The sequence below is a fragment of the Haplochromis burtoni genome, unplaced genomic scaffold, assembly GCF_018398535.1.
Source record: "Haplochromis burtoni strain Fernald_Lab_line unplaced genomic scaffold, NCSU_Asbu1 Contig_101, whole genome shotgun sequence".
In the NCBI taxonomy this organism is placed as follows: Eukaryota; Metazoa; Chordata; class Actinopteri; order Cichliformes; family Cichlidae; genus Haplochromis; species Haplochromis burtoni.
In genome coordinates this window covers 1,607,984-1,752,162 of record NW_024582462.1, presented here as the reverse complement: position 1 = coordinate 1,752,162, position 144,179 = coordinate 1,607,984, and the positions used below count along the sequence as shown (strand labels likewise).

Sequence of the window (144,179 nt, the reverse complement as noted above, 5' to 3'; positions counted from 1 at the left end):
GTTGGTGGTTTTGGTGGCTGCTCCACTATGCATGCCACAATATTGTTGGGCAAGATACTAAACCCTGAGTTGCTACTGTGTTCATCGGAGTGTAAAAGTTAGCAAGACAGCATGCAGATACCGAAAAAAGTCCTTCTGTGAATGGCATAAATGAGACGTGTGGCATAAAGCGCATTGAGGAGAAAAGCTGTGTGTAAGAACCGATCCATTCTTCATACTCATCAAACCTCATCAATGAAGGCATGATCGTCCTGGAAGGGACCACTTCCATCAAGATAATCTGATCACTCTGAACAAATTGAGTTCAGTTTTAATTTGTTTAATTTGTCATCACTTCGTTCATCTTTTTGTATCAATGCTAATCTGCTGAATTCAGTGAACATGCAGAAACCTGTGCAAACATTAGGATGTGGACTGGAGGACAGACCCCCCCCCCGAAAAAAATTGTCCATAAAGCTCATATGCAAACTTTATGTAAATCTGTGGCCTTCTTTCTGTCTGCCTCACTAATGTTATGTTGCCTTGCATCTCTGCCCCCCTCTCTCCCACCTTCTTGCCGCTCCCTCTGACTCCCTGGAGTGAGGCTGGGTTAGGGCTGTGCCCAGGGCAGCAGGCTGTTTTAATAAGACATACTGCCATGGAAAGGTATAGATCAGAGGAGAAAACAGCGCTCTGGGCTAATGCACAGCAAGTCAAGGCAGAGAGGAAAGTAAGAGGGAGAACGTCAGGGAAAGAGAGAGAGCTAGAAAGAGGTAGATTGAAGGGAAGACATAATGCCTAGGGTCCTGTGAAAGAATAGATGGCTTTGTGTCTTTGAAAGAGCACAAAACAAAGAGCAGGAGAGGTGAAGGAGTGATGATAAGGTCTAAAATGATGAACTCAGCAGGAGGGCTTATATAAGGGTGGTGATGGGAAGGATTTGAGAGATCTGTGGTATCTGTGAAGTGTCTCGAGGCATGTGGTTAACGGAGATCAGTAGTTTGGTGAGAAATAAAGATGAAAAAGGTGCCTTAAAGAGATGCGGGTCTCTGAATTTAAGCCGAAGCCCAACTGTGAAAACAAAGTGTGTCACAAAGCAAAATAAAGTCCTGTCAATCTCCTTGGCATCTGATTTAATAACCATTTTGCCTTTTTTACTCATTCAAGCCACGATCTTCGGCAATTAGCATTTCATATACAAAAGTAGACCTTTAAAAAGATGTCAAACAAAGTCAAACTAAAATAATGACTCATGATGGGGGGGAAAAATCAGCATCTTTTTATTTATCACCATGATTTCCATGAAGGAGTCCATTTCTACCCTTGTTAGTATGCCAATGGTTTTTAACAAGGAGACAAAAGCTGTTGAGGGGGCGTTCGGCTATGCCTATCTAAAAATGTCTGAAACCGCTCTCCCAAGCACGTTCTGAATTAAAGCCATTGTGATGGTAATTTTGTCACCTCTAATGGACAATTAGATATGCTAGCAGATAGAGAGCACTCTGCATAACAATCTCTGGGTTCTAATTACCTCACCAAATGGCGTGGTTGCTCATGTGCCTATGGATCACTAAAGCAATAAGACAGGGGAGCGGAGATAGACTGAAGGTGAAAGGGGGCAGTAGCTGTATTAAACGTATCCTTCCCTGGCTGCCTAAAATTAAGAATAAAAAAAAAAATCAAGGTGAAGTATTAATTAGCAGCTGAAATTGTTAACACCATGAATTAAGTTGAATTGTTAAGCATGCATAATGGAGAAAAAGTTTAATACTGGTGAATATCTGTTAAATTGATTAGTAGCTAGCAGGACATGAATGGAAGAAATAGTAAGTCAATAGTTATAAATAAACAAAGATAGTTTGCTAAAATTGGAAAAAATGGTAGCCATGAAATAGTTCGGAGTAAGTTTAGCTTAGTTTATACAATTTAAGATCAACTTCAAATGGAATGTAAAGATGAAAAAAAAATTCTAAAAATTCTAGATGAAAAAGGTCTAAAAATATTTAAAAAAGACAAAAGTTCTGATTCATACTATAATACATACAGTGGGTGTGTCTACACTGGGGAAAGCACTAATCAGCACAGAGCAATATTTGAATTAAAATCTTATGCTGTGTTAATTAAATCTGACCAAAGTTTAGCGGTAAATAAGGTGAGGTAAAGAAATAAAAGCTGCTCTTTAGTACTTGTCACTAAGAATGTTTTATCACACTGTAATGACTGAAACTGTACCGAATAGACATTTTAAGTCTTGTTTCAAATGAACTAATGTTAAAATGCAAGTAGTTGGTGGTTTGTGGAAGCTAAAAATAAGGCAGCTTGCATTCTTCAATAAAATGCATACATTCACACTGGATTTTAATCCTGTAACAATCACATTGCGAAACAAAGGCCTGATGCCAGACAGTTTATTATTGAGGACGGAGCTCTTCATTTGGCCACATATAGCAGAAAAACATAACAAGGCACAGTCTGACAAATTGTTGGCATCAGAATTGCGATCACAGTCATGACACAGACAATTGGGCAGCCCTGCTCTCTCTGCCTTTGCTGCACATCTTTGCTCTGCTTCGCTTTGCTTTTATTTTTGATTGCACCACTAAGCATTCGTGCCATTAAGTGACCTGTTAATAATTGTTATACTGGTTGATTACAAAAAACAAATTTCTTTTTTGCTGCTGATGGAACTCAAACAAGTCTAATTCAATATCCCTTTGATATTAAAAATCTAATAAGTGGAAGCATCCTCTGAAGTTTAATTATGTTGTCAGTGTCCCTGACAGGTAACAACTCCATTAACACAAAAAAATGAAGGCTGCTGACTATCATGTTTGCTTTTACTTAATTTTTCGAAGGGAAATATTTTTTTGAACCCACACTTTTAATTTGCAGAACTGGTGACAGAATATAGTTTCTGGCTTTATCAATATGTCTGCAATTTTCTTAATTTCTTACCAATGTCTAACTTTTTTCTTCCTGTCTTCTGTCTCATCATCCAGGTAATGAGCTGCTGTACCGCAATCAGGACGGCGACGTCGTCAAGTTCAACGTCGACACCAACGAGCAAACCATCTTAGTGCATAACAAGAAATTTGTAAGTCTTTTCGTCTTATAATCAAAGCACTGAAGGGCTGAGCATGATTGCCTATGAGTTCGATTCAAACATTTCCAATAGTGTCAACAAATCAAAGAACCTAAAGCTTTTTTGTGTGTTTTTTCCCCACAAATTATCCATTTTCAGAGTGAAATGTGAGCTGCATATTTAATACTTGGTGAAATGTCAAAATGGAGATGTAGCATCAGTGTCACAGCAGCTTGGGTGACAACACGCAACATTATGTCTGCCATCAAATCACCAAGCCCTAGTGCAAAGACTAATGCAGCTCCCATTTGCTTTAGGAACCAAGCAATCTGTCAAACGCAGTCAGTTAAGGACCAGTTTAATGAAAAACTGCCATGCGTGATCGGAGGTCTCTTCTTTTTATTGTATGCATTTTTTTTCTTCTTCTAACATCCTTCTTTTGATTCCTAGGAAATGTACAAAGCCAGCAAGTATGAGGTCTCTCCTGACCTGAAGCATGTGCTGCTGGCCTACAATGTTGCACCGGTGAGCATCTCATTTGTTTGCTTGTTTTTTGAATTAGCAACCTGACAGCCAAATATGTCAGCCACCGCTGCTGAGGGGTGGGGTGTAGGCCTGCAATGAAGCATAGGCAGTGAGGGGGGGGGTGGAGAAAGTAATCATGGCGGGGTGTGAAGGCCTGTCGCACGTCGCTGCCTGTCAGCGAGGGTGGCGGGGGCTAGCTAAGCCAAGCAGAACTGTACTGAGGGAGGCACAAACACAAACAAACCCCTCGGTGCTACACGGCCTCCCGGACAGGGAGATGAGATCAACAGCAGCACCATCATATGCATCAAAGCATTTTAGCTCCTGATACAGGTGGATCAAATATATTGATCCATTTAGTTAGATGATAGTTGCCTGTTTACTACTGCGTCACCACTTAGTCACTGTAGAGAGAACTGGTTCCTGTTGTTAGTTTATGGAGGATGCTGGCAGAAACACTGTATAACCTTGTGTTATTGCCTGAGATGAATTGAAGATATTACAGCACACTCGAGTGTGGTGGAATGTACGTGTTTGCATTTATTATTCAACTAGACCGCCATCACCTTGATAGATGACAGTCATTCCTGCTATATGCTCATCGTAGCACAGTCGGCACACATTCATGCACTATGAGATGCGGTATGGTTCATGTTTTTATTAAATACCCCACTTGTATTATAAAACATGGACAAACGCTCTTCCTGAAGATGTGTCTCTACTGGGTGATGTTCCTGGATACATAATGTCTGACTGTTGAGTGCCGACTGTAACAAAAAGTGTCATTTAAAAAGTAAAAGGTTAGGATTTCAAAGACACGCCATAGCCGTCGTTAATCTGGTCGACATAAGTGTGGTTTGATCTGCCGATTAAATCCAAAATCAGCTGGTTTAAATTAGGTCGATCTGTCCTTCAGGGTTATGTCGTTGTGGTTCTTTTCACCATTTCTAGTGCAGCTGCTATTTTTTGATTACTCCCTGGAAGTCACAGGTCAGGTCGTTTGGACCAAATGTCCACCCTCCAGTGCCTCGGGGCTTTACAGTAGCACTTTACACTGACAGTCAGACCTTGGGGGAAAAATTCAAGTAACAACCTTGCTCCTGGTTGCACTCCTGATCTCATGCACTGCCTTCAGGCTTTGGACAGTGAGGACTTTTTGACTTGAAACTCCTGCTTGGTGTCTTGGTACACAGCTCTCATTACCAGCAATGATCTTCGACATGAAAGTCAGGCAATTCGACACAGAAGTTAATGTTCTCGCTCTGGGCAAATTTGAGCTCCATGGTGAAATCCCAAACTCTGAGTGGTCAGAATGGGACTTCCAGCCAGCAATCTAAAAATAGCAACAGTGCTGGAAGTGGCCCAGAGGTGCACAATGTCACACATGTACTGTTTTCTGACAGCACGCACGTAGAGAAATAAGTATATTGCAACAACAGAATGGTAAATTGGGCTCCATATTGACTATTCTGACTTCACAGCAGTCTGAAGAATCCTTTGTCTGTTTTTTTTCCCCCTCCTCAAACTGCACCGAGTATCAGAGATGCCGCTGGATGCAGCCAGAAATGTGTGACTGAATTGCAGCCTTACTGAGGTGTCACAGTGTATTGACCCAGTGTTGAGTACACAACATCACTGCAGCAAGATAAGACATTAAACCCTTGAATTTCCAGGGGATGGTGGGTTACTGTCAGCCTTTGGTACTGATATGAATAAAATACTGTTATATTGATATGGAGCATTGTGGCTTTGGGATGAGGCCATTCTTCTTTTTCTTCTTCTTCTTTTTTAATTTAGAAGGAAACTTGAGATTTTATGGCAGCACTTCACAGTATTTCCTCAAAATTACCTGCTTAACAAGGATTCTTTTCATTTTGAAGTTCAAAGGATTAATTATCATCGGTCCTAATACAGTTTTTGTTTTCTTTACTTTCAAAGAAGATACTGTTGTACCTAATATAAGTAAACAGGGCAATTATGATGTCTTAATTGATTCTGCTATGAGAACAAAGAATTGGCAAGAATTAAAATGTCAAGGTTAAATATCCTACATCTCATTCCAGGTGTACCAGTATTCCTACACGGCCTTCTACATCATCTGCAGTCTGGAAACACCGTAAGTACACATCAGGCCTGAGTCACTCCATTAAAATTGTTTTTCTCATATTATCTCACCTGACCTTTCTGCCTGTGAAAATGTGAAAGAAACTCATTTACACCTGTTTTGCCAACTACCTCCCACAAAGCACCTCTGACATCAACCACATTGTTTACTTCCAAACCTGCACTTGTGCAGTCTGCGAAGCGAAACGGTGCTATCAGATAATCCGCAGCCTCAAATCGCAGCTGTAGTCAGCCGCAGCCACAACATAGGCAGATGTTTATCCTCATTCGCCCTGTCCTGAGTTAGCCCTTTGACGACAGACCTCGAATTAAGAAGCGCTCAAAAACAGAAGGTAAATTACCAGAGCAAGGATTAGATTCAGCACACACCTGTCAAAATGAACTACAGTTCACAGAAGAAAGTTACACTAATAGCACTGCCTTGTTTTGAAAATGAGCCTTTTTCTGCAATGTCAAGAGATCTTGAAGATCTCTCGTCCTTCAACGTTAAGCTGTTAAAAACAGCTAAAGAAAGGAGCACGTAACAATGAAAAACCTGCCGTGTTCATGTTTCTGTGTGTTCTCTGCTTTTTATTATAACTAGAAACGTGACAGAGGAAAACCAATTAAACCTTATTTCTTAACATTTACTTAGGTAGGATCACAATCGTACTGTTTGCTGTTCTAAAACATATTTCATCATGTTACTTAGTCGCTGCCAAAAGAAAGTATCTTCTTGTACCACTCTTTACATTTCTTTTGCATTATTCTGCAACATGGCCTCTGATGCATTGTCACGTAATTACCAGTTAACAGTATAAACCTCAGGCTACAGTTTCACAGACTGACACAAATCTCTATCCTAATGAGACCACGCACAAGATCTTTCTGCTGCTGTTTAAGTATTAATTCAAAGCCGACAGCAAAGTTGGTGAAAACCATCCCAAAGTGCACTTCACAGCAATTTTCACAGGTGATTCTGCTGGAGAAACAGGTGCACGCAGAATTCAGGGTTACAGAGCTACAAACCTGCTCATCACTGCTTTTTTTACCCATTAAAAATGAAACGTCGGCAGTTTGGATGCGGTTGGCATGCCCTAAGTTTTTGGGTTCCTGTTTCTTGCTACCAGTGTTGTATCTTTGCAGGTCCAGTGGATAGTTGTTTCTTGGCTGGGCACAGTTAGCACTATACCCTCTGTGTGTCCAGATCGCCATGTACGCTCAACAGGAACTGACGCTCATTGTGGCACAAATGTGTACAAAAATTTGAGGTACATTCGCTCCCTGGTATTCGCGAGGGTTAGGGACCACTTCACTGAAAACGCTATAACTGCATATTTTAATTTTAATGAAAAAAGCAAATATTTTAGATGTGCTCTATGAAAAAAATCAGCATATAGGCAAATTTTCCGCAAATAATTTGAAGTTACGTTCCACAGTAAAATCCGTGAATACTGAACCGCGAATAGGCGGGTGTTCACTGTATTTGATTATTTTGTCATATCCACCTGTAATGCAAATAATTGAAGACCATTAGAAGAATGCGATGTGAAAACAAGACACACAGGAAATCCAGTTTAGAAGCATCAGTTTACCAGCTGATGAATGTAACTGTGAGCAAACCCACGCAGGTACACTGAGCAGGTTCAAACCTAGAACCTTGTTGCCATTCAGTGACAGAAAAGAGCAAAACTACTGCCAGTCTAGCTAAAAAGCCTCCCCTGCCAAGTCATATTAGAGGCGTTTTTGTGCTGTGACTATCCACCTTACTTATTTACCTTTTGAATTACTTCCACACCAGGTCACAGTATGACGGCACTGTCAGCAGCTCTCCTGCTTAAATCTATTTAAATGCTGCCACCCAGTGGTGCCGCGTCAAAAAACACCTGCGCTGGTGTCCTCATTCATTCTGCGCTCCAGACAAAGACACAGAGGCAGTGGCACCTCTAATTCTGCAGCCTGCACTGCGCAGCACTTTTCCCAATAAGGAGAGGTGACACTGTTATAGAGTGGGGGTATTTATGGATACACTTAAAGCTTTGTTCTCAGATGTTGTACACTTGTTCCTCTGCCACCGGATCACTGGGAGCAGACAGTCATTGTGTTTATGTGCCTTCACGTTTGTCTGATAGTGGGGTTTTTTTCACCTGTCTGTGCGCCCCAGGGAAACGTGGAACCTGAACCCTCCAGAGGTGCGAAACGCTCAGCTTCAGTATGCAGGCTGGGGACCCCAGGATCAGCAACTGGTACGAGCTGCATGAATCCCCTCTTTCATATCTGCTTTCAAACTAATTAATTTTTCATTCAGTTTCAGTAAAAAAAAAAAAAAAGGAAAAAAACTAAACATAAATTAAAAAAATCTGGAAAGGTCCATCTGAGAGGTTTAGAAACTTGCCCTTGGTGTAAAAAAAGTGCAAAAAACCCAACTTTTCAGCACACAGATGGAAATATAAGTCAAGTTTTCACAACCTGTGTCCTTCGCTGCCTGTTTTTAATTTTAATAGGTGATAGAATTAATTATATTTGAAGGTGCTTCAGCCAGAGGGACCTATATATTTCACAACCCAATGGGAGGAGTTACAGTGAGTGAGTGGAATTCTGGCTTCTTTTTGTGCCCTTGGTTTAAACCTGCTTTAATCAATTGTTGTGGCCACCTGAGCGCAGCGAGCTGCAAACCCAACACTGGCAGATCATTATTTTTTAAATAACAAGCATATGGCAAATATTAGCTTAAATAAATTAGCGAATGCAGAGTGTCACGCTGTGTAATAAATGCTCACAAAGAAAACGGTGGCCGTTACAACCTATGTCTAAAAATGTGTCGTTTCATGCATCGGTTAAAACACTCGATTCCAGGTACACGACGCCCAGCTGGAAACACTTCACCTACCCAAGATTCACAGACTTTACAGAAAATGTTACATTTTTGTGATTTATATCGTTATCGGGACGATAGATGTTTTATATCGGGATATGAGTTTTTGGTCATATTGCACAGCCCTACCCCAAACAATGTTTGAATGTTAAAAATGCTGGATTTGCATTGTAGTGTGCGTGGTCAAAATTAAACTCTGTGGAAACAGCGTTAAATAAGCGCAGCATTTCTGTGCCCAGAAGACAAATCAACAAACCAAACACAATAGCAGGGAGCTGCCACGGAAATGAAAATAGTATTAGCCTCTAGCGCAGGGAGTTCTCAAAGTTTGATGACTGAGTGCCAGTTTAGGTGCCAGCACAGGCTTGAGGGCTGCACTGGAGAAATGAAAACTTTTAGGTGCTGTTTTATGTTGGTAATTCTCATTTTTGAGCTTGTTTTTTTTACCATTAGTCAGGAGGCCGTTATATTTCTTTACACCAGCTGTATTTGTCAAAGTTAGGAAGGTTGAGTCTGCTACAAAGGATACAACAGAGGACCTGCAGATGAAGAGAAATGCTCTCTATCTGTGCTGCACTATCACACCATGAGATGAACTATGGATGAATAGTAGTGCATTAGTAGTGCAGTAATTGATGAAACCTTATTACACCATAATTAAGGTGTCATGACCTTTATTACCCTTAAATTTGGTCCAAGTAAGGCCTGTATTCTGAATCGGTTTGGTCTCATTGGTGAGGTATGACAATTACTGCTCCACGAGCATGGTCCCAGAATTGGGGCACAGCTAATCTTTATCTTTCAAATGCCCCATTTTCCTCCAGTTGTTGATATGGTGTAAGTTATAATCCTTTAAAACAAACAGTTTTGTCCCTCAGGGTTTGAATCATCCCGATGAGTCGCTGATATTTCCCAGTAAACACATTTGAAATTAAACACTGCTGTTTGAATCACAAGAAGCAATGGTCCTTTGCAACTGTTCTGAGATGAAACATCCCCCCACACACATACACCTTCCTTCATCACACAATCAGACTTGTCAGGGTATTAATGAAATTCAGTGTGTTGGTTTGCAGGGCAGTCAGACTGTGTGATTACATCCTGCAGCACAATGCTATTAATTACCTGTTATCTCGTCACTGGATTAATTAACGCTCTTGCTAGATTGATATAGCCTCAAGTTTCCCACCATTAGTCATGAAGCTGTATTACTTTCAGCTGCTGAGTTTTGTTAGCATGAAACTGAGCAGCTGGTATTCCTGAAGGTTCAGGTGCCCTCTTGTCAAGGAGGTTGCGGTTGCGAGAGACGTCCATCAACTGAAACAAGCTGGCACAGACTTCGAGCCAAGGCATGTGTTGTGATATCTGCACTCCTAATATACGTAAATCAACACACCTGTTATCCTTTTCCCAAATCCCTTATGCACATGATTAAATCTCCTTTACGTTCCCATAGAAACTGCTCACATACATGCCCGTGCAAAAACACAGCTGTCCAGACACATGTTTAGCAATTTGTTAGGCTAAAAAGTCAGTGTAAGTGGATAAATAAGGGTCGTTGTGTTTTCTCTGCAACAAAAGCAGGTTGAGGAGTTTGCTTTTATACTCTTTAACATGTGGTCCACAAATATTCACGCAGATTTGGGTGTGTTACATTAGCTCGTTTCTATCTGTCTGAGCTCCTTCACATTCACACCTGTAAACAGCTGCTCTTACACAAGCCAAAAACATAATTAAAAAAGAGACGCGATCAAGCTTTGCAGCAACAGCACCGGATCTATGGAATAATCTACATATCTGCACACACATTTAAACTCATTCTCCTTGCTATTTGGCCCCGGTGTGACATTCTTGTTTTATTTTATTTTATTTTGTTTTGTATTTATTTTATATTGTCATATTTTGATGTACGCTGTCCACAGCATTTCTGCATTTTAGTGTTGATTTTCTGTGAGCTGTATATTTTTATTATACAGCACTATGCTCAACTCTGTGTTTTTAAATGTGCTTTATAAACACATTTGACTTTGACCTTGACAATACGCTACAGTCGCATTACGGAAAACTGATTGACAACGGTGGCATGAACATAATTGTGATCATAGTGCAGTGAAGTTCCAATGTTGTTGCGTTTGAAATGGCTGCATCAAAGATGAGGGATCAGGTCTGCAATCATAGCTGCTGTCTCCAAAGCAACATTGGTGCATTAAGATGGTAATAAAATGGTAATAAGACAGAATCAATTTGATATTGAATGGTGTCAAGTCGGCAATTGCATGTAAACTGTTTGTGATAATCAGGTGATTAACCGTGATAAATTGGCAACAACTGGAAATCTGTTGCCATCTACACAAATTAAATGGAACTTCATGTTAAATACTTCTGCCCTGAGTCCAGCCAGAACTTCATTTAGCCAGCTGAGTCAAGTTCCCTACTCCATAAACCTTCTCTTATCAGAGAATGACTGAAGTCAGGTTGCTTACTACCAGGAGACCTGAGTGCGTGACCAGGTTGAGGTGTGTTGCACGATCAATCTGTCTGCGACTAGCTTGTTGCCGCAACTGTATGCAATCAGTTGCTAAAGTAAATGCAACAAAACCATAAAACACCAATAAAAATGCTGAGCAACCACAAGAAGGTTGGCAGGTTTTACTGCAGTGTAACTGAGCCATTAGAAAGACTTTGTGTTTGCTTAAGACAGTGAGACCGAGAAAGGGAAACTGTAATACAGTTTTCATTCAAATCACACTACATACAGAAGTACAATGTGTGTGACAAATAATTCAAGGCTTATTAAGTATTAAGAGTCCTCCTGCCTCCTTGGAGAATTACGAGGGAAATCCTTACTAAGAGTGAAAAGTTAAAAACCCTGGAACCTACGCTACATTTTTCTCATCCAGTTCTATGCAATTACACACTTGGCCTCAGAATGATTAAAAGCTCACAATACCACGTTCTTGCTCGTGTTAAACAAGCATAACATGTAGTAACGTGCCCCATTTTAGTTTAGAAAATTTAGTATGATAACATTAATTACCACTTAGATTAACTTGACTAAATATGTTTAAGACCTAACCTGCCCTACTCTGCTGGTGTGACTGGTCCAACCAGACCAAAGTATCTAGAGACTGCTCCAAATACTCTCACTGACTGCCATCAATGGTTACCTTCCTTCAGAGAACGGGGCCAGGTCTTCTCTCTGTGCTGCGGCCTAGATTAGCTTCTAAACAGGGACTCCATCTGTACCAGTGTGACACCAAAGCACACGGGCCCACGGCTTACGTCTCCTCAGGAGAAAGTAATTGTGACACACATTGTATTACTTTTAAAGAGGGTCTGTTTGCTTGAGAAACTTTTAGCTAGCATTTTTTTTCTTTACTGTCATGTTGTTTAAACACAGCTGACTTAGATTTCCACAGGAGATTTTTCTGTGTAGTATTTGACCCTTTTTGCACTGTTGTAAGAAGTATTTAATCAGCAAGCAGCAATTTCCAGCTCCCTGACTGGTTTCATCATTCATACAGCTCAGAGGGAATATTTGTTGGAGAATCATTCACAAACTGATACCATGATACCTGCTTGAGGCCAAGAGATTCCAAATCCTTGAGATACCGAGCGAGCCCTTTTCTGTAATACCCTGAGATTGATTTCAGCATGGCATTAAGGCTGTAACATTTTAAAATTCCAGCCCCAAGAGCAGCCCCGCCTTACCACGTTCGCTGTGGGTGCTGATGATCTATTATTCTCTGTAATGAAAGAGTTGACCTTCAGTTATCTTGAAAGCCCCGCAGGCCTGTGGAGGAGAGCGTCAAAGTCAAAATCTGGTCCCAAGGTTTGCTGTCTTATCAGAAATTGAAAAGACTTATTTTCTTGTCTTTTTAGTTTTGGGAATGCCGGTTTCTCTCTAATCAAAAGGGGCTTTTGCAAATGTGTCCAGTGGTGTCTTGTGTGTGAAATGAGTGTGTTTCTGACCCTACGGTTGATATACGGTTGATCTTATTCTTCAGTTTAAATACAACACAGTCCTCAGATTTTCTGTTTTGTGCTGTTATGGTAAGACCTCATTCACTTTTACAACATTTAAATTTATAGGAAAGCTGGTAGTCAGTTTCATTGAAACATCAGTATCTGAGCTCAAGGATCTTGAGGACATGTACTTCTCTAGATGTTTTGTCAATTTTTCCATTCAAATTTTTGACTGCGTTTCTTTTATTTCTGACTCTTCTAGATCTTCATTTTTGAAAACAACATCTACTATCGGTCTAAGGTGGAGAGCCGTTCTATTCGTCTGGTATCTACCGGTAAAGAAGGTGTCATCTTCAATGGGCTCAGTGATTGGTTATATGAGGGTAAGGCAAACGATTTTCTTGCTGCTCAAATACAATACAATGGTTCCATAGTAGTTGAGGAGACGTAGACTTGTATTGCTTCTATAGGAATTATGAGCATATATGCACTTGATCATCAGCAAGTGTGAGCATTCAGGAGTGTGTTAACTCAATCTTTCCAAGCATAGCAAATTACAAAATGCTATGCAATGCTCGGAGAAACTGCAAGAAACCCAAGTGCTAAGTGTTTGGAAGGTTTGACAGAAGAAAGTCTCTCTCTGAAGAAAAAAGAATATGACAACACAGCTTAGATTTGTCAGGTGTCTTCTGAACAAACCACAAGACATTTAGAACAATGTCCTTTGGACAGATGAGCAAAACTGCGATGTATGTAAATGGCCTGTATTTGTATAGCGCTTTACTAGTCCCTAAGGATCCCAAAGCGCTTTTCACATCCACCCATTCACACACAGGTGATGGCAGCTACATTGTAGCCACAGCCACCCTGGGGCGCACTGACAGAGGCGAGGCTGCCGGACACTGGCGCCACCGGGCCCTCTGACCACCACCAGTAGGCAACGGGTGAAGTGTCTTGCCAAAGGACACAACGACCGAGACTGTCCAAGCTGGGGCTCGAACCAGCACGGCGAACTCCCAACACTTGAGCCACAATCGCCCCATGTCGTTTAACAAAAAAACAAATATTGGCACAAACATTTTATGCCAATTTTCAGGATGATGATTTGAGTTTGTTTTGGACCTGGGCATCTTGCAGTCATTGAATTGACCACAAATTCCTCTCCTCTGTATATCAGTGTGATTAGAGTCAAATGTGAGGGAATCTATCCAAGAGCTAAAGCTTGACCAAATTTGGGTCTTGCAACCAGACAATGATCCCAAGCACAACAGCTAATATACAGCAGAATAGCTTAAAAAGGAAATAGCACAATGAAAGTCCAGACTTTGGCCAGATTAAAATGTGGTGGTCTGACCACAAGACAGCTGTGCATAAACAAATCCTCACAAACTTCAAAGAACTGAAGCAATATTATGAAGAACACTGATAAAGTTTTGATGCGACCGTATGTAACAAGGCATGTTTAATGGTTCTCTCTGCTCTCTACTTTTGTAAGCTACTCTACCCATTACGGGCTGTAGTCTTTACAATTTACATTCACCATACAGACATAAGATTGACATTCATTTTCTAATCTAACTCTTTCCATGAAAGAAAATAATGTGTTAGTTCTGATAACAATTAGGGAAAACATGTAGTAAACCTCTTTTGTCCCGTGTATTCTCCTTGTATTACATTTTTCTAATTTGAACACTCTGCAGCAGCTCAGGTATTTAGAAGTAATGACATGAGACAGCATGACTCCCAAGTGTCTGTAGCCACATTAGTATTTTTTGCATGTAGCGCTTGATTTCCTGCAGGTAAATTTAAAAAATGGATATCCTGTCAATTTGCCTCTGCTTTACACAGCCCTGAAAACGAATGAATGTTCTACATCAGTTGATGTGCATTAACTCGGCGGCTGTGTGTGTGTTGTGCATTAAGATATAGATGTCAAAGTGCTCTCCGAGCGTCAACACCACCGATCAAAGCTCACCTGTATGCCTCACAGTATAAACCGTGACAGGGACTGTGTTAGCATTCAACTAATGAATTTATATCTGCTGCGCTGGGTGAACACTCTGCTCCAGTGGAACGGTGTTTTAATAACGGAGCAGGAGGGAGATGGGGAGCAGCAGACTCACAGATACAGAGATAGCAGAAATGGAGACAGCCAATGATACACAACAAGCTGTTAATCTTGGAGTAACGCTAAACATCACATATCTGTTTGAAAGTGTGAGGCTGCCACCAAGGAGATGTCAGGGTTTAGACACTGTGGCAGAGAGGTTATCTGAGGTCACCGGTGCATCAGGATTAGAGCATCGGCTGCCTTTCCTGCAAAATTCATCTGTTTTTATTTAATGTTGTCCACCCACAGCCCTCTTATCTCCGCCTAACCAAGCTGATATTTGAAAGCAAGTCCATTCTTCAAGAGCAATATCCATTCTGAGCCATTTAAACATTAGTCGGAGTGATATTGCAGTGTCTGACCCCATATTTATGGATTGCTGAAGGCCTGGTAATTTACACTCATCATTTATTGACCAGATAAATCTTTCACTCAGAGATAAAAGATAGAATCAGCTCCATAATGTTGAGATAAAAGTGAATCATAGGACTATACAATTGGTTTTGTGTGCTTTAAGTGCACAATGTGATGTGGTAAAGTGTTTTATTTTGAGAAAAACATGGGCTATTTTATTATCTCAACACAACACATTTGAAAGCCTGTCATCAGAATTATGTTTATTCAATAATGGAGGGATTTTTCGAAGACAACGAAACAGGCTTGTTGTCGTTGGAAAACATTGGCTAGAGAGCATTATTATGACCAAGAACGATTTTGTTGCCTTCTTCAAAGACAAGGATCAGGTGCGTGACCACTCAATGTCAGTTTCTGTCTTCAAAGTGACTTTTGTGCATCAAAACAGCAATAAAAAGACAAGACAGAGTCAGTCTACCATCTCTCTGCAGTTGAATGGGGTCAGGTTGGCTGCTGTTTGTCATAAATTGGCAATCATGAAACTCTTGTAGTCTACATACATAAATATTCATGTTAAACAGAAATTTACGTTACATTCATAATCTCGCCAGAGCCTCATTGATTTGAAACAGAAATTCCTGCACAATTAGTGATTTAGGTGCTGAAGGACAGTGATTTAACTGTAAACTGACCCAGGCACTCGTCAGTTTACAGTTATATACACCAGAATATGGCCAGATGTTCTCTATTGCAAAGAGATGTATCGCAGATGAGTAGCGCACATGGGAGCTCACTGGCGCAGATTGATTGCAACATGTTGGCTGTCTTTCTGCCTTTATAAATTAGAAAGGAGTCATTTGAAAACTTGATTGTTTGCCATCAGACAGCCTGTGCAGTCAACTTGACTGTGCTTGCCCACAGGTTGAAGGGGTTGCACGCGTAATTGTTGCAATGTACTTTTAATCTGTAATGCAGTCCCTCAGCAACTCCTGATTTTCTCTTTTTTTTTCATAGTGGCAAGAATTTCCCTCTTATTTTTAGGCTAGTGCAACTAAGCTAGTAGTCAATTTTCTTCCAGTTGACTCTTTTCCCCATAGACAGTGGATGGGGTTGTGCTGGTAATGACTATGACTATGATTACATAGAGATACCCCTGACATCAAACAGGGTTGCAAATTTTGAGGCTGAGGCTTTGAGGAATGTTCATATTGCGTATAAATCTATGCCAAAATGTCTTGGAACCAGCTGATTTTGATGGCCTCATTATGCCAGGTTTTATTTATTTATTTATCTTCCTTTGAGAATGCACTAAAAGTCCTTTTCATTCCCATTAATAATAAATCTCTTTTGAAAAACTTGTATTTGTAAGCCTGTAAATAGATTTGGCATTAGCCCAGATATGATGTAAGCATTTGCAGGCAAGCTTAGAAGCCTCGCCAGCTTGTCTAATGTTTACATTCATCAGCAAGACTGCAAGGCATCAGACTTTCCATGCTAATGACTCAGGCCATCCTCCAGCCAAGGTCAAACTGAGGGTCACACTGCTGCTGAGGAGGAATGAGGTCTTAAGCTGTGCCTGTCGCTGTGCAGCAGATTTGATGCTAACGGGTGAAAAGGTTGGCAAATAATCTCCCAGGGCTTGAATATCCTCTTGCTTGCAATGTTGTCTTAATCCATAAGTGTGTGTGTGTGTGTGTCCTAGTAATGTGCAGACAGCAGAAATGGAGAGAGAAGGGAGAAAAGAAGAAAAGCAAAATTAAAAAAGAGGAAATGCAGCCAAGAGTGCTATTGGGCTGTGTGTAATAGTCGTGTGTTCTGTCATCTGTTGGCTGTCTGATTATTGAGGCTGTACTGATACTGACACATCCTGCAGTGTGATGCAGCCCAAGGAAATGGCTGTTTATTAGGCTCTGGTGTGCCCAGATAAAAACCCGCTGTTGCTTTGATTTTACTTGTGTTTGCCCCTTAGATATTTGGCTAGATGAATGTTTGCATCGAGAGGCTTGTTTGTAGGGGTGGTTTCTGTTTATCAGTCTGTTTGTGTCAGACTCTGCAGGAGATAGAGTAACCACATAATCAACACTTGTGCACTGGAAAGAGAAAGATTAGTAAAGGGTGTGAAAATATGGGTTTGTCTGAAACAGACGGGAGAAATAGTTTGTCGGTGGATGTGAGTCATGCTGTTTGGAGATTATCAGACAAAATAAGATCCGTCACTTAAGAAACATCTGAAATGTTTAGGACTAGACTGACAACTTGTATTTGGACCTTCTACTTCTCAATGTTACCAATTGTGGTAGTAGAGAACTGTTTTAATCAAGATCATTTTTAGCACATTTCTATGTGAATTTCAATTGTGTTGAGTTACCTAAAATCAAACATCCATCCATCCTACCATTTTCTTCCACTTATCCCAAGTTGGGTCATGGTGGCAGCAGGCTAAGAAGGATATCACAGATGTCCTTCTTCCCATCCACACTTTTCTGTTCCTTCTGGGGATTTCCAAGGTATTCCCAGTCCAGATAAGATATACATTTGGGTCTACCTCACCTCCTCCCAGTTGGGCATGCCCAGAAGACCTCCAAAAGGAGCCACTCAGTAGGCCTCCTAACCAGATGTCCAAACCACTTCAACTGGCTCGTTTCGACATACAGGAACAGCACGTCTACTCCAAGATCCCTCCAAAAGTCTGACATCCTCGTCCTATTTCTAAGGCTGAGCCACCCTTTGGTTGCTTGTATTCGTGACCTTACTCTCATCGCTCATACTTCATGACCATGCAGAGGGTGATGGTTGGGAGACAATAGACGGACTGGTAAATTTAAAGCTTAAATTTTCAGCTTAGCTCTCTCTTCATTACAACAGTCTGGTACAACACCTGCAGTACTTCTAGTGCCGCATCAGCATCAACAGTACTGCCTCAGCTCGCCCAACGCTCACTTGAATTAGACACTTGAATTACCTTGCTTGAAGTCTCTCTCCCCCAATCCAGAGGAATCATTCCCTCTGTTTTCTGGCAGAAAACCATACCCTCAGGTTAGAAGGTGCTGACTTTTATCCCAGCCATTTCACACTTGGCTTGAAACCAGTTCAGTGCATAGTGAAGGTCATGCTCTGATGAAGCCAACAGAACCACATCATCCGCAAAAAGTAAGGATGCTATTCTGAGGTTCTCATAGCAGACACCCTCCTCACTCTGTCTACACCTTGAGATGTGACAAAGGGTAACCACCCAACACTGACTGAAAATGTGCTATCACTTTGGTTAGACATGGACCTGAAGTCCAGAACAATGGTGTCTAATTGTTGTTTCTATTGTAATATTGACATTTTACAGTCATAAAAATAACAAATACTGACAGTGAAGCTAATAAAAAGTAATAATTATTTTTGGTCACTTTGTTTTCATTCATGAGTGCATCTTCTTGTTGGTGCTCAAGAGGTACTAGTGTAAGAAGTTTAGTGTTTTCTGTTGTATGTGTAATGAGGCCAAAATTAAATGTAATTACGTACCTGCAATTATTTAGATTCAGTGAAACATTTTTACGTTTAGGTCCAACTTCAAGCTGCCCTGTGTATAACACTGAACTGACTGTATTTACTTCTAGTGCTCTGACAAAGGCTCTGTTCCAAAGCACGTATTTCTTTTTTGATGTGAGACAGATTGTGAGTATTTTGTTCTTGCTGACTAGGACATTTGAAGTGTGGTATTTTGTCTTTTTCTTTACCTTATCCTATATTTTGTGGGGAGTGTAGCATTAAAGTGGTACTCATAAGAGACCAAAGAAGTTACAAAATTGAAGAAGTTTAAGCTCAAAATTGCTGGACCTTATGTTTTGCAGACTGCAGTTCAGTAAGTGTCTGCTATAGGCAGCAGAAGCCATAACGTTATGTCTGGACTGGACGCTGTTCAACTTTGTGAAAAATGTCACTATCCTCATGAGGTTTGAGGTCTATATTTCAAAGTAAATTGGCTTGCACCTTATAACTAGAAAAACTAAATGCCGACTTTACAAAGCGTGTTTGAGGAAAGAATAAAAACATGCGTCAGTTTAACCTTGTAAACCCACAAATGCTGTTTTCTGCAGTCATCCCTCTATTTTTAAAAACTGTAACATGTTCACATCGCATCTTTTTGTTAATGTGCAAAATGCTGGGCTTATGTTGAAGCTACTTATCAAGTTCTTGGTTAGAGGAAACTCTTTACCTTATCATGTAAAGTGTCCTGCTCTGACTTGTGTTGCCAGTTGATGCTAGATAAATATAACTGAACTGAAATTACAGGAAGTGAACTGTTGCAAAATGTGTAGCTGTAAAGTGGCTAAATCCTCTTGTACCTTTTTAAAATCTCCTTTCTGAATATAAACCTGCAAAACCAATGCCCTGTAATACAGTGTTGATCTTTCGGTTTCCTAAGCCAGAACTACAAACAGATTATTTGCAGGCTTTGTAGATGCTTTGCAAAATCTCACTTCTTCTGTCATGTGCTTCTCTGCTAATGCTTAATTATCACTTGCAACACATCCTCAATCTACACACTGATAGTTGTGCTGTATTTAGTATCAGCTACTTTATTGTCATATTTTTGTGGCCGGAAGACTAGATTTTCATGCCATCTAACCAGTTTGGTTGTTGGCAAGCCAGAATAAAGGGCTAGCAGGGCTTGACCATGCCAGGTATATGTAGTTGTATTCAATTCCATGCTCTGTGGTTAAAATTCACTTAATTGGACATGTCAAATATTGATTTGTGTGGTTTTTTTGTTTGTTTGTTTGTTTTGGCAGAGGTGACTGGGGGGTTAATGCAAATGTTATAGCTCGTATAGATACAAATGTCAAAAACACAACTCATCTCAAAGAGAAAAATAGCTGGACTCCAAAACAGAGGAGCAGTGACCTAGAAGTATGCACCAGACACTAAAGACAAAGGTAGGCTTTCCCTCTGTGCTGCATTGCTTCTTCACCTTGTGTTTGGCATGTTTCTCTGCTGCCCTCTGTTGGATGCATGTGGTCATTTTTTTCTAAACACTCAGAAGGATTCGTGGTGTTATTGTGCCACAGTTTACGGAATATTTGCAGCATTTTTATATTTTTTGTATCCTGTTAATGTTTTTTTAAAAATCAACTATTTGCAACCTTGGATGTCTGATTTTCTTTTTTTCTTGTTAGCTCAGCTTTCCTGAGTCTGTCACCTTGCACTCATTATTTCCCAATGGCTGCTTGACTTATGGCATCTCATGCATTAATAATGTCCTCTACTCAGTGTATAATGTAGTCTGCACACCAGGATGGAGAACATGGACAAAGGAGATGAGCCTCCGACAGCTCACCTTCGTATTCGTCACAATGAGGTGGGCTGTAAAAAGACAGGAGATGTGATCTCATTACTTAAGAGAGAAAATGAGAGCTGGCTCATTAAAAGTGGTTCGCTCACAGCCTCTTCTCTTGGTTTCTCTTTTGTCCCTGCACATTCTTTTGTAATCACACACCTATCAGGACACTTCCAGAGACGTAACTGCTTTCTCCTTGACTGGCCAAGGTGACTGGGCGTCCCCAGCCGAGTGGATCTGACAGCTCGGCCGTTCCACTCCGCGCGGAAAGCCTTTTAAGCTGCCGCCGGTGAAGTTGGCACGCAGCGGTAGAATTGGCCATGCGGGAAATCATTTTTATATTTTATTTTATTTTTCACCATTTGAAAATGCAATCAGTGCTTTGTTGTCCTATGCTGCTCTGTTCAGCATCAGACAGTGAGATCCAATCATTCCCCACTGAGCACTGTCAGCAGGGTGCAAGTGGGCACACAAGGGAGACTAAAAGAGCAAAGACTAATGGGACTAAAGGCTTCCATTAGCCTTTTTCCTTATAATGTTACTTCCGCAGGGATGTGTATTGTTTCAGGTTCGAACCTATTCAGCTCATTTTCAACTCATATTTTTGTTTACAACAACAACAACAACTCTCAACAAGTGTAGCTTTGCATGATTCACAATTCACAATAATTCTTATATAACTTATACCGACCCTTGGTGCAGCTACAGTATATTCCCTTCCTTCTCTCTATACGCCTGATTGGTTGCGTTTGGCAAACAATAGTTTTGAACAGCAGGTGGGTGGGCCTTGTGTTTTGACAGTAACTGAGATTTCCATGTTAGGGATATCCCCACCCTTTAACTTCATACAGATCCAAGCATAGAAATATCTGCCTGAAATAGAGTGTTTAAAGCACTTCAAATGCTCATTTTAGCTAATTTAAGACAAATTTACTTCTCCATATGCTTGCAATAGATATATGTATGTATGTATATATGTTGTTTAATTGTGATATATATAATATATGACTTATATATTAATAGTATAAATATTATATTAGTATATTATATGTATGTATAATAATATATATAGGTATATAATATATATACATATATATATATATAATAGGATATATATATATAGTAAAAATACGTATATATTATAGATATATATAGATACTACCCTAAGAATATATGATAGATAGATAATGATATAGAGTAGATCACGAAATAGATAGAATAGATATATCAGATATATATAGATATATAGATATAGATATAGATATAAGATAAGATATAGATATATAATAAGATGATATAGATATATAGATAGATATAAGATATATATAGTAGATATAGATATGATAGTGATAGATAGATGGATAGATAGATACTATATTACAAAATAAGGCAAACAATAGTCTGAAACACATGAAACAGTGTCCATCAGTAGAAAGTTACAAGCACAACTACTTTTGCAGAACTGTGTAAGAGAACAATGTACATAAGCGTTTGTACCGGAGGTGTTTGACAAATGATGCTGCATATCAAGTAATTCCACCAAGCGATGCGTGGTTAATGAAAATGCAAATTGGTAGTTGATGTTGTTAATTCCCCAAAGCCAGCACCCAGTCCCACAGATAAACAGCATTAATGAAGTTTTAATTGCAAAAGTTGATATAAATGTAGCTAGTGGCAGGCTGTAACAATGAGTCGGAGTGTTTTTGATACCGTCTGCATTGTCGCCACAGACTTAGTAATGAAGTAGGATTGTCAAGGCTATGCTTTATGCTGCCAAAAAGTTCCCTCAGTGAGATTTTATTTGCATAATTTCCTAATGAGACACTCTGTGTTGACAGACGCAATTGTGTGTGTCTGTCTGTCTGTCTTTGTGTTGCAAAGGAGATGAAGGACCTAGACTGCTCTCGTTTCCCCATTATTCTCTCTGTATATCGTTAGCTTCATAGCATAAGTGCCTAAGTCATTTTTTTGTGTTTTGTGTTTCAGACGGACAGGATGATGCAGCAGTGGTAGGGGAGTAAAGTTAGGCAAAAATCTCAATTTGACCAAAAAATGACTTAGGCACTTATGCTATGAAGCTAACGATATGTAAAACAGGAGTGTCTGTGATCGCTGTGTTATTTTATGTGGACATGCTTGCACACAGAGGGGCTCGGGGGAAATGTCTAGGTCACCGACCTGAAATGAGCTGAGCCTCTTGCTGAAAATGGTACACACAGAAATGTAGTAACGACCCAGAAACTTATCTGCACTGTGGTACCTGGTGAGAAAGTGCTGTTAGGTTTATTTCAGGGAAATGTAGCTGAGTTCTATTTTGGTCAGCATGCTGTGTACTGAGATTAAATGCTGTTGTGATTTATGACTTCAAACTTTTGGGTAGCAAGTGGTTTCACATGTAGGTTTGACAGATAGTGAGTGGGAGATTCCAAATTTAGCAGCTCAGGCACAAAGTATAGTTGTATGCATAGTATGTTGCTGAGAGGACAAAAAGGGTAACTTTGAATCTTTTATCAGTTTGACCAAATTAGGGAAATAGTCAGCAGTAGTATTTTAAAAATAATCCTCAATGCTTCTCCTTCCCCTATTCATACAAACACTCACCCACCAATTGTGGCTCAGTGTCCTGGTCAAGGGCACTTTGGCATGTGGAGGATTTAAGAAAAACTTGCTCTTTCACCTGAATAGTTGAGGGATTTTCTACTTTCAGGAGGGAGTTATCATACTGTTTAGCCCTGACTTGTCAAAAGGAAAAGAAAGTCAAGCATAAGTCACATATGCTGACCAGTGGGAGAAAGAAAAGGGAGGCAAACCAATACAAATAGTGCTAGTAATCATAAAGAGCATTTATAAATTCCAAAATGCAGTTTTTCCCCAGAACACCTGCTCCATTATAATCCCAACAAGTAACAACCGTGTGATGCTGTTGGCCTGCAGCTATGTAATTAACTTTTGTCTTTGCTGTTGGATTGTGTTATTCACTATGATTATGATTGATGGTCATTTTCTATTTGCTCTTCCAGAGGAGATTTTCCAGTCCCACATTGCCCATTGGTGGTCTCCAGATGGTGCCAGGTTAGCATACGCCACCATCAATGACACCTTGGTGCCCAGGATGGAGCTGCCAATGTTTACAGGCTCACCCTACCCAATAGGGAAAGAGTACCATTACCCTAAGGTATACTTTTTCCTTCTTTAAACATCTGTACTGATGCAGATAGTTTAAATTGTAGAAATAGAATGGTTTAAGCAAAGTGTTTTTATGTTTTGCTTTGTTTTTTTATGGGACATTATGCTCAGTTACTCACTTTGTTTTCATTCTGATCAGGCTGGAGAGGAAAATCCAGTCATCACTCTTTATGTCGTGAACCTTAACGGCCCTCTGCACACCATTGAAATGAGGAGGCCTGATGATCCCAGGATAGGGTGAGTCATCCAAAACTATCAAACATTCTACCTCTGTGCTCAGTCAACCGATGCACATTTTACACATCGTAGATTTGGCTCAGATTTGCAGTCACATAAAACCGGTGGAAAATCATTGGCTTTTTTTTTTTTGGCATATCTGTACAAACAGTCAAGATGTGATTGCAGGACAGACTTTAAGCTTCAGTTAAAGAGGGTTTATAACTTTTGTAGGATTTAGAGTGTTTAGAGTCCCCAGTTCAGATAAATATTTTTTAATGAATCATTAATTATGTAAATGGCCTGCATTTGTATAGCGCTTTTCTAGTCCATAGGACCCCAAAGCGCTTTACACTACATTCAGTCATCCACCCATTCACACACACATTCACACACTGGCGATAGCAAGCTACATTGTAGCCACAGCTGCCCTGGGGCGCACTGACAGAGGCGAGGCTGCCGGACACTGGCGCCACCGTGCCCGCTGACCACCGCCAGTAGGCAAACACGGGGTTAGTATCTTGCCCAAGGATATTTGGCATGCAGCCAGGGTGCAGCCTGGGATCGAACCACCGACCTTCTGATTAGTGGCTGACCTGCTCTGCCACCTGAGCTACAGCCACCCTGTATATTATGTAAATCAGTAACAACAATAACTTAAAATGTAAAGTAAAACAAGTAAAGGTTAAAAATACATCTAATCAGGGACTTGTAAGTGATGTAAGTGGCTTCCCTGCCGACCCATCCAGTGTCCAAATATGGAGATTTATACCTTTCCTGTACATGGATGAAAAATGAGGATGAAAAAAAAATTTATGTTCAGAATCACAAATCTGTAGATCAACAGAAAAGTCCTAAATATGAGTTGTATATACATGTGTTATCATAGGTGATGCAAAGCAATATGGATTTTTGGATAATAAAATATTTTTGAATACAGTATATTACAGAGTCATAGTGGGTATTTTTATTATATGATATGCTGCACAGACTGGGGGATTTTCTGTCCCCAGTGATGCATTTTTCCTTAATAGGGTGTTGTGTTTAAGTTTAATGCCTCTATTTAGTCTCTTCATATTTACAGCCTATTTTTCCACCTCTTTATACACTGCTTGATTTCTCTGTGTTCAGATGCAACCACTTTTTCCATCATCTTATTTTTACTCGCATTGCAGCTGATACCAACGATAATAAATGCTAAATATGCTTTCTGTTTGCCAGTGAGTACTATGTGACCATGGTGAAATGGGCCACCACCACCAAACTAGCCATTAATTGGCTGAACAGAGCACAGAACATCTCAATCCTCACACTGTGTCAGGCTACAACGGGAGTCTGCACTAAGGTGAGCACAGTGTGCACGGCACATGTGCCGCAAGTATGAAAGGCTGTTTCTTTATCCCAACTGAAGTCTGTTTATCTGTTTCCACAGAAACACGAAGATGAAAGTGAAGGGTGGCTCCACAGGCAGGTGAGAATCATAATACACACGTGTGTGTAAGGTGGATTTAGAGTATTAAGGCACTGAGGTACTTATCCTTTCCTTTGTAGCAGTCATTAAATTATATCCACTGTTTACTTGCTTTGTTGCCTGGCATTTCTTGCCTGACGACATGCACAGTCATTAAATTCAAGCTTTAAATTTAACATGGCTTTGTTCCAAGCAGTGTATGCTGTCTTTTTAAATTATAATGCGGGAATGCCAGTATAATTACTGCATTAAGCAGCCTGCATATTTAGTTGTCTGTAGCAGTCTTTATTTTATGTCTTGTTAAGTGAAAACACTTAGATCAACCCTCTCTGTGTATTCAGAATGAGAAGCCGCTCTTTTCCAAAGATGGTCTGAAGCTGTTCTTCACACGGGCCATTCCTCAAGGAGGCAGGGGCAAATTCTTTCACATCTCCATGTCCATCTCCCAGGTGAGAGAATATTTGTATGCCAAGTATTTGCATCACTAACATGAAGTTAACTTGGAACTGATGAACCTTTCATATCAAACTTTCAAAAAGTGTGGCCCATATTAATGAAAAATTGTTTAAAAGACATTTTGCATACATAATTCCTTCTAGATGATTATTTGCAGCAGTTTCTGTCACCTGTAAATTGCCAAGGTGGTACATCTGATGTTTTGTACAGTGATTGTAGTGAAATATTTGTCCTGTTCCTGTCACATACAGAAACTGTTGGTGGCATTGGAGGATAACTATCATATTTTTGCTGTTTTTGCTTCTCTACACCCACAGCCCAACATTAGTACAGACACACTGCAATCTATCACATCTGGAGACTGGGATGTCACTCAAGTTCTGGCCTACAACGAGGAGAACCAACTAATGTGAGCATGCACAAACCCCCAAGCCGCCACCAGAACTCAATCATACTAAAAAGCATGTTACCACACATTTGCGACTGTTTACATTTACTCTATACTCACCACCCACTTTGTTAGATACACCTGTTCAACTGCACATTAACGCAAACATCTAATTGGGTTATGTAACCTCAAAAATATCTGCAGAACTTCAAACCAAGCTTTGAATGGCAAAGAAAAATTATTTAGCTTACTTTGACTGGGCATGGTTGTTGGTGCCAGGCAGGTTGATCTGTTGATATTTACCCATACTCTCTTCATCTTCATTTCTTTGGGTTTACAGAGAATGGTCAAAAAAATGAAAAATATCCAGTTAACAATAGCTCCCTGGGTGAAAATGCCTTGTTGATGCCAGTGGTCAGGATAGAATTCCAAGAGTGCTGATAGGAAGTCAACAGTAACTCAAGTAACAACTCACCACAACTAAGATATGCAGAAGAGGATCTCTGAATGCACAACACATTGAACCTTGATGGGGTACAGCAGCAGATGACCACACTGAGTGCCACTCCAATAAGCTTAGAATAAACTGAGGTTACAATTCACACCAAAATTGGGCAACAGAAGATTGGAAAACCCAAATGGAATTCACGGTCACCAGATCTGGATCCAGGTATCACCTTTGTGATATAAGAGAACAGGAGATTTGCACTGTGGCATCTGCAGACAAATCTGCAGCAACTGTGTGACGCTATTATGTCAATATGGACCAAAATCTCTAAGAATTTTTCCAGCACCTTGATGAATCTATGTCATTAAGAATTAAGACAGGATTGAAGGCAAAAGGGTGCCCAACCCATAACTTGCAAGGTACGCTTGAAGAGTCTTATGTGGTCATAAATGATAAACAGATAAACAAGGCTAGAAATTCAGCACCATGGACAGAGGCAAGCCCATCGTTTCAGTGGTTTGACAATAAAATCATTCTTCATTTTTATTATAGGTATATACTGGATATGGTCTTTAGGGCTGAAATATTGGGAAATAGATGCTCTACTGTGCCACCTCAAACAATTCCACACAACAAACTGCCCTGAATGCACACATAAAAACTGCCTCGAGTCTCCATTGCACCCATGAGGAGTGTGACTCATTCCCATCACTCCCTGATAATTACACTCCCACTGTGATCTGACTAACATGACTTCACATATTTATACCCTCATCCAAACATATATAGACACACAGTTCCTCTTTTTCCCTGAGAGTTGCAGGGATTTGAAAAAATCCCAGCCAAATGGGGGTAAGATTTGTCCCATTTCTGTTCTGGGTTCTTTTATAAAACATCTTTTCTAGTCGGGGTATTACTGGGGTAGTCCCAAAGCTGACTGGGGAACACAGCTCTGCTAAAGTCACAGAGTAGACCAAAAATAACAATTATACATGACTGTCATTCCATTTTTGCGTTTTTTATGTTTACACAGATACTTCTTGAGCACTGAAGATGGTCCAAAGCGACGGCATCTGTACAGGTAATAGCTGTTCGAACTTACCCTGCACTTGAAAAACTAGTGGCTTTGATAGTTGGGAAAAAGTGTTTTTTAGTTTCAATGTTAAAAACAAACACTCATATTTATTTCCATAGTGCGGACACATTTGGTTCATTCAACCGTCGCTGTCTGACCTGCGCCTTGTCCAACAGCTGTGGATATATCAGTGGCTCCTTCAGCCTCAACATGAGCTACTTCCTGCTCAACTGCCAAGGTAGTAGCATGTGTGAATTCAGCCTCTGTTTAGCTTATCCACTTAAAGATGTCACACAGGACTCTCTTTTAACAATGAAGTTACAAAGTGCATGAGTGCAAACTTTTAAAATGGGCATTGCTATTTTTATTACATCACAGTGTGCCATGTGCAAGGAGACAATGCAATTCTGTGATGATAAATCAGCCATCATATAAATGGCCAATCCTCCAGTTTGCATTTCTTATTTGTTTATACCTTCAGGGACAATACACATTAATCAACATTACTACAAGTGTACCAGTGAGTTTACTAGATTACCACTGGGTAATTTTTCAACTGTTGACCCCTGGCCAGATGTTAAATTAGCCTTTAAAAGCATAAATGAATATTTAAAAGCCTCAAAACAGTAAAAAGCTTTAGAAAGAAGAAGTCGAAAGAGAAGTGCAGGCTGTTAAAATGCAACCACATAATATCCTGTTGTATTACACATGATAAGCATATGCCAGAGGGTACACATTGGATAAAATGTCATATTGTGTCATAATGTTAAGCTTTAAAATTTTGTTTGTTTTGAAGTTTATATGATAATAAATTAGCTACACTTAAGAGAATACACATCCTACACTGCTAGTCATGTATGTGTCCTTTGACTTACTGTAATAATTTAATCACATAAAAGGGATGGTTTTTGTAGTCATTGCTATAGGTGTGTCTGTTTCTCTCAGTAATCTGTAGCTTGGTGTACTTGAATGCACATTCAAGTAATGCCTTTATTAAGCTTCAACATCTATCTGATGTTGAAGCTAAATCATCAGACAGATGTTAAAATCAGGGTCACACCAAATGTGAAAAATCTCCAAGATCAGTTTTTGTAATATGATAAATCGAGTACTATATCTTACGAAAGGGCCTGGAGAAAGATGTACGGGCATTTTTTTTTTTCAATTCGATGGCCTATAAAGTTACATGACATACAAAATGTTAATATATATAATATACATTATAAAAAAATATAATTTCATGTGTTTATGTATGTTTTTACAGCTTATAGAAGCCAAGGATTTCAGCCAATTCTGCTCCAGTCATATGTGTAAAGACGATAAAACACACCATTTTAGTATATAATGCTAATAGGTCAAAGGTCACAGTCACACAGATTAGGAAAAAGCTTTAGTTTCCACTGGATCATCTCCAAACTTCAAATCATTGTGGGACATAAAGCACTTTCTTTGAGCTCTTTAAAATATTTTTTTCAGTAAAGCAGTGTATGACTTCACAATGACACACAAAGGATTAATATATCACACTAGATTTCCATGTTAACTGTACTGGACCACACAAATGATCTATGAAAACAATGATGTCACGATGGAGATGTCATTATTGAAAATTAATTACATCAGTATAAAATATCAGCGTTTTAGTATAGCCCCTGCCCTTTGGGGGCAGTTGTGCAATAGTGCTCTTGTATTACTTCCTCTTTCTCATTGATGTACAATAACATGTATACAGTGCGTGTACGATATTAAAACCTGTAATGATATTTTATATACTAATCATATGTTTTGTATGTAAATGTGAGCAACTGTAGCAAAGTCTTTGAAATGAGGTGAAGTATATATAAAACATACAGTACAGTACTTAGAAATTACACTGTAGTAAAAATGTTTCTACCAATTTTCTTTTGGTGAGATGTTGTTGCTAAAATGATTTCATATTTCTGTTGTGTTGCTGGTAGGTAGTTCACCGAAAAGTGACAGCACTACGGCAAAAACAGAGTCGGTGCTCGGATGACTTTACTTGTCACAATGTCAAAAGCTTCTTTCACCAATAAAAAAAGAGATCCCATATCATTGCATTTCTCCTACCTTTGATCCATTTATTCAATATCAAAAGAAGAGACAATCTTCTCCTGGTGATCAGAGAAATATCAAAATGTCACAGCACTGTTGTCATGCCGCAGCAGAAACTGTGTCTCAGTCTGACTTGAAGTCTGTAGCCTCAATATTTAATCACTGATGTAACACTTCAGTGTCAATACTTGCTAACTGATCACCACTGATCTAAGATCAGACTTGAACCGACCAAAATGCAATCACACCCTTTGTGCTCAACCTCTGACAGTCTCTGACAGTCAATAATCTTGTACCTCATGTATTTGTAGTGCAGTTCTTTCCTTCACAGCCTACCTGTGATCTCATGTGATGAGATTATAATATCATAATCACGAGGAAAGGGAGTGTAAGGGAGAGAAAAAGGAGCCAGGGAGAGAGCGGCCGGTTTGCTCTTCGACAAATACAACCACAGTGTTCCTCTATTTTATTCTCAATTTGCTAAGTGCATCAATCACTTCATTTGCTGCCCCTCCTCCCTGCAGGCCTAGATATGGAAAAGCTATTAGAGCTATTGCATTACATAAACTGAATAAGCAAAGATGTGCTTCTTTGTCTGTCAGACAAATGATCTGGTATCTTTCAGGGTTTTGTTTTGGTTTTTTTTCTTTTTGTGCATTCACTGAAGGACACTGTGGCATCAGTGTGCATTTGTTAGGAAACATACACTTTTCCCTTGCTATAAACAAATAGTAAATACAGCAACCTATGTATTAATATTATGGTGATTTAAAAATAAATTATTTTTTTAAACAGTCCATAGTAAGTCAGAGTGTCCACATGTCATGGTCAAATATAAAGATACATAGTATTTGAGCTCTGATCTTCTTTTTAGGGCCGGACATCCCGTTTGTGGCTGTTTACAAGACACAGAGAGACACAGAAAGTGAGACACAAGACAGAGAAAGTGAGTATTTCAACCAAGCAGCAGGTCTCCATGTCAAAAAGTGTATTTCCTCTAGTGGCTGGCTCCAGAAGCAAGTCATTGCCTTAGCTTCTCATGTTAAAATGTCCAAATTTACAAAGTTAAAAAGTTAATTTTGGTGAAATCAGGGTCACATCAAACGTGGAAAATCTGTAAAAGCTTTTTATTACCCACAGTTTTTTATGGATGATCTTCAAACTTCACAACAATGTCGCCCTTGCTACCAGTCTGTATTCACATTCTTAATAAAGTTTAAATGTGTAAGTTTTAAACTAAAAATCAATTTATTTATTTTTAAAGAAGAATTGTATTTACTTTTGTAGGAGGAAATTAGCTGTACACAAGCTATAATTTTTCGCCTGAATTAGAATTTGAACAGATTTTTGACTCACCTTAGGGGCTAGCCCCTAGTGGCTTTATAAAGAACTCCAGTTTTGACGCTCCTGCTTCCTCTTTCAGCCCTGGAAGCTACCTTTTGACACAAATGAATATTTACAAGCCTGAATGGAATGAAACACATTAGATATGACCTTCTCTACATTACCATATTTGCCATATTTAACCTGACCTTGTCAAAAGGGGGCAGAAGTGTTTGCAGTGTAGTGCAAAGTGATCACCTTTGCACTGAGTCACTGTTTGTCTACAGGCCAAGTGTGGCATGACAGACGTAATGACATTACTCCTCACAATGGATGTCCTCATTAGATTATAACCTGCCCAACAGCACTATCAGCATACTGTAATTTGATTACTACAGTGTGTATGTGTGTGCCAGTCTTTATCATCTTTAAGTAATGAGATCTCCCCGTCCTGAATATGTTAAAAAACAACTCTGTAAATTTCATTACCATATATTATTCGATGTATTCACCTTCACAACAGCATTTTTGTAAGTGCCATTTTTTTCCTGCCACTCAGTATGCTGCATTTAAAGGCATGTCTTTCTAAGTGACCTGTAGGTCTTTCTAATGTCCTGCTGTAAGCAATGGTAGAGACAAGATCACATTAGAATTAGTGTATGAAGTCTCCTCATCTCATTCCAATTTGGCCGTCTTGATTTGGTGCCTGCTTTTACATCTCCTCTACAACATCTATGTTTAGGTTTCATGGGGGGGGAGATTTTTCTTATCGCCTCTAAAATTTTTCTTGTAGCACATCTATAAGGAGATTACTCTCTATTCTGCTCCTGTAACAAATCAGTCATTTGAAACATGAGCTGCCTGACAAAAATACTGTAAACTGTTATCTCACGTACTCTCTTCAGGTATTGTAGAAGTCTATAAACTGGAGAGCAATGAGAAAGTGAGGCTGACCTTGGAGTCCATGCAGATGCCCATAGTGGAGTACAAGGAGATCAACATGGACGACTATAGTATGTATCAGACCACCAGACTCTTACTGTATAATGGCATATTATTAGGAACGTAATGCTAATGATGGAGTCCTACAGAGCTTATTTCACTTCTTTTTATATTAAAAAAAAAAACAAACCCATAAAGTTTGAAATATATTTTATTTGTAGACTGTATGTAAAAGATGGACATAGCCATCATGATGGCTGTCTTCATGTTTTGAAGCCAGATGTGAGGAATAAGGGGCAGGTCTGCCTGAGAACCAGACGACACTGAATGCTCATATGGTGACATGAGCTCTAAAACCCTGCTTTAATATTTGTTTAACGCCAGATGAAAAATGTGGGCCCAGATTAAAATCACTCTAAATGGAAAATGATAACTCTAGAGAAATATTCATATAGAAGCGAATGGGAAAATAGCCTTGGACTTGCCCTCTATGAACAGTTTGTTGTATGTATGTGGTTTTAGTCTCCCATTTTTGGTCACACTTTTTTCGTAAATCTCGACCATATCATGTTTCAAAAAGGAATTTCTGTGGCATTTTCCTCTTCATTGTTAATCACAAGTTCTTGTCAAATGAGCAAGCGGTTTGAGAGCCAGACCTGTCACATCAATTTTTCAGCAAGCCATGAAAATGCTCATCTCAAGGCTTCAAAACTGGCCTTCAGAAGCCAACAGGTGATGTCACAGTAGCTGTGTCCATAAGTTATGCTATCTGTGGTTCTTAAGCATATAAAATGGGTTGTTTCCTGTGCTACAGTCATGATCCAGCTTACTTTGAACATGCATTGCTAAGCTAGCAACTGAAGCCATGAAGTCTATTACCTCCGAAAAGATAATAAATTAAGGCATTTTCTCATAGACATCCATACAATTTGACTTAATTTAGCAATCCAAAACTGCGGCACTAACAGCTAGAAAGTTTAGTGCACAGAACCAGGGGTTATGTTTTGTGTTTGTGAAAGAGACCTTAGTTGCTTTTGTGTAACAGTTGTTTGACTTGACATTGCAGCCTTGTCGATGCAGATCCTGAAACCAGCTGGCTTTGTCGAAACGTCACACTACCCTCTGCTCCTGCTTGTGTATGTATCAACAAAAGTGTGTGTCTATTAGCAATGCAGTCTCCACTCCAAGTTATATGAGGACATATCCGTCCATATCAATGCAAACATGCCAAGCAGATAAATTTCTTTGTCCCTGACACCTGCTGGATAATAGTTACACTGTGGCAAACTGAACCTCCTCTCCACCATTTTTTCATGAGCGTTCCTTTCTTCCAGCCTTGAACTATATTTTATTCTCCAGGTCAGATCTAGGTTTCTCACCGTTTTAGAAAAAAAAACCCACACTACTATAATTTATTGTATCGTCATTCATACCTGTAAAAATGATTTATTAGAAGTTTAAATCATTAGGAATTATTTCACCTCTTCATCACAGTCATAACTTGCAGTTGAAACTCTTACACCATTTAGCAGGCATGCCGTTGATTTTGAGTAAGTTTTTCTATTCCATGTCCCCATTTTTCTCTGTTTTCTGTTCATCTGCTGTTGCTTTTCTTGCGCTGTATAGCTCAAATGTTTAATTTAAAAAATAGACTGCAGAAAATTGGGACATAAGGTTATGCACTTTATTTCCACATGGACACAAAGTTAGGACTGAAATAAGGATCGCATCACTTGTGGTAGCCTCGATTTCACTTCACTGCTCTGCTTGTGGTGCAGCGATGGGACACCTGGTGACCAGATGGTGTCAGAGCAGTTTCACTTGGATTGGGCCACGGTGCTGGTGAGCAGCTTCGGCGCCATCGTGCTGCGTTGTGACGGGCAAGGCAGCGGCTTCCAGGGCACCAACCTGCTGCATCGGATCCAGAAGAAACTGGGCGTGTTTGAGGAGCAGGATCAGAAGGATGCACTTAAGTATGTGGATAAAGTTGTGCTGCTTTATTGAGAAAAAACACATTAAACTGTGTAATTTGCAGAAGTCATCTGCCAGATCTTAAAGCCACATTTATTCACACGCACACACACACACAAATAAATTTACATTATCATCTGTAAATTCTTCATTAGTTACTGCTGTGAAAATATGTTTTGCACACACACTGATAGCAGCTGGTCTGGCAGAACTGAAAACGTGCATTTAATGTGCAAGTGTTAAACAAACACTGTGAATTTAATATAGTATAATGGATCGTTTATTGCAAACAGCTGCTAAAACATCTTGTAAGTTAGAGCTACAGCTGCTACTGTGAGACAGTTTTTCTAAAAGTCAAACTGAACCAATGTTTATCTTTGACAGTTTTATTCTAAAGGAGCCCTATGTTGACAAAAACAGAGTCGGAGCATTTGGAAAGGTAAGAATAGTGTCAGTATGTGCATTCTGGGTCCAAAGATTGACCAAAATAGTCCATTCTACACTCGAGTATCTCTGTGTTAACATGCAGTTGTTGTACTTCAGGTGTATGGAGGCTATGTGACCAGCCTGTTGGTCAGCGGTGAGGAATCTCCTGTAAAATGCGGCGCTGTCCTCTCACCCATCACAGATTTTGAATTGTATGGTAAGCTGTGTTTGTTTGCAGCTTTTTGCATTTGAAAAATCACCACTCCGCTACGTGTACTAAACAAATGCAGTAACCCTGCATAATCAGTCAGGCTCAGGCAGCACTGACAGAATATTCAGAGGAAAAGGGAAGACAGATTGCAAATCTAGCACCTTTAACCCCACAGCGGGGATATCTTTTCAGGGACTGCGTCACGCAAGTAGGCACTCATGAGTATGATGGTGCAGACAAACCTAGAACTCAATCACATCAGCGCCAGACGAAGTTAACAACACCAGCCTCACCTCGGCTACCCGAGGAATACAATGTGTGAAATGCAGAAGTGCTGTGCACCGAGGGAGTGACAGTACGAGAGACGCAGGGAACAAGGAACGAGGCGCGGTGCTGTTGTAGCTGGAGGCGCACCGAGTCAGGAAAGTGCAAATTAAGGAGGAGCTGGGCGTTGCGGTGTGACTGATTTCCTATCTATTTGATTTCTCTCGCTCTGCCAGAGGCGGTGAGAGACGTGCCATGACACTGGAATTGCGGAATTGCAAATGAAGACTCTTGTAACAGCCTCAAAACTAATGAATATGTAGATGGCTGAATATATTTAGACATAGGGATAAAAAACCACCCTCAAACAAAGAGTGATTAATGGAAGATTTGATTTTATCTTAACAACAAAGCTAATAAAAGTTAACCGAAGCCTATTTCCCCCTCTAGCTTCTGCATTTTCTGAGAGATACCTTGGACTGCCCAAACCTGACACAAGAGCATACACGGTAAGATTTTATTACTTTTTTTTTTTTTTCATTTTCTTTCCAGTTGTAATAATTATCAAAATAATCTGCTCAAATGTGTTTTTTAGATGGCAAATTTAGCCCACAGAGCGTCTCAGTTTATGGATAAGAAGTTTCTGATTATCCATCCTACAGCTGACGGTAGGTCAGGAATTATAATCATCTTCATAACTGAATATGTAAAAGATAAACAATAATCTGTCTCATTTGGTTTCTTTAGAAAAAGTCCACTTTCAACATACAGCGAAATTCATTGCCCAGCTCATCAGTGAAAAGGCCAACTACACCCTACAGGTATGCAGTCTTTCTTTTCCCTGTTCAGTCCAACCTCTGGGAGCTTTGTGATCCCAGTGGTGGTCTCGCAGCAGGCAGAGGATTAGCCCTTCACAATGTCTGCCTCACACATAATGAGATTATAAGACCTCCTTGGGCATCCTGCATTAACACCAGGACTAATCCCTTTATAACACAATGCTCTGCTGGCGAATGTTCATCAAAGCTCATTACTGACCAACAGACACATTAGTGTGCACAGTATTAATATTAGGTCTCTACTAGTTTATGATGGGTTCAAATAAACACTATCACTTAGTTACTGTCGGTTGAAAAACACTTTGAGCTCTGGTAATATACACTTACTAGATAGTTTATAAGCTTTGCTAATACCAGGTTGGAACCTCTTTTGCCTTCAGAACTATCTTAATTCTTCTGGCACAGATTCAAAGATGAGCTGAAAACATTCCTCAGAGATTTTGGTCTGTATTGACATGATAGCATTACACAGTTGCTGCAGATTTGGTGGCTGCACATCAGTGATGTGAATATCCCATTTCACCACATCCCAAATTCAGTCATTTGAGTACAGCGAACTGTCTGTTGTGTTCAAGAAACCAGTTTGACATGATTTGAGCGAAATGATGTGTTAATCGGCTGCTATCACAAAGGTAGGCTATGGCATTTAAACAATGCTCAGTGGGTACTAAGGAGCTCAAAGTGTGACAAGAAAATATCCTCCATACCATTACACAACTGCAACAACCTGAACCATGGATGCAAGACAGGATCCATGCTTTTATATTTTACAGGGTATATCAAACAAAAGTCGTCCAGTTTCAAAGTGCTTTAATTCTGCAGTCCTACACCAGTAACAAGCGAAACATTTACTGTTAGAAAGAGGGGATTCACGAGTTTCACATAGTTGCTGGTAGGTAGCAGTGGTTACAGTGAGTCCAAACATGTTCCCAAAAATTTGGGACAAGTTTAACTATCGTATGGACATTTGCCATGCGTGTGGAGGGCGACATATTGAGCACTTGTGAACATTGTAAGTTTTGTATGTAAAACATTATGTTCAGCCATGTATTTAAAAATTTAAACCAAGCTTCTATGTACATTACTTTAAAAGGTATAGCCTTTTATAACCGGATTATTCTTTTGATAACACCCTGTATATGCCATCCCAGTGTTGCAACAGGAAAACTGAAACCTTCATGCTCTGAACACTTGGTGTGGTCTTTAGCTGCTCTAGGTTGGACATGTTGCACATTAAGAGATGCTTTTCTGTATACCTAGGTTATAATCAAATGGTTAATTGAGTTACTATTGCCTTCCTATCAGCTCAAAGTGGATTGGCAATTCTCCTCTAACATCAACAAGGCATTTTCACTAAGAGAACTACCACTCACTTTTCAAACTAGTCTCTTTAAACCATAGAAATGGTCCTGGTAGAGCAGCAGTTTCTGAAATATTCGGACCAGTCTTACTGGCACCAACAATACATTAAAGGTTACTAAAATTACCTTTCTTCCCTATTCCGTTGCTTATTTGGAGCATGTCTGCATGCCTAACTGTACTGAACTGCTGTCATGTTATTAGATATTTGCATTGACATGCAGCTGAACAGGTATCTAATCGTAAGTGAGCCAGACCAGTGAAGATACCTTGTCTGTTAGTAATAACAGTTCAACTACACATTTAATCCCTGAGATCCCTAAATGTAAAAAAATCTGAAATTTCAATAACATTTTTCAGTTTTTCTACATAATTAAGAAAGAGTTGTTATTAATGTTATTAATTGATCTATTACTTAATTACTCTGCTATAGTATAAATTGTCGTGGGGGAGGTCTTTATATGCAGGAAAACGCTTAAACTTATTAAAATACAATTAAAGGTTCAAAATGTATGCCCTCCTTCATATTTTCCAAAGCCATCCATTGGGCTGGATTTTGGGCCTTGTGTTTGACACCCCTGGAGTAAACTGTTGTTTTCACTTTGCCAGGATGGTATTATTGTAGGGTCAATACCTTTTAATAAAAAGTGCTTTGAGGCAACTGATATTGTGATTTGGTGGTATATAAATAAAACTGAAATCAATTGATTGTGTGAGCTTGTGATCCACAGTCCATGTAAAATGATAGATTGCTGCCAACCAGCAGAGGAACTAAACAAAGTAAAGCTGTTAGCATGAAAACTGATTTTAGCTACCTGAGATAAAAACTTTGCTGTGTTTCTTTGTAGGTGTACACTATATTTAGACGCTATTGACAGAAAGACCAATTTACCTCACGAAACACAGAGCTTTGTAGCCTCCTTGCAATCGAAGAACAAACTCCACAGAGTGAGGCAGCAGTGCTAACCACTGTGCCACCCTGCTGCACACTTCAGAAGTGTATTTCATCAGCATCAGAAAAAGATTTTTAAAGACCAAAAATGTCATTTGTATCCAGTTTCTTCAGATATACCATTCAGTAATCATATTAGTAGCATGACTAGCATGAATGCTAGTCCCCTAGAAGTTCAGTAAATGATTTTGTAATTAATTTTGGTTAAATAAAAAAAAAATTAAGAATTACTAAACACTGAATTCAAGTGATGTTCTTCCCTTATTCTTTGTGTTTAAGATCTACCCAGACGAGGGCCACTTCATCCACAGTGAAGCAACGAGGCAGCATCTCAGTCAGTCCTTGGTGAACTTCTTTGAGGAGTGCTTCAGGCTACCAGAAAGAGTGTTTGAGGAGGCTCTGGAAGAAGAGATTGAAGATGAGGGTTAGACTGGCCTCATAGGGCTCCTCCTGTGCCCCAGATCCTTCCAACCCATCTGGTCATCTACCTCCCTCCATTCTGTCCCTGGTGTCCACAGTATGCAACTCTCATTTGTCTTTGGTCCATCGTTTTCCTCCCTGTGTCCACACACTGCACCTGAGACTGCCTTTTTCCAGCAGACAACACATTTGATCCTCCACCCATTCTTACTCCCTTCCCTCCTGCCCCAAGTTGGAATCAAAAAGGCTCGTGAGAGCCAGTAAAGACTGATGACCTGATATGAAGTCTGGGAAAATACTGACGGGAAGCAGTCTTCTCCACAACAGGGGAAGGACCAGCTCCTCAAAAGCAGTGGAGAGAAAGCATCAGCTCTCACACAGACTTAAAGCTGTGAGGAGAAGGAACACTTTATAGCACATAACTTGTGGGCTTGTATATTAATGAAAATCAGACCCCTGGTGAAAAACGCTAACTGGCATTGGTCATAAATGGGTGTCTGGAATAGTGGGGATACAGGAAATGTTACTATTTTTAAAGTTGTGAAGAACTTTTCATGTTGGACTGTGATTGTGTCTGTTGTTCTTACAGTATGTAAAATAGCACACAAGCATTCATCCAGCTATAACATGTTTTTCTTTTGGTACTCATGTTTGCCCTGATGTTAGTTTTATCTTGTAAATTTCATTTTACGTATTTCAGTGATGCTGACAGAATTCCCTGTTTTGAAAACTATTCCAAGAGAAAAAATACCTTTATTTATCTGACACAGTTTTATTGTGACGCTCGCGGTTATTCAAATGTTGAAAACAAAAACAAAAAAAGCATTAACTTGTTTTAGTCACTGTGCCTTACTTTGTCAAAAAACATCCAGCTGTGAGGTTGCATCTCTAGAGTGGATTTTTAGGGAATAGTTTAACATGTTGGCAAGATTGGTACCACTTCTGATTGTTAAATATGAAGCTACAAGTATCTACTTAGCTAAGCCTAGCGCAAAGACTGGGCACTCTGGGAAACCACTATCCACCAGCCTGCCTGTTTCTGGGTCAGCCCCTGTTAGCTAATCTATGATGTACACTATGGTAGGTTATGGCAGTGTGGACTGTATCCTGGCCAGGAGCAAGGACTTCCTAGAGTCACCAGAGATGTTAGTATGTTCATTTTTAACCCTTTTTGATAGAAACAGGCTAGCTGTACATATTTCTCTGCTTCAAATCTTTACGCTACATGAACCTTAAGCTAGCTGTCGTTTCATATTTAACAGATATGTGAGTAGTATCAATCTTCAGATAAAACTCATAGTAAGCGTATTCCCCTTAATGCCTTGTGAATATTAATTGTTTTCTACTTACAGCTTGAAATTGAACTAGTTGCAGCAAATTGGCTTTTTCTTTTTTAAACAGACAAATCATTTCAGAAAATATACCCACTGACACCATGACAAAGCTAAAAATGTACATAATCTGCATGCACAGTTGCTTATAATAAGTATGTGAATGGTAGGTGAAGAAAATGATGGAAAGTGCAATAGTGAAAGTGAAAAGTGTACATCAGCAAATACACTGAGCAAGTGTCATAAGAAGCCAAAGGGACCCTGCATCCTGAAAAATTATGCATTTACATAAGAGAGAAAAATCATTTTGACATATCACCCAAAATAATGACTCCTTGAGGCACAATTTTAATTTAACATCTTTTATTTATTTATTTATTTATTGTTTTGTTTTTTGAATGGCCACTTGTGTTACGCTTCAGTGCATGTTATGAGGTAATTTGCAGCACTATCCCTGATAGTTGAGTCAACATGGTAATTTTTGACATCTTGAATGTTCCTTACTGGATTGCATAAGTTACATTTCCAGTAGTATTGTGATTGAGATCCCAGTCTCGTCAGCTTGATGTGTAAATGTTATTCAAATATCATTTTATTCTAAAAAACATAAAACAAAAAAAAGAAAGAAAGAAAGAAAAGAAAAAACTATTACCTGAGTGTTATTTGTGCATAAAGCATTTTGGAAGTTACATTTGACTATTCATTTCTGTTCTCCTGTTGCTGTCCTTGAATTAAGTTGAAAGTGGACTTTTTTTGTTGCCAATGACAACAAAATTTTTCTTGATGGCTGTTGAGGACTTTTTTCCCCAGATGCTCAACTTTGTTATCCAAAGCATAGAAGGACATTAATGGCAGACTGTGGCATGAAGGTAAATGTTAGAATAAAAACTGATATTTTATCAGACTTTGTTTTTATTTTATTTTTTGATTGTTGCATCTTGTGACATTTTTTGTGACCTTTTTGTGGATTTTTAAGCTATATTAGGGTTTATGGCAACTTGAGAAGTGCAGAACTAAAAACATCATATCCTCTCGTTGAGTGATGATGTAACAGCAACAAGCCTAGACCTCTGCAGATTCTTACTGGCACCATTTCTGTGTACTGTCCCAAACATTTGGACACTTCACAAAAGAATAACAGCAGTGCTAAGATGTCAAAGGGACATTAAGATTAGGATCAGGTATTTTTTGTAGGTACTAGTCCAAACTGTGGAACAGTATGTTAATGACTGACCTTTGTGCTGTTGTGCATGGGGTCATCTTAGTTGTTCTGATGGCTGAAGTTTATCTCTGCCAATGAGGGAAGTTGAGTTATTTTATTTAAAATAACTTAACCCTCAGTCTATATTTTGCCTGTACTAACGTGTTTACATTATGCTAACAGTAGCTCTCAAGTTAGTCATGAGGTAGTAGACATTACATCTGGATGGTTAAGACTTGCTCTGTTGCAGACATAAACACCTGGAGACATGACTGAGTAGTCATTCAGTGCATCCATAATTGGTTCATCGCAGGTTGTGAAATCTGTCAGAGAGGGTGCTGTGGCAAAAACCTTGTTTTAGTCACTAGCATACTGCCATGGTCTCCCATAGTTTACATAATACTTTAATAGTAGCCCAAGAATTTGGACCATTTCCATCTGTTAGTGCTGCTTTAGTGCTTTTTTGTTTTAGAAACTGAAGAAGCACGGTCACCCAGAAATGGCCAGTGACATCAGACTGGACAAACACTGGACAGTGATCATTGGTTTGTGGACTATAATTTTGAAGGCTTGAGCTTGTTAGTTTGCCATCTTGGTTTTTGGGAACCAGACTTGGCACGCCTGAAAATCAGAGGAAACAGACTAATATATTGAGGAGGTATTCAACAGAAGTTAGCCACCCCCTAAAGCATGTCCTGCTTTATTGTTTGTTCTAATTTATAAGAAACATTTATAAAATCTGATTTATTTTGGCCACCTGCTGATCATTAAATAAAACGTGTCCTTGAGGCACTTCAGCTCCAACCTAGAAGCTAGGTTAACCTGTCAAATAATTTACAGTTGCTATCATATTAGATCACATCTAAGTACTTTCAACTCAACTCACGAGCTAACTCTTCACTATTTTGAGGGGAACTGAGCCCTGAGCCTGACAGTGTAATAAAATACAGCAACACAACTGTAAACCAAGCTACAACATCCACAAAGCACAACATCCATTTAAATCCTGCACTATACCAATATTTATGTTGCCTGCATAAATTTTTCCATTTCAATTCAGCTGTAGTTTACACAGATGCACAGTACCACAAATACAAAATCAAACAAGTTAAATTATGTGTAAATATTTTCAAGTCATGATTGAAGCAGCGAATTAGCTGCTGAATAGGAGTGGCACTTTGCTAAAATTCATCAGAAGAAATATATTTGCTCAAAGGCACTTTTAGTCCCAGTGTAAACAGGATTGTAGTTGTATATCAGCGCTTTGCTCTCCCCCTCCTCAGTTTCAAATTTGTGAAAGTTCTTCCTGGCTGTGGCGAGAGAAAACAATACCAAATTTACACATCACAAGTCACTTGGCATTTTCAGCTACTGACCAGTCTACAAGGAAGCAAAAATGATGCTTTCCTACCCTCATTGACAAAGAATTCGGCCATATAGAAGGTGGTCTTGACTGCCGACGGGGAATGGGGAATAGAAGGCCGTGTCCATTCAAAAGCATTTTTCTCTGGATGCCACTGTGTCCCGTAAATAGGATAGTCATATGCTGCCAAGAGGTACAGAAAGAAGAAAAAGAATATTTTAAAAAAAGTGTCCTATTTTGCTAAAAACCTAGTAACATAATGCTGAATTAGACACTCAGTACCTTCCACTGTTGACACAAACTCTACATTTCCATCTGTGTTTACAGAGAGAACTTTGTAAAACTTCTTCAGTTCCTCATTTGTATTGTAAGTCTGAAAGCAATAGACATGACAGGTTAGTTAGACTGCATTCAAGCAACTGCCGCTTTTCATCAAGCTGTTGACTCAGTCTAATCTCAGACGATAGAAATGAATGACATACCAACATTCCCAAGCTCCATTTGTGAGAGTTAACCGTCAGTGGCTCAGAGGCTAGATCTTTCATGAGCTGAGCAGGGAAGCCTTTAAACATCCTGCTGTCTTCAGCTTTTGGGAAGGGAGCATACCTTAATGATTAATCAGCAATTTTACAAACAAATAAGCACTCTCTCATTAGCTGTATAAGGTAGTTAATCTAAAGATATGATCCTCAGATAATGTGTGGTTGGTACAGGCTTGACATGAAAACTGATCAAGTTTAAAACACAAAGATGGATTTTTAAAGTCTTTACTATTTCAGTCACCTATAATATTTAATTTATTCACTGAAAAACTGTTTTAAAATCTAGTTTCATTCATGTTAAGAAAATAAATCTCTTCCTTTCACAGTTTATACTATACCTGCAATGCTGCAAAAAACACCCCAAGAAAAACAGGTTACTACCGTTTCACAAGTGAGAAGCAAAATGAAAAATGTTTAGTCACACAAAACATACCATTAGTGAAGTTCAGAGGCAATGTCGCGCCGCTCGTATTGGTATATGCCAGTATTGTATTTTTGCTTGTTAAATACATCAGCTGTTCAAACCCGAGACAAGTACCCCACACAGGAAAATAGTCGCCGCGCTTGTTTGCCTGAAAAGAATTCACACTCTTTGTTATGACACTTTGTAATGACAGTGTTGGTGTTGCCCTAAAACATGATAATCAGTGTTGATCCAGGGCTGTCACGGAGACTGATCAATCACATTTTTATGATGTAGCAACTCTGCAGTTTGGGTGAAAAGGCCGCACGTAGGAGAAGTTAAATTTCAGGCTTTCTCACAGATCAGCTATACAGATATTGGTGTTTCCAACACAAAGCTTTTTCTTTTCTTTTTAAACTTAACTAAAGTTAATTAATTTAAATATTTTCACCTTTACTTTTGATTTTGGTTTACTCTTTATTAGTTTACGTGGGATTTGTCACTTCATCATACTTCCATGATTTGTCATTTACAATCCTGAGCTACAAAGCAATGGCATCACACCAAGGAACTGTTCATTAGATTCAAGCAGAATCTGCACAGATTCTAGCAGTGTGTCATGATAATATTTTTTTAATTATTATTTTTATTAATAGTGTCTTGTCTGAGTAAGACTTCATGTACATTTGCAGTGCTCATTCCTAAATGTCTTTGTATGACCATGTGTAAATAAAAATAAAACCATACAGCCAAAACAATAATCTGTTCTTAATCCTTAACGGACTGCATGTTACGGATTTTCAGTCAGATGCAAAAACAGTATCTTAATATTTACGTAACTTATAATAATATATTTACACTACAATTTTAAATCCAGAGCAGGTATTTGTCAGTTGACCAGTTTAGCGTTGAACAAACCAACACACCGCCTAGCCCCAGCCATCATTATTTTAGTCTTCCAAACAACATAATATGATGCTATAGCAGCAACACCAACAACCGGCTGTCAGATCCACCCTTATTAATATACATCATAATGAGCATCATTAAACAGATAAAAGTATTTTCAACCTTTACCTCAATAGCGAGCTCATAAAAGATTTTAGCAGCCCTTTCATAACCAGATGAGACAATGCTGACACCGCCGCCTGGGTAAAGGATCCTGTAAACAAAGAAAACTGAGTCAAAATTAAAGAAGAAAATGAGAAACATGAAATAAGATAAATATACCATAAAATCTGATATGTTGCGGTTTTAAATGAGATATTTTTAAGTGGATGCACCAATTATGCAGGCAGTGCTGATCAATTAAAAAATACTAGTAATACTAACAACAATGTATTAAAAATGCATCTATCTAAATGAATGGATAAGGACTGAAAAAAATATAATATTTATTTAATCTATAATTATTGATATATAACTCACATACCTAGCAATTAATCACCATCAACTTATGGTAAACTCTTCTTCTTTCAGCTCTTCCCTTTAGGGCTCACTACAGCACATCACCTGCCTCCAACTGACGTTAGCCCTAGTACCCTTACACCAAACTCCTAATGAAAATGGTTGGTTGGTTCTCAGCTCAGCGTATTGTCTTTTTGTTAGTGCCAACATCTATAAACCATGTATCAACACAGGACACTGCTGCTCACTGATCGCAACCTGTCTTCTTAACCTAGCTTGAATAAGGCTTTCCCATATTTTCATGCAATGACTCAGCATCTTTATCCCTCTGTAGTTATTCATCCCTACAGTATAGATCCAATCACACCTTTTATTGTTTGTGAAAAGCCCTAAATCCACCAAACAGGGCTCCAACTGTCTAACTGTATATGTACTGACCCATTGATTGAGTTGAACAGTGTCTTATAGTCCTCCAGTGTCTGATTTATCCTGCAGAAGCAAGAAGTTCAATGCAAACACACTGGGTTAGACACACACCATTACGCAACACCTCCTCTTATAAAAGTGTGACAAAGTATGCAGTCAGATAATAACATGCAGACGTAATGTCGGCAGATGATAACAGCTCACATGACAGGTACAACTCTAGCTCCTGCTGACTCCAGGAACTTCACATAGGAGGCAGCTATGTAAGCTGTTTGGCTAGGTTGGGGTAAATAAACGTCATGTGCCAGTACACCTGTTGGAACAAAAACACAGCGCACATGTCCTTCTGTTATAATGCTGGCATTTTCCATAGTGATACAGAAACAGCAAAAAGTTTATTGTGTTACGGCAGGTTTACTGTAACTGTCGCCCGATGCTTCCCAAGTGTAAAGCTGCAAGTTCGCTTACATAACAGTTGTAGTAAATATCGTTTTAATGACGCCTTAACTTACCTATTATGGGTTTTTCGTTTTGTCTATCAGTCTGGGCTGATAAATAAAATGGCAAACACGAAAGAAAAACGCACAGCAAGAGCAAGCACATATTTCTAGTTTTGAAAAAGGTCTTCTCGGGTAAAAGAAATGCTATTAAACAGTTTTTATGCCAGAAAAAGTCTTCGACAGATACTAATCAGCGAGCCTCGCGTTGCTACCACAGTCATTGGTAGCTACTTAAAGCGGTACCGCCCACTTTTACACGCATACAGCTACGTAAAAACCGGATTGTCTTCTTCAAAATAAAAGCATCCCTCCCGCCTGGAACGATCTGTTAATAATAACCCACCGAATAAATAAATAAATGATTACTTCCTCCAGTGCTCAAGCACTAAATTACGCCAAAAACATGTTTCATATTATATATGAAGACGCCTATATATATATAACCCAATATATATATATACTATATATATAATATATAATATATTTATATGTAGTGATGTCTTGATATGATGTGTGTGTGTGTGTGTGTGTGTGGTGTGGTGTGGTGGGAACGGTTTGTGTACGTTATAACAGCTCGCAGGGCAATGGGATTGCATTCTGGCCCAGTGACAAATTTTGCCACTATAAAATAGTAAAAATCTAAGTGAATAAACATATTTAACTGCATCCCATTTTGACAGTATTTAAAGTTGTATTCATGCTGTTAGATGGATGATATTCTATTTTTAGTCAAATTAAACGCCTTTACACAATAAGCTAATACTGAAAAGGTGGAAAAAGGGAACAAACTTCAAATGCAAAAAAAAGAGTCATGCATCGAAGAGTAGCTTAGCTTCTATTAAGTGTTTGCATTTTATTTATCATATTCTGAAATTTTATCAACACATTAATATCATAGTCCCAGGGCAGCTGTGGCTACAACTGTAGCTGCCTCCACCAGTGTATGAATGTGAGAGTGAATGAATAGTGGAATTGTAAAGCGATTTGAGGGCCCCAAAAAGCGCTATATAAATGCAATCCATTCTTATTATTATTATTACAGCTCAAACAGGTAATCAGCACTTTGTAGTTTTTTAGTTCAATTTTTAGAGGTCAGATAAGGTCAGGTCATAACCATAACATCACAAGCAGTCTGGTTGGAGACTTCAAGGCGATTTACATTGACACCCGCAGCAGTCAGCTTCTCATGTAACTGTTTGATGACATCCTCAGTCAGCGTACGAGTGCGAGCCAGGATCCAGGCAAAGTCAATGTTAAAAACTCCAAAGAAGTCAGAACAAGAGTACACCAAAGAATAGGACTGGTAATCTGTGGAGAGCACCCAGTAGGGACCATCTGCAACACCTGGATATAGACACAGATTGTATATTTTAAAAAAAGTACCACTGAAAGTACTTTGTATTTATATTTTTATTTCATTAAAATATACAAGCTGTGTTCAAAAAAGTACCTTTAAAGAAGTTGACACTTAGAACAGCAGGTTGAGATGGTTCTTTAACTTTGGCAACTCCCTCAATTGAGTTTATCGTCCCATCAGACCTGTAATTTAGACAAGAGCACATGGGGTGACACCAATCAATATTTATTCCTTTGCAGGGTAGGGTAGTAGTTTCACCTAGATAGTTATAGGCACATTTTTGGCCAAAAATAAGAATTTTTTGCAAAGCAGAAGAACAGCTGAAACCTTACAGGAGCTCCGCATTGTGAACTTTGACTGTTCCATCGGACTGAAGACTGTATGTAGCTTGGTTGCATGTTCCTCTTTCAAACACAGCTGGAAGCTTCTCAATTTCGTACCAGGTACCCATATACTAAAGACAGAAGAAATTTTCTTCTTATTTTATGACCACACGGAGTCCACCAGTAACAGTGTTTTCCTTCATTAAAACAACTACCTCCAATTAACCTAAAACATAAAATAAAGCGAGGCCTAATAGAGCTGAACACCCTGCACACAGTTTAAGGTTAGAAATCAAAGTTCAGCAGAATGTAGTCATTAATAGCACTAATAATTCAATATTATACCTTTGTAACGTTGAAGTCTTCTTGAACAGATGGCTTCAGGCACTTGCCAACATGAAAAGACTGCCCGTCAATTGTTGCTGCAGTCAGGAGAAGCGCAAACAGAACCTTTAAATAAAGTTAAAGCAACTGATTAAGCACACTTACACTGAACTTACACAAAAATAAAAGTGTAATAGTGTCACAGCACCTTGAATGCCTTCATGTCCAAAAACCTTGCAAAAGCTGTCAAAGTAAAAATAAGAGCAAACTCTATTACCCCACAACTGCTGCTCTATTATGTGAAGGCAAAGGGGTTTGGCTATTTGGTTAGCTTTTCCTTCCGTGCCAGATCTTTGTAACCTTTGTTTGAAGAACCATATTTAGATTGTGTTTGCAAAGCCTTTAACCTCCAGTGCAACGCGAACTCAGAATGACATTCAGTGCAGCAAAGGTACTTATAGCATAACTATTACTACTGAAGAGGTAGGGCTGCAGCAAATTAACATTTCTTCTAAACTCAAGATTGTTTTATTCAATAATCATACAAGAAGCAAAACATCCATCAGGACTTCAAATTAGCTGTGTTAAAAAGTGAAGTGCATGAAGGCTTGATTTTGAAAGTCATGCACAATGTCACGGGTGCAGAAGCACCTCTTCCTCTGTGCGTCATCTGTTTTCTACTGTTTGTTTATGTGCCTGAACTGCTGCTGTACATAACTGATTCAATATCTGTGTTTAGTGTAAGATACTACATACTTTATTTATACCACCAGCCAAGTTGAGAAATCCCTATGTTATTGCACCACAAACTGCAAGGTGCTGTAAAAAAAAAAAAAAAAAAAAAGCCCTTTAAAATCTGTCCCTGTGGCAAAATAAGTGAATCAGTCTGCCCTGGAATGTGCCCCATGTTCCATCCAGTAGGTGGTGACAAGGCTAGTAGGAAACCTCATGATGGATAGCACTTCTAGTCACCTGCTCTCCAGAGATCCTCAGAGATTACCTAGATATAGTCAGGCTAATATCAATGCATTTCTGAGAACTTTGGAACCAGTGCCATAGACAGGGGCTGAACTCTGTTCCATCTTGAGTTCCCCTCAGCAATAGGCAGCAGGCAGGGGTCATTATACTTATAACCCTTTGTCTTGCTAACTAAAGGTTTTCCCCAGTGAACAGTCTGGGGTAGGTGTGAGTTGACAACTTTAAAATATTACCTTGAAAAGGACTGGAAACTTCAATTTCTTATGACTAAAATACATATTGTGATATTTCCAGATGGCCAATAATAAAGCGCGATTTACATCAGGAAGGTTAATATATTAGAATTGACGCTAGCCATTTGCCAACATATGACGGTTAACATCTATAACAAATCAAATAAATAAACGGAAATTAAAAAGGCAAGAAAGCTGAGAAGAGATGAGAGAAACACCCTTCAGTCATATTATGATTGTTGAGGATGCATGGTTTATCCACCACAAGGCACTCAGCAAAGTAAAACAGAGCATTTGCAATGCCACAAGCACCTCATCCAACAGATCCAAGTAAAGCTGGACACATCGTAAACAATAAATACATAACTACACATAATAATTTTCAAATTTGCTTATCTTTCATGTGTCTTAAAAATATAAATTCAATATATCTGATTTCTAAAATCAAATATCAGATATGGTCTAGAAAATCCTGTTTTGGTCACGCTCTAATATTAAAAGCATCATGCACTGACTTGAATTAGCAAACACATCTTTCTTAATTGGCAGGTTGACAGCAGTGATACAACTGAACCAATGCATAAAGTCTTTGTGCTATAAAATCAAAATCTTGAAGCAGATTAAATAACCACAGGATTTAATTTTTTTTCTAAAATAAGAATGAAAGAAACACAAGTTATGAAAAGTCTTTATTCAACATAAAGCACCAATATCTATACAAAACACATGCTTTCACTTTGACCTTAGACAGTTTCTAGGGTTTCTTTCCAACATAAAACTGAATGATTTGTTTTAATGGCACTTTTACAGTGGATGGAAATTATTTTTGATGTTGCTAATGTTCTCCAGAATTCTCCAAACTTGAGAAAAAAAACAATGAAAAGACAACATATGAAAATAAAAAAAGAAAGAAAACAGGCAAAAAGTTAGAAGAAACAGTCATTTGACAAACAACACATGATAAATTACATTCTTAAATTTAACCATCTGATTTCTTGTTATGTGCTGTGACAGTATAAATAAATCATTGAATTTAAATTAAATACCCTTAAGAGAAAGAGCTGATAAGATGAAAAAGCTACAAGACAAACACGTTTTAAAGAATGAAAATATTGAGCTAGAAAATATAAAAAATGAAGTACAGTGCATCAAAAGTTACTTTGGTGGCAACACTGGTTGTCCGAGGGACGTGTTGTTTGTGAAGAGTTCTGGTCTTAATAGAACTTTTTTTTTTCCTGAATTGGTTTAAAACCTTTCAAGACAACCTGTAAACATAGAAAAAAATATGTAAGTTGCCTTTTACACTTCCATTGGAAAAGTCTTTGGACTGCCACACTTCAGGGCAGGTGCAGGTTCCTGCAGCCAACCTCAGCCTTTACTTCCAGTCTCCTGAAGAACTACGAAAAAAAAAGGACCTCTCTCATCCTCAACACGCCTGCACAACTGAGGGGAAAACCCATGAGTGTTACTTTATGTATGGTTCGCATAATATAACACAGATGTGTCTTGTTGCCACCTTTCTTGAAAAAACAAAACAAAAACAAAACTCTGGGTGCTGCGTGTATCATTTTAAGATGACTAAATCCTTAGCACATTGCATTTGAGATGTTAGACTATTAAGTATGAAGGATGCTAAAAAGATTAGCAGCCCATGTTAGCATCTGTCCTGGGTTTTACAGTATTGTATATGCCAAGTTGGAAATCTTTTGGATTGCTTTACAACACGAAGGGTCGTTTCTCTTCATTTCTTTGCTAAGCAGTTCACAAACTAGTTTCAGCTCCAGAGTGTAGCAACAACCTAATATTAGCTTACCTTCCCAGGAGATACTTTGCTGATGTCAGCAGTTTGTTACTGCCTCAAACCCTTTGTGTGATGCCAGTAGAGGGAAAGGTGTCAGAATTAGTAACATTCATGTTGTAAGTGTGAAAGTGGAGTCGGAAAAAAAAAAGAACACAAAATGCTACACGTAGAACCAAAGATGTGCAGAAAGCGACATCGTTTTTCCAAGAGGGGTGCTCAGATCTTTTTCCAGAGGTTTTAACTTCAGTGGAGGCTCGGATGGGTTTCCTTGCATGAGTGGTATTCAGGGACAGGGTGGTTTACGGGTTTTTGTGGGTCTCAATGCACAGGACAATGTACTCGTTGGAACAGCTTCGAGTCTCCTGACCCATGAGCAGACCTGAGGTCAGGCTTGATGACTGGCCCATGACGGATACATGGTCTGCTCGCCATGTCTCGCAGTGCTTGTCTGTTGCGCGGAGCCCCTGGCTGGTAGAGCCGTGCCAAACACTCTTCTGAGGCCTAATGCAAAGAGAACAGAAAATATCACTGCTGTAGACAGATGAACAGACTCCAAGAAACAAATTCAGTAAATGAAGTGTACAAACCAGAAGGGGTCAGCTAAGACATCCCGGCCATCAAAGGAGTAGATGGGTATTCTGGTATTGATCGGCCCCCCATTGCCAGTGAAAATTGAGCGCCAATTCCTAAACATCATGTCTCCCTGTGGTCAGACATAGCGGGTTTGATACATTTAAAAACATATGCTTCGGACATGATGAAATTTTGATGCTAGTGGTTGTTTGACAGTAAAAAGCAGCACTCACTCTGAGGTTGGTAACTGGCAGAGTCTGCCGGAAACCTGGATAGACAACGTGAACCAGGTCTTGTCTGTGGGATGAAATGAAGGCACGGTAGTTGGGAGCCAAACCCATCGCCTTGGCCTGCTCGAAGCACATCCGGTCAGCCATGTCAAGCCCCATCATGTCCCCTGAGTGAGGCTGGTTCAACGCCACCAGGTTGAGCTTCAGGGAGAAGACGGAACAGATCAGTGTTAATCCAAGGTTGTTCAAGAGACAACTAAAACAAATCTCTTCACAAGGGCTTCGATGATAATTAAGCACTCACCCTGCCTTTAACAGAGTGTATTCTTTGTATGGTGTCTCCTCTTACATGATGTGAGGCTCGAGGCTAAATGAATCATTGAAAATCAATGTTAGAGAGATGAATACTCTAACACCAAATTCCACAAAGGCATTTTTTTTATATTGACAGGTTATGCAATAAGTACCTCATCTTGTGGGATAATGTTATTGGCGAGGTAGATCAGGCTGCCAAGCTGTGTGAACAAAACAGAAGTATAAAGTTAGGAAAATATATACCAAAAGTTGATGTATTTGAGTTCACGTTGCTCTTAAATCAATAATAATGATTTGATTCAGTAATATTTTCTGTTTTTTTTCCTGTTTGCAGGTCATTAATCATTTATTAGTTTAATGGAAAAAAAAAAACTTGGACCTCAAAAAACTGTTTCCAGCATCTATACAAGTCCAAATATCAGACTAAAAGGATCAAGTGCGTCTTATTCTGAACTTTCTGCAGTTAAATCACATGTTCCAGTGCATTGACCTTAGCTATTTAGAGAGAGAGCGAGAAAGATGTTATTGATCCTACAAAGGTAATTATTGTCTTACAGCAGCAGGACAAAGAAATCTAAAAAAAATAAACAGTGTAGTTGAAGTGGCACAGGTGCAGAGGGAGAATCTTATAGTGTGAGTTTAGCCAAAAAGTTCACATATACAACAGTGATAAAAAAAAAACCCCAAAGAAAATAAAAAATAAAGAGGTTAAGTTAAAGAAGAGCAAAAAGTAAGACTGATATTGTGCAAGCGAGTAGTGTGAATTGAATTAATAATATGTACACTAGAAATCCAAGAAACTGCTGCAAGAGCGGGTATAATACAGAAATATGTGTGTGGAAGTTTATGTCTGACAGGTGTGTTCACCTGTCACAGAAAGAAGAGTTACTGTACAGTTTCACATAGAAAGGTAGAAAGGATTTCCTGAAGCGTTATGGGAGAAGGGTTAAATCAGTATGAGTGAGAATGAGCTCTGCTGCCTCATTAGGGTGACGTTGAGCAGGTGAGATGTGTTATTCATGATCATGATGGAGAGCAGTTTGTTCTGTGACCAGTGTACTAATATGAACATGAAAGTATTTCTGTAAACCGATTTTACCAAACTGATAAAGCACCATTGTAAATTAGTACCTGGATCTCTTTCCATCCCTGGGAAACTTTAAGGAAGAGACTTCCTGTCGTTGTAACAAATGCCAGAGTGCCCTCTGCATCTTTCACTGTTTGCTGCATCATACTCTCACGAGTCGAAAATGTTTTCAGCTGAGAAGCAAATGTGGAAAAGTACAAAATGCGCAGAAAAAAATCAGTTAGAAGAATCACGGGTCTGGTGTCATATTAATATATAGCTCAGCCACAGATAAACTGACTTACAGACGCTGTGTTACTTGAAGGACTAGCAGGTCCAGGTGGTCCAGGAGGTCCAGGAGGGCCTGGGGGGCCAGCAATGGTCAGACCTGCAATAACAAAGATCTCAGTATCTTCCATGTAGAATATAGCAAGTGATTCTTTTATTTCATTAGTTACAGTAACTATACATCCTTCAGACGATTATATTTATTATATTTGCAGTTAAATGAGTTTTACCTGAACCATATCTCAAGGATGACCCAGAGGGCCCTGGAGGTCCTGGTGGCCCAGGAGGTCCAACAAGACCAGGCTTGCCATAGCCTGGTATACCAGGAGGCCCTGGCGGCCCAGGGGGGCCAGGGGGGCCGACCACTGATTCTCCTTTGGGCCCCTAAAATATATAAAGGACAGAATTACTAACACTTTAAGGTTTATTCTTTCAAAAATATACCATGATGCATAAAACTTACCACGGGTCCTGATCTTCCAGGGATACCTGAAATCCCTGGGAACCCCGCCTCTCCCTTTTCCCCTTTGATTCCCTGGTCACCATTCATCACCTATTAGTGCATACACAGGCAAAACCATCACACAGTAATCAACTGCTGACTGAAAAATGATTAAGTGCCAAAAACTACAGTCCTTTAAATGTCTACTTAAAGACTTCGAAAAGTAAGTCAATCTATAAAGACTCCCATGTAAAAACACCAACTTTAGAGCAGAAATCAAGTCTGGTACAAAACATGGTTGCAGTTTACGCAGCCAACTTTCCCCAACAACTCTACATGGGCTGAAACCGTTTTCACAACTTGTTAAATTTCTATTAAAGTTTAATTCTATCTGGAGTGTGGTTGACTTCACTGACAGGCAGAAGTTGACAAACATGGCTGTAGCCACCAGCTCCCTGCTAGGCTTCAAATGCCAGAACTCCTGTTGGTATGTTTTGGAGTATTTCTTTATATGAGTATTTAAAATGATTTAAAAGGTCTGCTGAATTGTATTAACAACCTGTCCAACAAGTTTGTGGTCCAATTCAAGTGAGTGAAATTCTAGTATTGAATGTTACTAAGTACTTATTAGCAGCTGCCTTTGCTGTCAATACAGTCAGCACATGTGGTTGAACGTTGTTAATAAAGTTTGCTAAAATTAATTAATAATTTGGCACTGAATTCTCTTTCTTTACATGACATAAGTCTCAAATCATTCATTGATAACTGATAACCACTTTTTTCCACTTGTAACAAGCAGTAAAGCTACAACTGGGGCAAATTTTAATTGTTAAAAATACTTTTGAGCCATTTTTGTCATTCAGTAGTTAAAAAATGTTCAAAATCCATGATAATGATTTGTGGGATTTTTTCTTTCTTTCTTTTTGTCATCCAGTATGAACTCTACATTTCCTTAGAATATTTGAATGAAGGTGCTATGAAGTATCTGCCTATATATTTCCAGCTAAACTGTCTCCAACTGGTTTACCACTAATATTTTCTTTTATGTCTTCACCCGACTTAGCTTTCAGAATATTTTAGACATATTCTTACAACCTGATCATAAATCCACAAAACAAATGGCTATATTCACCTTTTAAACACAATTTGTGGTTCAAATTCAAGCACATATTCCATAACAAAAAAAAGAGAAAAGAGCAACCTTTGTTTTTCCCTTATAAAACTTACCCAGCCTCCTCTTTGATTATATGACACTAGAGGAGAAACAAAAACAAACAAACAACACTTTTATTCTTGAATCACAGCGGGTTAAAAAGCTACATAAATTACCCTTTTTAAACCTCCTTTATATTAAGATTGATTTTTCTCTCTGATAATTCTTAATATATTTAGTGTTTTTATTTTAATACTAAGGAAGACATTTTTAACTCACTTGGTGGAGCCGGTATCCCTGGAAGTCCCCTCTCTCCCTTCTCCCCTTTTATTCCTGTCTGACAGTTACCTTTGAGACAACAAAATGTACTGTAAATACTCTGCAACTTTGGGTACGTTTATTAAAAGTATTTTGAGTGTAAAGGCAGTCTCTGGCAAACTATTTCCATAATTAGTTGATGTTTAATTTACAGGAAACAGATAAGGTGACCAAACCTACCAGCTGTAATGGTTCCATTTGAATTAAGCTGAAATAACAGAAAAAATGCAGATTAACAACAGGCAGTGACACAATTCCTTGTCAGTTTACAATACATTATAGTACTGATACCCCCGTTTTGCATGTTAACACTACACTTGATCAGCAACTGCAAACACATGCAGATTTTCTACAGGTGCGACTTTATAACTACCTCCTTTTGTTTCCTGCACTTAGCCTTCATCTTTACAGACTTGAAATGCATCATGCAGGGATATTTTGGAGCAGCTGTTAAAATGTTTTGAGTGATAAAAGGTGTTACAATGAAAAACATGCGTGTTATCGGTACACAGAAGGAAAAGCAGAGGACGGTGTGAAGAGAGAAAAAAAAATGGCGTGGTAGCCCACAAAAAAAGTTTTGTACTTTTGTGCACATGAGGTTTGATCAAGATGCACTTCAGAGTCGGCTCAGCATACACTCTAAAGTCCGATGGATAATTCATTTACATGCTGACTTTTATGCAGCCTGTGTCAGAGAAAAATCAAGTATGCACTGCAGATAAGCAGACAGACTTTGTGCGAAATCAATATTCCACAATACAAATATAATTTTACCAGTGGGATTTTACATAAAGCTCTTTAACACAGGCTGCACTAAAGCTGTCGATTTATTATGCTTTATTAGTATACAGTGCAGCTGTACGGTCAGAAACCTACGGGTGTTTTGCAGTGTGGTCTGGGGGGTATAGGGAACACTGTCTTTAGGAAGAAAAGGAAACAGTGAGCAAATAAAACACATAATTTAAGGTGACAATTGACAAGAACTGTGTAAAAAATTAAAAGTGTTTACTCCTTTGGGGCAGGTGAATATTCCTGGGCGCCCCGGTGGGCCGGGAGGGCCGGGAGGTCCCTATGAAGAGTAAAAGAAGAAAAGACAAAACTGAAAAAACTGAAATGAAACTCTTTGCCAAACTGGCACAAGGAAATCAAAGCAACCTATGCTTCATTTGAAGATTATGATCAAAACCAGGTGCACAATATTCATACATAGAAACCGTAAAGCGTGACTCACTGGCAGGCCTCGAGAGTCCCCTTTCTCTCCTTTAGGTCCCATGAGGCCTGGGCGACCCTACAGAGACGGAGAGTTGTTATCCAAAAAGCAATTAAGTTTTTAGAAAAGAAAGTTACATAGATTTTAACTTCAACAATTCCCGCAGGGAAATTTGGGAGATTGGATAGTTTGCTGAACAAGTCAGTGTGTGATCAAATTTAACATAAAACCAAATCAAACAGGAGTTTCAATGCATGAACTGAGAAAATTAGTTTGGAGAAAGCTAATCATGTCAAATATGTACTGTTTTAGTTCATCTTAATCTTCTAATTTTTGAATCAATGCACAGAAATATGTTAATCTACTCTTAATTAGACAGTGTTTGGAGAGTCCATGGTGCTTACTGGTCTTCCAGGGAGCCCAAATTCTCCCTTGTGTCCCGCTGGTCCAATGGGCCCCTGTTGGAAATTAGAAAAAGTGATGCACCTGATAATCTATATCAGTGGAAATAAAACCAGCATTCATTAGCATTTACTTTGGTTTTCTGCAACACTTACTTGAATTCCAGGGGGCCCTGGTACACCGTTCTCTCCCTGCAAACAAAGCTATATTTATGTACTATCCTGCACTCTTCATACACATACACAGAAAACTTTATCAGGGAGTTAGGTCTAAAAAGTGCAATATAACCTTGAATCCTTTGGGTCCCACTGGCCCAGGCAGGCCTGACATCATGGATCCATCTGCTGAGATGACAAACCCTGGCTCACCCTTTTCACCCTGTGTGTACACACAAGTACATTTAAAAAAAAAAAAAAGCAACTTCCTGATAGTTTTCATTATAGTGTCCATACAGAAAACAAATCATGTTGTATGTACATCCCACTTACTTTAAGTCCAGGCGGTCCTTGCAAACCTGGTAATCCCATGTCACCCTTTGGACCCTTTGGTCCCTGCAAATAATTATGAGATTTCACAATTGAATAATTGATAATCTATATAATGAAATAAATCAAAGAGCAACAGCAGTGGGATGGTATTCCAGTAGTCTTTTTGTAACCAGAAGAGTCGCCCTCTGGTAGCTATTAGAAAGAATGCATTTGGTCTACACTCAGTGAATTTTGGTCAGGTACTTACAGCAGGTCCCTGAGCTTCAAAAATCCCTGAGAAGTTAAAGGCACCATCTGTGTCGTTCAATAAGAGCTGAAGACAGAGAAAAGGAGTTTTAACAGTAAGACAGAGAATCACTAAACATCATCATGTTTAAATAGTAGAGTCACCAAAAGTATCACTACTTACATCCTGAAGGTTGATGATGGTTCCTGGTGGTCCAGGTGGTCCTGGGGGCCCAGGCAAACTACGCCCATCCTGTCCTGGCTCTCCCTGGAAAAAAATTAATAAATAGTTGACATTTTTACCTTTCAGCACATAGCAGTGCATGTATGCAGTATCTGTCTACCAACTCGTTGATGGTTTCACCTTTTGTCCTTGGTCACCTTTGTCTCCCTTTGGTCCCTACAGACACAGGATTAAACATTAGCTGTAGTTCTTAGTGCCACTTAAATATGTGTCTGTTCTCTCCGACTAGTAAAAATGTAGTATGTGTAAAATCATTAAAAAAAAACATAAACAAAAGACACATATATAACTGTTGCATTTTGTAAGTTGGTTAACCTTACTCTTCAGTTGTTGCTGCATCTGCAATCTACTTTGCAACCCAACCCCACCCAAGCTACGGCTTTTTATGCTGTTTTTGAGTTACATCTGTTGTCACTGATGCATGCAAACTAGTGCAGACTGAAATAATTTACAGGTTGACTGAACATCATTTATTTAAGCATCAGTCTTTAAAAAAAAGGGCACACTGCTTATTAAAATGTGTCAGAATTATTTAGATCAGTGACCTCTGCTCCAGTCAGTCCATCTGTACCAGGAATGCCTGGGTCCCCAGGAACACCCTGCTCTCCCTGCAGAAGGAATGAAGAAAAATAAGCATCATTATGATGTAAAAAGGTGACTTGATTTCTGTCTTCTTAAAACTGAGGAATTCTTTCTGAAAAACTGATAAATAACCAAATCAATGATATTGATTATAATGTTCCAATCCAAATCCAAAAGTTGGCTGTGAAGCTGTAAGATGACAGAATCCTTACTTTCTAGAGCACCATGCAGCCTAAAGCCAACATCTCCTCTCACCACAAGGCCTTTTACTTAATGGTCATTTATGGACCTAAAGCAAGCAGACTTTCAAGAAGCTTGTCTGATTTAATATCTTCAGCAGGCTAACCTTTTGTCCTGGCTTTCCTGGAACACCAACAAAACCATCTTGACCCTATGAAAAGGATGAAGGAGACAAAATAAAGAAATCTAGATTTAAAAAAAACAAATTGCATTTAGCAAAAACAGCAATTTATTGTATGCATCACTGAATGCCATCCAAGGCCTTAGATTTTAAATGTTCACCCATCCAACTTAACCTGAGAACATTTTTCAGGGAGAGCCATTTACATGGACCCACACACAAATATTTTACCTTGGGTCCTGGAAGTCCTGGGAGTCCTGGAGGTCCCTGTGAAAATCAAACCAAAATCAAACCTCGGGTAATAACAGCAGCCGTTCGTGAAATGCAAAAATGATAAGACACTAAAATCGTGCCACATTTGTACCTGTGGACCTCTGGGTAATGTTGCTGCTGAAGCGGCCTCTAGCCCCGATCCTTCCATGTCCTAAAAAAGTGCAAAGGCATCTAGCAATGAGCCAACATGTTTGTTGGAAACGAGGGCTCACATCAAATTTATGCACAGTTAATGATCAAAACTTTTGTTATAACACACACGCTGCAGCATTCACGGACAATTCATTTGCACTGTTTCTGTGTTTACAGGGAGATTGGGTTAAACATTGCATAGTTATTATACGTTCTTTGTCATCATGCTCTAGTTCTACAAACAAATCACTACTCATATCAGCTAAAGTTGCATATTATTCTTAATGATTTTCTAATGATAAAAATGACAAAACATTAGATATATTATCCCCATACATTTAGTAGTGAAACACACTATACCTCAAAGTCTGGGATGAAGTTTCTTCCTGGAGGCCCTGGGGGGCCAGGAGGACCAGGCAGACCCCTAGGACCAGGATGCCCTTCTGGACCATCTGCTCCTGGTAGACCTGGGAATCCTGGTGGGCCCTGATCTCCCTGAAAGAGACAAAATGTTTTTGTTTTTTTTTACTTTTAAAAGTAAAAAAATATTTTAGCAGGTAAGGAGTTGCTTTAACATAGCACAAGAAACCATTTGCCTCAATGCAAGCAGAAAAAGTGAGCAGAATTATGATTGCCAATATCGATAATGGTGGTTTGTCAATGTATGAATAGCAAAATGAGCAGATCTTAACCTTTTGTGGGAGGTAAGTGAGCAGAGCTATGCTGTAGTATTGTGAGACGAAATGAAAAAACACAAATTGCACACATTCCTATTACTGACTCTCTCTACCGATTTACTCTTTGACAGTTTTAAAAGTAATTTAAAAAAAGATTAAAAAACACATTTCAATCGACTTCAGCACAGATTAAATGACACGGGCAGACATCGTCTTTCAACTAACCCTAACTCACTTCTCCACAGTTCCCTCCCGTGTTCTCAGCCTGTTACAATTCAAAACAAAGAAGCGTAGCCATATAAATAAGCAAAAAAAAAACAAAAAAACCCCCAAAAACTTCACTGTTAGCAACACTATTGCAGATTCAGAAGGCAGATTTATAGTATCTGTGTATTGCTAGTTTTTCCTTCCTTCCCTTCTTCCTTCTCAGATCATTCTGACAGCGTGCTTCTTCAACCTAGGAGGAGGAGACTTCAACCTAGAAATTGACAGGCTCAATCCAGCAGTGAGTCAAAGGAATTTGAAGTCCATCATTCTTAAATAATACAAGAGTGAATTTGGTCTTTACAATTCTTGGCGTTCGTATCACTCTCAAGGATTACACCTTCCTTTTACCAGTAAACCACTCACAATCTCGCTTAGACTACTTTCTAGTTAGCTGCTCCATTATGAGCGATATCACAAACTATCAAATTCAGAAAAGAGTCACGCCACCAATTAGGAGCTGGAGATTTATTACATCATTACTGAAAGAACAAAACTTCATGGGCTGGGCGCTCAGGTATGCACCGGCTCACTCCCGGTGGCGGCTTATCGGGGCCTGGTGCCTGTGGCTCAGTCGTGGCCCTTCGGACGGCGTGGAGTGCCCTCGGCCTCTGGGCCTGGGGCTCGGTCCACTGTGGCACAGCTGGCTGCCGGTGGAGCTTAGGGGCACATCACTGCAACCCTCTCTGGCTTCTGCTCCACGGCTGCTGGGTGATCCCTCATCTGGGGCTCTCCTCAGCTCTTTTCGGTAGAGTGGTACGGTTGCCCCTCCGTTGGTCTTCCTTGGACTCTTGCTTTCTGGGGGTCTCTGGTCCCTGGAGGAGATCCAGGGACCAGGATGGGGCTATGGCCCACACCCTCTAGCAGATCGTTACATGAAGGAACCTTTTGAATACAAGTGTGCTCATGCTCACAGGTTTACACACAGGTGTTCACGGACACAAACTACACCTTCTTTTGCTGCTACCTCAAAGCACACTGTGCGCTGTCGATCTTACGTGCTGTGCAATAATAGTCAATATTTAGTATTTACACATAGATTACCGCAATGATGTTGTTTATTATATTGCTCTCTTTTTTGCTTGCTTTCTGTCTTTTTTTTCTCTCAACAGGTGATCCAGGTGATTGATATATATGTATTTTTTGCCCCCCACCTTTTTGTTTGTTTGTTTGTTTGTTTTTGTGCCCTTTATCGCCGTCTCTCTTCCCCGCTGTTCTTCTTTCCCTCCCGCTCTTTCTTTCTCCCTTTCCTTTCCCCCAGTCATGTCTGTCCCGTATGTAACAACTGAAAATAAAATAAAATAAACAATAAAAACTAAGGTCAATCAAATGGAAGAGTACGGCAAGGCGGGGATGGTCCACTTGGTATAGTAAATCCGTTGGGCATCTTTCTTGGCCTTTAGACAATAATTGTGATGGATTAAGGATCCAACCGGTCCGGTTGGCGGAAAAAAAGGGGGTAAAAAAGGACCAAACTTTCTTTATTTTTTTTTAAAGGAATTGGGCACCTTTTTTGGTTATTATTGCCTTGAAGGGATTTTCCCCTTTTTTTCGGGGCTTGGTCTGTGACCCAGCGTTTTGGGTTTATTTTGTATTTTTGATTCCTTATGTTTTATTGAAAACGTGTTAAAACAGCATCTTATGCTGTTATTATTAGTTAGGATTTAGTTGAGTTGTATTCTAGTTTTTCTGTCATCTATGTCTCCTTGGTGGTGTGTCTCTTTTGTTCTCCGTGTTGTCTTTCTTGACACGTGTTCTATGGAAAGCAGGAGATGTAATAATGTAGGGCAAAATATTATCTTACTGTTCAAATAAACTACTCATTTTTCCTGATCCCTAGTAAAATCTAGATAATTATCAGAACACAATACAAAGTTTTTCATCATGTAATGAGAAAGGGTGTGGAGCGTCCAGGAGACAGAACAACTATACTGGGTGCATCTTGTCTTGGACCCAGACCAGTTAGTCTTGCCCCTTCACTTTGTCACACATCTCCAGAGGAGTCTTCATCTGCACACTCCAATACACTCTTTGTGGTGGGGGTGGTGGGTGCTGACCCAGACTCAGTAGTGTTCCGGGGCATTGACATTGCTGACCCCGGGTCAAGCTTCTTTAACATCATGGCGGATTTTGGGGAATGAGGGTGCCCACTGAGCCAGTGGTTTTCTGCCAGTCCCTACTTGTGCTTGTTGGTCCCAGGGTGAGTGGGTGGAGGTCGTCAGCCCGCTCCCTTGGTGGCACAGGTTGGCCTGGACTTCCACCATGTCGGGGAAAAGTGGCGCTGCCAGGTGGTCCTGGGCGCCTCGGGCACTGGAACCCTGGGACCCTGCTATCGGCTCGTACCAGGGTGGCCAGCCTCTAGCAGGGTCGAGTGCCCATTACCTCTGGTTCTCTGGGATTCTCACCCTTTGGCTGTGGGCACCCCATCTGGGGCCTCTCTCCTTCTCCTCCTGGGATGGACAAGTGAATGTCACAGAGATGTGTGGCCTCAGGTCTTGGGCCGTCTTGGGCTGTCCTGGTTCCATCTCTGTGTGCCTTCAGGCTTCTGGTGGGTATTGTTGCAGCTTCCCACCCTCATTATGAAATACATTTGTGACAAAGACTTTCTCACACTCACTGTCTCTCTCTCTCTCTCTCTCTCTGTCTCTCTCACTCATACACACACACACTATAGGAAGATTTGTGGATTCATGTATCTGTGTATTATCAAATGTCTTGTGTTCACATGCTGTATGTTTGTTTTGTTCTTTGTTTCTTACAGATGCAGCAGTTGGCGATACATTGTGCATTTCTATTTGTTTCTATCATCCCATTTCTACTCCCCATCCAAACCACCACCACTTTTTTTTCTCTTGCCTGTCTTGACTTAGACATCGTCATATCCATATATAATATTAATATTTAAAATAACACAAAAATAAATGAATAAATAAGCAGATAAATGATTCACATGAACAAGAGGAGTCTATAGAGATTCTGTATAGCTGTTCTTGCAAAAGCTAAATGTGTTCGGCACCACCATGCATTCAGATCACAAGTCTGATTGCAAAACTAGCCAGCAGGACAGGATTAAAAACAATAACAAAAACAAAAAAACAAAACAATCTTACCTTTGGTCCTGGTTGACCACTCGCACCAGGCTCGCCCTGTTAAAAACAAAAAACATAATGAAATAGAGTTAGCTCGTGTTTAATGGGGAAAGGTTGTTCTTTCTGGTTTCCATGAAAACAAAAACAGAGCGGCTATTGCAATACAGACTTGTTTACACTCAAGCCCCTTTGGCTTTATTGGTCCATTGGGGCATCTCATTAAGAGGCTCTTTGTGTTAGGCGGTTATAGAGTTTTTGTCTAATTGTTTTTGCTAACAGAGCACTTAGAGGCCTTCTCTAGGGAAATCAGAGAGGGCTAAAACTAAAGGTTGAGGATTGGAAAACACACAAATGAGAGCCAAAACCAGTGAGAGGATTTTCTTCTTAAATCCATGTCTTAAATAGTGACAATACAATATATGTTGATCATTAGCCTTACCTTGTCTCCTCTCTCCCCAGCAGGCCCAGGATTGCCATCTTTTCCACTGACTCCCTGCAAGTGTAACAAAATTATTTTTTTCCCCTCAAGAATTTGGATTTACCAGAATAACATGTACATGTATTACAGAGTTGGCATAGTTTGCGTAATTGTGGCTCTTATTCAGATTTTTTGGACAAAAGTGGGCTGCTTGGTGTGAGCTCATAAAAGCGAGCTGTTTGAAATGAGAACATATTAAAGCTCTTGAGCCTCTTTGGTCTGAAGTGAATAAAACTTTCATGAACCAAAGCAGCCTTGCAGTGAGTACATCATTCACACTGTTAGTAAGAGCTTCTATAATTTAAAAAAAACAAAAAGACACATTTCCCCCAACAGATGCTACAGCTGCAACCAAATTCAAGCGCTTGTTGTTCATCACTTTAGCTCCTGCCGTAAAAGCTGCGAGGATAATGGAAAGAAAGGCCTGATCCATTTACTGGTGTGTGGGTGCAAATACAAGCTTTTGAAAATGAAACATTTTCACAAGCCTCTATGTAGTCTCGTGAAAAACAAAGTACATCACATGATTTAATGACGTTTGTTTAGGCTCTCAGTTCTGGCCACAGAATTTCAATCAGGTTGAAGTCTGGACTAAGCCCAGGCCACTGCAACAACCCAATCCTTCTCTTTTTCAGTAATTATATTGTAGATTTGCTGCTATGCTTGGGATCATTGTCCTGCTGTATAACACAATTTCAGCCTGGCTTTAGCCATTGGAGAAATACTTTCAATAAATACTTGAGTATATAGAGGAGTTCATGACTCAGTGACTGCAAGGTGCCCAGGTCCTGTGGCTGCAAAACAAACCCAAATCATTACCCCTCCACCACTGTGCTTAATAGTTGGTATGAGATGTTTCTGCTAATATGCTGCATTTGGGTTTCATCAAATGTGCTGCTGCGCTTTATGACCAGACTTCTCTACTTTGGTCTTGTCTGTCCAAAAGAAATTGTTCCAGAACTCTTGATTAGTTTTACAAACCTAAGCTGTGCAGCCATGTTCTTTTTAGAGAGAATAGGTTTTCTCTTGGTGACCTTCCAAAGAAGCCACACTTGTTTCAACCTTTTTCTAGTTGTACTGTCACAATCTTTAACATCTAATATACTAACTGAGGCTTGTAGAGTCTGAAATGTGGCGCTTGGGTCAGACCTTGTGGTGAAATTGTTGGGACATCCACACTGGGGAAGATTGTGACCTTGTATTAACACACACCTGACTGCACCAGACCCACAAACTACCAACTTCTGCTTTTATAGAAGTGGTCACACTTTATGATGATCAAATAATCAGGTGCATTTGATTAGCATTAACCTTATAAAAAGTAGTAAGGACGTACTTGATTTTTCAGAGAATTTCATCGTGCTGGGAAAACTTCATTTTTCACATGATTATAAAATGAGGTGGCAGATATGTTTATGTACTGTACAATTTAACTAGTGTATGTAATGTATTTCAAAAATGGAACCACTAAGTCTTAACTGCAGACACATACAATCTTTGTTCATTCTGTGCACCAAGCAATGGCAGGAAAGCAGTAAATGAACATTTTAAATGGCCTTGGGGGAAATACTGTCTTTTCAGCCCATTGTACCTGACCAGACCCTGACTCTGAATCAGACCCAGAGCCACTAAACCACTCCTCAGACACCTGAACACAGAACCCAGGTCAGAAATGAATGTTCTGAAGGCAAAGACTAAAAGAAAGATGCATTTTAAAAAAAACTTAATCACAGAAATGTTTCATGCAAAATTATGTTTTTGTTTTTTGTTTTGTTTGTTTTGTTTTTAATAAAAACTGCTCTTGATTTTAATTAATTCTATTGTGTGTGTCAGGTGGGTCCTTTGAAAGAGTTTTAATAGAGTTAGAGTATACCTCCTGTTTAACTTTTAGCATAAATTAGCAAATGACAAATGAGTTTGTTATGTGAGAGCAGCTGTGAAATCTACTAAAATTACATTTTCAGTGTTTGTCTTGTCCTTCCAAAGAAACCATAATACTGTATAAACTTGAGCCTGTATAAACTATAATACTTGAGCTGCTAGAGTTTACAATATGTAGAAAACATATTGGTTCATTTAGTATTTTTAAGCTGCTGCATTTAGATTGGGCTCTAACAGAAAATGGACCAAGGTAAAACTCACAGGAAGTCCAGGTTCGCCCTTTGCTCCATCCCTTCCATCTTTCCCAGGAGTCCCAGGTAGTCCAGAAAAGATGTCCTCAGTAGGAGTTCCTGGGGGCCCTGGCAGTCCTGGGGGACCTGGAGGCCCTGTGGGACCCTGATAACACAAGAAAACATTACAGTTACGGGAAAAATGCTCTGTAAAACAGGTAAACTATAGTGTCAGTATACATAGACAGAGAAAGCAACTTCACTTACTCTAATAATCTCTGTGTCACTGTCAAAGTCTTCAAATCCAGAACCCTCCTGATGAACACAAAGGCAATGACCCCTCATTTAGTCAAAAGGTAAGTCACTTATACTAAAATGTTATGGTTGGTTATAACATAATGAGCCTTTTTTTTCGCATTCCACAATATATAAATAAATATTTTATTTTCAACTTAAAATATTTATTTTCATCCCCAGTATGAATATCACTGCTGTGTAAAAATGTTGAGGAACATAATGAAAACGATGGGCGTATCATCAGATCTGATTTCTGCTGCAACAAATGTGACTTAGCTTTAGCATCACACCAGAAAAAATACAACCTAACAAATTCATATCAACATTTGGAAATAGAATATGGGCAGTGTCTACATGAAAAGTTCACGTATATGAAGGTATACAGAACAGAAACAAGGATTTCACAAATAAACTGGAGCTAATTTTAGTTCCTTGTATGAATCAAGCACACCTGATTTTGCTTAAACTAAGAACAAAATGAATAAATGACTGACCAGGAACACGGAGGACTTGCTGGGCTGCCCTGGAGGTCCTGGAGGACCCGGAGGGCCAGGTAGTCCAACACCAGGATCACCCTGAGAGAAACAGAAGAAAGTTTGTGTTATTTTCTACATTTCAAGGATTACTTACTTATTTCTTTAATTATATATTTAATTTTATAAGTCCATGTTAAAATTTCTGTAACCACCCTGAAGGTTTTTACCTTTTCTCCCTTCGGACCAGACTCTCCAGGTAGTCCTGGAAATCCTTTTGCTCCCTGAGAGAGATGACAATCACGGCAGTGCGCATGAGCTTTCCCCTCTGAGACATTAAATAATAACTTCCACATGAAGGAAACTATATATTTGAAAGACTAGGAGGATTTTACTTACTGGTGAACCAGTTTCCCCTTTGCTTCCCTGGAGAAAAGACAAAAACAGAAAGCAAATCAATCATGTTTAAATCTGACAACACAACAGAGTAAAAAAAACCATCCTGTGCTCCGTGAACGGACGCCTGAATTGTTTAAAAATAGAAGCTTGTGAATGCCTCAAATTCAGTGCACAAACGTGCAGGTTAAACTCACAGGGTGTCCATCTTTCCCTGGAAGTCCAGGTGTGCCTGGGGGTCCCTGTGGTCCTTGTGGGCCTCGTTGTCCAGGCTCCCCTCCTTGTCCCTCTTCTGAGGCTGGTCCTGGAGGGCCTGGAGGTCCTGGGGGACCAGCTGGGCCTGGCTCCCCTTTCTGCCCTGGATAAACCTGGAGGGACTAAGGAGTTAGGATTTTTTTTTTTTTTAATGTAGACTGCAGTCACACTAATTTAAAAAAAATAAAAGGAAAAAAATAGGGCAGCATCAGCTGTAGTAAGTGGGACAAACTTGCTCTACAGGAAACAGTTTCCGTTTTCTCTCTCTCTCTCTCTCTCTCTCTCTCTCTCTCTTTAAAGCACATTTAATGTTAACCTCATCAACCACGTCACTTCCAGCCCATCTAGAGTTACAGCAGAGTACCAACCATCCCCTTTACAGACCTTTAAAGACCTGTTGCCTTAATTATATAAAAACTGTAATGATCTTAACCCATAATATGTTGAAACAGACACATTTATGTTATATAAATTCAGAAGATAATTCTGACTTACAGTGTCAGGTGTGGAAACTGAAGCACCTGTCTGAAATGACTTTGCTGTAACATAAAGAGAAAAAGGAAAAAACAAGCATGTTTGAGCACATTAAAAATGGCACTGCTGTGGATTTGATGAATAAAGCACAGATGAAAAGGTTGAGCATTGGATCATACGAACAAAGGAAAGGAAGCTACACTGTGTTTTCAGCAACATCTGGTGGAAACTCTTGGAAATGCAACCAAGGAGGAGCCGATTTACTCATGAATTGCAGCACAAACGAAGGGAAGCATGAAATAATTTTGCTATATCACTGGTCTAATCCTGAAAATATATATATATTTTAAGTGGCAGATAACTGCTGTTTGTTGCCACAGGACAGAGTTCCTGAGACCACATTAAAACGTTTACATGAATGCATTTTACCTTGCACCGTGGTCACCTCCACTTCCTGCCCAGAAGCTTCCTCAAAGTTGTCATCTTCGTCATCGCTTGTTGGCATCTCAGTGGGTGGAGGTGGGATCACAATGTAAGTGGGGGCCAGCTCTGGCTAATAACCACGATGGTAAAACAAACAAACAAACAGACAAACAAACAAAAAAAGAAATCAGTGTGCATCTTTAGACCAACCTTCAGCACTAAACTGCATATTTTTTATATTTTTAAATGCATAATATTCTGCAATCTGGATATTACAGCAAACTAGTTATAGCTGCAGCTGTGGATTAATTAAAGAGCCTTTCTTTTTTTTTTCTTTCATAATTCAACAAAGAGTCTCTGTATATGTGCACAGACAACCAAACAAGAAAAAGAAAGAAAGTGAAGCGTTTGCCACGGATGGTAGGAAATGTTTGCTCTCAGATCAGATCCAAATACAGTGTCACACTGACAGCCTCATTCTGCGCATTTCTTAGATTATTCCAACATTACGTCTACAAGATCTGCTGCGATCATAAAATGTCATGACCGCACGCCTAGAAAAGCCCGCTGTCCTGCTCATGAATGATAAATAGAAATGACTGCAGATGGGGAAAAAGGCTGTAAATCATTTTCTTTCCTGAAGAGAGTTTTTGATTTTAATCCATCGTCTGACAGGCCTTTGAGTGTCCAAGGGAGATGCTTATTAAGTAGCTCAGACTGCCTGGAGAAGAGGTCGCACACATCTGGATTGTGTGTTCATACAAAAGGGACTGAAATACATGTACATCAGTGAAGTCATACTTGGACCACAGATGGTGATCTGTGTGATTGAAATCTCTCTTATCTGCACTTTTAGATGGTTTCTTAGCTAGTTTCTTGGAAGACAATCACCAAAAACTCAAGTGTCTTTGACTCTGTAGCTTAAAGTTCCCAGAAAATGACTAAAAAAATCAACTAAAAATTGATTTGTGGACTGAGTCTTAATATTAAGTTAAGTTTTTAAAGTTTTAATCAACAGGTTTATTTTAAATCACTATGGGAACATAACTTATCTATACAATGACACATTGGCCATCTTCTTTTCTTTTTTAGTGGGCTTTTTTAGAAGCCATTTCCTTAAGCATAGTAATGTGATATTATTTGCATAAATTCATTACAGATTGCACAGAGCTGGCAGCAAATATCATCATTTTGGTGTCTCCACAGGTACTGAGAGGACAGGAGCTTTTTCATTTGTGACTCGCTTGCGCAAATAAGTGGGGTAAAAACAAAACAACAGTGCACACACCATGGTGAACTCTCTCTCCTCCACAATCTTCTTCACTTCATCTTTACCCTCCAAGTTTTCATTGTCACCGCTCCCGTAGCCAGAGGCCTGGAGTTGAAAAGGAGAGCAGGATAAAAGGAATTAGAAGACAAAACACAGAGAAAGTTGGAAAAGTTCAGCAGACCAAAATTCCATCTGAGTTTTTAGCTGCAGGAAGTGAAAATTAAATGAGGAAAGAGGCCAAATGTACACATAAGCAAAACAGCCTTATTCCAGAGTTTGGTTCCCACGGTTACTCACATGTTACTGATGTTTTTCACTGAAACTTATCTTTAATTTAAACAAACAAACAAACAAACACTGGATATCAGAAATGATTAATGTTCTAAACAACATTATCAGGACAGACTGACTGTGGCTCGGTCAGGAATGTCAGTGTGTGTGTGTGTGTGTGTGTGTGTGTGTGTGTGTGTGTGTGTGTGTGTGTGAGTGAGAGATAGAGAGCTTGTTTATGTTGTATATTACAGCACCCTGCAAAGGTCATGACTTTTGCTTTTTGCTTTTCCTAAAAATAACCTCTGTCTCACAAGATTACATATTCCTTCTCAGTATATTTTGTTACCTTGCTAACACAAGAAAGGACAATATTATTGAGGAAAATTTATCTCCATAGCCGGTAGTGGGCTTGATAATGCGTGTAATTTAAGACATTGACTTTAAATGTAGTGCTCTTTAAAGATTTTAAAGGCAAGCAAATAGAAGAAAAACTGGGCAGCTCACCAAGATTTAAGAGGAATTACAAGCAAATTAAATAATTTCAAGCACATATTAAGCTGGACTTTGTATTTATGATTACACCAATCCCTGTATGTTGTAACGCCACTGTAGTTACAAAACAGGTAAATTTATGACATTTTGAACATTTTCATATTTAACGTTTTACCTCTAAATGATTAAAAAAATGTGTGAAATGACTTTTTGTCAGTCAAAAATATATAGTGTGACAGTAGGCCATTTCAAAACCAGTTGTTTCAAGCTGACCTAAAGCACTGAAAATAACCTGACACTATTTCTGGGAAGCTGTTTGACAAGATTATAAAATCTAGCTGCTTTGACCCGCTGTCACTTTCATTTGCACCAAAGCAGGTGGAATGGATTCATGATGGTTTATGCTTTTAAATGTTTAAATGTAAATGATGTATGTGGGCGTCAGAATTGAATTTTATGCAGTACTGTATGTCTACCAGCAGAGGGAGCCATAGTTCCAAGTTTGCAGTGTTTTAGAGACGTTTGAGGAGCTGAACTTTTCTCAGTTTCGAGTGTTTTCATGCAGACTCACATAAGGATCGTCCTCCTCACACTGGTCATCTGGGGCCGTGGGATCTGCCTTCAACAGCAGCTGCTGGATGGAGCCCTGGAGAGGAGAGTTCGTGTTATATTGCACGCTAATTTAATTCATTCTGTCATTAAATTTTATAGAAGCTCCGAGGACATTTTGCACGCGCGCGCACACACACACACACACACACACACACACACACTAATTTGGTCTGTCTGCATAACAGTTTATCTGTCTCTCATTCACTCATTAGCACGCATAATTTACTGCATACACACTGAACATATTAACACACACATTCAACACTGCTGCAAACATCTGGCTGGGAAACAGGTGCATTTCTGTATCTGCTCCAAAGACAATTTTCCCATCAACCTTAAAGCACCAGCCCATAATTTTAATATTTACTTGTGGCAAATTAACACAGAAGATTAAGCTATTTCAAATCCTTTCTGTATTTATACAATTATATAATCCTCTCATCAATTTTCTTTGTCTTAATCAAGGAGGAGGAGAGGCCGGAGACTATCCCAGCTGTGATAGGACGAGAAGCAGGGTACACCCTGGACAGGGCTATCACTGAGGGACAGATAACCATTGCTCCACCAGGAAGGAAGTTTGAGTGCTCAGAGAGAAACCATGTAGACAAAGGGAGAACACAGAAAGTATTATATGATGGATTTACATTTAAAAGGCCTGTGGAAACAAGGTAGGGAATGACTCCCCCAAGACTAGCCAGTCTCTACTCCTGTGGCCCTGTGAAGTATAAGCATGTGTAGCTAATGCTGTCGTATGTCTTAAATTATTGCCCAACTAATGATAATATATTGATCTTGAGCACATTTAGGCAACTAATTTGTTATTTTGATGAGAATTGAACTGAATTGAACTGAATTGAACCTGCCCCATGAAGAGACATGTAACAGCGTTATTAGCTGAGCTATTTTAACTGGGCAACTTTTTTCTTTTGCTGTATGTGAGCTCATCCACAGTCTTGGATGGTGTCCCAGGATACTCTGGAGGCCGACAGAGGGAAAGTGGAAGGTTGTGAAATAATGCAGCACATTTAAACCTTTCATTCTAAAAAAGGCTGTTTCTTTTTGGAAGTTAATGAATATTGAATTTTGGTAAGTCTCTCGTATACAGTCCATACTTGTCTGTAACCTTGAGCCAATATGTGGGATGACTCTGAAAGGTAACCTCTAGAGAAGGGTCCCATTCCCAATCCGAACTAAATTTGGTTAGAAGGAAATTTTTGGTGACCAATTTTGTCATTTTATATCATTTTAAAATGCAGGTTATGACTATTTAATGGATGGTTTTACACTTACACAGAGATAGCTGCACCTGGTTTCTTATTTTGTAAAGGGGCGCTCTGACAGCAAGGTATCCTTGCAGAACCTTGGAGGTAATGTGTGACATGTTTATGCCCTCCAAGCCCCTCGCTGGACTGTAGAGCTGTCAGCACATATAGTTGTTTTATGCTGGCAGAAACTCAAACGGTCTTTGTTTTATCATGGGAAGGATACGTGTCATGCTTTCTTCTGCTGTTAGGAAACGATGATAAATTACGCTTTATTCAGATTGTGTCATTTGTGAGGTCTGCTGTAAATACTTGTAAATACTCATAAAGGAAGGAATGCAGTTTTAGAATGAACAGAAATTAGAGAACAATATAAAGGCGCACACATGTTCAGTGATTGCAGCTGATGATAAACATGTCATAATTCTGACAAGTTATCACACAGTAAGCCAAATATCCTAAGCCATTATCTACCAATGTAAGGAGCATATCAAAGGTGGTTAAAGGTGGGTTTATTTAGTTCTCGGTCAAGGACCAGTGCACTCATAGTATAACAAAAGGTCATTTAAATCAGAGTCAGTGGCCCTGTCTTCTTATTGCATCTGTAAATACTTGCTAAAGGCAATTTCAGCCAAGTTTGTTGATACTGGGATCAGGCCAGATGACAAACAGCTGGTTTTAATGGAATGAAGGACAGCCTATGAAATTTAATGGCGGCAAAGGAGTGAGAAATAGCGATATAGGGAGAAGCAGAGAGGAAGGAGAAGGAAGGGTGGATTGGAGCTGGGGATAGTGAACCAAATCAGAGACATCTGCTTGGTGCAGTAAACAACACATCTGAAACAAACAAAGAATGTGCCACGCAACCTTTTCCGCCTCCTTTAAACGACTATAACATGTGGATTTGCCCCTACATTAAAGCCACAGCCACATGGATGAATGATTTAGTCGGTTAGTTTGTAAAAAACTTTTTTGATTACGTGAATTTAAACACAGGAAAGCAGTTGGAGAATTTCTCGGCAAGTTTCTGGTTGCAGTTTTCAAATGCTCGCCACCACGCACGGCTGTCTGTAGCAGCGACAACTGAACACACAGCACATCGAACAGGTGAGCACCAGTTAGTTGTTTGTAGCAGAGCATATAATTATGGTGTAAAAAACCAGCTTTACCTACCAACAAACCCACAAACAAACGAACCAGTGGAAAAACCAACCTAAGTACCAGTGCACCAACAAATCAACCAACTGGCCAACCAACCAACCAAAAATGCTGCAAAGCTGCACCATTTATACTGTCTGCTTAATATATTGTCTAATTGCCCTAGCCTTTCATTCCTTTTAATCCAGGTCTAGCAACTAAGCATCACAGGTGTCACCTCAGACTCATCTGAACGTTTGTAGGTCTGGGATAAACATGTGCTGCTCAAACCTTTATAGTCAGCTAGTGTTAAATTTCTGTCATAAGTCACCCTTGAAACAAAACAGACAACAGTAAATAAACATCATTCCTGGCACAAATTCAAGAAAACACACCAGAGAGCCTTCACACACGAGAGCTGTCAGTATCGCTAATGGTACACCGCAAAACAAAGCAGTACTAGCAACTTCATTTCTTAAAAATGTAAACAAAATCAGTCTAAAAGTGAGCTGAAGATGTTAGTAAATGAGGTCGGGTGCATTGAAAATGACCGATGGAAAGGAGGTCAAGCTTCAACTGGTTTCTACAGTAAATTCACAAAAGTCAGATGATTTCAACAAAAGTTTGTATAAACAGGAGTGTGGTTGTGCACTTGGCTGCTTAGTTATACAAACATTAAAACCTGTATTTCTGCTTTTTTTTGTTTGAACGTTTTGTTATTACGCTTTATCACAAGATGAATTCTTATATTTAATAATAAGTGAATAGAAATAAATATACCCTGTCTATTGACTGTAAATTAATATAGAAGTGCATCTGTGAGTGAATCACAGTGGAAAAAGTCTGATCAGTTGCTATGGAGATAAATAACTTCATGCAGCTGTTGGCATTGCACTTAATGCTTCCTCATCTATGAGAAAGTGCAAACATTGTCTGTTTGACTTCTTTTGTTAAACTGTTACTGATGTATCTTCAAAACTTCACAGTAGCTGAAGTATTTTGCAACATATCAGCTTCTAGTTTATATAGCCACGCATGCTGCATGACATGCGTCATCGGGGCTGTTTATATATATTTTGAAGTCTGGTTATTGCTCACAGACAGACACTGGACTTTTCAGATGCCAGAGATGAGAAACTGTTGTGTGCCTGCAGTTACTGGCAGTCCCTGGACACTATGGCTGCCACAGGCCAAAGCATGAGAGAAGACATCCAAAAGGTCACTTTGCACTACTGTGTTAAAGGCCAACACACATTTTATGTTGCGCCCTACATGACCTGTGGTTCAGTGAAGCCAGTTTAACATATGAGTAACTGGTTCAGCAAGGACAAAGATATTTATTTGTTTTTGTGTGTTCATGTAACGCTGTGGAGTAGTGCAGTGCTGCAAAGAGCCGCTGCTGCATCGTTTTGGAGGAGGATCAGTTTGAAAGTTGAACAGCTGGAAACAGACAGTTACTTCTGCTCCTCTTTTTCTGAGAGATGAGGAAAGAGGGAGGAGAGGATGCACGAAGAGAGCCAAGAAAGGAGTGAAAGAGTTTATTGGCAAGAGAAAGAACAACTCTGAGCCCCAAGTGGTGATATCATCCAGCTTTATACACGCTACATAGGGCTTAATTTATTCATGTTTAATTTATGCTACAGCAGTCGTGTACGTTTGCTGAGGTATTTGCTTGTGGAGAGGCTATGTAGAGGGGTTTTAACCACCACAAACATGCTCCTGTGCATTGCACCAAAATCCCAACTGCACAGTGCTCAACATGGATGATGCTTTGCGTTCATTTAAGAACCCAGACAGGCAATGCAGTGTTAGGAAAGTTCACCTGACACAGGAAAAGAGTGAAAAAACCTCAACAACAGAAAAAAAGAAAAGTATGGACAGTGGCTGTAATAAAAACTTTTCATCTTTTTAACACTGTTAATTAAGCTTTTTTTTGGATGTTACAACTTCAATCCACAGCTGGCTAATTGAACCACAACAACAAAAGCAAGAGTAGTTCACAGATGGTTGCACCACATTCTGTATTTCCAATACTGCCCCCATCTGACATCAGGCGCTTTTAGACAGATTGCCTGAGTACCTGCAGAGAGCTGTACAGTCAGCAATAAAGAGTTGAGAAATATCAACAACAAAAACCCACATGGCACAGACTGTTCATCAAGCAGGGCTATAACAATGACGGTAACAACAAAGTTTGTAGCTAGCCAAAGTTCTGATTGGCTAGCAGGTCTTAGCCTTAGTATCCTGATAAGATAAGATAAGATTGATCGCACAGTGGGGAAATTTGTGCGTTATTTGTGCATTATATTCAAGGTTAAAAGAAGCCTTAATTTCAGACTTCTGTGTTTTGTAATCGATTGAGTTTTAGCCTAAGAAGCAGCTGCTACAGTGAATTTGCCATTTTTTGATTGTTGCAAAGTTACTCGCATCTTCCCCAAACAATCCAACAGTTCAATCAGAGAGCAAATGTTTAAAACAAATTCTCCACTTCCATGAAACCTCGAATACAGCCAACGTGAAAGACTTTTGTCAATATTTTAATCATGGTCCTACATCACAAAGTGAAATAGCTTCAAATGTGGGTAACTATAACTTGCTAGCAACCAGTAGGCTGATATTAAACAGTGTAGATGTACAGTATGTGGCCTTAAGTTGGGTAAAATAATAGAACAGAATAGAATAGAAATTGTACGTACAATGGAATTGTGGCACAAGAAACACTGAAAGCAGAGGAACTTTTTGCTCTTTCTAAAAGTTGTTGTAATGCAGCTACACTGGCATTTTTAGTCAGGATATTACAAAAAATATTTTGTTTCCACAAGGCTTTGGCAGGATGCCTGCAGCTATGACTCATGGGATAAAACAGCAGTAATTTAGTCTCAATTAAAATGACACTGAAATTGAATTGCAGGGGAAAGAAACCTCACATTTCTAATGGTCTATAACCCCGCATTGCCCTTAAAGCTACTATAACACCAATATAAGTCCTCCTCTATTAAATACATCACTTTATGTACTTTCGACAGCCTGAAAGGGTTACTGGAAATCATTATTCATAAATTAAACACAGACCAAGATATACAAGATTTGAAATGATGCTAGAGTGAGTTGCTTTACATCTAAAATGAAACTGTAGCTCCTGGTGATCTATGTACGTACGTCAGCGTTGGTTTTAAACCACAATAGGTAGGAGAAACCTAACAGATTGTTTCAGCGGGGAAATGAACTCCCCTCAGAGACCAAAAAAAATTCCTGAATAAACACACTCTGCCTCCCTGGCTCATTATATTTCTTTGAAACTCTCCTCACGTTTCACAAATAAAATCTTAATGACAGAGAGCCCCCCCAAAAATACAAAAACCCAAAAGCTGCTTTTTGATAAGGATTTCTTTCCACTGTTGTGGAAATGGAACATCTTGTAGTCTGTTCGTCTCATGAACTTGGATAAAAAAATAATTCACGAGAACAAAAGGTTAAAAAGTGGCAAAGAAGAGGACTATATTTTGTTTTTAAAGTCACAGGTCGTGTGCTTTTCTAGTTCAGCCACCGGTCGTGGGTTGATTTATTCGGGAAAAGTACTGTTGGCATGTTTTCTAAAATGAACTTGGGTCTCTTCTTATTAAAATGTAATATTCTGACAGTTCACTGAAGATGTTTTAGATAGATATCTTGATGACATAACAGATATTTTCTGACCCACACTAATACAAACTATTTTCCCCATAGATATGCAAAAAAAAGCTATTTTCTTCATCATATCTGCAGTCGCAATGTGATGAACAAAGCCAAATTACAAAACAACAAATCATAGATAATGGGGACGAAAGTGCTGAAGCTTTTACTGGTTTATTTTCTTTTATAGAGCACTGCTTGCATTGGCCAGCTTTGCACATGGATTTGATTTCTCAGCACTTCTCGATAACACGTACTTGCTATAAATGCACAGGGATATTTTTAACTATCGTGAGGGATTTTAGCCTCCACCCTTTAATATTTACTATTGTTTGATTTCTCATCTTTATAGGGAAAGAATTGGCAGCCGCAATCACAGGTGCACTCAGTTTAAATCATTCAAAAATGAGACTACTAGCCCTGGTGCACATATGTAAGTAAGCAGCCTGTCATTTAGGAGCTCTCATAGGACAAAGAAGTGCTCATGAGTACACTTGGTCATTCATTTCTCGCCTCCCGTGGCAGTCGTAAAGCTGCCAACGAAGACTATTGTGTTCATTCTCAGATGTAAAGTCGGCAACTGTCCAAACACCACATTTGTTTCTGCAACTAGCTGTGGATTCAATATTCATTTCAAAGTCATTGATCCAAACCCACTGACACTTGGGATGAGGAATAAGCACAGCAGAAATGCAGCTGTTGTACAGAGCTGACAAAAGACAGTGTAGGAAGTACCGAAGTGCTCACGTGGCTAGAAGGGACACAAACACGCACACATCGACACTTACCACAAACCTCTGCAGGCCCGTACCCCCGGCGTTCCCTACAAAGATCCCTGAGCTGGACTCGAAGGTCAGAGGCTGAGCACTCCTGATGAAGGCAACCCGGTGGTATTCCTCACAGTCCATGTAGAGGCGCACCTACGTGTTGGGACAAGTGCACATGCTTGAGCTTTAAAACCATATGAAAAAAAAAGGAAAATGTAATTGTATGGAACAGATGATCTGTGCAAACATCTTTATTCCTTGCATTTAGGCACACAGTAAGTGTATGTCTGAATTTTGTGACATAATACTCATATGTAAGGTCTGAAAACGAGAAAACTATTTAGCAGCCTGTTGCCATGTTGGTGTTTTAAAACCAAATATGACAATACAGTAGCAACTTGCCAATCACAAGGTAGGCTGACCTAAAGAAAATCACGCTTTATCCATTCTTTTGAGCATCACACACAAAACAGGACTTTAAACTATAGATTGAGACCACAAACTCTGGAAAGTGTTTCCTGAGGTCACAGATAAAGATGCTGATTGATCATTTTTCCATAAACTTTTATATCTCAGACTTTGTTTTAGAAACATGAGTCACCCCCTGCTGGCCATAAGAAATAATGCAGGTTTAAGATGCTTGTGACTCTTGAAGGTATATCTACCTTAGGTATATCTACCTTATATATAGTGTCTATGTGCAGAAAGGAATTGGATTTATCCACAAAGTGCAATGAAGCGCAGATGCACAACAGTCACACTGCTCAGTTTCAAATAGCTTGTCCACAAAGAAAGCAAGGCGAGGTTATGTTAGAAATCAAGTTGCCAAATCCCACTTTAACATAGCATAGAGTACACCAAGAGATAATTAGCATAACATCTTTAATCACCTCTGAGCCCTGCACAGTGAGTGTAAACCTCGCCCATCTTCCTGTCAGGTCACTCATTTTGAATGAAGCAGCTTCCTGGGTGCGGCCTCTTGTTTCTGCGTCGGTGTAGTACAGTACGACTCTCTGGGAGCCATCCTCCACTTCAGACAAAGCCACACCTAATTGTACAATCTGAAGAACATAAAACATGTAGAAAAGCTTTAATATTTTCCTGGAAGGGAGCAAAAAACAAAGAAGAGACGTGATGAACAGTGTCCTCACTTTCTGATATGCATCGGTGATGGCGAACAGCACGCCGCCTTGCCGGGTGGTCGGTTTAGCTGTGACTGTGATGGCAAAGTCGTGATAGAACGGATCGGGGATGAATGACTTTGTAAGCCGCCCCACGTTGGCTTCCGGGCCGAAGCTGTAAGCGGGGTAACCCTCGAAGCCTGTGACGAAGGAGACGGAGGGAGGGAGGGGAATGCCAATTAACTCTGTCAGGTCCAAAGCTCCTCGAGGACCGCGGTCTGCAATAGACGAGCAGAAAGGAGGAAGAATCTTGTTAGAGGAGGGAAAAAATATAATACTCATCCAAAAAAACAACAACCCCAAAACAAAACAAGAATTAACACAAACTGATGTCAGGAAATTCAGACCAGGACAAACACGGAAACACTACCTGCGTCTAATTACTTCATATATAGGTAAGAGAGATCTGTGAGCAAATAATTGTGTTTATATACAAACACACACAAAAGCTCGCAACACTGAAATTCATTCTCTAAACATTTGTATGCAAACGCTGATCAAAAACACTCACAAACATCACTGGAAATAATAAGAGATGAGACACTCCAGCTTCTGGCACCTAGTCCTTGACAAAATAATCAAGCTGCCATGTGTTATTTGGTGTGCTTTGTGTTTTGATGGGTGCTTGAAGGTGATTGAGTACACAGTCCATAGAGGGCAGGAGACTAGTGGCAGTCTACAGCTCATATTTACTTCTGGGCCCCCTAGTGGGTTAATCCACTGGGGTCAGAGAAAAATGTTGCTCTAGAAATCCAAGCATTCCACAGCTGTGGACAGAGAGTGTAGGTGTGCTACACTCATCAAGTGTCATCTTTCGGCTGCCGAGACCACTGAAAAGATAAATGTATAAAAATGATAATTGATGTACAGAAAAGTCGTCTGTTTCAAGCCTTCTAATGTTTGTCTTGAAACATTTTGGAGTTTGTCAGACATAACCGATAAAGTTTGAGAAGGAGCTTCCATCCTAACCATCATTATCATAGCTGCACAGTATTCATGCATGCAGGACTCTGCCACAATGTGTGTGGTGACTAACCCCCCTCCCCACCGAATAACATGAAAACCTATTTAGCAAACGCTCACAACGCTCTCCCTTTGTCACAAATGTGCAGGCCGTCTCCCCCACACCTGGTTCTCTTTAGTAGGAAGACCCCAGGAACAATCGTCTGTTCTTTCAGTACGTATGGGCAACGAGATATAGAGCTTGGGCATCTGGAAGGCATTAAGCAAAACTAATACACACATGCTGTGCAGTGGCAGCTCCTGTAAATTAGACGTACCGTGTGGCGTGTGTACGTCTGTGTGCAGAGGAGCGGCAAAGACAAAAGAGGGGGGAAAGAGAAAGAGAGGCCGAGACAGCGAGTGCAAGCATCAAGTCTTCCACAAGCATGATGTGTGCGTGCCCGTGTGTGGCCAGTAAATCTCCCCGCTGGAGGCCAGGCACACTTCTTCCCCCTCCTTCATTAATTGGATTGAAACTGCTACAGACTGTGGCAATTAAAAAATAACAGCGAAGAGGAACCCACACCACTCTCCTGTGTAATGCCCACTGCAGCCAAGCTCTGTAATTTCACTACCAGGTTAGAGTTACTTTTACTGAAATGGGATACAAAAGTTGGTCTCCTCTTTTTTCCACCATTTCCTCAAAGATCTTTATCTTCACACAAAGTCAAAATATGCCATTTCAGATTTTCTTGACTTTGTGTGAGTCGAAGATTGGAAAACTTAGCCGATTTCTCATACAATAGTGACATGTAAATCCCAAGCCGTGCCCTAAAATGTAACCTGCTTTGTCATTATTGCACACTGGAGTTGTCATTAGGCAACCAGAAGACTAACAAAATATCACCCCATGTTCATCTTTCATATACAGTCTATGATGTTTTATCATTACTAGATTCCTACACCAGCAAAGCCAAAAGGCATCTAAGTAATCTGATTGCATTGTAATGTAAGATTGTTTGGAAGTGCAAGCGACGTACAAGAAGTGCATCCCAACTCACTAAACGATGTCAGCGTGTACAGCGTGTTAAGAGGACTTTAACTCGGGAAGCTGTAATTATTAAGCTGATACATTTTAATTCAAGAAAGCTTAAACAAGCACTGAGAAATATTTTCCAAGTATTCTTTGACCAATTTCTTATTCCAAAAAGATCCTTGGAATCAGAAAATCAGTGACTGGATTGTTGGCTGCTTCATCTCCAGACGTGAACATTGCTCTATATCTTCTCTCTGTTGTCAGCGGTTAAACTTCGCCAAAGAACTTCTGCCAAAATTCCCACAGTGCTGCCTGTCACTCGCTGCGTCTTTTGCCCGAGAGTGACTTCACTGCAGATGTTCCTCCACTAGGTCAGACAGCTGGACAGATCACCATGGAAATGTGACTACACTCGCTGTGTTAGCTCTAGTTCTCATGATGCAGCAGGACCCCGTGATTGTACTGGGTCATGCATGATCCCAGTGCCACATTTGTAAGCCGGCAGCTGATCGTGTCAAAGGAATATTCATATCTGTGAATAAGGAAAGTAGAGCAGTGAAAATTTAAAACATCCCAGAGCAAAAAAAGATGTCAGCTGCGAGAACCTTGTGACTAATTCTGGTCAGGGTGTGACTCTTCTCAGACTAATCTGCTTTGGCTCAGTCTGAGCACCATCTGTACTGGAACAGGGCACGAGAATGAGAGCAGAGGAAGGCTCAGGAGATACAGTACGAGTCCTCCAGCTAGCTAGCATTCACAGTAATAACTTCAAGGTGTATAAATGAACTACAGTGGTGCCACATGACTGAGTCACTGAGGAATAGTACTGGGTTTAGTCAGGTGAACTCCCTTTTCTTAAGAAAAAGGGAGGGAATTAGGAAGAAAATGAAAATAAAAGCAAATGTTATTAATTTCACAAGATACTGTTTGCTCACAGTGCTTCTAAACAACTGGGTTTAAATGTAATAAAGTGACAGACTTTATATTATATTTCCAGTTTAGGATTTCATGTTATTGTAAGGAGGCAGCACAGTGGTGTGGTGTTTAGCACCATTGCCTCACGATAAGAAGTTCTTGGGTTTGAATCCAGATGAACAGATGGATGGATGCCACCAACAAGCAAATGCTTTTCTTCTATATGAAGAAAATTCATTACACTGAAAATCGTCTACAGATGGCTCGACTAACGGCAGCTGCAGAAGGCAGAAGGAATGGGAAAGGCTTCAATACTAAAGAAATCACTGTATCAAGTGGAGGAAGCGAGGCTGAGGAACAGTGTGAATTACAACTCTCCAATGTAGCCATGTATTGTAAAACTAAAGTGTTCTTTCACAAGGAAATGAATGTGTAATCAAATGTGTGTGTATCTTTTCTGTGTGTTTACAGAGAAGCTTGTGTTTGCATGTCTGCTTTCTGTCCAAATGAGCAACGCTCTATCCAAACACTGCTATCTCTGCAAGACAGAGAATGAGTCTGCCTCTGAATAGAAGAAAGTGTCTTTAAGAGTGACTTCAAACTCATGAGAAATGTTGGCATTTCCCATAAAATTATGGCCTGGATAACAATGTCACATCGCTGGCGCAAGCCATACTTGCAAGGCAGCTGTATGATTGTGTCAGATTTTTCTGCCATTTCAATGATATATCAACCTGACACAGATTATATTCAGGGAAATGTTTCAATAGTTTCATGAAAAAACTGAAGAATTCTGATTTCTTTGTTCTGGATTTTGGCTTCTTCTCCTACACCAGTGCTGATGTGGAGGTTCTGTGTGCAGTGCTGGTATTCATGGTGCAGAGCTTTGGTGCATAACAGTGATGCCACCAGTGGAGCAGGCATAAATGAACCCACTGTATCTGGGATGGGAGCTGGGATAATCAGCACATGTCCTTGTGGTGTGTTTGGAAAGGGGGGGGGGGGAAGGGACTGCATCCATCCTTTCATAGCTTATAACTTGACTTACAAGTAACAAATCAATAACCAGCTACTCATCCATGGGTGACTCCAACTTCACCATCTTAAACAAGTTAACTATTAGACATATGCTCCACTTGCTACAGGCTTTGGTTGGTGCGTGCTTGCAGCAGATCTCCAGAGCAGGTGGAGGACTACTGTTGCTAGTTGCATTGCATGATTGTGGCAATATGTCTGTGGCAAAAGAAATAAAAAAAGACCAAAAAATAACAAGACATGTGACTTCTTCCTCATAATTGTGTTTTAAGACACAGGACTCATAATAATCAGTAAGAGAGTAACAAATTCCACAGGCTGAAAATGAAGATAAATGCAACCGTACATGTATCTGTGCAACTAGTCTTCTTATTAGAGAAAAGCCCTCGCCATACTGGACCCAAAATAGAGCAATGCTTTACTAAATCACTTGAGTGCACATGTGGGTAGCGTGTCCATGTCCGCAGTGATTGTTTTTGGTGTGTATGAGATTAGAGGATGAAATATGGTTAGGGGGCCATAGCTGGTTTTCATACCAAATGTATAATCTGTATTTCAAAGATAAAACTATTTATTAGTGGCAGTTTATTTTATACGATCAGGAAAGCACACAGTACAATAATATAGTCTTTTCTCCTAAGTGAATTTGCTGCTTGAATCCAAATATCCATGTCATGTCATGGAGATTTTGATATTTTAATATAGGGGCAGCATGGCGGCGCCGTGGTTAGCACCGTTGCCTCACAGCAAGAAATTCCTTGGGTCAAATCCACCATCTGGCCTTTCTGTGTGGAGTCTGCATCTTCTCCTTGTGTCTGTATTGGTTTGTTCGGCTGCTCCGGCTTCCTCCCACAGTCCAATGATATGCATGGGGTTAGGTTAATTGGTGATTATGAATTTGCCATAGTGTGGGTGAGTGAATGATTGTCTGTCTCTCTGTCTTAGCCATGTGACAAGCAGGTGACCTGTCCACAATGAACCCCGCCTGTCACCCTGCGGCGGCTAGGATAGACTCCAGCCCTCTCTATCCCCTGTGACCCTGAACTGGATAAGCGGAAGAAAATGGACTGATGGATGGAAATCAAAATATGCAAATAGGAGTCCATCTGAATAAAAACTGATGAAATTAAACCACAGATCTCTGCAAAAGTTAATGAAACACTCCAAGTAACGCTTTGTGCTTCTTTTTTTCTTAAACTGATGCCATCTGTTTAATAAATCACACATTTACACACAGACTTGCATAATTACGTAAAAATCCCCTTAAAGCCAACTTTCACACCTCTTCTTTAATATAACGGGGTCAGGGCACTTCCATCACCCACAGCTAGACAAATAACAGCAAACACTGAAACGCTCTCACACTGACAAAATACATTGTGGGTGGGTGGATGCACCTTGAAATGGTTCTTTTTATTTTCTTAGGAGTCACAAAAATTTGGTGATGATGGATACAGTCTGAATGATGCCAGTCAAAGTTACTCAGCTGTCAGTTAGTCTGCGATGGTTTGAAATGAGCTGTCATATCTGATCCAGGACTTTAGAATCTAATCAAACCACTCAAATCTTTTCACATGCTATGACAGGAACCTCACCAGATCAGACACATATTATATATGTGCACAAAATCTTCTCTCAGCACAATGATCCCATGACAAATACTCAAACCTTATGCAACCACTTAGAGATGAAAGGCGTTGCTGTTACACAGCAACTTCTCTGTGGCTTGGAGTCACACCACATCTCACAGAACACTCATCTCTCCCTGACTCGAGCTCGCCTTGAAATCATTTTAACCCTTCACTTTTCCAGACACCTTTTAGCTTTAATGAGTCGCACTGTTACTCAGAGAAAGGCTCATACAATCCCAGCGAGAGTCCTCTCTCGCCAGCAGAGTTTTAAACATTAAATATTTGATTTTCCTCTAAATGAAAGGAAGACAGCTGCTAACAATTTTGTCATCAACAAAAAAAATCTAGAGCCAAAAAAATATTAAAGTGAATGACGGCTAATTCAAAAGATATGAAATCAACTGCAGATATGCATGACTGGTAATTGTTGTAAAAGTTTGTTTGTCATATTTCCAGCTTTAGTGCTTGGGTTTGATTTAATGCTCAGATCAGATTTTGCTGCTCACGTTGATTTGTGGTCATTGTCAGATTCCAGTGTTAACCAGTCACAGTCCTGAACTGACCAACATGAGCAACAAGACAACTTCTCCTGCTTTATGCTGTTGTACAGACATAAAGACACAGGCCACTGAAGGTTTCCAGTTGATGTGCAGCAGAAGCCATGGCAGAGAGGACGAGGACAGAGAAAGACAACCCTTTAATGAAGGCTTTTTTATGGAGCAATGGCTGCTTCTTCTGGATGGGTGTATGTGTGGATGCAGAGGGAAGAGCCAGGAGGTTTTGGATCATGAGCTGATTGGCTTTGCTGAAACTGATTTCATCCAAAATTTAAGGATGTGAAGGAGCACTTAACTACATCTGTCTACATAAGTCTCCTGGCAAGGCTGTTCGGTTAAGCGAGTGACATAAAAGTCAAATGAATTCTGATTTTCAGATTTAAAAAAACATTTTGAAAAAGTGTCACATATAAGGATCATATTCAGGCCCTAGAGAAACATTCTCTCTTTCTTTTTTATGGACTCTGACAGTTACTTAAAAACTGTTTGATTCGGAAAAGGGGTTTAAAAAATTCCCAGATAAACATGAATTTCCATTATTTTTCCACACTACAAGTGGTTGGGCCTCCTAGATATAATGAAGACCACCCACATGCAGTGGATTTATATTTAGTTTCAGACAACTCGATCAGTTTCCTACAATCTCATTTTGAAACGATGAGATGTTGATGAGAGCCAGTTAGCTCTGGTTGTTCCCGTCTTGTGTTTCCCTACAAGCAGGCTGCTCGGGATGTTGTGGCGGTCCTTGATAAAACCTAGATATCAGCTGGTCTTTGTTTTTCTCTGGCTATCCAATCCTACTGCAGCTGAAGGGCAACTTAACCAAAGACTGAAAAAAGTGCAGATCTGTTACCACGACACTGAGTTCACTGATGCTGCTGCTAGCACAACAAGGAGTACTATCACCTCCAAAGAATGAGGTAGAAAGTGATAAGCGTGTCGTGGACATGTGGCTGTCGTGTTCAAGGAGAAATGTGAGGTTCGTATGTCTCAGGAATGAAGTAGCACCTGCATGTGTGGCTCTCCTGTATGTTAGGAATGCGATGCTCAGAAAAAAGGAAGCCTGTGTGCACAGGAACAGACTAATGCACAAAGAATGCCTCAAAGTCAGCAAGCTACCAGATTTGTTCAATTCAGTGCGGCATTTCAGACGAGGTTTATCCGAAACAGACAGCTTGTGGTCGATAATGCATCTTTATTTATTGATCCCAGAGGGGAAACGGATTACACGGTGTTGCAAGCACCTCGCTGCAGCAACCGAACCACAAGCCACACATGGAGACAATACTGTGAAGATTATGATTTGTATGGGAAAATGTCTCCTACTGTTTAAAGTCTGGATTCACCCAAATATTGGGAAAAGTCTTTCAAATGCTATTTAGCCACAAAGATATAGGCTTGGTTTCTGTCTATTGTAGAGCCAAACCGAATCTTGTTTGATGCACTAAAATGAAGAAATGTGTTTCAGTGTCAGTGTTCTGTAATCCCGTTTTCCTTCTGTACATTACTGCAGGTATAAAGTCAGGATTGCAACAGAGTACTGTAAATTCCCCCTAGATAAACCATGAGGGAGCACAGTTACAATAGAGTCCTTCATATATTCAGAAAGGCAAACAGACATCACAGCCAAACGCGGTTTCCGAAGGGGGGGGATTTACCTCTTACAGCTTTAATGTACAGCAGAGGCATGAAAGGAGCTTGTTCCCAGCCCCCCAAAATGTCAGGATGACCAGGGAGTTTTCTTCATCTAAAGAGACTTTTGCAAAAGTTACCAACCTTTGCAAAAGACGAAATCACACAACATAAACTATTGAAAATGTGTAATATTTAATGTTTTGACTTTTTTCCAAGTTATGATGACAAGCAGTTGGCTCCAGCTGTCCTCAAAGTGGCAAGATATTTTCCACAATAAAGCCAACAATGAGTTCATGCTCTAATAGCCCCTGAAAAAAGGACATCAACAGCACAGCTGATTATCCTATAAAATGGAAACAGCATTTACAGCCATTTAAATTCCAGCAGCTTGTAAGACGAACCAGATGGTTTACAGGAATCTGAATAAATCGTGGCATCCACGCTCATGGAAAAGAGCCATGTGCGTATCTACTGGTATTTTAATTATATATGAAAAAAACCTTTACACCGTTGCTTCCCTTATTAAGACTCCATTTGATCACTTTTATTAACATACAGGACTGTACAGTGGAGCCAGCCTCCACCAGACAAGTGAGAGAATCGGACAGCAAAATTATTAGGCAATTTCCTGTTCAGATTTTTGGAAACTTTTGAAATAACAGAGGAAACAGGATGCAACACGCGTTGCCTGATATTGAGTAAACGAGCTGCAATTCCCTATCAGTGGCTGATTACATGCACAAAGTACTCATGTTGCAGCTGCGCAGGAAATAAACTTCAGTAATCCAGCTGGAGAAGAAACAAAATGACCTGCCTACACAAATTTATTGTTACCAGTAATCATATCCAAATATTGTGTGCAGAATTTCATAACAAATCAGTTTTCCATGACCCATTATCTTCTTGGCTTGGCATCTAAAACAAAACCTCTGCCCACATCCTCAGATAAGTCCTGCTCAGAGCTTCGGCCATCACTGGTACTTTGGTGCAGTCTGAACGGTCTCGGTATGCAGGCATACGCTGCTAGTTCCCATGAGTGATAAAGGAAAATCCATCCTTCTGTTTTTTTTCTGCTTATCCAATTCAGGATCATGGTTGGCTGGAGCCTATACCAGCTGTCATAGGGCAAGAGATACTCCCTGGACAGGTCGTCAGTCTATTGAGGGACTAACACAGAGACAGATAACCATTCAAATTCACACCTTTGACTGATTTAGAATTGCTAATTAACATAACATGAATGTTTTTGGACTGTGGGAGGAAGCCAGAACCCACGCAAACATGGGGAGGAAACAAACACCACACAGAAAGGCCCCGGCCTTCGAGTAAATTCAAACACAACACTGTGCCATTAAAGGATAAATAAAAGAAAGTGCAATTATTTCATTCGGCAGAGGACAATGAACCCCAAACCAGGAATGTTTTCAAGGAAATTCTACAGTAGTCAAAAATAATATAATAATGCCAGGGGGAAATAGGCTGCATGGAGAGCTAATGATAAGTGGATTTTGTCACATACAGTAATACAGACTGGAAACACCGTGTTTTAGAACCAGTTTTGTTTCTTCAGTGATCATGACTGTTGTTGAGTGCAGGGGCAGCTTCATCTGAAAATCTACAGCAAGCAATTGCAAAACTGACAACTCTTTTTAACACGTTTATCTAGCCACAGCTAGTATAATGCAGTCCTGAAATGAACTGAAAAGTGTTGCAGTTTTGTTTGAAAAATGTTGTTTTTGTTCCCAGTGAACAAAAATTTGCAATCCAAGAAATGACTCGCTGTACCTACCGCAGCAAAATTAGGCAACACATTCTCCCTGAACCCCGTTGATGCCATCTGCAGTAATAAAACCACCAAGCTGTGATTCGTTATTACAGAGACTACACACCATGATGCTTTTCTGCTTGTCTGAAAGCTTTATAAAGACAATTGTCTGTGCAGGTGAAAAGTGTCCAGTTTGTGGACCTCACCTCAGTTTTACACAGAGTTTAAAATGAGAAAATAAGCTGCAAAAGTGAATGCATTACCAGACTGAAATCTTGTTTTAACAAGTTTTTTTTAAAAAGCCCACACTTTGCACATGGACACAACAGGAGCCTTATGTCTGTTTGGTAAAGTGAGGTCTGGAGTCGGCGTTCAAGGCGCTGAGGAGTGAGCGGAGCGCATTCTTGTGTTTCATCCAAAATTCATCTCGGGGAGCAGGGCAATGAGGCAGACCAGCTTCTCCTCAGCCGGTGGTCTTTGTGGACTATGGCCCACTTAATATATGTTAAATGGATACAGCGGAAAGCTGTTAAAGATGCACTGACTTAGGTTTTTTGATCATCTCTTTGATCAACGCGCCACCCGTAAATTGCTCAGTTTGTACACTGTTTGCATTAGCATAAAACTGCAGAGGATGTGGACTTGAGTCAAATGGGTTATGCACATTACAAAGTAACCACCGGATCCATTAAATATTCACAAAGCACACAAATAGCTGACTGTTAGGATGCATTACGGAAACTAAAGTGCAAATTTTTTGCCCTTTAGTCTCCCCAAAAGGAGGCAATAATTAAAAATCACATCAACATCCGTCCAGAAGAAGCTGTGCTGCAGACTGCCCGATGCTTAAGTGGAGTTTAGTGGAAATACTGCTGCATATTTTACAAAAGGTTAAAAGGTCTAAGTGTGACTAAACAAGACTGTGGAAGAGGAGCATGCAGTGCTTTCTTAATGAAAACAGGGTAAAGCATCTCGGAGCCGGGGGGGGGGGTCATGAAGGTTAAAGCAGAATGTGCCTACAAGGTCACGATTCACGAGATGTTAGACTTCAAAAACCTTGTTTTTCTATGAAAATGATAAATTTGCCAACATTAGAGTTGAAAGCTAAGAAACCTATTTGGCTCTGTAATACAAGAATTGAGAGTGTCCTGCAGATCGGGACCTGTTTTGGTCAGAGTATGAACCAGTGACTCAAGACTCTGGAGTGTTCCCTTTTTAAGTCAAAAGACATGACAGGAGCTGGGTCACTGATAAGGGTCTTTTTTCTCCATGTCTGTACAAGCTGGCAGATCCGGGGCTGAAGAGAGCCAAAAGACAAATAGTTGTGCAGTCAAGTTAGCAGTGCCAAGTACACACTGTCCTAGCTGTAACACACATGCATGCAAAAACACTGTGGCCACCTCCCTGCTGCTTCAGAGTTGTTGTTTTTTTATCTTAAATCTCAACATGGGGCACCAACTTGGCAGCATTGGCAAGAGAACAGTATCAGCTTTGTAAAGTGAAATATTTCATGAATTCTTCCCTCACTTTTTCACTTAAAGCCCCCGAGGTCAGGTCAGTTTTTAGTGAAACGCCAGGGTTACATGCTGTGTTGAGAGGCACATTTTTGTTTTAAAAGACAGGAAAAGTTCAAATTTAACTTCCTAGAGAAAAGATTATGACTCCTTAGTCAATGTAAAAAAAATAAATAAAAAAAAAAGCCTTTGTGCGAGTGATATTCAAGTACTGTTCACAACAGTCAAATTCATTACCCTCTCTTTACATATTTGTCTGACTGAAAATGCCAAAAACAGCCAGGAGAGAGATAATGTTCCCGACAAGCAGTCTTGCCAAATTTTAAGGTTGCTTATTTAAGAAAAATCTCGGAATCATTAAAAATCCTCAATAGGTGGAATGATATTTTATGCTGATAACACATGGTGGCAAATAAATTCTATGAGAAATAAAAACCTATCACAATATTGGGAGTGAGACAGGAGGACCAAATACAACAGAACCTCATCTGGCTTTTTCCACACTCGGCGTTGATATCCACCTGAATGACATGAAGGCATTTAGACTTCATTAAAAATTGATGCAGCACATAGCAACACCGCAATCAAAGAAAGCTTGACTCAGTATCTAACTTTTGTCTTGTCCTGTCTTTGCTTCAAGAAAAAATGTGGTAGGAATGGACTCACATCGGCTTTAAGTTAATTAGAGCAACTACAGTGTGATGTTAAAAGCGGATGTCTGCATGGTTCAGATGTCACGGGGCTCCGTGTAAATGGCATGTTGTTTCGGCTTACCCCAAGCTGTGTTTAACCAGCTGTAGAAACTGCACTCTGACCAACGTGTCAAAATAATAAAATAAAGTGTCAATTTTTGGCAGCTTTCCCCCAGATTGTCTACTGTTCGGTGCAAGGATTACCTTTGCGAAGTATCACTTCACCATAAATAAAGCAGAGAGAATTATGTATTAGTTGTTTCTCAAATGAAATGCGAATGAAGGAGCAACAGCAGGAGAAAGAAAAATACGAAAGAAGACAGGCAGTGATAAGAATGAATAAGATGGAGACAATCGATCATCAGTTCAAAGAAGCCAAAGAGAAGGTAAAAGGCTTCTTTCCCACTTAATCACCTGCAGCCTTTTGCCATTGCTGTGGTTTGTCTCACCTCCTGTCAGAAAAGAAAAGCAAGAATTGGACACAAGGAATGGAAAAATGCTTCCTGGTTAAGTGACTGCGATGAAATTACCGAGTAAGACATACTGTAAACTCAGAAGGATCAACATCTGCAACTGAACACAGCCCTGTGACCTTTTCATCTTCATCCATATCAGCTCCTCAAGCCATAAAGAAATCCCTTAAGAAGCCTTTTCCTTGTTTTCCAGGGATGAAGGCCAAGGCTCTGTAGGCAGGCTAAGGTTTGTATTCATCACACAGGGGACACTCATGTAGCTTATCCAAAGTGTTCCTGCAGAGGGAGGGTGTCGGGGTGGGTGGGGAGGTCTGAGCGATACCATCTGCTTTAGCTCTGCAGCGCGAGTTGTTGATTACAGTTTGAAGAACGGGCCGTCGGCCAATCCACTTGCAGTCGAGTCCATTCACTGACTTAAGTGTGGCTGTATCCAGCGGCGCCGGTGGACTGTCACAGTTTAAAGACTCTTGACCATCCCAGCTGACCCAGATGACCTTGTGTTTATTCAGTTATTTCCACTCCAGTCACAGACCTACAGAGCTGCAGTTTTAGTCAGCAGAACCCTTAAGAGGTTCCTGTTTGTCATACAAACAAGGGCAAAAAAGACAGTGTTTGTCATGCAAAAGGCTTTGCACATGACAAAGAATAAATAGATAATAATAATAAATAAATTTTGGAGTTCATGGGTGCTGCTGGATTTAGCATCTGCCAGGAGAGTATAACCTGTCTAAATGAATGGGCATCTGTGAAAGAGGGTATGTGAGCAACCCCCAAACCTTGGTCTCGGGGTGTTTATTCGTGAATTCAAGGTCCTAGCATGGTACAACACAGATAGCTCGTAGGTTATACGCAGAGCTTTGCAGACCCACGTTTATATCTTGCAGCCATTTACTGTCATCTGAAGGCTGTATCAAAAATGCAGACTAGTTTTTAGGTTAGGTCCTGCCTACTCCTTTGTGAACCCCACAACTTCTTTTCAATCAATTTGAACATACTGCTTTTTGGAGGGCTGAATGCAAGTGTCTCTCTCTAGCTTCTGAGTGGTTCTGAGTTCCCATATGCCTTCTCTCTGCATTACCAAAGAGCTAAGATCCCCTGTAAACAGACACAAAGTGAATCCACAGTCAGTTAAGGGAATTGCGGTTTATCAGCATGTACAGATATGGTCATTTTAGCAAGGTCCTCACAGAAATGATTTTCCTAGTTTGTTGTAAAGAAATCTGACTGGTCTCAGCAAACACATTTAAAATAAACTGGAGGACGTCATCAACGAGTCCCCTTCTGGGTCAAGAGTTGATTTATTGCATGAAGCCCTTTTGATTTCCACATTACTGTGAGTAGTTTAGCTTGGATCTTCCACAGCTCTGTTGCAGCTCTCCCTCAGACATCTGCAAAGTTTTCTAAGTTATTGTGTTTGATGTGAGGATTTGCAATTATTCCACTACTTTGTAACCAATGTTTCAATGTGTGCAACAAACTCTCAGACAGAGCTATTCAGGTGGATCTTTCCTCTTTGCTCAGTTGCTAAGTGATCGCTTCTTAAGTCTACAGTAGAAAGCACCACACCAAAAATCCACTGTGGATCAAAAAATAAGTTTCAGATTAAACAACTATGCAGCTGTTTTGCATCCCAACAGTTGCTAAATTGGGTCAAAATGCAGTCCAGGTTCATCCTGGGGAGGAAGTGACCCCAGTCCTTGACCCCAGTGTCTTACAATAACCGAGAACACTCAGCAGCTGTTAGCATCATTTGTCAGGTCAAAAGCAGGTCGAGCTCATTGGCTTGTTATTTTAGTGTATCTCCACTTTTCTCCTAAATGTTAAGGGTGTCTGAGTCTTTTTAAGGAGAACTGTATGCAGTTTGTTACAAACAAGGGTTAGAAATGACAGATGGTATAATTTACCCTAAATCTAACATGGATCTGCAAAAGAGACCGTGAGAAGACTGAGAAGAGGATAGGACAATCTTCTTGTGTTTGAAAATAAAAATCAAGCAAAGGGCAGGATGAGACAAAGAGTGGATAAAATGTGAGTAAAAGGTGTGGAAATAAGGCTTCTATCTTGCAGTTTTGATCCCCTTATTTCCCAGGTGCCTGCTCTTCTTCACCTCTGATACTGTATGTAAGAGTACACAGATTTGGGATTTTGTGTAAAAATAAACTCATAACCACCTTCCCAGCAGTGCAGGTGCAACCAGTGGCTACACTAAATCAGTCAAGCTCCTGAAATACCCGAGAGCCTGTACTGCGTCTGCTTCAGCTGATCCTCAGCAAGATGGCTACATTGGCTCCGTTTTTACAGCCAAGGCTATAGCTTTGGACACATTTTATGTTCCATATTGTGAGTGTGTCCATGAAAATCCACTGAGACCTTTGGTATCTCAATAAGCTCTCAATAAAAAAAAGAAGAAGAGGAAAAAGAAAAAAACTGACAGATTTTAACAGAATATAGTGGATGCTAATGCAACAGATGGAAAGACTAATGTAAATCAGAGCCATGACATCCTCACCTAACCCCTTTGACAGTTTTAGGATAAAAAGGGGGAAAAAAGGAGAACAAAACGTTTTAATTTTACAGAGAAAACCTGTAAATCCTTCCATTTTATAAGATGAAATTAGCGTATATTCTTTTTTCAAATAAACTTAAATCTTATAATGAATATTTGGTAAAACATTTATAATGACTAGCTTTCCATACCATATGGGGAATTTTTTATCTTGAAAGGGAAATCAAATCCCCAAAATGTAAGTTTGTGTCCCTAAAACAACTATTTCACCTCTCTAATAAAGAGTCTTAGACTTGCCAGATGAATCCAGTTGACTTATGGAGCTATTGTTAATGTAACCTAATCCAAAAGCAAATGTTGCAACTGAGCCTTAGTTCAGCAAAGCTGTGTGTGCTAACTGTGTGTACTTTTGCATGGGTGTAAAGCTTTCCAAAATTAGAAACTGGCCTCCTCTGTCACTCTATAACAGAGGAGGTTGCACATAGCTGTTAAAAGCTTAGAAAAATCTGCAAGTGCTTGCTGGCCCTCTGACAAGGTCTTTCATCCTAACATCTGACCTGGACGTGACTTCCTCATCCAAGACTAACTGACAGCATGACGATGTTGTGTGATTTGCACATACAGAGTCTTGAAAAAACAAATCTTCAGGATTTCAGACTTCAGGCTTTATGTTGCGATTCATCATGGAATGGGACTTTGCAATGTCAGTGTTTGACATATTGGAAGATTAAGTCGTCAACTTTGTTTTGATTTTACCGCCAGCCATTGCCATAAATAATCACAGGTGTATTTCTCCCTATATTCCAAGTGCGAGGCAAAATGAAGGTGAAAATAAGGATTCAATGCCTTTTGTTTGTCAGCAAGCTTATGCAAAAACTAATGAACCATAATTCATGAGATTTGTTCGAGATGTGGAACATGGACAAAGGAAGAAACTGTTTAATTTTGGTGTGGATCCAGATTGCTTTGTTTAAAACTAACAGGATATGGCATTAGCCTTGGCAGAGGATGACAACTCTGAGTGCCCTTCAAACTGCTCCAGTCTTTCATGGAGCAGTTTACTCCATGAAATGTGTATAAATATAGGTTAGTAAAGCAAATTGGTTTCAGCCCCTCTGCCTTGTACTGATGCAACATCCAAATTGGTAACAAATGTTGAAAATCCAAAATACCTGTCAGGATAGTTTGGAAATATATGAAATCACAAAGAATTTGCTGCTATATGACTATGCAGCTCTTATTATGGGATGCTTTTATCAGATGCTTTGATGTAAATATTATCTAAGTTCTTCCAGTCTGATCAGATTTGACCTGATCTGATGAGAAAGCTCTCAGTGATAATAAAAGGGTGTATGAAACAACTGAGATCCATGTAGTGCAGTCATTTATTGTTATTATTTCATCCATTCTTATCACTTAGTTGTGACTAAACAATCCATCATGTATTTCTGATGCCCTATGACGGTCCAGGAGAAAGACTAGCCTAAAAAAAAATGTTCTGTGATCTCTCTCTGCCTGCTATGAACTATAGAATTGTCAAGTAACCCTTAAGTACACAAAAGAAGACTTGATATATTAGGATAGGGGCTCAGTATGAGTTGCCAGACTTTAGACCTTGGAATGAGGAAAGCAAGAAGAATGAACATTAGTAAAGCCTGACTCGCATCAGCAAGGCTGAAATATTGGGCCATACTAGCAATTTGCCAGGATCAACCAATTTGCCATATTGATACTGACATTTGTAATGGTCAATAAATGAAAATTTAAAAACTAAAGCAGTAAAGAAGTTAGTGGAGAATTTGATTTTGATTACGGTTCAGTCAGAACAATGCGAAGGACTTTACTTCCTCTTTGAAACATTGGAGAAAGACATATTTGCTCGATCTCTACAGAATGAGAGGAAATCAGAAAAATAACTTTATGCTAGCTGTGCAGCTGATTCGGATTAAAAATTACAACATAATAGAATCATCTAGTTAAAAACTATGTAACTTCCGACCAGACAGACCACTAGGTTTGCCTGACAAACCACAGGCACAATTTACCAGCATTTCACTGTTGCAGTTAATTTCAGGCTCTGCTTGCCAAATACATCCTGCTAACAACCACGATCCTTCCAGTAAAACCATTGCCTATAACTTCCCCACATTCCCAAGTTTCATTGTGCTTTCATGGGTAAACACGTCACAATAGAAGGAGGTCCATTTGGGTGGAAAGATTACTTCATGCCGTGACTATTCATGCTGAGTAAACAGAAAAACACTGCTTATTATCTCATGAAAATATGGTGAAAGCAGCTCCAGTATTGATATAAACTGAGTTTACTGCTCTTTAAAAATTATCCAACACGTATTCTGCAAAATGGTGACTGTGCCTAAAAACCCCCACATTTGGGCGTTGTGGCCCGTTCTGACTTAAAATTGAATGAAATACAAAAGAAGGTGGTGAAACATCGAGGAAATGGCATTGTTTTGTAGAATCAAAGAACAACATAGTAACTAATGATTGCTTACATTTATGTGGAACGGCCGGATCTGCTTTGCTGTTTTTCCTCTACACTTTGCTATGAGAGGCTGTTGAAATGTTTGGGAGCGACACAATGGACGGCTTATGGCACTGACAAAACGGCTCTGTCTGACCCGAAATTTGATAAGTAATCTCATGACCCCAATTAAGTTGTCATCTCTGGTTTCTTGTTGATCTAAAAGCCTAGCCAATTATAGTTAAAAGGTAGACATTTTCAATTAAGTGCAGTGAAAACATCAAGACTGTTCTCTGGGGCTGAACTTGCTCTTGAGTTAGAAACCTTTTGGGAAGATTGATATGTTTTTCTTTCTGCTCTGGTCAAAAGAAGCTGTTGAAAGCTTTAGGGGTCTGGGCACCAGCCTGGGATGTCTGATGTTGCCTGAGGCATTGAGTGATGACAGCATTGTTCAACCAAGACCTGAAGAAGAAGAAAAACAAACGTCTCCAAAGTCACCTAGAGAAGTACTTGAAGTTTCTGTCCAAGCCTATTTGCTACTATACTACTAGCAAAGGGTTTAATCAAAAGAATTATTAAAGATAGGTTTTTCACATCAAAATCAACCTTAAATTACTAAAATTAGGAACTTTAGCAGTATAGAGTTCCACTGCCTTTACATACTTAATCAACAAATGTTTAAAACAGTGGTTCTGAACCTGGGTTCGATCGAACCCTAGGGGTTCGGTGAGTCGATCTCAGGGGTTCGGCAGAGCCTCCGCCGTGACATGCACGGCTCATTTTGTGCACCAGTAAAAAACATATCTATGTCTTGAATTTGAAAAACATCATATTTTATTTTTCACTAAAGAGGGGTTCAGTGACTGTGCATATGAAACTGGTGGGGTTCGGTACCTCCAACAAGGTTAAGAACCACTGGTTTAAAATAACAAGAAAATGTGACTGTATCCTTGTGTTTTATCTCTTAACCTAACACTGAGGATAATCAGAATGTGATAGCAAAGCTAAAAAGCTTTAAGGCTAAATAGAACTACTTTTAGTTAACAAACATATTCATGTTAGCTTTTGGATTGCTTTGCTTGACAGCAAAAAAGATATTTCTCATTTTCAAACTGTGGTGATACAAGTACGAAGTGCAGTTTTATCAAAAGTGGACAAACACATCTAAAACACATAAGTTGGTGGAGAAATAATCAAACAAACACTTCTCTGCTCAGACCAAAATGGGGTCATCTTAAATGTTTCAGAACTGAGGGCAGCATTGTGCTACAGAATTATGGGTAATCTAGCACTGGCGAGGATGACAGAGCACACAGAAATGGAGAACACCCAAGTGCTCGTCCTCATCAACACTCGAGCATTTTGTATGGACATTTAGAAGCCCCGTGGGAGTATCAGAAAACGTTCTGACCATTTCAGATGTTTTATAATTACACTTGATTGACAAAAATTGCAGAGAACGCAATAAGTGTGGACACGCCTTGAGCTTAAATGATGCCGGATACAAGAAAAACAAATTCCATCGTTCAATACATTTCAGCCAGAGACGTACAAAACAAATGTGACTCATTACAAGCCCAAGACTTCAGTCAAAGCTGGAAAAACTGAAGAAATCAGATTCTAGATGTTTGACTTGAGTTGTAAGAGCACACAGGCTTGGGGTTATGTTTACTGCCCTCTAAAGCAGCCCACTTAAAACCCACAACCAAGCTCCAGTCAAACACTTTTTCTTTGTAAATGTGGAAATGATCCTTAAGCTTGCATATCCATTGTTCATTGTATCTTGCCTGCTCTTAAACCACCTCATATGCTGCAACAAAACAGATTTACTGTCACTTATTTATTTATTCATTTATTTTTGATGGAAAATGATGGAAAGATACTTATGGTTTTAGCGAGGCATGAAAGAAATAGTGTAGCACGTGCACCAACATAGGCACTAGGAGTGCTAATAAGAGCTTAAGACCAAGAACAGCAGCAGAGAGCAAACCACAAACCAAAGTGAGAAACTGACACAGACCATTTCTTTTATTATTGTTGATGATTGCATGTTAAAGAAAGCAAATAGAGAGAAATGGCATGAAAGACTCAAGAAGAGAGGGCCTGAAACTGAGACAGATGTTTGTTGATGTTTACTTGCCAGTGGAGGTGAGACAATGAAGGTAAATTGAAACCAAACCATCAGCTAGGTTTGTGTTGCGATTTTCAGGAAGTGAATCGACAGCGTGCTCACAAACATCCCAGCTGCAGACCAGCTGAGTGTACACAGACACCGCCGCTAATCCCACCACCCACTGTGAAATAATCGAGATCCTCCCTACAGATTCTCTCCGGGAAATACTTCTTCTACGACTTCTCACCATTGCCTGTGTTTATACTGATCTCACAATGTTACACTTCGGGGTGGCAAATAGAAACACCCATCCTGCTCTAATTTCAGTGAAATTCATCAAAAAAAGGCATCATGCAGGCCTCCTTTTAGGAATCAAGCAGGTGGTGTTTACATGGGGTAAACACAAGAACAAGGCAAGAAAAGTTAAAGTATTCAAAGTTCAGGTTTCTGCGGTGACGAGTTTAAACATGAGAAGTTCTTTGAAGTCTGTTTTTATTTGTTCTGCTGATGACCACAAGCCATCTATCAGCTAGACAGGAGGCAAGAACCATGGAGGTTCAAGGCTGGGACAGTATACCAGTGCAACAGCTGAACTGTGGCTCAGTACACCCTACTTAAAGTCTGCCGAGCGTGAGCAAAGATAAGAAAAAATTGAAAAAAAGCAAAACAAATTGGATTACACAACCAAACATATGTAGACACCATATGTATACCATACCTCCGTCCTGCATAACACAGAGATAATGCATGATTTGGTGTGAAAGAATTCAATAGCTTGCACAGAGCCCTACTTCAATCACACACCTTTGGGATGAATTGCAACAGCATCATGCTTTATCGCCCATCATCAAAGCCCAACTTTACTTTTGTTCTTTTGTGTCAGAATGAGAGAGGATCCCTGCAGCCAAAATCCTGCGTGAAGCCTTTGCAGAAGAGTGAAGGCGGTCCCAGCAGCAGATAAATGTCGGTCACTTTGGAGTGAACGGAAACGTACTACCTTTTCAACAATTGCGGATGATTAGTTAAAGAGTCGATGTTAAAGTGCCACCTTCAGTCCCCTTGGCTGATGGAACAAATTGGCTCAGAATGAATGAGCAACACATTCTTATCTTCACTAACACCATCATCCTGGTTCAAAGCAGGAAACAAGCTCGAGGGTAAAGGTGGTCTTTTTTTAGAGCGAAGGAAAGGAAAACTGGAAAGGAAAGGATGCCTCATAAATCTATCCTCACTGATGACTCCTCTGTCATTACAAATGCCCTCCTCCTGCAGCACACACGGTAACAATGTGCTACATACCTATACAACAACATGCCCTTATACAGGCAAGTATGCACTACTAAACAAAAACCCAGTAATTTTCTCATTGCTATCCATACAGAAAAAGCACTGTGGTACATTAATGACACCCTCAATCCTCACATGCAAGCATGTTTTTGAGACACAATGCAGTTGTTCACTCTATGACTTCATCACAGACTCAGATGCTCCTTTGCACTATGACAGGGCATGCCCTCTCACTCGTCCCCACACAGCTGAACAGACACCTGCTTGTTTCGACTGCATCTTTCCGGCCTGACGGACAATTTCCATACTGTTAGAAATTCCATGTTTTCACCCATTGGCCTTCTGTAGTGCAAAAGCCAGGAAGCTGGCCTCTCCCAGAAAAAATAAACATGGCGATTCAGACCACATTACATTGACATTAATTGGAGTTTTGATTCACCTCTAAGCCCTTCTGACGACAGCCTTTCATCATCCCATTGCCTACACGAACACGGCAAGACTTACAGGTTTAGATTCTGAGTCATACTTTATGCAACATACACAAACACATAATGTATTGTGGTTCAGCAACATCTGTTTATAGCTATAACCATACTTAACTACTGTGATGTTCCAGTACTTACTGCAGAGCAAGTTTTTTTCTCTGGCTTTTGCCATTAAACAGCTCTTCAAGGACAGACAGCAAAGGTACTTTCTCAAAGGTACTTCAATAACAGGGGTTTTCATAAAAGAAGATTTTTCTTAATATTTTTTCAGTTACCTTCCAATCAAAGAAATCCAGTTGTAGCATCTACAGCAGAAGTGATGTACAACCCATGAATGGTCAACCAGGATGTCACTTAAGATTTGGCCACAGTTAAAAAAAAGTACATTTAACACACTTCTTTGTTGGGTCCTACAGTACCTACTTTGAGTGCATATGTGTGTTCACAGCTTAGACTGTATAAAAACTAGACACAGCCACAGTGACATCTTTGGTCTCATTACCATATTGGGGTTTCTTGTGTGATGTCATGTGCACAGAGCTTAGTAGTGGTAGCAACCAAAGCAATCACAATCTGGTTGGGAAATACATGTCTGTGAAGGTTCTCAGTCATCCAGTTGGGGAATACACATTTTCCCTCGGTGATTGGCTGTCTGTAGGCCTGGGGCTTTGGAAATTATTTTCCCAGGACTGCCATCAACCTCTAGCAACAAATCACAACCGGACTGGGAATACTCATTTTTCCCACATGACCGGTGGTTGTCAACTGGTTAAGGACCAGTCTCTAGGCCTGTGTGACTGGTGTCTTTCTCACTTGATTGTACATGGTCACTGTGATTGTCACACATCCAGAATGGCTAACAAGTTCATGTCACATGGTCTTATATCTGCAAAACATAAAAACGTACAATTTTTGTACCTCCTTGTTGGCTTCATGGCTACATGTGCCTGAATATTAAAGACACAACAGTCCAAAAGCAGCAAAAGGCCAGAGACCAACAACTAAATTTCAGCTAGTAGGGAAGATACATAGCTAATGTTCATGGCGATACCACTTCTAGCTAGCTATCAACGTTGTTTTGCTGTTTTTTGGTTAATATGCATTTTATCTTCAACATCCTAGATAAATCTGTGCTAAAGTAATACTACAGTAACACTACAGTAAGCTGTAGTATCTGTAGCATACATAGTTGTAAAACTTTCTAAAATAAGTTAAACAGCATGGCAATCATGGTTAAAGGCTTCAGTCATAATGTGACTTTGTGCACAACTTGTGTGATCTCAGGCAGCACTATATTGTCAACATTTACACAGTACACTAGTAGTGTACTACATAGAAGTCTATTAATGCAAGTCTCTGAGATATGCTGCCAAAAGAAAGGGTTTATGGGAATCTATAGCAGTGGTGGGACATTTTGACCCAACAGAAACAGAATTCATACCAAGTGATGCAAAAATTAAAAAAAAAAAAAAAAAATATCAGCCAAATTTTAAGGAATTTCCCAAACAAAACCATATGTCAGAATAATTTTGGGCAAAAAAATTGTCATGGGATTAATTGTGTGACCACAAGGACTGTCTGTGTCTGTGATTTTCATGCACATTAGACTTTGCAGAGATTTCGCACGGAAAAAGGAAGGACTTTGATCTGCTAGTAACACTATAAAGACAAACTCCTGGGAATAATAGAATTCATCATTAAGGGAAAAGCTGAACAAAATGTCATAACAAAGTACGGACGTCTTCAATCTGTGTTTTTCTTTTTCTCTCTCTCTCTCTTAAATGTCATTAAGAAAAACAATCTATTTTATATTGAATAAGAGTATTGATATTTTCCAGACACAAACAGCAGCGACAGTCGGTAAAGGAGTCAAAGCGCAGAGCTGTTTGATCCTCTTCATCCAGTGCTGGATTAAAGACCAAGGAAAAGAAAACAGTTGACAACATCCAACAAAGTGTTTGCAGCTCCAGTATTGAGGATGAAAAAAACCCTTTGATGGCCAAAGCTTTGATTTAAAGGAGCGACAATGGATGTTCAGATAAGAATTAATGAGAGGTTTAGTAAAGATAAGTTATCTTAGGAATTTGAACTTGCCAACATGCTCCATCAATTTCCAAAACAAGACTTAAAAACCAAGAAGGGAGGTCAAGGTGACATTAGCGATCACACCTTTATCTTCCCACACAGAAACTTGCTATACTTAACACATCCTGTGTTTGTTGTCAGGTTTCATGCCTTGAAGTCATCCATCTCATCCCACACAGACTGCCACTTAAAATAGTGGCTTGTTTTGTCCAGGACAAATTTAGCTATTCCTGTTTACCCTCCAGGATAATGCATGTGTTTTTAGTTAAGGGTTTCTTTTGGATCACTTGCAGAGGCCCCAATACAGGCTGTATAGCAGCTTTCCTCAAAGTGTTATTGTCAGCAGCACACAGCCAGTGTCTTTGTAGCTGCGTTTTCATGGTCTCGTGTTCATTTTGAAAGATTTTAATGAGAATATTAGAAAAAGAAATCAAAAAAGACAAGATCAAGACCACATGACAATCAGTCACAAGTGATGAATGAAATACAATCCAGATGAAGACAGCAGTTGGTACAGTGGACCAAATATGGAAGTTGGAAGTAAACAGTAATAACCTGGGCTGCAGACACTGCAACAAAAACAAGCCACAGTACATCTTGAATCGGTTTGAGCTTGCTGACATATGAAAGTGTAAACAGCCACAAGAATGGTTCAACTCTTTTATCTCAAGAAGGGACACATGAGGCCACATAGTCTTATGCCTAAATGACTATAAAAGAGGGTGAATAGGTCATTTTCCAGTGTCTAAATGTTTAGGATAACTCCTCAGTGTCTACTAGGTGAGACATTTCAGGCATATCCTGCTGGGAGGAGACCCCAGAGTGAAGAAATTACATCTCTAGGCTGACCTAGAAATACCTCGAAGACCCCCTGGAAAGGCTGGAGGCAGTGGCTGGAGAAAGGGATGTTTGGGTATCACTGCTTGGACTGATGCCCCTGTGATTCACACTCGGATAAGTAACAGAAGACAAAATGATAGGTCGATACATGTAATAGTTTGCAGAAACAACTTCTAGAAGTGCAGATTTAAAGTGTGAAAAGTACAGAAATTTGTGGATTTTGTACAGCCATCTTTAACGTGCAGTTTGTGGTTAGATAGGTGTTTTGTCACAAAGTCTTGAAGGTAGACATGTGCAAGATTTTCTTCTGTTTATTTGGTCAGCTTCCCATGAAGTTCAAAGAAAAACTAGTGAGCATATTTGGTCTTTTTCATAACCTGCACAACCATGGTGTGAATTCTGTGCATGCGCATCTTTTTGCTATGTAGTACTGGAAATAATGTAATGTTTGCCTTTTAGATTATAAAAGGCAGTCTGAACTGAAACAAACTAGAATTCTGATGTGATTTGCTAAACTTTTCCTGAGCCAAAACCAAAAGGTATACAAGACTAAGTGCATTAGCAAGCTAAAGCAAACGTTTGATTTGTTATGGCAGTGCTTCCAACAGTTAATTCATTTTCATGTGAGTTGAACATTTCAGAGGAAAACATGTGTCAGTTACAGCACATCATTGCAGCATAAAAAAGCAAAGGCAGCATTATTTATACTGTGTAACCTCGTACGGCCCATTGGCAAATTTGTCACGGTTTATAAACACGTGGATGTGGTCAAAGAAACAGCTGGCCTCTCTTAACATTCGGTGGTAGTCAGAGTGATATCACCTGATTGTTTCCTTTTTGGTGACAGCTTTTGTGCTCGGACCTCGCTGTTGTGATGTTTCCCAAGAAATACAAGCTCAGTATTTTATGAGTTGACTCACTTGTCTGCTATGTCATCTTGTGGATGGAAACTGGACATTTATTATTTTAATCGGAAAATGTTACAGACTTTTAAAGCCTCAAATGTTGTATGTAGGGGTTTTTTGCTTAGCTATGAAATCACAGTTGGACAGGGCTGAGAATCTCCCTATGAAGTAGTTTTAATAACAGTCTTAATCAAAAGCTGACATGTTACCTCTGTTCAAGCCCACAATCTAGATGACCCACATCAAAACTGGAGCCAAACCAGGATCTCATCAAGTCAGAATCAAGACCAAATGGATGTGGAAATATTACATATTGCTATTACATAATGCTTCCTTATAGTCAGTGTCAGCATGCATGTATTATTAAAACTATGATTAAGACTGGATCTACAGGTTTTATTGTCATATAATAGAGTGAATTTCATCAGCTACTATGAGACCAAGGCTTTTGGATTAATAAGAGTTACACTGAGATCTTCCTCTTTTTATTGGTTAATGCAGCAATAATCCAGCGGCTTCCAGCTAAAATTAGGAGCTACAGAAGCCTGGTACTTCCACAAAGATTTATTTCCATTTCCATTGTTTTCATCACACTTGAAGTCTTCATCTGACACTGACAAATCATGATACCTCCCCAGGAAATATATCCAGCACTGTGCAGCTAAGCCTCCAGCTACAAAACCAATCTTTGGTGGTTTAACACCAAAATAGTTTTTGGAGAAAGGTTAAAATTTCAGTGAGTTAAATCAACTCTTTTATACTTGAGTGACCTAAATTGAATCTATCGTTTGGTTCTTTTGCCAGTGATAATCTTGAGGTCAGTAAAGGTTGCTTGTTTTATTGCACCCTGTTTGTTACTCTGATGCAAGTCTAACCTCATTACCCTGATGACCTTCACAGAGCAAATATGAGATAAACAGAAAACAGGCCTGTGTTTACCAGGAGAAAAAATGCTTTGCTTTGGTGTGAGAATCAATCTCTTTTAAATTCTGTTTTATTTTGCAACACGTTTATATATTTAAACTTGAGGTTTTCTTCTGGCTCAACATTTTCTCATTCAAAACAGCTTCATACAAAAGTCAAATGTGGGTCATGTGTGCAAACCACAGTCATCCCCCACCCTATTTTTTCCTATATCGGTAATATACTTCTAACAACACCCTTTAACCTCTCTAAGGACTTGCATCATGACAATAATCTTGTGATAATCATTGCCACCATTGTCTTCATCATAATCACCCTGATCACTATAATTACCCTCAGCACCAAGTTCAGTGTAATCACCACATTCTCTTATACTCACATCATCAGCCACACTGTCTTATCATCCTTCATTGTTCACTGTCCTGGACGTTTATTTTGTTTCAGATAATTAAAACCATTATCATTGGACAATAATTACCATGTGGACACCAGCTGGAGAGCTTTGCATGCGTGTACTCATTTTGACGTATATAAACCCATGCATGTGCAAGTGCACATACAGAGTTGCTACTCTATATATGCATATGCACTCATTAGTGAAGATTGAAAACAGGGAGTACCCTGGCAGGTATTCATTTATTATTATTTTGGATATGAAAACAATAGGGCTGATATTTGGATCCTTTTCATCTTGGACCAAAGTGGTTTTACAATTTATTTTTGTGTGTAAAGAGTTTCTTTACTTATTAATGGGATTTTCAAAATGGTGTTCTCAACATATTTAACTTCAAATTTAAAAGAAAATATATACGTCTACACATTCAACACAATGTCCCATTTTTAAAACCCTGAGCATGTGTGGCCTTCCACATCTTGGGTTTTTGGATCCTTGAAGTGACCACTCCAAGTTATCAGCTCATGTCAGGAAGCTGCGTTACGAAGATTCATCACACATGCACATACTGTATCAAGCATCCTTAACTACAATTACCTGCACAGCAATAATTTTGTGAAATTATTGCACTACAAGAAAACCTTGAAAGATAACAAAATCTTTAAAAGGCTTTAAAAAAGTGACTATTGTACATTCATCTCTCTCACAAATGTTATGACGGATGGTAATTAGCAATATATTGTATACTAAAGCTGTTTTATATATAAACTTTTGCTGCAGACCTGGACATGATAACATGGGAGTCTGAAAACTGCCTCACTTTTGGGGCTAGCTTAAATTAGCCATTCAAAGAACTGCAGTTTTTGGCACTGCTATGTTGGCTTAACTTTTTAGCCACTTGGTTAGTTCAAATGACTCATGTAACGCTTTAATACATAACTTATTTATTCATTCACTGACAGACGCTGTAATGTTCCAGTCATGGAATTTCTCTTTGTGTTTCCAGCTTTTAGTTCTGATGCTTCCAGCTGAAAACCATCCTTACACATTAGTAACAGACATAGCTAAGAAAAGCAGTTTGCACTATTTCACACTAAGAGAAAGGATTATATCATTTTCTCCTTTTTGAAATCATGCACAGAAACGTGAATGTTGCCACAGCGACAGCTCTGTTTAAGGATATTTACAACATGTAGCTTGGAAATATGTGTCCCTGGTGCTCTCTCGGGCAAGTGAGCCAGCGTGCGCAAGCACACTCTGCTTTTTTCCCCCTGTCTTGAAAAAGTGAATCATGGCAGAGGATTATAAATATGGCAAGAACACAAACAGCCTGAGAATGGAGCCTCTGGCTCACCCAACATCTGCAGGATCTACAGTAAAGGAAACTGGACAATGAAATCACATTTTTGAAAATTTGTTTTAGCACCACCCACCTCCTCACACACATCAACACCAGTTCAGCTTGGATGCAGAGCACATTTAGAGCTTGTTTTCATTCCCACGCGATTATATTCCATTTATCTCTTAAGAGGACATGCTTATTAAAAGTGGTCACACTTTTTTTTAAGCCAGCAGGAGCATAGGTTGTGTTTAATTCCTAATATAAGCAAGACCACTAAGCTCCATAAGGGCCACATTAGGTAACGAGACCCTGTAATCATTTAGCTAAGCCTGGACAATGCTGCTCTTGTGACATGGGGGTCTTTGTGGTTTACACAGGTCAAGCTATCCTTACAGATAACTGCAAAATGCTAATCTGGATTCCAGCACACTGACGAAAGCAGTGATGGTATATTGGCCTGTCTGTCTGAAGCGTAGCATGAAAACTAATAAAGTGAGGCTCTCCGAGATAATTGGCAATGACCGTCATCTATGACATGCACCTTCCAATGCTCAGCATTGCATCATCTTCACTCGCTTAATTATGCAGTGCTACTGAGTGCAGAGCTTTTCTGTCAATACGTACATTGTGAGGTTTTACTGGTATCCAGTTGCAATGGAAAAGAAAATCTGCAAGTCTTCCAGCACTAATTGGAAACATGTTAAAGTGTCCTGAGTGATGTATTAATCACTACAAAGAAAATCTAGGTTTAAGCTGTGAAAACAGTCCCCAGAAACAGCAAAGCACTGCACACGGGATCAGAGAAACAAGTCAGCCAAGAAATAACTCAAGAAATAATATGGAAAAGAAGCCTAAAGGAGTCTCCCTCGCTTGCATCAATGCTATAAATTTAAAAGCACTGGTTTGCCAAAGAGTTTGGGAATGCTGGTTTGTGTCCACATCCATCCATCGCACCTCCACCTCATCCTCCCTAAATCTGCATTATAATCAGTGTTGTGTAAGGTGACTCAAGAACCATCCCAACTGAACTTAGGGACCAGATCTTCTGATGATCAGCTGGTCTGTGATCACATTGACTTCAATTGGGCTTTTATGAATAGGTCTGCAGGTGGGTTGAACTGGCCTAAAATATACCCAAGTAGAGAATAAACTTTAGAGAGTGGTGAGAATTATGTCACACCAATGGTAGCCTAGTTCTCCTCAGTGTAGGGCAGTATATGTTTCTTCATTAGACATTTAAGGCTCCTTCATGTATCTCCTGCTCAAGTAAACCTGGTCTTATAACACCAATATAAAACATCCCCTAGGATGTCAAACTGGGGCCACATTTTGAACACCACTTCAAAAAACAGGCTTAAACTCTCAAGACATCTCCAGGGTCTTTGCACTTTTATTATGTGAGTAAAGAGCCTAGAAGAGTTGTAGTGAAAGGGAGAAACAACAGCCAGAGACTTAAAAGAAATCTTACGCTGTCTTTTTAAATGTGGTCAAATATACAACATTGAAAGCTGAAACATCAACATTTCTATTACTTGAACATTAATTAAATCTAAAATGTCCTAAACTACTCAGCTAACCACATTATCAACAGAATAATATTTACACACACTTTTTTTTAAGTAACAGAAAAGTCCCTTTCAGGACTAGAGTGCAACTGCTCCATCATTCATATTCAACAGCTGAAAAACCTCTGAACCAGCAGAAAGTTTGCCAACAGTAGAAAAAAAACAAAAAAAAAAACAATCAACAGCCACATACCGTCCAGCAGCTGATAGGCAGACGAGCAATGGCAGCAGAACCGGAGGGCAAGGAGAAATAATCCAAAGAGCCAGGGAAGAATGCTGCACAAAAAACACAATTTAGGAATAAGAAACCTTGCTAAAAGTTCATCAATTCAACTTCTTTACAGAAAACACAGTGGGTTTCATTTACCGTGGAGTCATCTTTAGTGTTGGTGAGTTTATGTCCATGCTAAAGTTGCCCCGTTTCTATGTGGTGCTGATAGAGACAGTGAGAGAGAGAGAGAGATGGAGCTCACTCTGCCTCGCTCTCATTCACTCCAGACTAAAAACTGCTCTTTCCTCCTCCTCTCTCTTGCCCCCTGATTCTCTCTCGCTCGCTCTCTGGTTCTCAGTCAAACAAAGGCAGCTTCAGTGAATCGGGACTCAAGGGGCCCTCGTAAAGCTGAAATCTGACTCCCAGCGTCTCCTCTATGGACCACCGCTTTCTAATCCAGCCCTCCCCTCAGACATCTCAACTCCAGATCCAAATTAACACACTCCAGTTAAACCACCCCCCCCTCCACCAGAGACACACACCAACTTTTCTCCTGCTCCCCTTCACTGGTGTGGTTTCTCTCACTTTCTCAGCACTTGGGAGCACTTTTTGTGTGTGGCCTTGACTTGCTGGGGGAAGACACTGTAACATCTGAAGCATTCAAAGCTTTCTTTAAGCAAAGACAAGAACTTCTGTCGGGGTCAGAGCAAATATTCAGATAGCTTAGAGCAGAGCTTACATTATTTGTTGGCATCACTTCAGTGCGTTCTCTTTGTCAGGTTCAGCCCACCAAAAGCAGAATCCTCTAATCCACAGCAGCACCTGGATTATTAGAAGTCTGGTTCTCCTTCCAAAAAAAATTTGGCACTGAAAATAATTTTTTCTTGTCATTTTGAATGAAATTTAGTTTCTAACATCCATCTTTTATTTTGACTTCCAAATCACTGCTTTGTCCTCCATAGACACACCCTTTCAGCTCTTCCTGCAGCAGGTCATCGTGGGCCATGTTAGGAGTTTTGTCTCCCCAGCCTCTTGTAGGTCTTTCCTGGGTTCTACCCTTTGAACATGCCTGGATGCGCCCAGAAGGAAACCTGATCAGACGCTTAAAAGCATCAACTTTAAGCCTCTCATACGTTTAAACTTTTTACCGTCTCCTCAAGGGTGAGCTAAAACCCCCTCTGAAGAAAAGCTCAGCCGTTTGCATGAAATATAATGATATCACACCTACCCATCCTATATTTTCAAGGCACAGAGGCACTTCATCACATTGAATCACTCATTAGCTGAATGTTGTTCCAGATTCTTTCACCCTACTTTAACCCCTGGTGACTCCTATAGTTTCCAAAAGACTTCTGGTTATATAGAAATCTGGGTATGGGAAAACAGTTATGAACTTGGGTCAGTAGTTTCAGGTCATATTGAATACACTATAAGGTTAATTTAGGGTTAGGGGGTTAGGATTGGGGGTTAGGGTAAGGGTTTGTATTCATGAGTGAATCATAATTGTTGCTTACCATAAAAGTCCTCATATTTGGAGCTGCCTTCTTGATACAAAGGTTTTTTTTGTTGTTGTTTTTTTACTTTCAGTCCACCCCTGATCTGCCAGTGCATTCACTGTCTAGGGCATCAACTATAAATTAAATCCAAAAAATAACAACATTTAGCACATTTCTCAATTTAGAGATTTTTTGTGAACTTTGCTTCTGTTTTCACTCGCTATTTAGTCAGTTTTAGGCATCAGACCTTCTTGACTAGGTTTATGAAAAGGGGTAAACATTATTCCTACACTTTGAAAAACAGCACTTAAGGGTTTCCATTGACTCCAAGAACCAGTATATGTCTCATCTCTCCATTGGCATGACCAGGTGCATCTCACCACTGACACTAAAGGACACCTGACATGCCAGCTGCTTTGACAAAATTGCACTATTTCACAGCTCACAGGCTGACTGCTACCCATCAAAGTGTGATTAAACTACAATATCTAACTCACCGTCAAAAACAGTAAACTCATCAGATCCTGAGATTGCTAAAATCCACATTTTTGGGCATCTTATGATATAAAAATAAAGTCAGAATAGCAGAAATAGCAGACAATGTGGCACACACTGCAAAGGAATTTTGTGATAATAGGTTAATCATTTCTGCTTGTGATAACACCTCTGGTGACTCATCAGACCCAGTGTCTGGACTGAAGAGCACTTCATACGGGAGCAAAATGGAATCTGCTTTAAACAAACGCACGCAAACCCCCGCCGGTCTGTCTGCAGGAGCCAATGTGGTCGAGGGGAGGACAGATAAGGATGTGTTCAGACCTTGCTTCTGACGGCTCAGACAGATAAGAGCCATCATGGACTGTGAGTGATGCTATTAGTGAGGCAGAAACTATGATAAGCTTTATTCACATAACTGACATCATACTGACTGACCAGCGCTTTCATGAGATGCTGAGTGTCTTTTTACCCATATCTTTCCTTCTTTATGCGATCTGTTATACTAGATATTTTGTTAATGAGGATTTATTCCATTAAAATAAAAAGCTGTCTTGGATGTGAAGTTGCAGTTGTCCAGCTGTAAAAGGGCAAGATACAAGGTACACCCTGAACAGGTCACCTGTGCATCACAAGGCTACAGAGAGACAGATTCATAATTAAATTCACACCTATGGCCAATTCAGAATCACCAGAATCATGAAAGTCTTTGGACTTTGAAAGGAAGCTGGAGTAACCAGAGAGAACCCATAGAGACACAGGGAGAACATGCAAACTATAAAGCCTAAAATCCAGTAAAGAAACAGGCTATCCATAAGTACATCTACAACAAACCACAAAAACTTTCCCTAACCTAATACTAAACCGAAAACATCTCAAACAACAGATATAAATGAGTTACTGTTATCAAAGTTTCATGAGGGGAATCCATAACCATAGCCCTAAAAGAGATCTAACCAAATATAGGGTACGTGTTCAACCTTCTCCACTAGAACAATCTATTGCCAGTGACAGTAATATGGGCTGAAATTACATTTACTCTAAAATGTATTTCCCAGTCCAAGGTAATCCCTGTTTGTTCTTTGAACATACTGTTTTTAACGAGAACAGTCATAAAAGAAAACAGTTATATGGCCTATTAAAGTCTGGTGGTCATGTGGATACTGATGCTGTGCAAATAAGCCCCTCTTTGTAAACGAACTACAAATTTCCAAATGAGAGCTGAAACAAAAGTGATGAAGATTCGATTTATAAACTTGTCAGAAAAGCTCTTTTTTTAATTAATGTTTGTTCCTGGCAAAATCCTGACTGAAAAATACACTGACCAACTTTCTGTGCTGCCAAGATTACTTATTACGCCCCCTCTCCACCCACGAGCACCTAAGATTTTTCAGAGCTCTCCATAGTAGTCTGTGTATTTTGAAGTAAACAGAGTGAAGGGAGAATTCTTCGTGATGTTAGAGACACAAAGACAAGGAGCAATAGACCGGCGTTTCTATGCAAAGAAAACAGTAACAGAGAGAGAGTCTCTGGGTGGCAGCAGCTTAAAAGGGGTCCAGTCTGAGGTCTTGCTGGTATGAGTCAGTAAGATACCAGATCGTCATCCCTCTTTAGGTAACAGCTCTGAGAAAGCAGGCCGAGCTGCCCCAGATGACATCAAAAAGCACCAAAAGAAAACATCTGCTAACAGCGCCTGGCTTTCAGTTTGTAAAGAACAGCCTTTTTTTAAGGGAATTTCCATGTTCAGACTTAACTGTCTGTGGTTTGAAACAGACTGCAGTGCTGCTGAAAAACAGTCAGGGATTTTTAATAAGACAAAACCACCAAGAGTCTAAATGGATTGTGATATGAAACAGTCAAAAAAATCTGCCTTTACTTTGATGATATTTGAACTGCCCTCAATCGATGTAGAGAGATCTGATAACAGAAAGAGTGTTGTAGAATAAAGCAGGAGGACGCCCCGAGAGCTGATAAATGTTGAACAAATGTGGAATGGGCTCAAAAACATGCTCGCAATTTCAATATTCCTTATCTTACCTCCTCTAACCTTCAGATAAAAGCAGTGAGAACAGTGATGATAAATGCTATAAGGAGAAAAACACAGAGAGCAGGTGAGATCTCTCTGAAGTGATCCATACTGTCACCAAGATGATTCTTTTAACTGCTTTTTCTTTTAGAAAACAAATTTAACTTGAAAGGTTTTCACGAAACGATTCCAATCACACTGGCCAAGTTGGAGACTGTGCACACCAGTGGACGTTAATCTTTCCCACACATTTTGTACATGCAGAACAATTAAAGGTCCACCTTTTGCATTGAGAAGTGCTTTAATGGTATGGTATAGATTCAACAATTTGGCAACACCATCCACGATGTAAATCTCCGCCACATCCCACAGATGCTTGACCAGGTTGCGATCTGGTGACTGTGGAGGCCATTTGAGTACAGTGAACGGTGAATATGGGCTCATTGTGGTCATAAAGAAATGAAGACAGTTAGTAACAATCCTCAAGTAATCTGTAATCATGCACAGTTGGTACCAAGTAACCCGAAATGCCAAGAAAATATCCACAGCATCATTACACCACCAACAATGTCAACCATTGATTCAAGGTGGGATAGATCCATGCTTTCATGTTGTGAATGGCCAATTCTGACCCTACCATCTGAATAGTGCAGCAGAAAAAGACTAGTTGTCTAATTCTGGCAACATGTAGTCGAAGTTCCTCATTCTTGCTGCTGTAGACCCTCTGCTTTAATGTTTAACATGCTCAGAGATGCTCTTCTACATAATTTGGTTGCAATGGTAGTAGTAGTTGAGTTGCTATTCTCTTTGTAGGTTTAAAAGCAGTCTGGCGATTCTCCTTTGACCTCTGGCATCAACATTGCATCTGCTAACCATGTATTTGATAAGCACCTCGTCAGAGCTGTGGATGCTGGTCTTTGAGTCATCCTTCTTGACCAATCTGGTGCTTTTTCAATATCTCTCCTAATGGTTCAGAGTTCAGACTACTCCTTTTTGCATGCTACCCAGTGTGCAGATAATCTGCAAGCATTGCATCAAATTCTACTCCTACACAGATGATTGCCAATAAACTCTGCAGCTAAATTCCTCCTAAACAACTTTTCAGTTTCTTCTGTCTGAAGTCTTCATATTCTTGTGAAAGCAAAGTGTACAAAACCAAACTGCAAGATGCTTTCTACTGGAATTCACTTGACTTTATTCATGACATTTGACTTTTTCTGCTTTTTTAAAAATAAATTAATGTCAGTCACAGGAAGAACACTCACAAAATAACCTTTTTAAAAATTAGTGTTCAACCTCCCAAATGTTTGCTTTTTCAGAGAAGGGACAAAAAGAACTTCTTGTATTTTACTCAGTCTCAAAAGGTCTGAAAAAGCAAGTCTTACCAATGTTTCTTTTGGTGATGCCATGTTCTTTTTAAATGAAAGAAAATCAATAAAAACTTGCAGAAACCCTTTCAGTAATCTTTAATGCAAAACACATCCAGTGGGTGTAAATCAGACCAAAATAAACTGGCTTCTTTGCGTTTTCAGACATTCAGCATTCATCATCTCCCGTTTTTCAGCTTTTCACCGTCTCTCTCTGACATGGCTGACATGGTCTGCACAGCTCACGGGGTTGGGAACAGAAGTTTCTTGCATTATGAAGCCTGATCACAATTGTTTGTATTGAGGGTTCAAAGGTTGCACTTGGTTTCTGAGGTGAGATGACGGTGGAGCGGCAGAATGTGCTTGTGCGTGTCTCAGGTCAACATAGAAAAAAAAGCTTCTGATGTTCTTTAAGCTGAAATTCAGAAAGCTGTATTAACAAAAGGGGCCCTGCTAGTGAAAACAAGCAACTGGCTCTCTATTCAGTTTCAAAGTGATTGACAGGGACAAGGTCAAACTGCTTTCTCAAAGAGAAAGACGGGTTTTAAATCAATTTAGACCCTGCCTAGCCAACAGACAAGGCAAAAAAATATATATTTAATAATTTAGAACTGGCCAAGAAAATAATAAGTTTTGGCTCTGGATCAAGCAGCATATAAAAAAGAAAAATAGGCTGTACATTAGGGTTAAAAACACTATAAAAGGCACTGGTACCTAAAAGTTTAGACCTTTGTTTTCTTATCATAAACTATTATAAGATTGGGATAAGGAACAAAGCTGAAGTTTGTCTCTGAAATAAATAAATGAAATAAACACTTGCTTGTCATGCTTACATTTTATGTCCATCTATCCACTTTCTGTCACTTATTTCGCTCCAGTGGCAGGACCCAGACTAAGCTTCATATACACTATATAACTTAATCTGAGTGGTCAGATAGCTAATAAACAGCTAAAACTCCTCCTGATCTACCCAAAAAACCAAGGGACAGAAATTTGCTTACATCATGTAGCTCCACTTCAGGGTTTCCTCTCCACCCCTGTTACTTTGTAGGAATGCACTTACAGGTGTTTAACCTGCCGGTGAGCAAGCCAAGCAGCAAGAGATGCCAGCATTGTCAAGTTACATTTAAAATCACATTTATCTTTAGATTTACTGCTACAATGCGGAGGTAATTATTGCCTCCTGGTGTAATCATCCTCACTGGTTCTCCTGGCTACAAGTGCCAAACTCAAGTGCTTCCACTGTGAAATGCCAAAAGTCTGACCTGTAAGCTGGCCTTGTGCGACACTTCAGTCTCCTTGCAAACACACTGACTGCATGCAGATTGAAGAAAATCAGGCTGCAGAGTGCATGGCAATTATGAGGTTAAATTGTCATACTGTGTTTGCATTTTGCTTGGAATTTGAAGTATAAATAAAAGTAGCCTGAACGTAATGGAACGTCAGTCAGAGAGGATTCAGTAGCAGCAGCAGCCAGATATTGTTCATTCATTCTGTGCTTGGCTGCAGCTGCAGCTCAGAGGGGAAAACAGGCAGAAAAATGAGACGTGCTTAACACGGGTGGTGTTTCGATTTCAGGCTGGAACTTTGTAGTTTCTTACTGTATGCTGTCGTTAGCAACATCATATCCATCATAAATATACTATCAACTATTTTATTTTATTACTGTGTTAAAATAGTTCATTTCGGGGAGGAGAATCTTGGTGTTAAAACATACTCACATTTTACCCCTGTGATTCATTTGTGTGTGCTTCTGTTTATTGTGGATACCACCGGGCATTTATGCCTTGTTTTTGTTTCCAGCTACTTTCCACATTTGATGCCCAGACAGCTAACTCATCAGTGAAACGACATTTTCTGTGCACAAGTCATATTAAAGTTATAAGCAGTGTCTTCTTCGTCTTCTCTGTATGTACTTGTCTGATATATAAGGTACGAGAACACAGAGCACGACACTAGAATAACACTGAAATGAATAACATCTGGATGTAATTTGATATGTTAAATGCAAAATTTTAGAAGGCTCTCAGCTTAAAGTGTGGGATGATTCATAAGCAGAGGGAGACATGGATTTCTGTGAGCTCAAACCCACATGAGCAGCAAAAGCAATCAGGCACATTCCAGCATCCACCTTTCATGGTCTTAGGAAATCATCTTTACTAATAATGGTATAACAGTTTTATAAGTTGTTTATTTTGTCTTTTTACAAGTCATTTGGTGGGTTTACCCATGTTCAGCTTGATTTACTAGTTAATTACTTTTCATTGACAATAAGCACGCATTTAGCAAGAGTTGGAGTGCAACACACCCTGGACAAGTCGCCTGTCACAGGGCCTGTGATATTTAATAACAACATAAGCGTACTGTGTCAGTAAATCTTAACCTAATACACTAGGGTCACAGGAGTAAAGTTTTAGCTTTATTATCAAAGGAAAATATTTCAGTGAAGCTTGTTAAGTGATGTCAGAACCCCCAAATATTCTCCCAATTTCACACATTAAGGGACAGTTATCAATAGAAGAGTTTGCAGAGAGAAGCTAAAAAGTAAGTGTTTTAAGCCTGCATTCATTTGAATGACACATGTAGTTGCAAGGAGATTTCCTACTTCATACTATATTGACACTGAGTGTATTTTGTAAATTCTAAGACTAAGAAAGGAGAATTTTCTAGGGTATGGCCATCAGGGTGGGTTTTGCCACTGACCTCTTTTTAGGCTATGGACTGAATTAACTACTACCAAGAGAAGTAGGCCTACAAAGTGCTTGCTAGTTTAATAAAGACTAAAGTTGCAGCTGTTACACCTTTTTGTCTGGGTCATGTTCACATTGTGACAGAAGTTGAGAAAGTAGTGAAAATGTAAAACTTTAGAGTGTGTGTGTACAGCTGTTTGCTTTGGCTGCCTAGCTAGCAAAAAGCTCCTTTAATCAAACCAACACATGTAAATCCCACAGCTTAGCACTAATGCTGCTATATAAACCAATAATGCTGTTTAGCATTAGTTTTACGACACAAGACTAACAATTTTTGACAACTCAAACTGTGGCTCCGACATGAAGTAACACATCTGCTGAGACAGAGAAGCTCATTACTTATGATAGTAAAGGCATCAGGAGGACAAACATTTGAAGGCATGTGCACAAGTGCTGACTCTTGTAGCTGCTTCAGTGTCCATTTATTCCAGTGATGCTCAGGGAAACGTGGCTGGTAAACACAGATGGAGTGAGGCCTGCAGCTTCTTGTCTGGTCCAGCCTGTCCTGTGGACAGGACAAAACACTCGCTGGCTTTTCTCACTTACTGTCAACTGTCTGCCAAAAAGGTTAGCATATATCTTCTATTTCTTTTTCTTACTCTTGAACAGATCTGATCCATTCTGATTTCATCATCCTGGATTCCAGGTGTGAGAAATAGGGTCAAGAAGTTTGTGGAAAAGTCTTTAAATTTACCTGCATTTATATTTCTCAGCTTCCTGTGCTTACATTATGTTCTCTACAAGATAATGTACAAATCAAACTTGTTCTGCAATATCTCAAGATCGCTGTTTGCTTATAGTTTATTTCTGCACAGTAAACGCTGTGATTAGTAAGGTGGGGTTGCTGAGATTTCTCTTACTTATGAACATATACACACTGCAATCAAAGAGTTTACGCAAAAGTTCATGTACTCACGCCCCAAACTAAAGAAAAAGCAGAGTTCAAAACAACAACCACATCCAATGCAGCAAAAGAAATAAACTTTAGATTACAAAATGCCTTCCTCACAATAGTTTGTCTTCTTACCATCAAAGCACTTGAATGAAACATAATGAATCAATCGTTTTATATACTGACATGTCTTGGGAGGAAAGATGTCCTTGTGCACACAATCTGGAAGTTGTTCATAAAACAAAAGACAGACTGCCGCAGACATTTGTTCACTGCTTGTGGATCCAGGTGAGGAATTGCCTTCGGGGAACTTTTACATCATGGCTAGCATGCAATGAGGAGCGCTGGAAGCTATCTTGTCCAAAAGTCTGGTATTAACATCTGACTGGGACAGTCCAGCTTCTTCACATCAGGGTTGCAGCTCTGAAGCAAACCCCTCAGAGCATAACTAATCTCCATCGCTCAGTCCAGTGTTTCCAGTCAGACCTCTGACAACTGATGTCTCAGCCGTGGGCCAATCGCGTTTTTGAGTTTGAATCAAAAGTCACTTTTCCAGATGGAGAGGTGAATATTAGAAAAACAATCATTCTTACTCTCTTTACTAAATCGCTTTTTTCTCTCATGTTACTGAAAGTATTGCTCTGTTTGGGCCAAATTCAAAGGTTTCACACGCAGTGATGTGTGAAATGAAGCTGGGAGCAAATACAAGTTACTGAATAAGCTAAAAATCTCTAACTTGTCTTTCAGATGAGATCTAAGTTCCAATGTATCTGGAAATTTGTTTTTTGAGTTTGTGGCCCATTTTGGGGGCATCATTTGCCCAAAACATGAAATCAATAAATTAAATGAAAATATGTATCTGAAAATATATTAGCAGGTTTTTCTGGACTTTTGTAACACACTATGGTAATCGTTAACTTTGCTAAGCTACCAACTGCTAACAACAAACCTTTGACAATAAACACAAAGAGTTCAATAAAAGTCCTCAGAGCTTAGATTTACCACACCAAATCATCTTTTTGGTTTGCATGTTTATAGCTTTATTTTTAAAGCACATTTGTTAATAGTTTTATCCATCTTGAAATGATGAATCGAATTTTCTGGTTAGCCTGTTTCCATTCCCAGAGACATTTCATACACTTGCATTCTCCCTAACCCGCTGGTGTCCCCTAGATGAGCAAAAGGGCCATTCGATGATCCACCAGGTTACGAACATCGAATGACATCGAATGGCACTTACACACTGGGTAAGTTTCAGGTTTTAAAATGTAGAGTGAATGGGGTTATTTTAATCAAAGCCACTATGCCTAACCCTAAACAGCAAGTAAAAGCAAAAGTAAAAAGTGAAAGCAAACAAGACTAATCAGTGAGTACTGAAAGGTGAAGGTCTTTAAGCTCCCAGATGCTGACTCTGTCACTTAATAAATGAACAATAACTCTTGGCAGCCAGAATTGGCACAGCCAGTGCATCAAGGAACCAACGCCCATCTACGCAGTGATATTTGACACCCTGGGATTAAAACACATTGGTCTGCTTTTTCATTACCAGGCAAAGCAGGCAAAGGCATACATCTCTGTATGTCACCCGAAGAGAAATCCATACACAGATGGACACGTTGCACTTTACAAAAAGGCAAACATGGGATTCTTTGAATTATGGCCACAAACCAAGGAGCTTTCAGGTTTCTGGACTGTGACACACCTATAGGGCCATGAGTGCAAGGGGTAAAAAAGAAAGTGAAGAAATTATGACAATGAAGGCACTAAACCGCTGTGGTTGTTGTCTAGCAAAGTGTTTCAGATCAGAAAATATTTGGAACTGACTTGGACAAGGCATTGGAAAATGGTCAAGCATCTGGATGAACCAACTACTTCATCCCTGGGCACTCATCGGGGCCATGGCATATTTCCGAGATCTTTCCTTTGTGATGTAAGGAGCTGCTTTAACTCAGTCAATCCACAATATTGCCAATCCACACCCTGTGCCTCACGCAACACTGAGATGACGTCAATTCTGGATATTTGACTGGAAAGATATAAACTACAGGCCTTCCCTGCATTTGTGTAACTGCACAGGTATTGTCAGTTTTGTTCCTGATTTAACTTAATCAAAAACTGACAACTTGTGAGGCATAAAAGATCTCTTTTAAAGGCAGAGATGACTAATGAACAACAGCACTGCAGAATCTGAGGTCATCTTTAAAGTCTGACCCACATATTATCTCCAGATCTAAGTCTGCGGTTAGTTTTCATTGCTGGGAAACGATTCTACAGTCATGCTAACAAAATTGGCAAGAGCCCAAATGACTGTCCTTGCTAACCCAGGGTGGCTGCAAACAATTCTTTATTGGTCAATTCTTTGATTAATCAGCACCATCATTCAGACTGTTGCAGGTCTGACGGGACTTCCCTGGTAATTTTCTGAATTTTTGTGGGCTCTTTTTAATTGAAACCAAATTCTATGACTACGATGGTGAGACATAAATGAAAACAAGTTTGCTGAAAGAAATGGTTATACTCAGGCTGGACAGTGATCACGCTTGAAGGGTTTGCCCTACATGAGCTTGCTAAAGTGTCTACGTATGTACAAAAACTCCACATACACAATTGCTCAACCAGTGATGACACTTGCAGTAATGATAAACAAAAGAGTCCTCCTCTTCTTTTAGCCTCCTTGAATGATTTCTTCTTTGTTCTCTTTGTGTAGAATAAATCCACAATCCTTGACCACCGTTCAACTTACTGTCAACACTATATTGCACTCCATTATCCCCTAATCCGTCTTCAAGGATCTGCCTGAACACATATGGGGGTATGTTATTGTAAAAGGCAGTGAGGTAAAAGCATGATGAAACTCAGTTTTCAGTGGACTGTCTGCTCTCAGCTCTGACAGATAAATAAAGGTGGATTCCTAATTGCAAGAAAACTAAACAAATTCTTGCTTCTTAATGCAAGTCTTGGATATCAACACAATTCATCAGTGTTGAACAGTGATGGCCAACAGACTAAGTAAGTGAAAGGCCACGCATTGACCAACTGGATAGAAATGTGACACACACAATGTTGAGACATGTTAAAACCCATAAATTTAGGTAGACATGACAGATGCTTTACAATAATCTCGAGTTGCTGTTTTGAATACCAAGAACTTTGTTAGAAAATACTGAGTTTTCTGCCACAAGCCAAAATACTTCACATTTTGTCTCTAAGCCTGGATAAATGAAGAGTTCTGAGCCAGAAAGTGTATCTTGTGTAAAATCTTTGCAAATGTGCGAATCACCAATAAGATTTCTACATCATAAACCAGGATGGCCACTGGTACTGTTGATCGGCAGGATGGTGGAAGAGTATAACGTTCAAAAATCCAAAATAAATTTTTGGATTTTGTCATTTTTTAAAATTCCCACTGTATCTTCCTCTATCTTTAAACCTCGGATTGTCTACCAAATGCACGGAAGCTTGACGGTCCTGCACAGTACCTTTGCTGTTCCTCTTCTGAACAGGAATCTCTGATGTTGGATCTGCTGGAGCCACTCCCCAAGTTTGGGGGTCACTGCCCTGAGTGCTCTGATTACTATGGGAACCACTGTTGCCTTCACCCTCCACACCTTCTCGAGCTCCTCTCTCAGCCCTTGGTATTTCTTGAGCTTCTCTTGTTGCTCTTATCTAAAGTTGCTATCACTCAGTATAACTACAGCTATCACTAAAGCCAACATCCTCTTCTTGTCCACCAGCAGGGTGCTTTATTACAATATACTGCAAACAGAGCACCATAAAGGGATTTTTTTGGGAGGGGGGGTAAAGAAAGCATCTTCTAGTAATAGCTATAACTTACGTGTCAAGTAACCAATAACTTGACCTTCCAAAAACAGAATAGTTATAAGTTTAAATATTTGTAGGAATGAAAAAAGTAACACAACAGAACATGCAGGAGTAGTGGTGCCAGACAACTGATAAACTGATGCATTATTCATGATGTCCTGCAATAAAGTCGCCAAGGGTTTAAAAAGTGGTTTCCCAAAGGCTGCACACAAAACCTATGATGTTTTTCGAGGTTTCATTGGGATATGTAAACACCAGTGTTTATAGACATCATCTAGCCATGAGAATATAATGGCATACAGCACAAGAACTGACTCAGTGAAAATTAGCAACTTGATATATGTAAAGCAATTTAAGTCAGCGCAAATACATTCAGCATTTGACTGTTCCAAGTTTTAGAATGCGAGAACTGGCAACTTATTTTTCTCCTTGATTATAGCAAACCAACCATCTTTGGGTTTTTGATTCAAAGCATAATGCTATCACCCTGTGCTCCTAAATACCGTAATGACAGAAGCTACAACTTACATTTCTTTTAGCCACATTGGTATTAAATGTAAATGAAAAACGGCTCACAAATGCTTGGTAAATTTTCCCAGTCAACACTTTGTGTAAGCATAGTTGTGTCCTATGTAAGTTTCCAGTCTATGGCTGGAACTTTTTCTATCTACTTTTTTTAATACTGACATTTCTAAGGGAATTTGAGCAGAAAATACTTATGAAATAAGTTGGCAATATTGACACTTGACCATGCAGTGCACATCCTGAATTATGAAACTATTCACTACAGAGAAATGCTCTCACTCCCACCACCATCAGCTCCCTGGCAGGTCAGAGAAGCTGGAATGTACAGCGTGACCTGGAATCCCCCATGTATCAGCTAAAAGAGATAAAACGCAGTTAAACTACTGCCAAAGTTGGTCTTCACAGCATGATTCTAGTTGCTATACTTTCATTCTGAGTCAAACATGAAAAAAAGCCTTCATTATAGGAAATGCTTCTGGAAATGTTCCTCATTTGTGATGAAGGGTATTTTTTAAAGCTCTGATTTAGTTCTGCAGTTTTCCATTGTGAGGAGTACGTTTGCTTTAAAGAGTGTTTTGCTAAAAGGATTTTACCCCTGAGGTGATTTGGATATTTTATTTAGACCTATTGATACGAACACAAAGCTACACACAAACTCAGAGTCAACAGAAAACACACACGTCATTGTTTGCTTGGTCTCTCATCTTACTTTTGCTTGGCTTTCCCTGAACAAACCTTAATTTATCAACACAGTGGTTACGGGGTAAATTCATCGCATTTTAAATTAAAAAAAAACTGCAATTTTGGCCTCTAATGATCTCGTTATCTCAAGACAGAGATAAAATAATCATTGTGCTCACTCTTTTAACTTTTCAGCACATCCGTTTCCTTCACTTCTTTTAAATGCACGATTTGAGGTTTAGTTTGTTCAGATGTGTTCTGCTTTCCACTAGAATTATAACTGAAGTTAAAGAATATCCACTTGATTAAAATACTATTTTTTAAAAGAGTCTATTAAATCCCTTATTTTTCCAAATTTTGAGTAATGTCTCAAATAGGACATGTGGGTAATCCACAGGCCAAATTATGATTGGTTGAAAAGTTGGCTTGGACAAGGGAAGGGAACAAATTAAACAGCACTGACCACTAAAAGGAAGAAGCCTTAAAAGCAAAGTTCAAGGAAGAAACGATGAAAAGGTCGAGCAGTGGACAATTACAAATGTTTTTTGCCCCAATTTTCACTCCACTACAGAGACGTTTTTGTACAAGATGAGTTCTCTCTACATATTTCGGAAGCAGACAGCCAAAATGTGGTGACGTAAGTCTGCAAAGCTCTGCAGCAGCATCATTCTCAAGTCATAAGTAGCCTGTTCTTTCCTCGATGACCACAAAATAAACTGCCTCTCTGAATTTCCATCACATGCACATACACACACTCATACAGGCAGGACATGGAAATAAGAATGAATGAGTCAGTGAACGTCATTCTTGGGTTTAATAGTCTAGTTTAATCCATCTAATTAGATTCAAGGAGTCAAGAATGTTTATAAAGAATCTTTTAGTTTATATGTTTATAGTAAATGTCTGAGGGTTTAAGTTTAACATGATAAAACATGATGCTTTTGAATGGTGTGGACATAAACTTTGGCGTTACTTAAAAGCAGATGTACTTTATGACCTCTGTAATATGAAGAATACACTCTTGAGCACTCTTTTTGGAATCAGGGCGTGAAATTAATATTTCCAACTGGGAGATTTTCCCTGAATTAAATACACTTTGAAAAGGGTGAAATCCAGCCTGCTGCATTAGGGTCAGAAGTTAGAAATAATAATACGTTGCCAGCTTGGGTGAGACAATGAGAAGTCAGCTAGTAAGCTCAAGATTGCAGGCTTGAATCCTTGTTTATAAAATAGCATGTCTCAGATGAGTGCTTTTGTGCATGATCTTGTCAAATTGTTAAAAAAAAAAAAAAAAATGGCCATAATAAACAAAAATGCTGACCAGACAATACTAATTTTTTCTAGCCCCGTAGCAGCTGTATGATGACTGACTGGCTGAATAACAGCAGTTACTGCAGGAATCAACATCTATATATATTCTGCTCTGTAAGAGTAACAAAGAGCACAAATAACACACACAGACACAGAAAATGTTTTCTTAAGAAAAATGTTTTCAAAGTGGGGTTGACTCCTAATTTCAAGTGGTTTTATAAGAAAGACCCTGGAGGAGAGGACAATCATCCGTTCTTTTTTTAGTGGTGATAAAATATGTCTTTGACCAGTCTGGAATGCTCTGCAGACCCAGTCGTATTTTTTGTTTTTTGCACAGGTGGCCAAGCTGCAAAAATGTTTTCTCCAGATGTAAATGACTTGTGTCAGTGTCATCGTTTTAATTTGAAATATACAGTACAGCACTAGAAGGAAAGTTTAGGCACCAAATTCAAGCCAACAAACCCTTTCAGCTACTTTCAAACTCTGATTCATTCTGTTGTATCTTTATTTGGCATCAGACACTGTGCGTCTTAAACTGAACACTGCTTCAAGAGTAGAAACTAAAGAACAAAGGTTTTTTATGGGATGTGCAAGAAGTAGTTTTATTTTTCCATGTTTCCTAAATACTACATCTTGGCAATCTTTGTGTGTGTGAGTATATCAAATTTTTAAATTCTTCAGGTTATTATCAATCATCAATCCATCACATGAAGGTGAGACCGGAGTGCTGAAGTTCTCAAGAGGGTTTGAAACAGGGATAAAGCTCTTGGCCATCAGTTGTGTCCTCCACCTTTCTGTTTTCATATTGAGCCCTTTTCCATAGAGGCCCCACCTTGGACTGAGTTGTCTGCACCGAATCCCAGGTTTGGGATTTGGGACAGGGTGTATATTTTCCAAAGGATCATAATCAATCCACTCCACTGTTTTGCCAGACATTATGAGTTTGCCAGGAGTTATGTAAATGTATTTCCATGAAACCTCTGAGTTGCAATGATTTGGATTCAGTGTGTGTTTTCTCAAGGGACGAGGGGGACGTACGCCTCTGTGCTGGCAGGTATTTCTATTTTTTGGCAAATTCATTTCAACCAAACCTCAGTTTTCAGTTTTGGGATCATCTGTCAGCTTGCAATAAGAGGGGCCCCCGTGTTGCCAGGTCTGAAGCTTAACTAGCACGCCTCTTTCCACAGGAACCCCCGACGCTTTGTTTCCGCGCTGATCAAACGACGTGCCTGTGGCTGCCGATGTTTGACATGGAACACACATGGGCTCACTTAGTGAATAGCAATCCACACGGGCTCATAAAAAAAGTACAATCAATGACTTCTGGCTTTCATTTTTTTCTTCCTTTATTTAAAATGTTCCTGTCCGGTCTAGAGTAACACCAAAGCACATGTTAAGTGGTGTAAAGGTTGCTTGCTTACAGTCACCACTTAAACTTTCTGTTTCTGTCTGCTCACCTGGAAAGTTTTTATTTCCTCTGAGTGGTGCTTCAGTGAAACAATTGTTCAGTAGGTTTCTGATTATGGTTAATTTGACTGCATCTCATTGATGTATTGAGTGAAAATCCAGTTTGCACTTTCAAAACAGCCTTGAGTGGGTTATAAAAAATGTGACTTTGATCATCTAATGCTCTTCAAGTGGAAAGAGATGTAAAACGTAATTAATTCAATTTGAAGGCAGACTTTAGTTGAGTCAGTGATACAGATGGTAAATCCCTACAGTAGAGTGACTGTTTCTGGTGTGACCCAGACTTTCCACTACTTTAACAATAACAGAGTCATTAATCTCTTATATCCCTTCTTATCTCCCACACCAGTGACTAGAAGCTAATACCTCAGTGTATGTGTCACTGTCCACATCCTGTTGTGTGTATGTGCAAAGGGAAAGATGGGGTATAGTCTGTGTCTGCTATTGTAGCTGCAGGCTATTTATCTACATTAGAAAAGAGTGATATCATCAGATACTGTTATCTTCATTCTGGGACGGGTATTTTGCACCACCTGTTCACATAATCTATGTTTATACTATGATAATTAATGTTTATGCTGATAAAAAGAAATTTTGCTTCTCAAAGCTGAAAAAACTGAAAATGAACTGGAAAACAAGAGGCCTATTTTCTGAAGTACACTCAGTACAGTTTTTTATTAGTCATTTTTACATTGATGATCTACCTCTTAAGGAGTCACATCATCACTGATCTCCGCCTTACAAATTTCAAATGTTTCAGAAATCAGAAATCAGAAATCAGAAAGGGTTTTATTGCCAAATGTTGAGCAGGTTTACAACATTAGGAAATTGCTGCGGTGCTTCAGTGCAAACATACTGTCATAAAAATATAAAAATAAGAATAAGAATTAAAAGTGCTAAGTGGATAGATATATACATGATATATACATGAGTGCAGGTGGTGATCAGTGCCAAACATGGAATGATGCAGTGAACACAGCGTGGGGTCATGTGTTAGTGGTGGGAACAGTCATACGGTTATTGTTCATGTGTCCGACAGCAGAGGGGAAGAAACTGTTCTTATGGCGAGAGGTTCTGGTGCGAATGGACCGGAGCCTCCTGCCTGAGGGGAGCAGGTCAAACAGACTGTGTCCAGGGTGAGAAGGGTCAGCTGAGATCCGAGCTGCACGCCTCAATGTCCTGGAGGTGTACATATACAGTGGTGTGAAAAAGTGTCTGACAAGCTAAGAGATCTCAAAAAGCAACTATTATCCAAAGAAACACAGTCACTGGCATCTATCGATCTGGAAAAGGTTACAAAGGCATTTCTAAGGCTTTGGGATTCCAGTGAACCACATATGGGGAAAACCTGCAACAGTGATGAACTATCCCAGGAATGGGACCAACTCTACTCCAAGAGTGCATCGACGACTCATCTAGGAGGTCACAGAAGAACCCAGAACATCATCCAAAGAACTGCAGGCCTCACTTGCCTCAGTTTAGGTCAGTGTTCATGACTTCACCATAAGAAAGAGACTGGGCAAAACTGGCCTCCGTGGCAGAGTTACAAGAGGAAAACCACTGCTGAGCAAAAAGAAACTGGAAGACGTGCTGTGGTAAATGAAACGATGAATTCTGCAGTCCAAAACATTCTGAAGGAGAATGTCCAGCCATCCGTCCATGACTTCAAGCTGAAGCAGACTTGGGTTCTGCAGCAGGACAATGATCCAAAACACATCAGCAGGTCCACTTCTGAATGGCTTAAGAAAAATCTAAATTAAGACTTCGGAGTTGCCTAGTGAAAGTCCTGACCTGAATCCCATTGACATACTGTGACGTGACATTAAAAAGGTTTATGCTTAAAAACCGTCCAGTGTGGCCAAATTACAACAATTCTGCACAGATGAGTGGGCCAAAATTCCACCATAGCGCTGTGAGAGACTCATTGACAGTCTTGCAAATGCTTGATTGCAGTTGTTGCTGCAAACATAAAACAAAATAGGAAATCAGGAAACAGGCAAGCATTTTTTCACACCACTGCAAAAAATAGTGGACTGTTCTTATATTTTCCTATATAATTAATGTCTGAAACCTATTACTATATCTAATTACAGGTACAAATGGTAGGTGGAAATGTGGTTGTACCAGATGACACACCTGTGGAGGTCTGGACATGTCCAGGAAAATGTACTGGTACTGACTTAGAAGAATGAGGTTTATGTGCAGAGCTGTGGTAACTACATGAGTGATGATGCTACAAAGAATGAAGACATGGGAAAGTGCTGTTGGAGCAATGTTAAACAGAGAGAAGGCACAATCAGTGAGTGTCAGTATTGCTTTATGCCGAGAAAGAGCACTACATATCCAGTGTTTGCTTTGAGAGTGTTAACAGAAGTATAGGGAAAGTCAGAAGGAGTTGTGTGTCTTTGTGGATGTAGGGAAAGCGTGATAGGCCAAGGTGAAAGTCACGAGTGGCAGAGAGGAATGCGAAGAAAGAAACAAGAAAGTGGTGAGATGTGGAGTGGCTGATGGGTTCAAGGTAGGGTGTTACATCAGGGATCTGCTCTTAGCCCTTCTTCATTTACAGTGGTGAAGGAAAGGTTGACAGATGAGGTCAGGCAGGAGTCATTGTGAACTGTAGTGAGAGTAGGGAGCAGGTGGAAGAGAGCCTGGAGAGGTTGAGGTATGCTCTGGAGAGAAGAGAAATGAAAGTCACAGAATACAGTGTGTGAATGACAAAGAGACGGTAAAACAGTACAGATGTCACAGCTCTGCTCAAGATGGTGACAACAAGGGACTTCATAAATAAAGACTATGAGTACAATATTGATGGGAAATACTAATACACTCTCCTGGACAAAACTACATTGTATGGACAAAAGTACTGGGCCACCTACACAATACACCTACGGGTGCTGCTTGGCCATGGAAATCCATGCCATGAAGCTCCCAGCACATAATTGTTGTGCTGGTGTTAATGCCAGAACAAGCCTGGAACTTTGCAGCATTTGAGTCAGCAAATCATTGGGGACTTCAGCATTCGGTAACCCCGCCCGGTAACTGTGATCAGAGTTGCTGTGTTGCTTCTTAAATGCTTCCAGTTTGCAGTAACACCCCTTAAAGCTGATTGTAGAACAATCAGGAGGGAAGCAATTTCACCCGCCCTGGGTTCTTGGGCCCTATCTATGTGGAGTTTGCATATTCCACTTGTATCCACTGGGTATTCAACACAGATAGCAATCTGTCCAAGATGTACCTGGGCTCGCACTACACCCATCCACTCCTTCCAGAGACTCTTGGGTTAGTGGTTAAAGAAATGGATGGATGAATGTGTGGATATGACAGCTTTACTGTTAAGGTATTTGTTAATTTAAAAAAAAAATAAAAAAAAATCCTAATTTCTTTTGAAAAACAGTGCAGTAGATGGTCAGGATTTCCCTTGGGATTCCCCACATTTCAGTGCCACAAAATGCAAAAGATAATAAAGAGCCATGAGAACACCAGTGGCAAACCAGAAGTAAAGTAGAAGCTGAGAACAGGAAAATTACAACTATGAGAAAAATAACTAACCCTATAAAATTAGCAACACAGATCAGATCATTTTTGTTCCCATGGCCTTTTATTTGACAGTCATTCACCGTTCACCCCTCACTGCAGGCTACATTTGCTGCTTTGGTAGCAGGATTATCCATAATGCTTCACCTCCCCATTTCCCTGGAGACCTACAGCAGGCAACTATTTACTACTGTTTAATATTTAAAAGAAAAGACACAAAAATCTGCTCCTTGGGGCCTTTTACCCACTCTGTGCAGCTTAAAGATTCATTGGATTGTTCATAAAGTATGCAAGAGGCACAGAGGGTTTATACAGCAGTCGCTCCTGGGTTTAGAAAAGTCAACTGCCAAAGATTTCCAATACAGTACCAATGTGAGTTTTTCACTGCTTGTAGCACAAACTCATGAGGAAAAAGTACAAGCTAATGCACCCAAAGATAAAGCTGAAGCATCTCCAATGCATTTTATTAACTCTGCTTGAGTGACCAGACCAATAGAAGAAGTAGTACTGAAAAATGCAAGACAATTATACCCATTCAAAATATCCAAGCTTGGTTTTACATTCCTTTGGACTGTGGGAAAGAGCCACTAAGATTATTTAAAAAACTTTAATAAGATGGACTTAGATGGATTGATTAAAACATAGTGACTGGCTTACACCACTGGATCTCGCTGTCTTGTTTGTTTCGTTGTTTTGTGTGTGAGAGATGTGCAGTCTGTGTGACGGCCAGCATACAAACCATAACCAATATAAAAGAATGATGAAGATTTTGATTTGAAAAGTGAAGCTTAACCTACCAACATCTGAAAAACGAGAATATTTCAGGGCTACCCAGAGGTCCCTGTACCTCAGCAGATGCTTGTTTCACCTCCAGAAGATGTCTGGAAGAAGTCCTACATGGGAGGTTCCTACCACCCAAGAACCATCTCAATGAAAAACAGTAAAACAATGCACAGGTTTTACTTGATGTCAAAACTCTCCGTCAGTTGTGTGTGTGTGTGTGTGGGTGTGGGTGTGTGTGTGTGTGTGTGTGTGTGTGTGTGTGTGTGTGTGTGTGTGTGTGTGTGTGTGTGTGTGTGTGTGTGTGTGTGTGTGTGTGTGTGTGTCTTTGTGTGTGTCTGTTTACATCAAAAATATACAACAATCTGTACTTTGTATGGCTGATTCTGACTCGTCACAAACATGGATATGTAAGCATTGCCTAGACAGAGGCCTCGCAGGGACTTTGCTGTTTTTATAGTGATTGAAATGCTGCAGCTTAGCTCTATATGGATTATACGTAACCAGGTTTGTAAATTTGAAAGTAATCTGAAACATTTTAAGTATGCTCCACAAAGTAAGCAAATACAACTACTTGAAACTGGAATAAAAAAAAAAATTATTATACATTGTGAAGTTACTCCCTGTCCAAAGCTCGTGTCTGTCCCCTGTTCCCCTCCCTCATATAGTCCTAAAAATATGAAGTAATCCACTTTATATTCACTATTCATGTGTCTCAAGTTGTCATCTTTAGGAGTTAAAAGAGGAGACCCGTTTGCCAGTTGTGATTTCAAAGACAATTTGATTACCAGTGATTATTAATTCGCCACTAGTTACCTCAAAAGCCACGATTCCCCTTCACTTCTCCTGTCCGTTATCTTGCCCTTGCAAAATGCTGGCAGACGCACATATCCAGTCACACAAGAATGCAGGCTTTACAGGCATAATAAATCCCTGCACATACAGTCGTATGTAGGACGCCACTGGTGCCAACTGTCATTTGAAAGCCTTGAGCGTTTTCCAGATTGAAAGCATTCCTCTGGACTGAAGACAGCTGAGGCCTCTTTCCTGCTATCTTCAAGGTATTGCTGCATTTTATATCACTGCGCTTTAAATTTGGTGTGTGTGTGTGCGTGCGTGCGTGCGTGCGTGCGTGCGTGCGTGTAAAAAATGTGAAGAAAGCTGTCTGTGCGTACAGAAAAAAGTGCCACCTCAGTGGGAGTGTTTTAAGAAGCTGCTACATGAACAAACACGCTCGCCTCAGGTGAGAACAGTGGGGAATCTGCACACACACTTTTGTGTAAGGCCGGCAATTGTGGTGGCAACACAGATGTGGACCAGACCTCAGCTGGTAAAGCAGGGGGAGGGGTGCTAAACGAGAGTCGACTGTGTGAGCGTTTCACTTGATTTCTCATTATATTTAAAAGAAAGTCTGAACAAGTCTGAAAATTAAGAAAGGAAAGCAAATATAAATGGTAAACTGGACATTTCAACTTTTTTGATAACTTAATGATTATTTTAAAAAAAATTTCCCTGACAGTTGAGTAAGTGTGAGTAAAATCAGCTGCTTCTTCAGTGAGTTTCTGATCTGAGTTCCTCTAAGTGAGCTCGATGTGCCAACCTTCGACTAGCCCATCAGCTCGCAGCAAATGAGCTACCACAACCAGCTGGAGTCCAAGACAGTGATGTTGGACTGTGCGATAAAATCCTCTGTGGGGAAGCAGCTGAAGTGCAGCCTAGCCTTTAAATCAGCCTTATGAGAAGGCCCTGTTTTCAAAATAAGAGTGAACTGCACTATAGGAAACTGATCACATAGTTAGCATTCTTTTTATTTTGTTTAATGGAGGTCAGAATCCACCTTCCAGGTGCATTACCGCGACATACACCCTGCGAGACTTCAGGGAAAAATGTGGGGCAATTTATAGCAATAACATAAAATGTTTATCTCCCAAAAATCCTCACATAAAATTATGCTTTTTTAAATAAAAAACTTAGTGACTGCTGAAATATTAAAAAAAATAAATAAATCATGCCTATACCAACTGTAAACCCCATTATTGTTCAGAGATTTTATAGCATTCATGTGTGCAGATATTAGAGGAGAGCAGGGAAACGGGCAGACTCACACAGAGCTGAAATATGCGCACTTAGCAACACATTATTAGTTCCTTAATAACATTGTCAAGTTGAAGGTTCATATCGTCTCATAGAGCAGCTTTTATTTTATCCCCACCTGGCAAGTTTGACAGGTTAGGTTTGCAGTGGTGGGGATGTTAGTGTTAAGGAGACAATTGGCTCAGTGGAGAAAATGCCACAGTAGTTTTGTCACCACACTTCACCATCCATTGTTTTTATATATGAAAAACACCTGGTCATGTTTATTACCCACAGGGGATTTCACTGGAAGGAAAACAAAGACTCATCCTGGAAACAATGATCTTAGTCATCAGTAATGAGGGAATCCCCTGTTCCTGTCCTGAATCAGCTGAACTTTGACTCTCTGTATCAGGATGTGTGTTTAATCCCCTTTTTTAATCAACAACTGATTACTAATAATGTAGCAGAAATCAGTTTGGTGCTTTCAAGTACACTCTAAAGTGCATTTAAGTACCACATTTGGTCCTTTTTACAGATTAAAAAAGGGGCTATATATAATTGGTAACAGAGAAGAGCAAAGCAGACAACAGTCACCCTTTTTCTACTCCACAAGAATGATACTGAGGCTGAGTCTAGACAACTTTCAGATCAAGGAATTGACAAGAAAATCCAAAAATTCTGACTGGGAATAAAAGTGTATGCCAGTTGAGGGCATTCGATTTTTATTGGGGACACTGTTAAAGCGAATAAAAAAAGACACTTAAGGAGGGATGGAAATCTCGACATCTTTATGTGCCATTAATTTAGCCGTAAAACAATGTTAAATGACTGGCAGTGATACTAATTACATGGCTTACTGGTGTCCAAAGACTGTCACTTCCATTTGGCTGAGCGTAAAACTGATCTGTCATCGTTTTTGTGGATCAGTAATTGTCAAACAATGAGTCAAAGCCACAAACTGCCCTCAATACAGTCGCAACACAGAATTTGATTGTGGGAAAACCTTAACCTCTAAAGCAACCTCTCTATATATATATAAAAACTCCCATATATGACTGTGAATAGATCCCATCCACAATGAGAAAGTAAAACTGAATGAAGACTCTGCTGTGGTGGATTTAGCTTTGTTTTTAATTCAGACCTTAGGAGCACTAATGCCCCATTTCAGAGATTTCAAATACACAGCTGACTGACTTAGGAAGTGCTTATACACAAACAAGCATCTAAGAAGCGCCTAATTATGCCTGTTATTATTTTTAGTATATAAAACGTCTCAGATGTGATCTTCAGAGAAAACCACTGCAGCTGGTTTCACTTGAAATCAAGGCCAACTCTATCAAACAAGAGTAATGCGCTCTAATAGAAACCTGTGCTGGCTGCCACATTATCTGCCTGGGAGTCCCTGTTTTGTTTCTGCAGGATTTTTTCCAAATCCACCTCTTAGAGGAAACAGGAAAATCAGGAGCTGCAGCCATCAGGGACGGCGTGGGACGACACAGGTGGCCTTTCCATTTGATTGGGGGTGGAAATGCACGTGCATGCACCAAAGCACACAGAGTTCATCCTAAATGTGACACAATCTTACCTACAACAAAGTAAAACATTAACTCATGTATTTTTGCAAGAAAAAATACATCCACTTTATATCCATAAGCTGAATATAAGAGATGGTCTGTGGCATCGTGTTTTGGCACCTTGATTTGGACACGTTAGCAGTTTCCATCTTGCTTTTTTGAAACATGAATCAAGGCTTGTGACTCCAGAGATAGCTCTGCCCTATGTTAGTTAACTTTACTCTAAATGTGACCAGAAATCACAAACTGAATATTTAGTTATTAAATAAGACTTGAAATTCAGACCTTAAGCTTATTGGGAAATTGTGTAATGAGGTCGTTTTCCCTCATGAATCACGTTGCTTCTTTTTGCAACCAAGGGAGTCGCCCAGTGTTGGCTATTAGAAAGACTGCAGGTTTAAGAAACAAGACCCCAAAACTGTGTCTTCTAATAAAGTCTATGACAAAACCTTAACCTAATAGCTCTTTCTTGCCTGCCACATTAGTGGATGTCATCACACAGTCAGTTATATTCGCCGTTAATGCACTTTTTGTCAATTTGCAATCTTCTGCACGATTGCAGAGACTCCATCTATGAGTTCTGTGCCAACTGGAAGTGACGGACTTATTCACACAGTCTTACCTCAAGTTCGTCCAGTTTGAAAATTGCTCCAGCAGCAACAGCAAACGTGAGAAAATTGAGAGGTGTGGCTAGTGTGGTGTGGTGCCATTCACGAGGGCAAGAACAAGGGCTAAGGCCTCAGTCACATAGTTCTAGTGATCAGTCAGTGACCCCCTAAAACCTCCAGTTACTAAGGTAATCCTGTACTGGTTAGTAAGTTGTTGCTTAAGGTTGCTGGCATTCACTGAGTGAAATCGATGGCAAAGACAGGGTGCAACATCAAAAACCTGTTTCTGATTGCTTTGGTTGCCCTTGGTTTGCACGGAAGATGCAGCTTGTCTGCAAACCACCGCCTGGCAACCATTGGTTGTCAACCGGCTTCTAAACATGTGTGTCTGGGATCATTTTAGCATGGTCTGTGGGAAAAATACACTACAGATTTCACTGAGCTCATTTAAAGTGGGGCCATTTTGCAAAGTTAAATAAGAAATAAATAATTTATTACATAAATTACATAAAATGCATTTTAAAGGAGTTAAAGCAAAAACAATATCTTATTTTAAGCCAAATCAGAGTAAAGGAGAGAAAATACTGCAAAAGCTCAAAACATATTCAATCCCTAATGATGATAAAAGAGAACTGAAAGTCATCGGTGAGAAAATTCAGTACGAGATCTGCACCTGAATGAAATACCCGCTAAATGCAAATAAGGGATTCAAAGCGCCCTGACAAACTGCAGCTTTCCTCTGACATGTTGTTATTTAGTGCTCTGCATAACAGATTTGTGGTGGGTTGAAAATAATCTGGTGTTTTTACTTTCCTCTCTGTGCCTCTGCCCTGTCTCACAGAGCCACAGAACAGATGCCAGTGTTGGCTGAAGTCTTAAGCTTGTGGAGAGATCCCATTATGACAATGTTTTTACCCTAAACTACAAGTCTCCTTGCATTTTACATGTATGTTTACATCAGCATCTTGTGTAGAAAAGAGGAATATTTTGTCTGTGTGTGAGTCCAAGAATCAAAACATGAAATCCTGCAGTGTGTGTGTGTATGTTTCAGTGAGAGTTTGTAGCTGCTGGTATGACTAAGCCTCTTGTCTTTTTTGTTTGTTCCTGTTTACTCTCCAAGCAGCTCCAAGATGAGGACTCTTAAAGGTTGCACACAAAACACATAAAATTGTCATCTAGCAAATACACAACAGTGGTCTGATACCTTTAAAGGAAGAAGCAGCTGGATCTTGAGCCAGCATTGGTCGGATGCACTCCTTTTGTGGCAGATGTACATATAAATTCTGGCGTAAATGCTGTTTGTTTTGTTATCTTAATAAGTTAAGTGCAAAACATCCAAAGTAAGAGCACGCCCTGGGTCACAGAAGTTAATGAAGCAGCTAGCTCCATATAATTTCTGGATTTGAGGCTTCTACAGAAAACTTAGTGGAAAAATGTATTTAATTTTGGAGCAGCCTTTAGCAGCCGAGTGATTTATTTGCCCCAGGGCATCTCATTCAGCACAGTGTGCTCTGCTGAAAAGACCCCATATTGTAGCTTTATAGATTTAACATTTTTCACAAAAGCCAAACAGTGACTTTCAGCTTTGTGTTGACCCGGCATAACCCGTAAATTCAAATGGAAAAACTGCACTTTTACTCACTTGTATTCTTTGCCAGCTATCTACCATGTTTATCTTCTTTTCTGCAACTAGACTTCTGAAAAGCTGCCATGTTTAGCCAACTTTGAATTGAAGACAGTGGTCCTTCCACTCTAAACACACTGCGTCTGCCACTTAACTGATCCTCTGCATCGAGTTTGCTTCTCCTGCTGCTTTCTTAAGCCTCTGAAATACATAAGAAGGAGGAATGTGTGGCGGGAGGAAAGCAATTACAGCTAAATACACTACAAGCTTTAATGAGTGGAATCAGGAAGCTCATTTTTGGGTGTTTTGCTTGAAGAGTGACAGAGGAGGAAAAAGCCAGAAAATGTCGCGTCGTTGGAGCCATTTACATCCTGTTACATGTCAATAACCTACCCGCCTGTGTTGACATATTTAGAAAGGGCATTGTTCAACCTGAATGCATTTTTTTAAGTTTTTAATGCATTTTTGAAAGTGTTTTTGGATGACAGAGAAAGTGATGGCACTCTTTCGTCTTCTCCTCTCTTTCTTTATTGATGTGACAAAGTTGTAGCTTGTCGTGTTCACTTCGCTGAAACATTCGCCAAGCTTGAAGTGCTCTCCCGTAAACTCCCACTTCACAATAAATCAAGCTGAAAGCACGAAAGAAGCAGAAGCCTTCAAGGCGGACCATTACCAAAGCTGGCCTGATTTTTGGAGGAGAGACTAATGAAGCAGATAGCTGTGATTCATAGAGTTTCTAAAACTCCAGGAGTCAGGAGGTAATGATGACTTCTTTTCTCTTATCTCTTGAGTTTTAATACTTGCAGGATTATAAGAAGTTGAAGTCATTTGGATTGTTCGAAATGCGGGGGAACCACTTAAGAAAACTCACATCTTGCCTTTGCTATGTTCATGAAAATGTTGTCACTCTGTAATGATGAACACTTACCAGCAGAACCTGTTGGTCTGCATGGCTCCTCTGTTCAGATTCTGAGGCTATCACTTACAGGTAATGAATGCTCCCCCTATCTTCCAAAAACCTCATCACAAGCTTTTACTGGCTTTCCCACAGGGATTACCGTGTCTGTGTGTGTGTGTGTGTGTGATATTTGTGTCGCTGTCTGTGTGTGCATGCAAGGCTAAGTTATCTCCAAGGTAACAGTGAAGGACTTGCGGAAAACAGAGAGGGGAATGAAGTGTGGCAGCTGACTCAAGCAACATTATCAACTGTGCGAGATGTGAAATATCCCAAATAAAATGTGCTGCATCGTCAGTGCTCATATTTTATTTGCCACTGCAAGTTTGCAAATTGGTGGTTGGAGGTAACTTTCCTCCTCTTTCTCCATTTGAGTTCAAGCTGACTGCAGACATCAGCTGCAAAAAGTACATTAACAAAGCAGCGAGGATCCCTTTGAGCCATTAGAGCATAAATGCTAAGTAGGTATAGCAGAGAGGTCAGTGTAAGTGGAGATAGTCAGTGCTGTGACTAAAACAAGCCCATTAGTGACTATTAACCTTCAGCTTAGTGATTGGGGCCATTTGGGACCACAGCTGTATGTTTATATATGCTATTCTGTGCTATTTGATTAATCATGTTTTTCACACATTTTAAGGGTCCTCGGCAGAGGATACAATTCACTAACTTGACTGCTTGTTGGTTGCTAGTCAAAAGTCCAGATTTCAGTTGCCTAGGTAATCCTATATAGATATATACACATATATATCCTGGCCTATATGTTTACTGGTCATGTCATATGTCAACAGATATATGACAGATTTATTCTCCCTAATTCTGTGAACTGGATAAGCAGAAACAACTGAAGAGTGAAGCGGTGAAGAGGAAAAGACTGCATTCACATGTTAATTAAGCATAATTTAAGGTGTGGTCACTTGCAGGGACCACACCTTAAATACGATTAGACAATGTTTATAAAAAGAGAATGGTGGGAGGAGTGATCAAAGATCAAAGATCTGGGCCTAGTTTAGGGAAAACATCAGTGAGGATTGGGGAGGGGAGAACTAAATGGGGAGGGATGGTGGAGCAGTCAGGGGAGGAAGTGTGTGAAGTGTGGTCTGCTAGTGAAATTCAAATAAATTATCTGCAGTTAATTCCCTTTATAGATGTCATGAAGGGGGAAGTTGGATATAAAATCCAAGTAATATGTAAATATGTTTATTTCTCTTATAAAGATGGGCATGATCATGGGAGTGTGTGGAGAATGACTTGCATTTGAATCTAGCCTAAAGTTGGAGGAACAGCAGGCTTTAGCATATGGCTGTCATCAATCCGTGTGGCTGCTGCTTGGTTAAATAACGTCTCCAGCTGTTGATTGCTCCCCAACATTTGGTGTCTGATCAGTAAAGTTTTGCTTCATAGGAGGTACTATAGCCCAAAGGTTTGTGAGAACCCATCTAGTTATTTTTACCTTTGAGTTTTTGAATGAATTAAACAAGAAAGAAAATGTTTTGGGGGGTTTTCTGCTAAGCGAAGCTGAGGTAGATTCTTTCTGGCTCATATTTATTAGATATACATAAAACTGGTATTGACTGGCTTGAAAATACCTTGTGTGATTATTGACATGGTTGCTCCGTGAACTGTGATGCAGCTAAAAACCACTTTACTCTTAAAGTGAACCATTAGAATCCGTCCTTGTCTCTTTGTCTTTTTTTAAACTTTGGAAAGGTAATATATACACATATTATATTCTGCTGTCACTGAGATCAACATGTGACCTCCCAAACAGGATGTACATAGCTGTCACTTGCTAGCTGCTAACTGCAATCCAAAGAACGTAAAACATACTAAAACAAACACACTGAAAGTCACACATTGTCAATATTATGCATTGAAGTCAAGCGTGCCAAGAAACCTGCGGGGGCTCGCTCCCGGCTCAGATGACATGTGGGTGCTTTTTACTCCACCAGACATAAATTGACGTCTTCTCCAGCGATTAATGACATCAACAGGGGATCACCCACTGGTGTTACTCTACTCGAGTTCCATCATCTGGATTTTAAATGTCTGACTATACGTCCAGTGAATGTGGGGGAGAAAAAAAATCAAGTCTGTAGAAGAAATCAAAGTACCTGACCAACATTCACTGTCTAATTATGAAACTGAGTCAGAATATAATGATATGATAGATCTGTATCATTTTTAGTAATGTTAGCATAACTACAGGTATATTTAAGCTTAGTCATTTGTTCTCTCTGTTAGTCGACTTTGGTTTAAAGCAAACAAACCTCAACAGCTAGTTCATGACTTGTGCGGCAGCTCAAACATGCATGTCAGAGTTTTCATTTATCCTGTAAAATGTGTTAACGTTTCATGAATAAACAGACATTTCTTTCTGTTTGAGCTATCTAGATTTACATTTATGGTCTAGAGTGAAATGTGTTGCTGACGAACCCGGTGACATTCTTAAATTAAGGTAGCATACATGCTAAACATAGAGGCAGTGTAAAAGATGAATACCACATCACCTTGATGTCATCTACTGGTTTTGAACTACACCTTTTTGTTAACATTATGGCTACTTTGATACTGTTCCTTTGGAGCCATATACCAAACTGTATCCATATACTGTACTGGTGCAATGCACAGACACAAATTTAAGCTTGTTACGGCTAAATAGACTAAAAACTCAAATCACTTATTATTTATCAATAATGAGTTAAAAAAATAATAATCCAGAGGGCACAGATGGAAAAACACAACCTCAAGGTTCAGTTCAGCAACTTCCGTCAGTTGAGATCAGACCAAGTCGAAATGGGTGAAATGCTTATTACCTTCATCTGTCACTTAAATCAGCGGTCCCCAACCCCCGGGCCTCGGACCGGTACCGGTCCGTGAGTCGTTTGGTACCGGGCCGCGAGAGTTGAGGCTCAGGTGTGAAATGTATAGTTTTCAGGGTTTTTATTGGTTTTCAGCGTTATTTTGTTATCGTTTTTCTCGGTTTTCCTGGGTCTTTTCAAGTGTGTTATGAATAAATTTTCTTTTTTCCAGTACCGGTACTAGTTTTATTTTGTTGTATTTATCCACGACACCTTAAAGGCCGGTCCATGAAAATATTGTCGGGCATAAACTGGTCCGTGGTGCAAAAAAGGTTGGGGACTGTTGACTTAAATCATGCCATGGCTCTGACTCCATTATCCATAAGAGTCAGTTACAAAAAAACAATAATAAACAAAATACCCATAAAGTGATTATGAAGGCAAAAAAATGAACCATAATGGTGAAAAGAAAATGTCCAAGCCTCTAAACATGCTTTTTTAATACTCTAAAGTTGGATATTTTAACCTTTGAGTCAATAAGGAACAGACTTGCTATTGGAATCAGCCTCAAGTAGCCATTAGAAAAACTACAGTTTTGCAGATTAATGCACTTTTAACTCAGACGTCAGAGCTGGAGAGTGACATAATATCTGAGTTGACTGGCTTCTAAGTACTAGTAAATGAAAAACAGGCTTTGTTTTGCTCCTTAGCAAGGTAGAGCCATTAAGCCATTACTAGTAATCTGTAAGTCTAATGCAGTGCCTGTTTTTTGCTCTTAAAGCATGTCCTGATCTTCCACTGCAGCACATTTCCAAACATAGCCTTTGTGTTTAGCTTATTTTGTGAGTCACACAACAGTGGTAGTACAGACATCTGCAGTTTTGCTACCGTTTATGTCCCTTGTTGCCATCTTGGATTGCAAAGTCAGGTCTGACCTGAGGGTCAGTTAAAACTCCTTTTGTTCCAGTTAAAAATCCTGACTGGGAACTCAAAATTTCCAGCTTTCAATTTGAAATGGAATCCAGTATTAGCAGTGACATTTTAGCAACCGTTCTACTTAAACAACCACTATACACAACTAAACTTTCACAGACACTTCAACCTGGATAACACACAGGCTTTTTAAACTGACTCATTTTTCACCTTGATATTTAGCCATTCAGTATTGTAACTATATGTAACTCATTTGTTTCAGGATGGGAAAAAGTAAACCATGATGGTACATTCACATTTCTCAGTACACTGAACACCTCTGGAAAACAACCATGAATGAGATATTTGCAGCACCAGTCCTTTTGTTGCTCAGTGAGCTCTGCTCTGTTGGCTCCTTTGTGCCAGCGAAAGATCTTTTTTCCTGCTCTGCATTGCTTTTTGTTAGCATTATTACACATGCAAATTACATTTCATGCGGGTGGTTGGCTTAAGCTGAATAATGGATTCCAATCTTTGCTCAATGGCTCACTAGAAGATTGTTTCCTTTGTTTTCTTGTTTTTAAACCAGATGCAGCATGTGTAATTTTGCATTATGTTTAAATTTCAAGGTGGCTCAAAAATAAATCCTTTAAATAAGATTTGGTCTCAAAATTACTGACAATGCAGGAAATATAAATGGAACAAATGACAGAAGGAGTTTATATTTATTTTAAGTTGTGCATCATTTATACTTAACTATGAACTCTGATTTTGAAGATCAGGAACCTTTAAAGAAGTGGATATTTTAGGCACTGCAGAAGCACAGCACAACACTGGTCCACGCTTCCTTCCCGAGGCCTGCTTTGCAAAAAGAGAAGACAAGCCTTCCATTTAAAACAACTAGGTCCACAGAGAGAGGCCAGGCTCAGGAACATCCTCTGTGCCCCAAAGGCCAATATCCTGATTTACTAGTGTTTCCTCTTAATGTTGCTCCTTGGGAGCTGGGGAGGCTTCTGAAACTGTACTGAGACCGTTATGACAGCAACAAAATTCCTTCAAAAGGCCAAAAATCAGTCAAATCAAGGAGACTACTGTGTCATCTCATCATCGTGCGCATCTTCGCCCAACTCTTAATACAATGCAACACAGAGGGCAGCTTAGTTATTATTATTATACAATTTGTGAAAGCATTACAACAAGAACATCTGGGTCATCGAAGACCACACAGAGAGTAGATTTGAATTCATGTGTAACAGAATATTCATGTTTAATTACTAGTTATTATAGTCACCTGATTCTACAGTGGGGTTTTTGGGGGGAAGTTCAGCAGTTTCAAGGTCTTTCATACACCAGTCTCGAGTCTTTCATTGCATTTCCTCTGTTGCATTTAGAGTTAGAGCTGTTAACAAAAAAAAATGGTAAGATTTTGGTTTGGGTTAACACAACAGTAACCCTGCTTACTGAAAAATGATGCATCAGAAATGACTGATTGCTCTTATTCATGCATCACATCACAAACGCCAAAGGACTCTTTATAATAGTGGCTTTGGCAAAGTTGCACCCACTGAAGACGTGAGGATGTAAATGTGCTGGTAATGCACACACATCGGCAGGCAAAACTGACACGGCACACAGAGCACAAACAGAAAAGGGAAAGACAGGTCTTCATATACACATGTCGGTCGTAACTGGTCATGAGACGTGGGTGGGAATGAGTGGCCGGTGGAAGAAATAAAACACTGAGGAATCACAAAGGAGGGAAAAGAACAAAGGCAGGAAGTAAAATCATAATGAGATGAATGAGAAAAGTTAGACATGAAGAGTAATATTAAAGATAATGACAGAGACAGAGAACATGGAGGGCAGGGGGAGAAAATGGCATTAGGAATCTGATGGATACCACAGGGACCACAACAGTCACAGTTTGATTCAAAAAGCTGCATCAAACTTTTTGTCATGTGCCTTCTCCTCTTTCTTTCTGACTCTCTTTCACCTTCTCCCCCTCCTTCAGCCTGCATCCTCTCACAGGGGGAACAACCTCAACAAGCCAAGTCTTGTGAAGTTTTTCATTACATCTCATCCTGTGCTCCTGCATTGATTTCCACAGGTCTTCTGGTTTGAATTTGGTTGTTATCGCTTTGAACGGGCCTTCAGGGCAAAATAAACATTGCACCTTTTTGACCAAAAATGGTCATTTCAGCTCCCGAGAGAGGTATTTCGAAACCTTATCAAGCCTACGAAGAGGTGGACTCTTGCCAGCATTGTCCTGACGGTTTTCACATATGATTCACAGTTTGTTTGAGCTGTTCCTTCTTAATATGCTTCAGGAATCAGGCCTGTTCTGTGGGGGAGAAGATGTAAGAACAATGGTATTTAGATTAAGTGACACAACCCTCCCACAGACAATGAGTAAGCTGCTTCCTGTGGATGTCATGCCAACAACATATGAAATATATAACTGAGAAACAAACGTCTAATTTCTTCTTTTCCAGCTTGGAGAGGATGAGACTCATTCAGAAACAGATTCCAGCTTAATATTGTTAACAAGTTTTTACAACTATTAATTGAAAAACCTCATTGGGCCAGTCATTGGGTTATAGCGTTATGGATAGAAATAACATCCAAATGAAGAGACATAAAAATCAATAACCTGGGACTAAAAACACTAAATACACTCTGTACACTATTTCCATGTCATAATATGCGTGATATCACTGCTGGCAAGAGGTTCAGCCTTATCTGAGTGTAAGGTTTTATTCCACAGCTGTAATGGCATACTGCATGAGGCATGTGGTGAACTTGACATAAACCACAGCACCTCTCGGATTACACATGTAATGGCTCAGTAATATATAGTAAGCTTGCAGCCAAATCCACATAAATGGCTGTAAATGCCTTATTAGTCAATAACGAACTCAAGTAAACTGGGAGAATTGAGAACTGCCTCTGTCTCCTTCTACACCTCATTTTAACAGTAGCACCTGAAAATCATGTTTTTTATATATTTTGCGTACACGTAATTCGCTGTTTTTATGAACTCATGCTGTTTAAACTAAATGCCTTAATGTCACTTTTTAAAAATTGCTCTAATTTTGCTTATTTTATGGGAAACAAGCAGCAAAGTGGTTTTGCAGCATGTTTGGTTTTTTTATGTTGGCTGATTTAACTAAACTACCTAATTGAATTAGTTGTGACTTACAAATGTGGAGACTTTTACGATCTCTGAAAACTTCAGCTGTGGGTAAGTTCTGGTTTGGAAGGAAGGAATAAACAAAATTGTGCAGCAACCAAAGGGAAATTTGGGGCTGAATTTTTTAAAAGCTAAAATTGGAAGTTGAGCTTGTAATTTATGCTTGGTTCACTCTGATGGTAGCAGGTCTTTCTTTCGAAGGAGTATTATCCAGAGGTGTGGACTCGAGTCACATGACTTGGACTCGAGTCAGACTCGAGTCATTAATTTTATGACTTTAGACTTGACTTGAAAAAATGTTCTAAGACTTGTGACTTGACTTGGACTTTTACACCAATGACTTGGGACTTGAATTGGACTTGAACCGGTTTACTTGAAAAGACTTGATATTTTACCCCAAATATAAAATTTAACATGCATATTATATAGAGATTGAAAATGTGACGTCATTCACGGGTAGAACCGCAAAGGATTCTGGGAACTCGTGGCAAGCGGTACTAGCGCACGCAGGCTTTCAATTAAAATCAGTTATACAGCGATAAAAAGAAACACAAAAATGTCAAGAAGCTGTTGTATTATTAACTGCAATAGCCGGTCGCATGACAGCCACGGGAAGCCGACGGGTAAAGAGATCGGTTGTTATCGGATTACGTCGTTGAAGAGAAATTGTTCGAGCCATGTTTCCGAAGTAACAAAGAGGCGACGGATGGCCTGGATTGCAGCCATTCAAAGATCAAATATAACGTCCCAGAACACTCCAGCTCACAGGTTAGTCTGCTCCAAGCATTTACACGAAGGTCAGTGTTTTTTAGTAGTTAATACGTCATTTTCATAACATAATTGGTGATATAGGTTACAAGCAAGTCTGGCGCTGAACAGAAATTGTCGCGCTATGCTCCTTTATTTATTGTGCATAAATAGTGAATTGTCCTGACACAATATTGCGTTTCGCTTCTGTTATTATGGTACATTGACAAAAACATATACTTTTATTCACAGGATAAAACAGTTGTTTTGTATCACTAATTGCCCAGTACGATTACAGCATACAATATTATTGTCACTGCTACATTTCTGTGATGCTACCAGAAATTATTTCCACTACTAATTAATTACCGTTGAGCTCAAAGGTCCTATTAATAAACGGTTAACGAATGTGTATTTATGACGACGATTTGTGAGACTGGTAAACTTATGATACGTACGATGGTCTTTCGTTCTACACGGTGCATTTCAAGGTCCTGCACCCATCCGTCGGTAAACTGTACCTGGGCTTGTTGCAGTGACCTGAAGTTACTAAACTTCATGAGTGTATGCACTCACTCCAAGAACCGTATGATTATAAATATGCATATAAATATGCTACAATGAGATAGCTGACTTCATCTAACTAGCAAATGTTGTCCAGGCTACGTTGGTGATACAGTTTTTTTTAATGTGTATGATATTTTTGTCATGCGATTTTAAAGCCGGTCCTACAACCGCATCCAAGAATAACATGCAGCTTATCTCAGAACTGTCGGTG

General features: G+C 39.7%; 4 protein-coding genes across 9 annotated transcripts in view; 1 reads left to right on the top strand and 3 right to left on the bottom strand.

The window, feature by feature from the left end:
• The window catches only part of LOC102306992 (dipeptidyl aminopeptidase-like protein 6), a 250,136-nt gene extending 211,001 nt beyond the window's left edge, over positions 1-39,135 (top strand). For all 5 annotated transcript variants that reach the window (XM_005943675.3, XM_005943676.3, XM_042223100.1 and 2 more), the window contains 23 exons: positions 2,979-3,073; positions 3,512-3,586; positions 5,650-5,702; positions 7,854-7,935; positions 12,793-12,913; positions 23,344-23,498; positions 23,649-23,746; positions 24,947-25,070; positions 25,158-25,196; positions 25,538-25,645; positions 25,970-26,061; positions 27,522-27,569; positions 27,683-27,801; positions 30,511-30,582; positions 31,865-31,972; positions 32,968-33,037; positions 33,680-33,874; positions 34,257-34,311; positions 34,416-34,515; positions 35,224-35,282; positions 35,369-35,441; positions 35,521-35,594; positions 38,203-39,135. In XM_005943675.3, the coding sequence (XP_005943737.1) occupies positions 2,979-3,073; positions 3,512-3,586; positions 5,650-5,702; positions 7,854-7,935; positions 12,793-12,913; positions 23,344-23,498; positions 23,649-23,746; positions 24,947-25,070; positions 25,158-25,196; positions 25,538-25,645; positions 25,970-26,061; positions 27,522-27,569; positions 27,683-27,801; positions 30,511-30,582; positions 31,865-31,972; positions 32,968-33,037; positions 33,680-33,874; positions 34,257-34,311; positions 34,416-34,515; positions 35,224-35,282; positions 35,369-35,441; positions 35,521-35,594; positions 38,203-38,352 (2,165 nt within the window). In that variant the 3' untranslated portion in view covers positions 38,353-39,135. The remainder of the gene's footprint in view (positions 1-2,978; positions 3,074-3,511; positions 3,587-5,649; positions 5,703-7,853; positions 7,936-12,792; positions 12,914-23,343; positions 23,499-23,648; positions 23,747-24,946; positions 25,071-25,157; positions 25,197-25,537; positions 25,646-25,969; positions 26,062-27,521; positions 27,570-27,682; positions 27,802-30,510; positions 30,583-31,864; positions 31,973-32,967; positions 33,038-33,679; positions 33,875-34,256; positions 34,312-34,415; positions 34,516-35,223; positions 35,283-35,368; positions 35,442-35,520; positions 35,595-38,202) is intronic.
• A 2,738-nt stretch (positions 39,136-41,873) lies between these two features.
• On the bottom strand, positions 41,874-45,761 carry ggh (gamma-glutamyl hydrolase (conjugase, folylpolygammaglutamyl hydrolase)). Its single transcript, XM_005943677.2, has 9 exons — positions 45,529-45,761; positions 45,221-45,329; positions 45,029-45,079; positions 44,261-44,345; positions 43,214-43,352; positions 42,721-42,824; positions 42,521-42,611; positions 42,287-42,421; positions 41,874-42,185 (listed from the first exon to the last, which is right to left on the bottom strand). The coding sequence occupies exons 1-9, from the start codon at positions 45,617-45,619 to the stop codon at positions 42,067-42,069; spliced, it is 924 nt and encodes a 307-aa protein (XP_005943739.1). The 5' UTR covers positions 45,620-45,761; the 3' UTR covers positions 41,874-42,066.
• A 583-nt stretch (positions 45,762-46,344) lies between these two features.
• Positions 46,345-49,289, bottom strand: LOC102306684 (apolipoprotein D). Its single transcript, XM_005943672.2, has 5 exons — positions 47,729-49,289; positions 47,542-47,646; positions 47,206-47,327; positions 46,967-47,055; positions 46,345-46,860 (listed from the first exon to the last, which is right to left on the bottom strand). Exons 1-5 carry the CDS (start codon positions 47,741-47,743, stop codon positions 46,619-46,621), a joined length of 573 nt encoding a protein of 190 aa, XP_005943734.1. The 5' UTR covers positions 47,744-49,289; the 3' UTR covers positions 46,345-46,618.
• Positions 49,290-49,407: 118 nt separating this feature from the next.
• On the bottom strand, positions 49,408-108,200 carry LOC102305954 (collagen alpha-1(XVIII) chain). 2 transcript variants are annotated; one of them, XM_005943669.3, is made up of 44 exons: positions 107,928-108,200; positions 107,754-107,836; positions 78,408-78,655; positions 78,147-78,317; positions 77,278-77,409; positions 70,378-70,452; positions 69,060-69,146; positions 67,778-67,901; positions 67,370-67,413; positions 66,817-66,996; positions 66,623-66,649; positions 66,454-66,507; positions 66,245-66,325; positions 65,721-65,768; positions 65,485-65,619; positions 63,304-63,357; positions 62,886-62,921; positions 59,195-59,329; positions 58,794-58,853; positions 58,661-58,696; positions 58,415-58,459; positions 58,032-58,094; positions 57,607-57,642; positions 57,427-57,510; positions 57,265-57,330; positions 57,018-57,080; positions 56,818-56,907; positions 56,685-56,720; positions 56,532-56,585; positions 56,149-56,205; positions 55,927-55,986; positions 55,794-55,835; positions 55,098-55,125; positions 54,879-54,947; positions 54,674-54,699; positions 53,468-53,557; positions 53,235-53,388; positions 53,022-53,104; positions 52,782-52,910; positions 51,803-51,850; positions 51,640-51,702; positions 51,339-51,536; positions 51,120-51,235; positions 49,408-51,033 (listed from the first exon to the last, which is right to left on the bottom strand). In XM_005943669.3, exons 1-44 carry the CDS (start codon positions 107,963-107,965, stop codon positions 50,832-50,834), a joined length of 3,750 nt encoding a protein of 1,249 aa, XP_005943731.1. In that variant the 5' UTR covers positions 107,966-108,200; the 3' UTR covers positions 49,408-50,831. The 2 variants fall into 2 exon arrangements, with proteins under 2 accessions (XP_005943731.1, XP_005943732.1); XM_005943670.3 differs by having other exon boundaries at positions 66,817-66,987; positions 107,928-108,199.
• Between the last annotated feature and the right edge of the window lie 35,979 nt (positions 108,201-144,179).

What these genes read in the sequence shown, in the direction of transcription:
- ggh (XM_005943677.2), bottom strand. Translation starts at nt 45,619, where the DNA reads ATGTGCTTGCTCTTGCTGTGCGTTTTTCTTTCGTGTTTGCCATTTTAT. An exon ending in TTTATGAGCTCGCTATTGAG is followed by an intron (nt 43,353 to 44,260) that starts GTAAAGGTTGAA and finishes AATTCTTTTCAG; the next exon opens with GCAAACAAGCGCGGCGACTA. An exon ending in CGAATTCTTTGTCAATGAGG is followed by an intron (nt 42,186 to 42,286) that starts GTAGGAAAGCAT and finishes CTCTCGCCACAG; the next exon opens with CCAGGAAGAACTTTCACAAA.
- LOC102306684 (XM_005943672.2), bottom strand. An exon ending in AAGACTTCAACGTTACAAAG is followed by an intron (nt 47,328 to 47,541) that starts GTATAATATTGA and finishes TTCTGTCTTTAG; the next exon opens with TATATGGGTACCTGGTACGA. An exon ending in AAGTGTCAACTTCTTTAAAG is followed by an intron (nt 46,861 to 46,966) that starts GTACTTTTTTGA and finishes GTCTATATCCAG; the next exon opens with GTGTTGCAGATGGTCCCTAC.
- LOC102305954 (XM_005943669.3), bottom strand. Translation starts at nt 107,965, where the DNA reads ATGGACATAAACTCACCAACACTAAAGATGACTCCACG. An exon ending in ACACTAAAGATGACTCCACG is followed by an intron (nt 107,837 to 107,927) that starts GTAAATGAAACC and finishes TTTTTTGTGCAG; the next exon opens with CATTCTTCCCTGGCTCTTTG. An exon ending in TTGGGCTCCCTGGAAGACCA is followed by an intron (nt 56,206 to 56,531) that starts GTAAGCACCATG and finishes CCGTCTCTGTAG; the next exon opens with GGTCGCCCAGGCCTCATGGG.